Genomic DNA, 122,416 nt, shown 5'->3' on the forward strand with positions numbered 1-122,416 from the left:
GGTGAGCAAGTGGCTATCGTGGTTGTATTGCTAGCTCGGGTTAAACCACAACAACTCTTCAAACCTGTCATTCATCCATAGTTATTAGGAACATATAAGGAGTACCTCAAGCCATCAAAATTGTTAGTAATAAGCCACCAGGGAAAACATAGCCATGTAATTCAAAAAGAGTTTTTTCCCAGATGTCTTCTCTCAACACCTTCTTCTTCTAGGATGCATGTTCCCTCTCTTCTGCAGCATATGTGCAAAACTTCTGAAGATTTTAACACTGAAGCTAAATAAGATCTACCAAGACCAGCGTTTGAAAAATCCAGCTGTTGAAAAGTGACATTTGATCACCTGGAACTAGACTTTATTACTTTTATTTTTCTGAAACACTTAGAAATGTGCTGACTGGCTCATAATGCAGTAAGTTTTCATTCACGACTAAACAACATTGTCAAAATGCACAGATGACCTCTTGATAGATGTTTGCTTTGCAATCGCTTTCACACTCTCATCCTATCTTTGCTGTCTCAAGGTTACTTTCCTGTTAGAGACCACAATGAGTCAGTTCTCATTCTACAAACGAGACCTGCAAAAAGGTGACAGCCAAGAGGGGGAATTTGCACAACTCTCATTTATAGTTTTGTCATTTCCCATGGCCAGATTCAGACTGAACTATTTATCACATAAATTACTTTTTCTGTTGTCTTTGAAGTTTATCCTATTATACTGGCTGACTCGTTATACAAATTTTCCCCAAATTAAGCTGTACATGTGTTAAGACAGTAAAGAAGTTCCATCCAGCTCTTGATGAGACTTCATCTTGATTGATCTTCATCTCTCCACTACAGATGATTTCTGGATGAAACAGCTGGGTACATCTTCCTTCATTCTGAGTCACACAGACTCAGAAGTCAGATGAGAAGAATTATAAAGGTCACAGTAAACCATAACAAAACTCATCATCATATGTTAGCAGAGCTTGGATACTTCAGAGCAATGATTTCTCTGCATCTCCTTCTACAAACATATCACAATTAAAAGGTTTAAAAAAATCAGACAGGTTTTCCTATTGCAATCAAGCAATCAATCAATTCCAATTTATCAAAATTTTCTGTTTTACTACATAATTCGTGGCAATAGAAGACTATATCATTAGTATGATCAATGTCTTGAGATACAATCAATCTTGTGATAATTAAGTAAAGTCTTCAGGTGAGAGTTTGGACAGGATCACAGCAATACTTGGCATGCTTACCAAGACTTTAAGTCTGATTGAGTCAAGCCTGAACCCAATGTTACTGGCAAGTGAGAATGGAAGAAGATAAAACCTCTCAGGAGAGATGCATGAAAAATGTTCACAAGTGACTTTGTGAACTGTTCTCTTAATACATAGAGAGATCTCATAATGAAAAGGCAATGTTTATCTATATTAAACTATAAACAATACATAAAATAGACCCATTGTTCCTTTCAATAGCTTCTTTAATGGCAACACCACAAAAGGGAATACAAAAAATGACAGAGGCCATGGTAAAGCAAGAGCATTGTAAAACAATTTACAAAGTAAGTAATGCTGGTTATATACTCACATTTTGGTTATGCATCTAGCAACAGAAGCAACATGCAACGTTTTTACATCACATAGTGCGGGACATCTGATTGTCAGCTGCAGGCGTAATAGGTTACACACTCCTCACATGTCTTTTATCTTTGAGTCTCTTTCATATGACTAAATATGATAGTTCTTGTGTTCATGGGGATTAGGGGGATGGAGAACTGTGCAAGGTAGGATTGAGAAATACACAGCTGCAGTGCAGCATGAAAGAGAGCTCTCCCATTCAGTGTTTCTGTGACAGAGGGGGAAAAAGGCAATACAAGCACAGACAGAGATCTAGGTCTCAAATTTCTTGCTGGGCCTGCATCTTCCCTCAGCATTGCAGGATTTGCAGTCTAACAGCCACAGCCAGGGAGAAGGGGACGCAGAAATGAAAGCTTGTCATTGAAACCAATTGCACTGTAATGTGGAAGGTGTTCATGTTCTCGCGCAATGTAACAAAAGCCACTTCCATCGCTGTGTTCACACAACAGCCAGGCACCTCTCTGGACTTTGTGAGAAGACGTGATGTCATTGTCATATCCCCTAGCCAGATTGGTTGCTTCTCTTATCACCCTGCTCTTCCCTTGGTAGTTGGAATGTTCATAGAGAGTAATCTGGGGATTGTGCAGATTTTCAGTGATCAACTGCAGAGATGTGATTTTATCATTCATCTCTTCACCAACAAAGCTATGTTCACCTTCCTCAAATACAAGTAACTTGCCTGTATAGCTGTGGTGCTCATAAGCCACCCAAGGCCGACCTATTACTTTCACTGAGGAGATACAATCATTCCAATCTACATCTTTTAGATTGGCAATGTCACTGGTGAATTCTTTGGAGTAACCCTGGAAGTTGGCATGCTCATAAATGATGATTTTTCCCATCTCAGGAGGACTTCTGTAGTTTGGATTTCTTGCTGTAGGAGCTGGATGACAGCCTACAGAAGAGGAAAAGAGAAAATCAAGAAAATAAGCAATGCCGGTAAGAAGGCTTTTTTCACCACACACAAAATGCTGGAGAGGGGGGAAAAAAGGACAAGTAAAATATTTTTAGCAGAGGATAAATATAGCAGCAGCTGGAAAAGAGTGAGGGCGTGACACAGAAACTTGAATTTGGAAGAAAAAAGTAAAATGAGATATGTACACCAAAATGGTCCAGTTTTATTTAGTTGTGTATCTTGGTTTATGTATACGCACAAGGGACATCTGAGCATTTAGTTTAACATCTTATTGGTATATCCTAAAAATAATGACATAAAATAGAGAACTGGTGATAAATCAGTTTATAATTGACCCTGCATTTAAGAATTATTTTAGAAACTGGAATTTATTGTTAGAACTAGTTTTCATGATCCACATTATATTACAAGTAAGGAAGTAGAGACATTCGATCAATTTCTAAATGAAAGTGCATTTTGTACTGTAAATAGGAGGAAAAAAACTATTCTGCTAAGGCAGAACTCAACTTTTAGACTCACTGAAATAATTTATTTCTCTTTTTGCAAAAAAAAAAAAAATCAGATTTCATGGCAAATACGTCTGAGGGAAAGAAACAGTTACTGTAGTTGATTCTGGCAAGGGATGGGAGAAGATCAGGTCTGCCTAAGTAACATTAAAAGTCTGACTAAAATTGACAGACCTGAGCAACACAGTCAAACAAACAAACGAAACCAAACAAAAACCACAAACAAACAAAAAAACCCCCTCACACACAAAAAACACCACCACCATAAAAAACCCACCTCACTTAAGTCTCAATTAAAAAAAAAAAATCTCTACGTGATTGTGGTGGTTAACCCCAGCTAGCAACTAAGACCACAACAGCCGCTCGCTCTCTGCCCACCACCCCGTGAGTGGCACAGGGGAGAGAACTGAAAGGAAGGGAAAAACTCATAGGTTGAGATAAGAACAGTTTAATAAGACAACAAAATAATAATATAAATAAAGTAAAATAAGCAACACTCAATGCAATCCCTCATGGACTCCGATCGCACCAAACAGCCAGCCCCAGAAAATAGAGCACTCCAGTCTTGAACAGCCGATCCCAGCAGGAAAGCAAAAAGGCAAAGGGCAAAAAAGGCCAAAACTGCAAGGGGCCAAATTCCAATGGAGCTCACGTGGAGCTCCAAACGGAACAGAACCAAAAGGTCAAACAGAACAGAACTAACTAGCCGGAAGAGCCAGCTCCAGCTATATACTGAGCATGATGTTAACGGTAAGGAATAGTGAATTGACCAACCTGGATGTCAGTCTAGGTGCTGTCCCGTTTGTGCCTCCTCCCAGATGCTTTGCAGCTTCAGCTGTACAGTTGAAAAAGTCGCTCACAACAGCCAAACTACCAATGAGTTCTTACAATCTCTTCATACCCACCCCAAAACACATCCTAGCTACTGAAAGAAAGAAGTTAGCTCTTCTCAGGCAAAACAGTGGAAATCTAGCGTGTTATCTCATTATTCTCATAGCAAATCCAAACCAAAAGACCATGCTAGCTACTGATAAGAAAAGTTACTAACTGCATAAAGAAAATTAACTCGATTTCAGTCAAACCAGCATGGTGATTAAGAACATTTAAGCATTTCTTCACAGTTATGCTTGAATTTATAGAGGTTGTGAGTACCCAAACATTATTGATTAGAGCGCTAGAAAAGTGACCTTCTGCCTATAGAAAAAATCATAATAATACCAAACCAGTTAATTTTGCTGACTCAACATAAAGATCCTACATCCATATTTGTAAAATATGCTCACTTTCACCCCTTTTGTAGCAATGGCTCTCTCCACCCTCTCCCTTTGTAAAGTGTGCTTATCTTGCAGCTGTCTTCTCATCACCTCAAAGATTTGTTAAATTTCTGCAAATACATACATCAGATTCTCACATACGTTTTACAGCTCTCATCCCAACACTTAAACCTCTTTCTCTTCAATGACATTTCACAGAAGCTGCCCAAGAAGCCACTGAAAGTTTTCATGTAAAAAGTGTGCATCTCACCTTGATGTCAGCGTCTCAGATGGGGAGAGCTGGTGGCACTTCGCCCACCCCGTGCTGCTGTTTCTGAGAGGTGGTTCATGTGTGTCCTGCTTTTGTTAAAAACAAGTTTCTCTTTTAGTGAATTTCCCTGTCAGCTAAAGTCTTCTTACTAACTGCAGTTTTCCTGAAAGCTAGATACATGTTTTGGTAGACATAGCAATGGAATGCAAGCTCATTGATAATGATGCATCTTGCGAGATGCGCAAGCAGAAGGTGAACTGAAAATTGACCAACTAAAGTATTCCATCCCATTCATGTGATACTTCATATAAAAGTGCAGGATCGCGAGGATTTTGTCCCTTTTCCTTATGGCCGACTGTGGGAGAGGACGTTGCGAGTTGTCCCTGCGAACTGAGGCCTAGTGACAGACTGAATCCAGCTCCGGTTGGCTGCAGAGTCCAGTCCAGGACTTCAGGTGCCAGCCCTACATCTGCCAGAACAGTTGCCGGGACTTTCAAGATTGGGTTTGTATATTTTGTATTATTTTCTCTGTTTTTATTGGTAGCATTAGTAAAACATTTTTAACTTTTCCAACTCTCTTCTCTCTGGGAAGGGGGGAGAGGGAGGGGCTGAAGGGGGAAGTAGGGGGAGAGGGGGTTAACAATACATCTGCCACAGTTTTATTGTCACCCCGCAATCAAACCACAACAATGTGCCTGTATTTATACCTTGCACAGACATCTTGTGAAACTTCCCCATTCAACAGAACTGAGGAGTGGCTAATATTACCCTCAGAGATAAAAAATCATTAACTCTTTTATTTAGGTTTTGGCCTTCCTACAACCAGCTACTTTATTGCTCTGGTTCCAAAGTTCATTGAAGAGCGAGCATCTTGATAAACCTTAGACCTTTAATTCTTGTTTGTCTTTATTCTCTAGAAGCCAGCTGCATCACAGTAATAAAAACAGATCAAAGTATTTTGTGATGCATGGGCTGTAGAATTTTTTTGCTTGCTTCCATTTACAGTTTTTCTTACTTGGGAAGCACATCTGAGACATAATGTTAGTTTTCCAAAGGGTTTCTATGTGACATATCCAAGTGACAGAGGTGGCATAGATTTTTTTTTTTTTTTTAATTCACTTTCCCCCTTCTCACCTACATAGCCATTTGAGCAGCTGCCTGGATGCTGAGCTGGTAAAGCAGGGCAAGGAGGCTCTGGCAGAGCTGCAGTGGCAATATTTCTGTTTATTTTCATATTGCAGGTTTACTCTGTAATATATTTTCAGACACGTTAATTGGCTAGCATGCTGGCAAGCTGTACTACAGTGGCAGGAAACAATGGGATCTTTGTTAAAAAAATGAACAAGCTGCACTGATGGTGAAAGCAAATGAGCGACTGTTGAGCTTCACAGAAAAATACAGATGGGAAGTGACCTCTGCAGGTCTTGAGTCCAACCCCCACATCTCATAGCTGGGCTGAATCTAAACTTACCTGGGGCTGCTCAGCACCTGCCTGAGCAACTTGCCTTTCTGAGCAACTCCAAGGCTGGAAATTGCCCAGCTTCTTCAGGTGCTGAACCATCCTTGGAAGAGAGTGTCTCCTTCCTTACCAGCAGACATGAGAAAGCTCATAAGGACTCAGAGGAGGTTTAGCGGTTATTGAAGCAAGCAAATCAAATATCCACGAGTTCAGTAGTGGTAGATCTCAAATATACCTCAGATACAGGCAGACTGGCCAGGCACCGTGTGCCATCCTCTGAGGGGAACCAAGGAGGCAGGGGCTGTGAGCCAGTTTTTCATATACCAGAACTCCCAAGGAAAAAAAAATCGTAGTCGTGCTTACAGCTACAGAGCAGATGCATCCCTTGGTTGCTCTAGGTTGTCATTAAACATGACATCAAGGGGCAACATTTGACCAGCAGGGCTTCTTTCAAGGTCACAGTTATAACATGCCCCACTGTAGGATGCTTCAGGGACCCCTGCTCTGTCAGGTAGGACGTTACGGGAGAAGATTAGGAGCTGGGAAGGGAAATAGCACACCCCTGCCAAAACAGGCAGCCTGTACACTAGCTGCATCTCTTTCTTTCAGTGGTCCTTGTCTGAGCCCATGGTGTGCCAGATCACAGAACCAAGCTAGCGCAAAAATACATAGGGTTTTTTTTCCACATGGTTCATTCTTTTACTGCTCTGCAGAGGCAATTGCAATTTGCATTCTGAAGCCTGGAGGGGAGAAGCAGGACCTCACTTTCTAGCAGCATCTAGATGTGAAATCAGCTTTGCTATACTGCCATATCACACCTTTGTGGCATTCTTTCATGTGTTGCAGTGAGCTCACCCTACACTTCAGTGCTGTTGGAAGGGTGAAGGCCCCATTCCACTCCTAAACCATGGTGTCCACCAACTGGTAAGAGAAGGAAGAATGAACACACCAAAGGGAGGAATGTTTGGAAGAACAGAGACTAAAATAGTGTAGAATAGAATGCATTCATGTTACCATTGAACAACATTCATTCTTCTTAGATTGCTAGTATGTTTTACTCATGAAATTATTTAGTTGTGTTTCTGAAAAAAAAAAAAAAAATATAGACATAATTCAGCACAAACTAAACATTCTCATCTTTCTCGGCACCTGCATACTCAGGAAAGGCCTTTAGACAAATGCATGAGCCATGAAGGCAACACAAAGGGTGAGTCTGAGTGTGTTTCCACTGTGCTATGGAGTGATGGGGGCAACAGCAAACTCCTACATGCCTCACTCCTCTCGGCAGGGCACCAAAGCTGGCAGTAAGGCTTTTCATGGCACCAAAGAAAAGCAAGAGGTGATAGTGATGGGACACGTTAACACAAAAGCTTGGCAAAGGATCTCTGTTTTCATACTCCTAAGCTCACAGAAAGAACTGAGCTCCTGGTTCTAAAGACCATCTTTCCTAGTATTATTGGAATTGAAAACTAAATGTATTTCAGTGTCTCACATCTCATTTATATAATGCTTTACGCATAAGGAAGCAGGCCACCGAACAAAGCAGAATACCACAGGGTGGAGGTAGGAGTTTGAGATTGGAAATATTTATGATTTAGGGGTTTTTTTCTTAGTTTTTCTTATGGGACGTTATTTTACCCAAATTTCCCCACACACCTCTCCTGCAGAAATAGCAGTATTTCAAAATCCAGGAAAGTGTGTTACGAAAGCAAAAACCAAAAGAAGCAAACTCAAAAAGGGTAAACCCTTCTTCTTTTGCCCTCAGCAGACAAAAAGCAGAAGAATCAACAAACAAAGAAAAGAATATCCAGAGTCTGAAAATGTGCCGAACTACATTATGGAAAAAAAATAAACTACATTTGAACAAATGAAGACTTTTTGTGCTTCACAGCAAAAATAAGTAAAAGATTTTTATGTTTTTCATAAAACTAAGTGGTTTTTGTTTGGTTCAGTTTTTCTTATGAGGCTTAATAGTGAGCTTTTTTTTTCTGTTTTCCCGTAGAAAAATTTCCAAATACATCAAGGCTCTTATGTATTTATTTACTTTTCTCTGTGGTTAGCTTCTTCATCATGGTACTACTGGATTCTATTTTCCACTAGATTGCAGGGTGTTAAAACAATTTCACTTAATGCTGTGGATATCATATATGCACCCACTTCACAGTACTGGAAAAGGTCAGATGGTAGAAAAATCAAATTAACAAACTCCTTCCCCCTTCAGATCCTCTTGTGTTCCCATACTTCGCCACAGTGTATACACCAGTTTGTATCTCAATAATTACTCATCTCTTTGATGTTATTTAAAAATAATGGGGTAAAAAAATAACATCACACATGAACTGCATTTCTCCAGTTCCCAATTGCTATTTTGTCTGGTAATTGTCAACTCAAGGGAGCAGTACACTGGTTTGTATTGGAGGGGGTTATGTGGTTGAGGAAGGTGGCGTTTCAGTTTTTACTATCTTGGCAGTTGTTAGGGCTGGTCAAGCAATTCTTCATCACAAAGAGGAAATCTCTTTCTCACTTTTGGCTCTAAGACTTCTGTTTCTCAAACAAAACAGCCCCCAAAAGTACAACATGGGAACATGCAACCGGACCACAGCCCACCCACTAATAAATATATTCATTGCCAAACCCTTGAAGGAAAAAAGAGGCTTCCTTTTTTGCCTAGTATCTCACACAAACTCCCATTTTTTTATCTTTTCTCTGTGTTTGCTGCTGTGTTTTACTGTGCTCTCCAATCGCCAGTGCTCAGTAAAGTGGACTGAACAACACTACTTTTTCAGCAAAGACTAAAAGAGGGACAATAGCGCCCAATTGGATGAGTGCTGCACATGCACTCACAGCACTGGGAGCAAGCTCCACAAAAGATGTGCTGAAAGAGAGGCAGAGCAAACACAGAGTGACAAAAGCCTTTTAAGTCCCACTTGACAAGAAACAGAAGACAGAAATAAAAGAGAAGAGCTTTCCTAACTATTATTTCATTCCCAAAGTCTCCCCTTCCCAGACAAAGGAAAAGGCAACAAACTGTGAATAATTAATTGTTTTACTTCAAAATGGCAGAAATCCGACTGGGTTGCTTTCTGCCCCTATGTTTAACAAATGTGCAAATGGGTTTCCATGGCATGGTTGCTACACTGGAATCTGCAAACACAAAGGCTCAGACTAATTAGATGCTTAGTACCAGTGCCAAAAAAAAAAAAGGGGGGGAAAAAAAAAAAGGTAAAGCATCACAGACCCTCTAAAGATCCTAGCTTCAGAGCACCACATTTGGCTAGGAAAGCTCCTCCAGCTCACAAGAGCCACATAATATTCAGAAAATGCATTCAGCGTTTTATTTCTCTCATGCTTTTTTAGGAGGTTGTGCTCCTATACCCTTTAACAACCTGGTACTCGACTCAACAGTAGGTGTCATTTCTGCTTAAGAAATGCCAAGAGAGAAACTGAAAAGTTTCAAGAAAACCTACCCATCCGGCATCAGATTTTCAGTGGATCTCTGTACCTACAACTCTTCTAAAGTCACGGACAGTTACAGTGTTTTAAGGTTTCAAATCTCAAATCAGGCAATACCAGACAATGCTTTGTCATACTAAGCAGAACGGTGACCGGTGAAAGGTTTCTTCTTGTCTTTTGTGGGAGCAAGGAAGCATGTGCTGAGGTGAACAAGAGACCACCATATGGAGAGCCAGAGTCTGCTCTGACAAAGTGGCCTGTCTCTGTTGCTGCTTTGCTGCTGCTGCTGGTGAGAGAGCCGCTGTGCCATTTTCAGTCCTTCCTCAGGAGCAGACATTCCTGCCAAAAGGTTTCTGAGCATCAGGGACTGAGAGGAAGAAAGAGGCATGGTGTTTGTGGTCAGGGCTCTGAGGCAGGCTAGGGTATGAAGGAAATATTTGCAATACAGTAAAAGCAGAAAAGATACAGGAGAACGTGGTACAGAGGTAGGGAAAGGGATCCCCCTGGGAAGAAGTGGACTGTACTAAGCCATCTTATTTACAAAGGAGACACTGCAGAAGGGAGCAAGAGAGATTAATAGAAGTATAGGAGGGTGACTCCCTAGATCAATTATTTGCTATGCCTCACAGTACCAGAAGTAGGAGACCACAAAAGAAGAGGTAGCAGGCTTAAAACTAAAGAAAACACTTAGATATCTAAATACAGTTATTCTGTCCATCCATACGACATTGTAGACATCAAAAGCACCACTGGGCTTAAAAGTCAACAAGACACAGGCAGAGAATAAATTCAAAGGCCATGAAACAAATATACTGATGCAACTTATGGGTCAATCAGTCTTTAGCCAGTGGATTCCTGGAGAATCTGGGAAAGCACCTGCTATGTGCTTGCCCCTACACTCTTTCCATGAATATTCACTTCATGTCACCACCCCTAGAGCATTCCTCTGAAGAAGGATTGGTCTGAGCCCCTTCCAAACTGGAAAGATTTCGACACACACAGGCAAAAGAGGTAGGAGCGTGGGACCCAAAAAAAAAGAGAGATCTGGGGATTATTATTCAAGAAAACCCAGAGCCATGAGGCTCAGCAGCTCAAGATAAGGAAACTGCAGTGGTAAAGCAGAGTATACAACAACCACCTTGACAAGTATGGAAGCTAATGACAAGCACTGCAGCTAGAGGTATAAGGATCTCGAAGTGCACATTTTCATTTGCTGTTATGTCCCAGCTGAGTGTTGAGTAAGGCCAACACCAAGAGAGACAAGAGATTCTAAGACTTCTTGGGGCCTTAAGCAGCAAATAAATAAATCACTGAAGGAAGTAATACAGCAGAAACATAGCAAGTGTGGGTGGAAGAACATGTACCTTTCCCTTTGACCACATGTCCAGCACCCTATGAAAGATCTAGTTTGCGTCCTGTGATGCCCATGGATTTGGTGAAGAACAAAGAAGGGCTTAGGGTCCCTCACATACTTTTAGTGGTGATAGGCCCTGCCATTGTTTTATACATTGTGGAAAGTACAAGAAGGGAACGTACAAAAATTGCAGAGCACAATCATTTATAAGGCACTCAGCTATTTGATCCAGCATTCAAGTCGGGCCTGTTGTGACCATGGGGTTGGATTAAGGACCTCCAAACATCCCTAACTGCATTATCTTTCTGTGAATCTAAAATGCCCAGTACCTGCTACCCACCCCTGCTGTCCAGCAGGGCTGCGCAACAGATGTGGCTGGAAATGCACACTAGACCCTGCTCCTTTCCCCAATTCAAGAGGAGGATCAGGATACTTACTGACCTTCAGTGCAGGCCTGGTTCAGAGATGGCCAGAGATAGGGCAGCAGAGGGCAGGCAAAAGGTATGAACTAGCACTAGAATTCAGATGTGATGGGCAAGCAGCTGTTCCCTGCAACACCGCTCCATTCCTAAAGACAATCCTTAACAGGACGAGGTTAGATATGGTCTGGCCAGAGGTAGCCCAATCTTCACTCAGCTCTGCGAGACTAAATAGGAACTCATGTCTAGGTTAAGATCTGGCCTTAGCAAAGGTAGCACAGATGCTGAGAGATAGAGGGAGGGAAGCAAGAAGGATTTACAGGGAGAGAGGATAAACGATGATGGTCACTCTAGCTGCAGGGACAGGAAGGGATGTGTTATAGGGAAGAACAGGAAGCACAAAGTCAGAAGATTAAGTAAATGGCAAGGGAAAGTGAGACAACTAGGATGCCAAGGAGAGGAAAGGCATTAATGGCACTTGAGGATGAGAAAAAGTGAAGGCCAAGCAGTGATAATAGGAGCATGAACAGAGAGGAATGTGATACAGTGAAGAGGCCAAGGAAATTGGTGGTGAGAGAGACAGCAGAGAACTGGGGAAGGGAAAACACCTGGACAGCAGACGAAGAATAGCATAGGCACTAATGTTTTCTTTTGTTGAGCGGAGAAGAATCTGGCAGAAGGATTTAGATCAGTAAAAACCAAAAGTCACATTCTGACCAGGGGCAACATGTGTGACCAGGACACAGCAGTAGTGCTTTCTTTCCTTTTAGATAGCACAAGCAGTTAATTGTTCTGCATGCATTACAGCAATTGCAGAACAGTGCATGCAGGTTTCAGTGCCACAGTGCTGGATGGGAGACACAGGGGAAGCTAGAGGTCAGAAAACAAACAGCAAGAACTATTCTCTGCACATACTTTCTGCTCTTGATTGTTGCAGTAGTGAGAGAAAAACGTCTCTGAGATAGAGGTATGAAGAAACAGGTGCCTGATAGAACAGGATGGATAAGTGCTCCCTGTCTAAGCCCCTGGTCTTGACTACTGAAGCAGTCAGGTTCCTCAAAGAGGTGATCAAATGTAACTCAACTTCCCCCACTGCAGGTGGCAAGAAAATTAAAAAGAATGCTTCACTGACACTTAAACCTAAGCAAGGAGGAGAGAGACAAAAAAAAAAAAAAAAAAAAAGCACGCTTTTGGTACAGGGAAGTTCTTCTACTGGTTTACAGAACTGAAGCGTGAGGCTACATCAAAATGAGGTCCTTTAAGCTTTATTTGCATATGGGCTACCAATGAAACAAAACCTGGGTCAAAAGGGATGACAGAAACAGAGAGGCTCTGATCTATCTTTTGAAAACCCCAGAGATCTGTATTACCCATCGCATGCAGCTCCAGAGGCACAGAGGAAGAGGTCATTTTGGTAATTTTAATTCTCCCCCTTTATTATACAAAATACTTTACAATTAAAAAACATTTTCCCCAATAGAATCATATACAGATATTTATAATTAATAAGATTCAGTTGCAGACAAGATGGGAAACTTCTGCACAAAGGAAAAACAATAACAGATGATCAAGTGAAAATTAAGACTTCAGCCCTTCCCCACCATATTCTGGGAGGGGAGGTTACATTTTAGACTTTTATTCCTATCACATTCCCTCAGGAATGAACTCTGGGATCTCCTCCTATTCCAACAAGCTAAGGGCCTCCACCTGTGTCCCTAGCATAATACTCCACTCTCTAAAGGTTCATGAAGAGACACTGAGAAACTAGCATCTGGCTGTACCATGAAGTTACTAGTACCCAGACCAGAAAAGGGGACTGCTGTCCCCAGTTTTCCCTAGCAACCCACATATACACACATGCAAGCACATACATGGGGGAAGCATGCTCAAAACCCAGAATTTTTCACCCTTGCACCAAATGGCAATCCCACCCCACCAAAGCAATCTTCACTCAAGAGGCTTCCAGCAGGTAGTCCCTGCAGAATGGTTACCACAAGGTCTCATAGCCAAGCTGGGCATTACTGCAAATGCAGCCTGGCAGAAGGGCTGGATGGTGCTGTCTTCCCCACTTTGATCATCTGCCTACCAGCAGAGTGTCTGTCAGTCAGCCATGGAGGTAACATGAACTGCTCGGAGATGCTCAAGCCACAACAGACAGGTAGGGGAAGTTGCACACTTAGTGGAGGTCCTTGAAAAAACAGTTTCCAATGATCATCCCTACCACAGCAGAGATATGTGTGAACCTTAGTGAACACTTGCTCTCTAAGGAAGTTCATTGCTGGGCTGAGCCAACCCTGCACTCGCAGGGAAGCCCATTCCAGAGTCACTGCTGGAGACCAAATGCCTGAAGCAGTGTGGGAAGATCACGGGCATCAGCTGCCCCATACAAGTCACTCTGCCCCAGCATAGAGAGGGCCATGCGGAGGGTGCTCCAGATGTTGTCAGACATAGCGCCTTGCTGCCCCCGCGGACCTCTGCTCTTCTGTTGCATGTGCAAAGCCTCTAAGAAGTGCTCCACAGCCTCACTGTCAACATGAGAACATACACAGGTTTACTGGAGAATGTGGTACATCTCATACTCCCTCCCCCATTTGCTTCTGAAGTACTTCCACTCCGAAACAGTTTCCTCCTCTTCACAAGGTCCTGCCTTACTCCAGAACCATTAACGATCCCGTTCTCCCCTCTTAAGAGAAACTGAAGTCCAGATGGCCCCCACTCCAACTGCATCTGCTTGACATTTTGTTCTCAGAGCAGTCTCCACACTCACTCTGCTCTCCTATGCCAAGGTAAGGCTACAGGCAAAGCATGGCACTGCCCCAGTCACCTATCAGAGTCTCTCCCATAAACACACGCACACTCATGGGTCACAGCTGATCTGCCCATCCTATGCTCACCGGTGAGCGCCTAAGTTGATGCAACTGATGCCCAAGTTGTAGCGAGAGCGGATATATCCTGGCTGGAGTTCCAGTGCCCGCCGATATGCAGCCACAGCTTCCTCACTCCGATTCCCATTGGCCAGGGTGGCACCAAGCTTGTTCCATAGAAGATGGTCCTGGAAGTGCAGGCCGAGAGAAAGGGCTGAAATAAACTGGATCTTTTAAAGCTCCAAACCAACCCTCCCTCCGCCGTGTGTCTGTCTTATTCCTCTACTCCAAAAATGTACCACCCATACAAGCAGCACCTCCACCCAAACCTTCACACCTCCAGGTACCTCCAGCAACCACAGTCTGCCCTTTCTTACATTGGGGCGCACACTGAGCGCAGCACTGAAGCAATCCACAGCCTTCTCGTACTCGCCACTAAGGTTGAAAAGCACACCCAGGCCACACTGAACATCAGGATCCACAGTCAAGGGGTTGCTGCGCACAGCTGCTAAGAAAAGCTCTTTTACCTCCATGAACAACGAGCTGGAAAAGCACAGAAAAAGGGTATCAGTGTACTGTAAAGAGATCTGGCCTTGGGTTGCTACCTCTGCTCCTGCCTGAACCAGTCACAACCCTCCAAGAAGTCTTTCAGCTGAAGGCCCTAATTTGTCACCCTAACTCACTCAGACAGCAGGGAACCTAGGACACGCTTGGAAGGCCCCAGGTTTGTTCCCGAGACACTCTCCTCCGGTTCCTTCTCCAGCAGGTGGGCATAGTCTGGTTTATGGCGTAACCAGTCCCGCAGGGTCTCACATGCCTGCTTCTGCAAGGACTCATTAGTGAAGCTGACCGCTAAAGCCATAAGTGCTGTCAAGTTCCCAGGCTGCAGTTCCAGGCACCTGAAGGTGAAAGAAAAGTGAACACAGTACCCAGACACAGGAGGTAACATAATCAAGACAGAGCACACCATGCAAGTCACATGATCCTTGTGGCACTATGCACTAGACAAAGAGCCATGCTCAGAAGCTCTTCTGCAACACTCACCGTCTAAGGGCACTGATTGCCAAAAGCTCCTGTTCATTCTCTGCTTGGGTAGTTCCCAAATATTGCCAGGCCTGGAGAAGATAAAGACACAGAAAGTCATACTTCTTCACATCCAGAGAAAAAGATCAGCCAATAAACCACAGACACAGATTAAATTCACCATATTATCCCACACATTTTTAGAGCGAGACCAAATATAGGCAAGTATACCTATTAGGCACAGATAAGTTTATTTCAGAAGACATAAATACTTCATGGCACATAGGTCCTCAAGGACAATAAAACTGGTGTTGTTACAGTGAAACGAAGTGAATGTCTACATGGAGATCTATCATAAAGCAACTGTTGGCAGTTTTACACTTTTAAGTCACAGAATCTCCACTTCTGTGGTCAAAATGCAAAGGAAGGAGGGAAAAGCAGATCTCATTTCCTTAGAACAAAATGGCAAAGTGGCAGTGCTACTAATGAGACCACCAAGGCAGGTAGCTATATATACTTGTGCAGTGGTCCACTAGCAAGTGATAATCTTGGGGAGTTGACTGACAGATCTGAAAGTACAAGCGCTGTTATTTTACTGAATTTTCAATCATCCTCACACCAGTATATGAAAACCACTTCCATCTCCAGGCTGCTGACATAGGAAATAATTAAAGCACTAAACTAAAGTACCTGTTCACTTCATGTTGATAACCACACCCCTTGCTCAAAAACAGGCTAGATAGTTGGCAGGACTGTCAGCATGAAAGACCAGTTTTTTGAACATAAGTCTCAAAATGCAGGATCAACTGTCTCAAGGAAATTGTTTCATTAGCAAAGACGCAGACACACTGCACAAGCCACCACAAGCAAGAGGCAATCCAGTACCTCAAATCTCTAATGCCTCACCATATAGCTAGCTGCAACTCAAGAAGATCTGATCAGTGATAACTACATAGTGTTCTACAGGCAGAAGAGCTCAGATTCAAGCTAAAGTTGTGATTTGGACCAAAGCAACCATGACACTTCCTCCAGAGCAACTGTTCAAGTCTACTTGATCACTGCACCATTCGTGAAGTCTTGACTTCTCCTGTACTTTCTGCAGAGTCGTAGTAGAAGAATTGAGAATGTCTTCAATACCACTAGCCAGAACTGGCCCAAGATTTCTTCCCCTAAGGTGCCAGCTACCTCTCCATTGTGCTCAGTGTGTAGCCCACACTGCCTATGAGAAGAAAGTGCTGATTCTAAAAGAATATTAGCAAGACCTTTTGACCCTTTCAAAGCTAAAGTAGATCTCCAAAGCCTCTGCTTACTTTTCACCTACTCCCACTACCCTAGAAAGTTAGAAGTCTGTATTCCCAGAATCCAAGGACCTCTGTTCTGAGAGGTCACTCTCATCTGCGCCTCAGGAATAACAAATTAGGTATTTCCAATCATATACAATTAGCAGGGCTTGAATCAGACACATTTAAAATTCAGCATGCCCCCCCGCCCCTTAAGATTCTTCTTCCCCAGGCTGAACAAACCCAATTCCCTCAGCTTTTCCTCTTACACCACGTATTGCAGTCCCTGAATACCTTACTGATTTCCACTGGACTTGTTCTGTGCCTGGGTCCTTAAGGCAAGCACTCCAGAAATGGGCAACATGAGCGTATTTGCATTCTCCCTCCTGCAAATATCCACATCCCCTACCTCTGGAGAAAGGCACACAGGCTATTCCATCTCACAACCCATCCCACAGAAGCTGAAATGCTTTATGGAAATAAGTATTCACTGAAGTAGGAGCTGGAAACTTGTCTTCAGTATAAAAACAATTCTCTAACCCACAGCTTCAAACAAAAACTGTGAAGATACCCAAGCCATCTCTCTCAACCGCTTGAGTTCCATATTCTCCTGGCATCTAGATGGAAGACCTAACCAGGACTAATCAGTCTAACAAGCTGCTCAGAATTAGTCTTTAATACAGATACTGAAAGCAGTTATCATCTGCCATAAGCATCTCCAAACTTGCAACGCCAATAAACAGTCCCACAGAAGAAACTTGAGATAAGAACTCCTTGTCTTGGCCTCCTGCATAGTCTCACATGCTCCAAAGATTTTACACAGCTTTGGTCCAGAGCCTCTGCACTTCTTGTAACTGACCTTAGTCATAAACCTTCTTGCTCACAGTCCCCCTGGGGATTCACATACATCAGCTATATACCCAGAGCCACAGAAAAACTAGATGTTTTCATACACTCCGCACAGCTAACACTGAAGTGAGTTTTCTACACACACCTTAACATCTCACAAATGAAGGATCCGAGTAGCAAGACACCTGGCCAAGGCCTGTTATCTCTGCTCTTAACTCACCTCCATATGATCTGGCTTCTGTTGCACTGCAGCTTCAAAGAGCAAGACAGCATTGGGGAGGTCACCTTCCTGCAAGCACTTCCGCCCCTCCTCAAATGCATCTGGGTGATCTCTCATGGGATTATCTTCCTCAAACTGGTAACCCTAGCAGGGAAGACAGACAGGGGTTCATGCTAGGGGACAGGCTTAGCAAGAAAAGCACTACCTACCGTTTAGCACAGTCTAGTCTTGCTCAAACTGCAGACCAGCCAGCACCTTGTCCTTCTTTGCTAGTTTGCAGCAGATCAGACAACAATGGCACTTCTTCCTGCCTGCTCACTGCTGAAAAATTCCCCCAAACCAGACAGGGAATAAGTTGCAACAGAGACTAAACATATGGGGTGGGTCCTCCCAGCTTGGGGTGGGATGAAAACACTTGCACTCATTGCAAGGAGTCCCAGCATCAATTGGTATTTGGTGTTGCATAAGAGCTAGACAACATTTGCAGACAAGCACAAGTGAAAACTTATTTGTTTAACCCTCAGCTGATCTGGGATGAAGGTGCAAGTGACAGTAAAAGATCCATGCAAAGAGGAATCCTAGCAGCATTTGAGGCCTGTGGAGCTCACCTGCAAGGCAGATATACTGCCAGTTTCCTCAAGGCAGTTCATCACAGTGCTAGGGCTGAAAGATCCTGTTCTCTATTACCTTGTCATATGATGAGGAGCCGAGGTCTTCATAATCAGAGAGCCAGGGGTGAGCCTCTGCATCTCTCTTGGCCATCTCCTCCCACTCTGCCTGAAGTTTGTCCCAGAAGTCCACATCTGACTGAAGGGAGAAGAGAACACGACTACTGTAACCCAACCATAAACTGAGTTCTATATACACCCCAGAGAACACCCTCTTAAATGTTTCTAGCCATCCTCACAGCATGCAAAGGAGAGAGGTAACCCTCAGCTGGTACCCCAGCCCAATTCCTCCATCAGCTTTACCTCCACAGCAGTCTTTGCCTGCTCAAATTCTGTATGAAGAGTTGACATGTTCCCAGATCGCGCAAACTGATCCACCCAGGCATCGGATGCCCCCTGGGAGTTTGGAAAGAGAAATACACCTTTCTTTTTAGAATTTGGCAATGTCAGGGCACATTCCAAACCAGCAGGAGGGTCTGTGATGACCCCTCCTCCCCATCAGCAAGAACTGATGGCCTGTAAAGTGGAAGAGAGTTCATTTGGATATCCCCTTTCCCCCAGGTGCTATGGAAGAAAACTTACACTGCACAAATAGCTTCCCAGCTTCTGGCTAGATTCTGCTAAGAAGAGCCCAGCAGCCCCTCCCTTGCCTCCCCCAGCCTAGTCATTAGTAGAGCACTGCTGAAAGTTGAATTTGCCATTCTCCCTCACTCCCAGATTGCACACTGTTGCAAAAAGCTTTCCTCCTCCAGAGCACATAGGGCTGGGGCTCCTACCTGCTGCTGTATAAACTCAGCTGCCCATTGCTCTGCCTGATCCTGGTCTCTGTGGGTCACCTGATTAGCTTCGATCGATACCCTCCCATCTCCGATCTGGCAGACAAACTTTAGGAACTGTGGCAGAGAAATGAAACAAGGGTAGAGCTGGGCAGATATTTTGCCAATAAGCCCTCCGCCGGTGCCCCCCTCCTTCACTAAGAGGACTTCTCTCTGCAAAGTGAGCACAAAAGGCCCAAAAAAGTGGGGGAGGTCAAGACTTCACCAACCATGTGGTAGACATGGATAATATCTAGAGTGAATGGTAGGGGCTCAGCTTCTAATAGTCAGGGAAGAAATGGAACGCAGGACAAGAGGCTTTAATCCTTTACTGTCTTCCCCCTTCCCAATTCCCCACACCCTTTATTCATGCTAGATATCTGTCAACACCAGTCAGAGAATTGCTCACCTCAGAATTCTTGAGTTTTGGATCATCCACTTTAGAGAGGAAATCACTAACAGTTTTCTTAAGATCATCCTCAGGCTGATATTCCTCATACCTGTGTTCAGAGGCAGTAAAAGGGATAATCTAATAACAGGCAACCATGGATTCTTTCACTTACAACAGTCTACACAATGGGCCAGACAACTGTATTGAGGGATACACCCCCCGCCCCTCAAAGTCTCTGGGTTTCTAAGTGATTCAGTACTTTTATCCATCTGCAAAAATTTAAAATTGCTACTAGGTTAACTGACTGACCGGTAGCAAAATTAAACAATTACAGTGACAGCACAGTTCTGAAGAACAGTCTGGACTCCTTGGCAAGGATTCTATGAGACACTGCAAGTTTCAGCACTACCGAAAACAAGGTCACACATCTAGGAACAAAGAAAGTAGGTCGTGCTCATGGAAGAGGAACAGCATCTTGGAAATGCATGGGCTCCACAGAGGATTGAAGGCTCATAGCAAGCACACAACTCAATGTGTTGTCTAGCTTACAGCAGGATAAGAGTAGTCCCAGGTGTTATCACTACACTCAGTCTTGGCCAAGTCTTTGGAACTGGTGGCAATAACATGTCTATATTTGCAGAAAGGTATCAGAAAAGGCAAGAGCCATGAGGAAGGAAAATCTAAATATGCAAAATCTCTTTGAGGGAAAAATCTAAGAAGCCCAAATTGTTTGCTTGTGCTTTGGTTCTTTAATTGAAAAACTTGACTGTAGTCAGCAGTTACCTATACAGAGAAGATCCACAGCAGTAGACTGGTTCCTCAGTCTACAACACAAAAGCACATTAAAATAATGTCTGGAAGGCTGAATCTAGAAACACGCACAGAGAAGGCTGAATGTGGTTTTTTGGATAAGGAGAATAAAGTGGTGAAAGTTTATGACTAGTAGAGTCTAGTACTTAAGATCTCTAACTCTAAAAAAGCAGCTGTTGTGGAAAAATGTTCTGCTCCTGAAATAAATTCAAGGAGCTTCGCATTAGGCATGAGATTAAGTTAGCCTACATGATCGCAATATCTTCCTGGAATGAGAAAATAGAAAAGCTAGGATCTCTTAAAAACTTCAGTCTCCAAGCATAGTTTCCTCCTTTCTCTGAAACCAAAGGCCTGAGAACATCAATCTAGGTTAAATAACTGAAAAGCATTCAGACCATAGCAAATTTCTATCACACATCCAAATTCCACCCACCCAAGCAGCAATAACTAGCCTTGAGAAGACAGACTCACCATTTATCTGCCAAAGACTGGTCTTCCAAGTCCCCAAGCCACAGTTTCTCCTCTGACTGCTCTAGGTATTCTTCTGCCCACTTGGCAGGAGACACAGACAGCGGATCTGCATAGGACATCAGGAAGAATGGGGAGAACAGTAAAACAGGCAGACCATCACTCAGATTAGCTTCAGATTTTGCTCTCTCCACTTTACACAGTTAGCTAACATACAGAGAAGACCTCTTCAAAGAAAGATTGTTTACACCTGTTTCTCCTAACTTTGTTTATTCTGATCTAAAAAAAAACCCCTTAGGTTCAGACTGTGTATTAATACAGATGCCACTGTGGCACCCATAACCTTATGACTTTCTGCTTTAATTCCACATTTTTTTCATCTGCTCCATGTCGGGTATAATGTAGGTCAAGAAAATCAGCAATGCATTACAAGTCTCTGTCAAAAGCACAGCCAACAAGCACTAGGTTTTCATCAGAACTTTCTCGAAGACCTTTGTAAATGCTGATTTATATTCCCAGAATTTTTCAGAGTGAAGGTCAAAGGATGAGATTAACTGGTTCTCTATAGTGGCCACTCCTGAAGAAGGATCCTGGAATAGCATCTATTTAAATCTTACTCATAACTTCCAGTTTAGGTCATGGATGACAACAGGACTCCATTCCAGCCCCAACTCTATACACAATGCAGGATGGCTTTTCAGATAAACTACTGGCTTGCTTGAAATGAAGAGCTTAACCTTTGGGCCAGAAACATTGACTTTGCACATTTCTGACATGCAACATCCCTCTACCTCCACGAAATGGACAAAAAGTATTTCACCAAAGCACACTAAGTAATATTCACGTTTGTACCAAAGGCAAATTTAGCCTTAAGAGAGGGAATTACATAATATGTAAGCAAGAAGCAGTACTAGGCCATCTCCAGAATTTGCATGATTTGAATCATAATAACTTGTATAAAAACAGTTTGAACAGCCTGCTTCTCCTAAGCTCTCCAAGTAACCTAACCTAAAAACAAAAGACCCTTACACCTGAATAAAAGCTACCACACCACATTGTTCACAATTTGGCTAAGCAGCATCACCCACCACCTCCCCGCTAAAGCTGCTACAGTAAACACTGACTGCTGGGTCAAAAGCATTACTCCAATTTCACATTCAGTAACATTCCATTATACACAGGCATGTGACTGGGCAACATCTTGACAGTAATTCCAAAAGGGACCCTTCACCTGTCACTTCAGCAATGAACTCCTGTGACCAGTCAGCCTCATTGTAATCTGAAGAGACATCACCAGCACTATCTGCTGCAGCCAAGAATTCCTGGGTCCAGTTTTCAGATAGTGCCAGGGCTGCCACACCTGGAGCTACAAGAAGAAAAAACAGAAGTGAGGACTGCAGCACTCAAAGGCATCGTTTAAGTATTCCAGGCCAGCCCTCATCATGTCTGGTCTTTCTCTTTGTTAGAATAAAAGCACAGAAAGATTCCACTTGGAAGGAATCTCTGGAGGTTGCTACTGTTCTCACAGCAGGTCAACACTAAAGCTAGAGATCAGTTTGCTCAGGAAATTCACTAGGTAACTTCTGAACTTGTCCAAGGCTAGCAATTCCCCAGCCTCCCCAGCCATCTGCTCCAGTACTGAACCACCCTCAACGGGAAGAAATGTTTCCTTTTATCTAGTCAGTTCCCCTTTCTGCAAGTTGTGTCCATTGCACCTTGTCCTTTTGCTGTGTATCACTGTGAAGATCCTGGCTGTGACTGCTGAAGAGAGCTACTAGACACTCCATCCCTCACACCCCTGCCCCTTAAGATTCCTCTTCGCGAGGCTGAACAAACCCAGTTCCCTCAGCCTTTCCTCTTACACCATGTCCCTAACACCCTACTGATTTCCACTGGACTTGTTCCAGTATGTCAGTGTACTGGGAAGCCCAAATCTGGTAAACAATACTCCAGATACAATCTCACAAATGCTGAATGGATTGGAACCACACTGCTAGGAGCTCCATCATAACACTGAGATCTCTTCCAGCTCTCCACTTCCTCTAGTTTCCCTCACCTCGCTGAGGGGCCTGTCGGAAGCTTGACTGTTCAATCTCTTGCATCTCAGCCAACAGGTCATCCATCTTAAATGTCTGGGGTGCACGGGACAGTAAAGGTGCATTCTGCTCTTGCAGGAACTCTCCAACCAGCTGACATAGATGGATTACAAACATAGCAAAGAAGATGGAACAGGCAAAGCCACGGAGCATGGGAAAAACAAATGGGCTTGTCAAAAGGAAAGATTAATATAAGATAAGGGGAAAAAGAGCAAACACTGTTGATGAGAAAAGTAGTAAGGAGATGCATCAACCTAGTCTCACCTCATCTTCAGTGGCTACTCCCAGTGGTTTGGATACCTACAAGGAATAGTGGGCAATTACCTCAAAAGCTTTTACCCCATACCCCTCTCTACATACACCCTGTGACCCACTCAGTTTACAGCTTTCTTTTCCTTGAACGTAGGCTGTCAGCATTTCCTTGCAGTAGCTGACTGCTTACGTGGAGGCTAAAGGAACAGGAATAACTTGAGTACTGTCCAACTCCCCGTGCCACCACTTTCTGGATTAGGGTCTGTGACAGTAAAGAATACAGCTCACCACAGCCACCAACATAGTCTGAGTGCCCATAAATGCAGCTTCCACAAACAAGTCCTCACCTCGCAATGCTGCAGGACAAATCAGGTAACCCTGTGATCCCTTTCCCCGTAAAAAATGCAACACGGCACCTATCTGCACCCACAGTCCCCTCATACTGCTCACCCCACACCCTACTTCAGCCAGTGCACCCCTATCCCATGCTGACCTACCCAGACACGGGCAGGCCCCACATCCAGCCCCAGCTCTGCAAGCAGAGCAACCAGTGACACTCACGGCTGCAGGTCCGGGAGCCCCAGGGGGCCAGGCCAGTGGGCCCTGAAGTCCTTCCTGCCGCAAGGCTTTGTCCTGGGTGAAGTGGCCAGCCAGTTTCATGAGTGGGTTGGAGCCCCCACACTCCGGTTCCACCAGCTCCCTCATGGCCATGGCGCCAGTCAGGGAGGGAGCCAAACCCCGCCGGGCCTGCACCTGGCCCCAGGGCAGCACACACAGCGCGTGAACGCGACGCGGAATGACCGACTACCGGGAACGCCCGGTGCCGGGCCCCGACTCAACTGCCACCCACCAGCCCCCCCTGCCCTGCGGGCCCGGGAGCCTGCAGAGGGACACCAGCCAACTCCAGCCATGCCCCCACAGCGCCAGTTCGCCCGCCGACTCCCAACGCGGCCGAGCGCAGGCCGGGCAGGCACAGCTACCGTAGCCAGGAAGAGCCTCCGCCTCCCGCCGCCCCAGGGAGCGGGACCCCATGGGCCAGAAGCGGGATCTCCCCGAGCTCCCTCCGCCCTGCCCCAGCCCGCCCCTGCCGCCAGCCCGGCCCGGGAGAGGACACCCGTTCTTCAGGACGGCAAGGCCGCGGCCTCCCCAACGAGTCCCGCGCCCCCGCTGCCCCTCCTCCCAGCCGCCCGGACGGCAGGACCCCCGCACCGCCCCGGCGCTCCTCACCCCGGGCACGCAGGAGCGGGGGCCGAGAGAGAACAGCTCGGCAACGATCCCCCCACACCGTACCTGAGACTATCGGAGCTCACAAGGTTCACGGTGCGAGGGGCGGGGCCGGCTCTTAAAGGGAGAGCCGCACCAGAGCGCCTTAAAGGGCCAGACTCCCTTAGGCTGCCAGCGCCCGAAGGCCTGTCCCCGTCCGGCTTAGGCCCCGGCCCCGCCTCGGCCTCTCGGGTCCCTTCAGTCGCCCGTGGGGCAGCAACAGGAGACATGGTGATGCAGCTGGAGCTGCGCCCGGGCGGCTTCAGCTCTTCGGGATGCAGCCAGGGGGGCGGCGCTGGCGCCTCTCCATGGCACCGCCCGCCGTCCGGCCCCGTGGCCCTGGTCTCTCCCCGCCTTTCTCCCGCAGCTCCTGGGCCGGTTCCCGAGCGCGGTGCTGCCGCGCTGGCCCCGCACCGCTGGCGGAGAGGACGGGCGTGCCAGCGCGGGCTTTGCCCGTCTCTGCTGCCGCCGCTGGAGCAAACCAGCGTGTATATAGTGCGTGCATATACTGCATCAATATGCATAATTGTATGGGAATATAGCGCAAGATTGGCGAGGAGGTTAGTTGAATGTAAATACGCTCAAAGTGACTTGCACCTGTCTGTAGAAAAAGCACATACATCACACTAATTGTTTTACTGGCCTTGTGTGCTTGATGAGTAGAACCTCTGTGTTAGATAACATAGGCCTGTGAGAAACTCCAGGCACCTTATCACTATGTCTGAGATTCCTGCTTTGTTGTGAGAAAGAGCGGGAGGCTGCGCCTGCCTGAAGCCTTGAAATCCAGGCGAGCTCAGCAGGCCCAGCGATCTTCCAGCAGGGCTGAACTTACCAGCGCCCGCGTCCCCGCTTGTGTCACCTCTGCCTGGGAGCTCAGGTGCGACTTCGGAGACCACCCAGTAGAGAGGTAACTAAAATAAAACTTGCTCTTTGCAATGCATTCGTGGCCTCTGGCTCTTCTTGCGATGTGCCTGTGTATGTGTACACAATAATGAAAACGATTTTTGCACTAACAGTAGCTGCAGCCTGCCTTACAGCAGGCTACAGGTCTCTGGCCCAAGTAGATAGTCGTTGTATAGGCACGTGGAGAATGGGAGATTCTTGTAGTAGTTGTGAATGGCCCACACGCATCTGGCTGATGGACTGCTACTTTAGTATTTGCTTTGGGATCACTAAAACGTTGCAGCTGGTGGTAACGGGTTAAAAGTGCCCGCATTTAGCCGAAAAGTATGTGATGGCTTCAGATAAGCCAAAGAAATGTCAACTCCTTTACAGTTTCCATCCTTCTACATGTGTGATTCCAAAGGAAGAGCAAGCCATCTGGAAAATCAGAGTTCATTTGTGTATAGCCTGTAAGAGAATGGGAAAAGCAAAAAGAGGGGTTTGCATGAGGTGAACTGCCTCCTGTGACATTAGGGTACTAGAAATAAACTGGTTTTAGAATCAAATCCCATCTTCTCCTTTTCAAAAGGAATATGTTCCTCTGCAGGGTCCTTTCCAGACTTACCAGATACAGCTCAACTATCCAAAAACTGATGTCTAGTGCTGTTTAGACACTATTCTTCAGCAGTATGTCTTCTTGACTGCCCTCCTTACAGCTTTGAAACGCATATGACATCTACAGCACATTCTGTGCTAGCAGGTAGTATGGCTCAATAGGAGCAAATCATTACAAGTCATAGAGTCAGGGCTGGAAATCCAACATCCACTCCAAACTTGTTTGGGGAACATTACTTCGGATTATGTCTTCCCTGGTCCCATGGGCTGCACACCAATTAGTAGCTGACGTGCATGAGGTATGCTTATCTGTACAGCACACCTACTAGCTCAGTGCCACCTGAAAGAAGTCTAGTTTGCACACCAAGACTGTTCTGCAGTAAAAACCAAAGCCCAGCAAGCAGAGATTACTGGAAGATTCACTTTGAAACCTTCAGATATCCATTCAGGTACTGAAGTGGAAGCACCCTACATCTGGCAGGCAGCTGCATTAAGATGGCAACACTGGAAAATACATTTACAGAACCATTCTTACACATGGAGACTGAGGCTACACACACTTTGTAACACTGGCACAATACATTCCGCTCTTCCGGATGTCTGCCTTATGATATTGCTCACTACTTGCCTGTAAATTGTAGTCATCCTGGGACTAGGAGTGCACTAACCCAACCCTTCCAGAACGAAGCCCCTGGAATGACAAACAAGATTAACCCACTATTACCAGATGCAATCCTGTATATACTCAGTGTGATCAGGGGTTAGCAAGAGTATCTGAAGACAGAGAGAAAGGGAAGAGGCTTTTTGACAGAATCCTGAATTACGTTCAAGAAGAACAGACAGACAGTGTGTTGTCCCAAAACCCAGGGTTCTTTACTCAGTGTGCATAGAAATGAGCCAAATTTAGCACACAGAGATGAGATATTGTATTTATTACAGAGCTGCGCAAGTTTGGATGCTGGAATAAAGACAGCATGCCAGCAAGAAAAGTAAAAGGCATTATATACAAAATCTTATCACTATGTTCACACCCTAAAGAGCCAATTGGTTAGACATTTGCATATTGCATTACATAATCATTTTAGCGTATAATGAGCAACATTCAGCTAAAGGACACTTTATCCAACAGTCCTGAGATATGTGTTAAAGCAAGATTCAACTAATTGAGCGGGCTTCAAAAGGTCTAAAGCTGTAAGGTCAGTAGTGTCTGTAGTTTGTGATTAGCTGTTTTGCAGGACAGTCTTTGTTATACGAGCAGACTGACTTAAAACTGAAAGGATTTCTATATCTTTAGGTTAGCAATTGCAGACAGGATTCATCCTTTTAAGTGATGACAACAAGTGCTGCTCCTAGGAAAAACAATAGTCTGCAGAGATACATGGAGAAGTGAAGTGTAGGCATTGAGATAAGGCATGGCAGAAATCCAAAAGCCATGAGAGACTGAGCAGTGAAGAAGTCAAGATGAAGCAGTTTTGATGTATAAATATTTGTATCAGGGTCTTGGCTCATGCTCATGACACCAACCTATGATACCAGTCCAGCCTGCCCTACTGGTTCAGGACAGGGACTCTGAAAGGCAGCTGGGTAAAAAAGTCCCCACAGCCTCCCTTCTTCAGTCTGAGCAGCAAGAACAGGCACCATAGGGAACACACCCAGGGTCATCACTGCTGCCTTCAGGGACAAGACACACTAAAGAAAAAAGGTATTCTCTCTTCTCTTCCCCTCTTCTCCTGAGAAGACAGATTCTTTTCCCTGGCTCTTGACTGCCTTCAGGCTCACCATGACTCTTGCAAAACAGCAGTCATCACTGAAACAGTTCCAACACTAAGCAATCCTTTGATCTACTGAAAATGTCATAGTATCATTTGCACCAGTCTGAAGACAGTCTGTAGGAAGCTTTCAGAAAGCATCTTCCATGGCTCAGTCACAGTTCACCACTGCCTAGGAGTACCATGGGTACCCCTCCACGTGAAGGTACAGAAGGGGACCTTGCAGAGTGAGACTTTCTAGGTGTTAGACCCAGAGCAAAGGAGACAGAAGGAAAAGCTGGATGGCCCCATTTATCCCTTACAGTCCCAAAAGACTGTGATTCAACTAAAGGAATCAGAAGTGGCAGTGGTGGCAGAGCATCCAGGACAGCCACAGCAATAGCTATTGGTAGATAAGTATCCTTCTGAAGTCACAGATATTTCTGTTTGCAGGTAGAAAGCAAAGGGTCTAATCTAAAGTCAGCAGGAAAAGGAGCAAAGTCAATGGACCGTCGCATGCGAAGTGTAAATATTTTGGCAGTAAGAAGTGAAACATAAGGTGGCCTCAATAACTCTTGGAGAAGTGAGAAAAGCAAATTGTACAGTTCATGAAAAGGCTATTCTAAGCTCCGCATCCTTCAGCCAGTCTGAGTTTCATGGTAGCCAAGTACTCTGCTGAAGGTCTTGGGCCTCATGGGGATCAGTGACAAAATGGAGGTCTCTGCCAAGCTATTCCCCATCCTAACTTTGTGAAATTCATTATTTCTTTCCAAGTGCAGAAGTACACACATGCTTTTATTTAATGGTGTTCTACCCTTTCAGGCCATTTCTCCCATTGATCAAGACCATTTGAATACTTTGTCTTCCAAATACATTGCAACTCCTCTCAGGTTAGTGTTGTCTACAAATTTAATCGGCACACTTTCTAGTCCACTGTGTAAATCACTGAAGAAACTATTAATACCATACTGAGAACTTATCTCTGCAGGTCTCCTTCTTGATGATTTTCTCTAGATAGACAGTGTACCATGGAATACCAATCTTAGAATTTTCTGATCAGCATCAGACTCTGCTCACAGTGATTTCAGTAGATCCAGTTTCCCATGTTTCCTAGCTTGTTTGTAAGACTGTCAGATGAAACAGAATAAAAATCCTGACTGAAGTCAAAATATGTAACATCTACTGATACATCCTTATCCACAAGGCCTGTTAGTCTACTATGAAAGATTGGTTTGACTTGATTTTTTTTTTTGGCAAATTGAAAATTAGAGTTGTCTACTTAATGTTTATTTGTTCCAGTATCACAGGGGGAGGCAATAAAGTAACACTGGCTGGCCAGTAATTCCTAATATCTTTTTTAATAGCCAATATATTTGGCCTTTTCCAGCCTTCTGAACCTCTCCATTCTCTAGAGATCTCAAAGATAACAGCCAGTGGGTCTGACATTTCTTCAGCCAGTTCTCAAGCCATCACAGGATGAATTTCATCAAGCCTAACCGGTCTGAAAGCATTGACTCTGACTAAGCACTTAGAAATCTAGAATGACTTTTTGCTCACATGTCATTTGTGCCATTTAAGGTATTCACCTAGCCAAAATCACAGTGAAAACAGGTGAAAAATACTTGCAACTTCTTGGTATCTTTGATCAGTTTTTCAATTTTACAGATCAGAAGGCAAATCCTTTTACTAGTGTTCCCCTCACTGCCCATGTAGTGACATGAACTATTGATAGTTCTTTTCTTCTCCATCATAGATAATTATTCATTTCCTCTTTGAAGTATCTTTGTAGGTGCTTGAAGTCATTTGCCATGTTTCCCTCGATTCCTTCTTCTCTATGCTACACAATGCAATTTTTTCAGTCCTCCTGTTTGGATGGCCCAGGGGAGTTGTTCCCCTCTGTGGGTTCACTTACCCACATTTGCCTGTTTTGTAGAAGCATTAAAAGTTTTTGTTAAACCAGTCTGTTTAAGTCCAGCATAAGGAGGCTTGGTGACTGCTCAGGTTTTTTGTTACATGCCCTTTTTTGTTGTTTGCCAGTTGTTGCAGCTTTACTCATTGGACACTCAGTCTTGTGTCACTCAGTGCTGTGAGTACAGAAGTCACAGGAGTAGAGTTGATCTGACAGCTTATTTCATCTGACCTACAGACTATCCTTCTCCCATACGAACTGGTACAATGTGTGCCTTTTTGGCAATAGCATGATGTTGATGTATGTTCTGCTTTTTTCCAAGGAAGATGATATTCTGTGAACTGTGACACCATCTGAAACTTTTCATTTGCAAAAGCAACAAAGGATCTTTTGGGCCTGAACATTCCCCATCCTTGACATCCTTCGAACTTCAAAATCATGGGTTTATTTTGTTCAGAGTTTTTTGTGGGTTTTGTTGTGTTTTGGGTTTTTTGTTTGGGGTTTTTTTTTTGGGGGGGGGGGCAGTTCTTTTGTTTGTTTGGTTTGGGGGGTTTGGTTTGTTTTTTGTCTGAAACACTTGGCCTGTTTTAATATAAAACCAAACATCTGAGGAAGCAGACTGACTGAAGGAGAGAAGCCAGAGAGTCGTGGTCAGTGGGGTGGAGTCTGGTTGGAGGCCTGTATCTAGTGGAGTGCCTCAAGGGTCAGTTCTGGGATCAGTATTGTTCAATATGTTCATCAATTACTTGGGTGAGGGAATTGAGTGTACTATCAGCAAGTTTGCTGATGACACCAAGCTGGGAGGAGTGGCTGACACGCCAGAGGGCTGTGCTGCCATCCAGCGAGATCTGGACAGGCTGGAGAGTTGGGCAGGGAAAAATGTAATGAAATATAACAAGAGAAAGTGTAGAGTCTTACATCTGGGCAGGAACAACCCCAGGTTCCAGTATAAGTTGGGGAATGACCTATTAGAGAGCAGTGTAGGGGAAAGGGACCTGGGGGTCCTGGTGGACAGCAGGATGACCATGAGCCAGCACTGTGCCCTTGTGGCCAAGAAGGCCAATGGCATCCTGGGGTGCACTAGAAGGGGGGTGGTTAGTAGGTCGAGAGAGGTTCTCCTTCCCCTCTACTCTGCCCTGGTGAGACCTCATCTGGAATATTGTGTCCAGTTCTGGGCCCCTCAGTTCAAGAAGGACAGGGAACTGCTGGAGAGAGTCCAGCGCAGGGCAATGAAGATGATGAAGGGAGTGGAGCATCTCCCTTATGAGGAAAGGCTGAGGGAGCTGGGGCTCTCTAGCTTGGAGGAGACTGAGGGGTGACCTCATCAATGTTTATAAATATATAAAGGGTGGGTGTCACGAGGATGGAGCCAGGCTCTTCTCGGTGACAACCAGCAGTAAGACAAGGGGTAATGGGTTCAAGCTGGAACACAAGAGGTTCCACTTAAATTTGAGAAGAAACTTCTTCTCAGTGAGGGTGACAGAGCCTGGAACAGGCTGCCCAGGGAGGTTGTGGATTCTCCTTCTCTGGAGACATTCAAAACCCGCCTGGACGCCTTCCTGTGTAACCTCATCTGGGTGTTCCTGCTCCGGCGGGGGGATTGGCCTAGATGATCTTTTGAGGTCCTTTCCAATCCCTAACATTCTGTGATTCTGTGATTCTATGTGATTCTGTGAAGCATCTGTGGTCCCAACAGAGCATGGATGAGAGTTGGGAATGACGAAGCTCTGCTCTTGGACCCATTGACTTCTCCATAATCTGATCTCAAAGACATTATTTTGCCATCTCAGCCTTGGTTCCCCCACTTGCAAAACAAAGATAAGGTTTCTTTTGGTTTGTTTTTCTTTTTTAATGAAAGAGCCTTGAGTGGCTGGGCCACAGGAGCTGTATTAGCAGGCTAAAATCTGCAAGGAGAGAAACGAGAGCGCAAAAAGCAGGGAGTGCGCCTCAGCAGGAGCGAGGACTGGTTTCAGCCCAGAGAACACACGGGAGGGAGGCGCCGTCCCCCCGGCGGGCCGGGCCGGGGCGCCGGGAGCTGCAGCCCTGCAGGACGCCCCCCACCCAGCCCTGTCGGCTGGCGTAGCTGGCGGGTGCGGCCCCGCGGCCGCCCGGGCACCTCCTCCGGCCGGCCGGGAGCCAATGCGCGGGGCGGCGGGCGGGCCGGACGCCGGCCCGGGGGTGGTGGGGTCGGCAGGCGGCGCAGAGCGGCGGGCCATGCCGCAGCGCAGCACTTTGCTCCACTTGCTCGCCGGAGGGTGAGTATCCCCGCGCGGGGCGGCCGGGGTCCGCCGGCCTCTGCTCCGGGACACGTAGCCGGGGGGATCCCGAGCCTGCCCGTCCTCCTCTCCCGGGTCGGCGTGGGCCGCACGGCTACAGCGCCCTCTCCCCGAGGAGCTCCGAACCCGGCCTTTGCTCCGCCTGCTGCCAGGCCGGTGTCTCCCCGCCAGCTGCCGCCCTGGTTTGCGGGCGGCCTGCCCGCCCCTGAGGAGCGAGGCCTGCAGCGGCGGCCTGCCCCGGTGCTCCCTGCGGCCGGGCCTCGGGTCGCGGCCGCACTTTGTGCCGGGGACTGTGGGGCACACATCCTTTAGCAGCTGCCGGAGAGCTGGCGAAGGGGACACTGCCTTGCCCCACGGCCAGACGCCGCCTGTGCCCCATAATCCTCACCCGCGCCGGCTTTGCTGTGCCAGGTGCAAATGCAGGCGCGTTGGCGCGGTACGGCTGCTCACCGCCGCGGTGAACGTGTAGCTGTGCAGTTTGGGAAGAAGGGGAGCCTCCGTGTGAGACGTGGGGGACTTCACCTGGTGTGTTACCCGGTCTGAGTTTACCGGAGATGGCAGGCAAGGGAAGCAAGGTGCTGAGCGGGGGAATGAGAGGTGCCACAGGGCCTCTTCAGTGGAGCAAATGGTGGAGCATCCTTGTCTTTAGGGGAGCAGCCAACCTTCCATCATCGCATGGCTGAGATTCCTGCATGTCTTCTCTGGCTTTAAATAGTGTGGCTGACTGGTGGGTCGGGTGTTCAGAGCTGTGTCCCGGCAGTGCCTGTGAATTCGCAGTGTGCCCTTGAGCAAGTCCATTCCTGCACTGCATTTCACCCTTCCTGTCTTTAAGAAACATGTATAATTTAAGTCTCAAAACAATGAGTTTTAAGTTTATGATGCCCTAAACCAGAAGATATTGTGGTCCTCTGGGCTTTGCTGCGTAACTGCAGAACCCCCTTGTCCAGAGAGCCACCTAATCCCTTTCCAAATTCCACAAACCTGTTGGAGTCCATGTGGTAGTGAGGTCTGCATTATATTAGATGCAATAAAGTACATCATTTAATTGCCCTTAATTAGTAGATTTCCAATTTTCTGCAGCTAGTGCAGTTGTTGTGCTATGTTGATCTTTGCTTATTATATGTACTTACCCTCTCTGTTACCACTGTTATTTTATATGTTGTTCTCTTTTATTAATTTATTCTTTGAACTATATAGTCGCTGCATCTTAGCCTTTTTTTAATATATTTTTTCATATTTCTTAGCTTTCTTCTTAAGCTTTTCCTCACCTTCATTTTCCACTTTGGCTCCTGAAAAACTATGAGAGTTTGGCTAGTGACAGGAGTGTTGCTAGTGGGAGCTTTGGCAGTCTGTATCCAGTCCTCACCCATTAAGCAGTAATCCTTGAATTACAATTAATTAAAACCCAGGAGATAAGATGTACAAGAGATGAATAAGAAGTTCCGATTATTTCTGCAGTATATAGTTAATATTATTGTTTCACCTAATTAAACAGATCTCAATGATGAAGGAACAGTTGTTTGCTTGATATGTTCTAGTACAAGAACTGGGGATCATCAAATGAAACTTGTGAGAGGTTTGTTCCAAACTAATGCAAGAACATAGCTTTTAACACAGTGTGCAGTTAAACTGTGGGACTCCTGGCCACAGGATATTAAGAAATACAAGGTTTTTTATTAGTTCAGAAAGCATTTTAAAAAGATTAATGAAAAAGAAAGTGTTGAAACCTACTAAATGCAATGCAACGTTTCTGGCTGCTGAAGTCCCCGAGCTGAAATTTGCAGGAAGCTGGGAGAGTGTTCTGGAGACTAATATTTCTCTTGCTTTTCTGTAGGTGATCTTTATTTACCTGTGTCCTAGGCAGAATCCTGGTTTAACTGCAGATTTGTCTGACCTAGCCTTGCTATTCTTAAATGATGATTTTGAAGCCATCTCAATTTTTGGCTAGCCTGAGTAAGGGCTAAAATGTGAATTACTGGTAAACCTTGTCACCTCTGTGCATGTTCTCACACCCTTTTCAGATCATTAAAAAAATGTTAATGGTGTTTTTTGTATTTCTCTCAACTAATCCTCTTTTTCTGCCGTCTCAAACTTTCCGGTTTTTCTTTTGAAATAGTAAGATCTTTTTGCCGCTGCTTTGCTCTGGGAGTACATATTGTACTGGTTGTCAGCTGCTGTTCTTCATGATATTTTGCAGGAATTGCTTTTGTTCCTGCTTCTAGAGTAATGACTTCAGGGTTTTTGTTTTGTTAAACCAGTCTGCTTAAGCCCAGCATAAGGACCCTTGGTGACTGCTCAGTTCCATGTGTTTTTTCATTGTTTGCTCAGTACTGAGCAGCTTTGCTCAGTACTGTGACAACCTTTGTCACCAATGGATTTTATCAAGAGTAAAACGTTACCTTCTGCCTGTTGGTGGAAAGATGAAAAATTGTTAGGTCTGGTCTATAAGTGATTTTCCTAGACTCTTACTGGACCACTGCTGTTTGATTCTTTACTGACAACTGGTTTCAGGGCAGGGAAAGAGTGGGGGTTATTTTTTTTTCCTTCTTTTTGAGATTTTGTGGTCTGATTTTAATCCATTTAGCATCTATGCTGTAGACAGAGTGCTAAGGCTGTAAGTGTGTTTTTGTGAGATATCAAGCTCACTTTTTGCAAAACGGATGTATGTTACATCTTTGTAGAATCCAGCATTTATTTTCATTCCATTTAAAAAAAATAATATATATAGCCCCCCCCCCCCGCATTGATTAGTACAAAGTGTTTTTTAAGTTTATAGTGATCTGATGCCATAATTCTCTTCTGGCATGAATCTCAGGCCATATAACTTTATAACCTTAGCAGCATAAATGATTACAAATACAGTGGTTTTTAAAATCCTGTTAGGATTTTAGGACTCTTCCACAGGCCCCTAACATTTCTTGAGCATTTAAATCTGTAGGTATGAAGTCTCTTCAATCAGCTATTTTTAATATCCATGGCCATGGATTTTTTGTGCCTGCTGATTTTAAAATGTTAGTTCTAACTAGATTTTGTTCAATTTTGCCTTCATTAGTATTGGAATGAAAAATATTTCATCTCATCATGCATAATTTTCCATTTCTCCTCATACAGAAGCATTTTTGAGACCTACCTTTCATATATTGTGAGCAGCTATATCATCATGTACTGTGTGATAAGACATCATAGTTGAGATTTCTTCTAGTTTTGAACAACTGGTACACTTTATTTCCTTAGCTTTGTTTAGTCACTGTTCTCTGCTCCCTGAAAAATCCTCCTTAGTCTTGCCATTGAACCATAGTGGCTCAGAGGTCCCCCCTCACCTCGGACTCTCTTACTTTGATTAAATGACCACCATGCTAAGGAGTAGCAATTTCTTTAACTCTTACTATTGCTTTTTAAATTATTTTCTATTATCTATACATAGCAGTATCTTGAGAAACTTTAACGCAGGAAATTTTTATATCTACTGGAGGCATGGGTTCAAATTTGTATCCTGGCCATGCTCAGGTGGGGACTTCTTGAAGGAATGAGATATTATGAACGTATTACATAAAGTTGTGCCCAAGCAATGGCTTCTCTAAATGTTGTCCTGTTGTAGTGTTACCTCAGCTTTTAGATAAGAAGTTGACACTGCTCTATTCAGACTTCTTAAACGTCTTGATCTGTCACCACTGTACTCAATTTTCTCCTGAACTGGAAACTATACTTCTGGTCGAGAAAACAACAGGCCTGTAAGTCTGGAGCCTGTATCAGGCAAATTAGTAGAAACTATGGTAAAGAACAGGAACATTAGACCCCTGAATTAATATGGTCTACGTGGGAAGAATCAGCATGACTTGTAAAAGGAGGCCCTGCTTCATGTGACTCCTGGATTGCTATGTGGGCTGTTTTGGTGTCTGTGTTTGATGAGCTTGTTCATGCAGAGAACCTGAGCCAAGACGTTTACTGCTTTGTTTTTTGTTGTCTTCTGAGCCTGAGCTAAGTTCTTTGGTTGTGCTTTACCTAATCCCAGACTTCCACTACTCATCATATCTCCTGAGGGAAATTGCTGCTGATCAGCTGCTCTGCAAGTCATCACCACTGCATATATATGCAAAGGACTTGACAAAGCAGCATGAGTGTAATGGAGCAGCGTAACTAGTTGCTACTTGCTGGTATCATTAGCTGCATAACCTTCTAGCTGCCAGATCTTAAGCTCTTGGACTTCGTTGCAATAGGCATCCAGGCATCCTTTTTTTTTTTTTTTTTAAACCCGAACCTGCAGGCAATAGTAAATGAAGCCCTAGGAGCAAAGGCTGTGAGTGCAATATATGTGTGCACTGAGCTGTATAGACTTCTTCAAAATAATTCTTCAGAAATCTGGCCTTTTGCTGTCCTGTACTATCATATGTAATTCTATTGATGTACTTGATTGTCCTCTGGTATCTTGTAGTGCTTTGGTAGGTTTTTCTGTCTTTGGAGCAGAGCGAGCTTTTTTTAAGCCTCCATCTCTTGTGAAATGAAGTGAGCTTGGCTGTACCAAATATGAAAAACTCTCCATTCATCAAAGCCTCTTGCATCGTTGTTCCATGCAAATTCGTCTCAAAACAGTCTTTCAGGTACTGAGCATCCTCTAGAATAACAGAGTTGTGAGTCCAAGGATCTGAAGGGCGGAAGCTGAGAACCAAACGTATTGGTTCTGACTTGTCCCTGAGTGGCAGAAAGGGAAAACAGAGATACATGTCCTTTCAGCATTACTGAGATGTGACTAGGCTGATTGACGGTGATGGTTCCTGAGTTCCAAAAATAGCCTCTGTCTGCTGAAGGTCAGGGTCTGCTTTTATTAAGCAATGCAAGCTGGGGGTGAGCCTGACTGTTGGTAGAAAATACAGATCTTGCTTACAGAGCCTTGCAAATGTGGGTTATGGGTTGAAGACACAGGCAGGCTGAGGAGTGGGAGAATTTTGTGCTGCCCCTCTCTGAGCCAGTGCTGCTGTGGGGAGATGTGAGGGTACAGTGCCTGGTGATCTTAGCAGAAGGCATTGCAGCAAGGTTGGGCAGCAGAAATGTTTGCTCTGGGAAATTCTGAATTCAAAGATCAGCAGCTTTGAGCTGAGGGACTGCTGAGTCCCCATGGACTTGGGACTGTTTGTCTCAAATATTGAGTGAGATTTCAGAGTGAGGCTATCAGAAAAAGTCACAAGCAAAGCCATTATTACATTAATCAGTGTCAGAGCAGGAGGCCATGTGTGACGCAGGTTTGGGGACCTAATCTCCTGTCCTAGAGGGGAGAGGTTGTGGACGAGCAAGATCAGAATTACTGCCCTGTTCCTGCACAGGGCTCATTCTTATATGTTCCGTTATGCCCTAGATGTGGTGGTACAGCTGGAGCCATCCTGACTTGTCCCCTGGAAGTGGTGAAGACACGTCTGCAGTCATCCCAAGTGACACTGCGGCCTTTATTCCTCTCGGAGATACACCTGCCAGGGATGAGTGTGAGGCTGATGAACCCCACCCCACCGTCTCCTGGAATGCTCAAGTTGATGAGGTGAGTAGGGTAGGGCAGTGTGCATGTTAGCACCACCGAGGTGAAGGCTTGGCCATCAGGTAGAGAGAGAGAGGGAAGTAGCATTTGAGATGAGGCTCTGGAAACCACAAGTGCGGTAGGAAGTTTTATCAGAGCACAGGTACGTCTGCTTCTTAGTTGAAGTTGATCTGTGCTTTGAACTCTTAAGTCTGCAAGGCAGCTTTTGGGACTGCAAGAAATTTCTCAGCTAGTGGTTTGATCGACCCAGAGTGATGGTGTCAGCAAGATAAGGAAGAAATTAGTGAAGGAGAGAGAAGGGCAGAAAAAGGATAACACGGGATGTGACGAGATGATGCTACAAGAAGTACCAAAGAACAGGATAGCCCCCAGCTTAGTTATTCTGCTGCTTTCTCTGTTTATTTCCTTCTGTAGGGCCATCCTTGAGAAGGAAGGCATGCGATCCCTGTTCCGAGGTCTGGGTCCAAACCTTGTTGGGGTTGCACCTTCCCGGTGAGTACTGCTCCCTGAGGATAGCTCATGCCATACACTTTTTAAAGGACCTCCATGGCAGCTATTGCTCCACGTTTTGAAAGCAGTCTGAGCCATGTGCTCATTGCGCCACAGGGCTCCCTCACACAGACATTTTCTGGACTTTCTGATCATAGTTGTAAGGTAAGATGATTGCTGTGGGCCTAGTATAGATGGTGTCTGATGTCACATTGGACAAACCTGTGCTGGGAGTAAGAAAATTGGAGTGAGACCCCCACGGCAGTGCCATCTCTGCTCCTCATAGATGAGCTGTAACCTCTTCTGTATTTTTTTCCAACCAGGGCTATATATTTTGCTGTCTATTCTGGTGTTAAGGAGAGGCTTAATGCTGTCCTTGTACCAGAGTCCAAGAAAGTACACATGCTATCAGCAGCCTGTGCAGGTGAGCCTCTTCTGTCTCAAATCAGAGCCAAGGGGTCTTTCTATAAGTGTAAATGGGTTTAATTCCTTCTCCATTGCTGCTCCCATCAGTCCTGCTCTCTCTTCTGCAGTTTTCTCCCTCTACACCTGGAGCAGTGAGTTCCTTGGGTAACCAAAACATTTTCTCACTCTTCATTCTTCTTAGGCTCATCTCTTCAAGTCATGGATCTAGTCTTTAGCCCTTCAGCTGCTACCAGGAAGAGTTCCATTCATCTGTGAAAGGGAGAAGGCAGTGTGTAATTTAGACCACTCACAGAATGATTTCTCTGGATATATCCCAGTTCTCTAACAAAATCTTTCACTCCTGCAAGTTTAGCCCATTGTTTCCTGCCTCTTTGTAACACCAGAGCCTGTAGTAGGGTTGGAGGCAGAGGAGCTAATTACCACCAGACAAAGGCTGGAATGTGGGAGGAGGAGAATCAAATAGTCTGCCTTAAATGTCTCTTCTCCCATGGGAGCTCAAGGTCATTCTCAAATTGCAAATGCCTGCTGCTTGCCAAGCAGAATTGGGAGAGCTGATAGATCAGCACCTCCTCACAAAGTGTCAGTGTGATCCTGGTGCTCATGGCTGTCTTCCTGTTCTGTTCTCCAGGCATTACCTCTTCCACACTCACCAACCCTATCTGGTTAGTGAAAACCAGGATGCAGCTGGAAGCCAGGTAAGGCAGGCTAGCAGTGCAGAGCCACTTTATGTCAGATCAGGACTAGTTTGAGTGTGGGGTTGGGCAGGGGTCTGTGACTTGCCATCAGAATGTAGGTCTTCAGGGCATGCTGGGGAAGAGTTGTACATTGTGTTTACAAAGGCATTTTAGGTCAGTGGAGCAGTATGCCATTCTAACCCTCCTTGCTTTTTCCAGGGTGAAGGGGGAGATGACCAGCAATGCACTCCAGTGTGCCATGCGTGTGTACCATACTGAAGGCCTTCGTGGATTTTACCGTGGTATCACTGCCTCCTATGCTGGAGTGTCGGAGACCATCATACACTTCGTCATCTATGAAGCATTGAAACAGCAGCTGAGAAACAGCCATCATTCCCTTTCCCCACCACTCACACTTTCACCAAACAGCCATGATTTCTTTGGACTAATGGGAGCTGCTGCTGTCTCCAAAGCATGTGCTTCATGCATCGCATATCCACATGGTGAGTGAGTCTGCTCTCTTTGCTTCTTTTCCCCTCGGTGGGAGATGCCATGCCTGTAGCATCAATCTGCTAATGTCACTTCCCTTTTTGTCTCTCCAGAGGTCATTCGGACACGGTTGCGAGAAGAAGGGTCACGATACCGTTCCTTTATACAGACTCTGCAGCTTGTGGTCCATGAAGAGGGACCCTTGGCTTTATACCGAGGGCTCCTGGCTCACTTAATCCGCCAGATCCCAAACACAGCTATCATGATGGCTACCTATGAGCTCATCATACATTTGGCCTCTTCCACCTTGTGAGCATGCTGTAGCAGCTGGCTGAGGCTGCTGTAGAGATACAGGGACTTCATGGTCCTGAGACTCAGTCCTTTTCCTTGCTCTGGGAGGCGGTGCTTTTCATAGCATATCAGAACTGGGTCAGGCATAGCATTCTTGGGACATAAGACTATTTTGTGCAGTTTTTTGCTCCAATGTGCAAAATGTTGCCTTTCTTCTTTCTGGAGACTTGAATTATTCTGGTGCTTCAAGGTGTCAGGGCACTGGTTTGACAGTGCCTGCTGTAAGTTCTTGTATGAAACAAGGGCATGGAATTTACTGGGAAGGAGATAAAGGAGAAAGCATAAGAGTATCTTAGACAGCCTTAGCATGTTCACTTCTTTTGCACCCAGTAACAAGCATATGTGGGTACAGTTGGACATGAAGACAGGCTAGAGCAGATAGAACTGCAGCAAGCAGAGATCCCATGCTGAGACCTTTCATGCCTTCAGAGGGGCTCTTACACTCTCACTTGCTGTGCTACCTTCCTGCCCGTAAGGAGGATTCCTCAGCCTTGGCTACCAGCAAATGTCCTGTGGCAGAATCTTCCTTTGGGTCCTTAACATGTTGCAGCCTTTGCCCCAAGATGTGTCAGGCAGCTGACAGCCTCCTTTCGTCTTGGAGGGTCTGACTAATCAGACCAAGTATATCAAGGGAAGAAGCACAACCTGCTATGAAGCACTACATGAACAACTCATGCTACTGGGCTCATAGGCCTGTTGTTTTTCCATCCCTTCCATTTCTAACAGAAAGAGGAGGACACTGCCTTCCCTCAGAAGTACTGAGGCTGTTCTGCTATTATACAAGCTGGACCCCCTGATGTGAAAAGTACTGTTTTATGCTGGTAAAGAAGGCAGATCAGGTGAAGAGATGGGTGAATCTGAGGATGTGGCCTGTTTCTGTTGATGATACACTAAGTGTATGGAAAGAGCCTTATTTTTTTCTGTAATCAAGAATTCAGTTTGCTGTGTTACACTTGCCTGTGACAGGCTGGTAGGCCTTCTCTTCCTGTGTGGGTTCCTAGCCCTGTGTCCTGGGGCTACATTGTGTTTACGAAGAGTATTTTTACTCTTAAAAAAGGGGGGGGGGGGTAGGGTGAGGGTGTTGTGTTTTTCTTGTTCCAACACATATACTAAAAAGCCCTTGAGATGAGGCAGTGATTTCAGTAAATACATGCTCTGGACAATCTCCAGTCTCACATTACAGGCTACACTGGCTGTTTCTCTGCTTGTAGTGAAAAACTACAGAAGCCCTGAACATTTTATTTTAAATCCATTTATTTTAAAATCCACTTTGTTTCCTCATCCTTCTTACCTTCATTCATTTAGTTTAGGCGTATCGACAATTTTACAAAGCGACACAAGCTGCAGTGGTTTTTTTCATGAAACGAGAATAAACCTCAAACAACAACATTGAAAAAATATACAATATATATATATATAGTACCTGGGGAGGGGTTGTGAGAGACCCCACTCTGAGCCCTATGCCTGGCTCCTCTTTCCAAATTTCAGTTCTTTCCAAGTCCCTCCTTCCTCATCATAGTTTGAACTGTGCCACTGTCATGTGCAAGTGCCCTAACACATGTTTCTAGAGAGCCACATGGGGGGGTCAATAATGTGGGGAGTGTCCACAATGAGAATGACAGAAGATGAAAGAACATGGGAGGCAGAGATGACAAATGAGGGAGGAGCGCATGTGTACACAGTGGGGGAAGGAAGAAGTTCAAAGTAAGACAACTCCTCCTTCCAGCCATATGTTTTGGGGGGATCCATTGGACTGGTGTTTTAAAGCTCCTAGCAGCGGTGAGAGCCATCACTTTTGCTGATGATGTGTCAGTCATCCACATCGTTGTTGTCTGGGGAGTCGGGTGTCTCCGAGTCGGTGCTGTCATCTTCATCCTCCATGCTCTCACTAGCTCTGCCCTTGGCGCTTTCTGTTGCCCTCTCCTGGCAGCTCTGGTAGGACTGGGAAGGTGAGACACAGGTTAAGGAGAAGGATCTGGCAACCTAGCTGCCTGCCCAGCCTCAGCCACTCCTCACCTCCATGGGGTTGACGATGATGGTGAGGGCTGAGTCATCCCAGAACATGTCGCCCTCTTTGCCTCCAGTGCTTGTGTGCCCCTCTTCAGCAGCCCTAGGGACCTCTTGTTCCACGCCCCGCTGGTGCAAGGAGTGGATGCGCAAGATGCCAAGGATCACCATGAGTGCCAGGAAGCCCACACACACCACAATGATGACAGTGGCAGCACTGGGGACCACTTTGGAGAAAGAAAATGAGGTGTGGTTAGAGTCTGTCACCAAAACATGCATCTCCAACCTGACCTTCAGGAACTGGGGTTTCTGGGCAGAGCTTGGGTTTTTGGTTTAGGCAGGATCTTGTCCTGACTTTTCTGCTCCCTTGGGCACAGGCAGTTCCTGCCTTCAGCTGCTGTATCTTTGCATGAAGCCTGCATGGTTTTCTAGGAAGCCTAGGTCCTGGCGTCCTCTGATGTCGGCCTGGCTTGTAGACTGCACATCTTCATCTACAGAAGTCACCAGAATATGTTGCACAGCAGCCGTTTGTATTCCCCTCTTAGAAAGGAGAAATGTGTGCTGGGGAGAGCCTCTAAGGGCGCAAGGATTTTTAGAGGGTGTAATTTCTGTGCAAGCAGTAGAGATAGAAGGAAGCCAAGAGGAATCTGCTTCACACGTGGGACAGAGGTGAGGACTATAATAGCCTTCTATTTAGTGCCATGGTCAGAGCCTGGCTTCTCCATAGAAGAAAACTTTAATTTCATCTAAGACTCTGATTTCATCTAAGACTCTGAGCCAAGCTCCCACCGCTTTGTTCTAGGCCTGCAGGCTTTGACTCCCCAGATAACCCCCTTCTCTGCAAAATCTAGGCCCTCCATGGATTTATTCTAGGTGGTTCTGTACAAAAGGGACAACTTTTCTGCTACAGTCGGCAAGAGCTGGGAAAGGGAGTGGCAAAGACTGGTCTTTGGTGCTCTCCCAGAATATACATGGGTTGTCCCCGCTGTGGCCTAGTGCCATCTGCAGGACCAGACCAGCCTGGGATCAGCTGCAGCAGGAAACTGCAGCAAAAACAAGCACCAGAGGTGCTTTCCATGCTCCCTACAACATGGGGCCAAAACCAACACAGGGACCTCTGTAACAGTCCTGGAGCTTTCACAGCTTAGGAGGAGCCAGCTGGACTGTAGTCATGCTTGTAGCACAAGGCCTGCCAGGACAAACCAATAAATCTAGTTTAGCTTTCAGGCTTCTCTCTCCTGTTTTGGGGTGCCATCTCCTGTATTTTTCTGCCTTGTGGACCACCACCTAGTTCCATCACCTTTTTTTTTTTTTTTTTTCAGACCAGTGGCAGACTTGATACTCCTTTCCCTCCTGCTGCTGAAGCTTCTCTCTGAAATTACATTACCCAAGCGTGCATAGTGCCTTTGCAAGGTGCACAAATGAAATCGTAACAGCTTACAGTTGTTCTTTTTAGACCTTCTTGGGTGTAGATTTCAGACTGCTTCTACATCAAGAAAACAACACACCAAAAGAGAAATATTGTTGCACCAAGGTCTAAACCACAACTTGACAGAGACTGCAGTCCATTTGATAATGCTAAGTGGGACAGGACAGTATAGTGGGAACTTGATAAAATGGGTATAGGGAGCCTGAAATGAATCCTCTGCCTGTTCTACCAGTATGTCAGAAAATCAGCATCCTGACCTAAAGGAATAAACCCAAAAGATAGCGTTACATACTTGGGTTGCTATGGGTGCTTGCCAAACTGTGCCCAGATAGCTCTGGCAGTAAATGATGGCCTCGGTGCACGAACTGCTGGGAACTCAGAATGTGGTTAGGATGAGCAGCATGGTTCATGTTGTGGAGGACATTCATCTGCAGAAAGACCAGAGCGAGAAAGACTCAACCGTGTGTTCATGGTACATTCTACATTGTGTGTATTCACATCCACCATGGAGGCACAAGCACCTATATATGCAGGTATTGATCATGTACCTCAACAGTGAACTCATTGCTGGAGTAGCGTCCATTCATCTCAGTGCAGGACAGATGAAACTTTCTTTCATAAAGAGCAGCGCCATGGTTGATGTGGTACGAGACCTGGCGTAGTATTTCCTCATAAACTGCAATGCTCTCCACACCTGAGACAAGAAGAGAGAACTGGTGTGGGGTGAGGAGGCTCCTGCTTCAAAGTCATCTGGAATCGTAACCCTGTAGCAACTAGCAGCTATACAGGAATCCAAGGCAATTCTGGGTTCATTAGTTTTAGGACATGAGCAGAGATGGAGCTGGTTGCAAAGGACCTGATGAAATCCCTGCTTGCTAAAATAAGTGAAAGGGTAAGAAGGATGAAGAGCAACAGCCCTGTTAAGTTCTGGAGAGTACAATAGCGTTGTACCAGTTGAACCTATGGGATATGCTGTCCTCCAGTCATGTCATGCAAAATGGTGCTGGCACATGGGAACACGTGACCCCAAGGAATAAGTCAAGGAAGAGTAATACAAGCCTGGGTGAGGGCTCAGACACCATGCCCCAGTACTGTGCGCCAGAGGAGGAAGTGGCCCCAAGGAAGTGGCCTGGGACTTCCAAAAGCCAGGAGTTCAGCAAATGGTTAAATCTCAGAGTCTCATGGAGTACACCCACACATCAGGTTAAGTGCTGCTCCCAGCAATGCCTGACAGGCAGTGAGAGAAGCATAATTAGACAGCCAAGGAGAGGACGTACCTGTGATAGTCAGGTAGGCAGAGGTGTTAACAAGCTCCAGACCCCGCTGCTGCAGCAGTGCCCCATCAAGGAGCAGATACTCCCTCTCTGGGTCCAAGTCATCTCCTACCAATGAGATCTCGCAGCCATCAAGGTTGTGCACAATCTCATCTGACATTCGCGTGTCTGTCACTGAGGTGCAAGCAGAAAGAAGACAGGGCCAGAAAGTCAGCCATCCGTGAAAGCAGGGGTTACTCAGAGTGGTACCAACTTACTTAAAAGTGCTCACATCATATGGAATAACTTCTTTCTCTGGCTAGCACTGACCTTGAGTAAAATCACTGTCAACCTAATTACTTGTTGAAGGAGTCCCCCTGATTCTAATGACATTATTTATGCACATAATAAAGTCACTTTATTTTGGAACAACGTAATATTATCAGAGTGGATCATGGTAACACATCTTGGCTGTAAGGACTCTGTTGACAGTGTGCAAATTAGGAACAACTCTATCACACATTCCCAGACCCTGAGTGCTTTTGAAAGCTTTTCCCTGTCTCAAGACTGCTGGTTAGAATGGTTGAGATCTTATCTTCTTTAAAATGGCAACCACATTCAATGACTAACTACTTTCAGCAAGGCTAAGACCAACCTGCTCTAAGTCAAGAAACTCATCATTGTATGAGGAACAGCAAAGTTGCTAAATTAAAAACTATGTGCAAAAAATACCATTAACAGAAGAGTTACAAAAGAAGTGAAAGTACATGTTGAGCATAGAGTGCAGAGAAATAATCTGAGGCTGATGGAGAGAAATTAAGGGACAAGATATTACAGGGTGTGAGGAAACTGACTGGGGAATTCACAGGAATAAGTGATGCAGGAAGAGATGAGAGGGGGTGAGAAATAAGGAAAGCAGGAGAGAAGGAAGCAGGAGACTGAGCAAGTGCAGGAGTGGAGAGGTACCAGGCAGGACATCCATCCAGTGCTGGATTCAATAAAGGGAAATGTAGGTAAAATGTAAAAGGGATTAGGAATGAGCAGCCTGGGAAAGGAGGAGAGAGTGAAGCAAAGGAACTGCGTGGATAGAAAAAGTACAGGGAGGAGCAGAAAAGGATAAGAACCGATTAGCCTACATATTGACTGACAATGTGCCTTGCTTCTATATTTGTAAATTCTCTCCTATTTGGAGTGTAATGAGGGGCTCTACTTCCTCTGCAGGACAGCAACTCTTGTAGGTCTTCCCAGTTTGTCTCTTATACCACTCACCGGTACCATGCCAGTTCTCATCCTTCTTGGCCTCCACCTGGTGAGAAATAGAGCAGGAGATCTGGAGGTTGGGGAAGAGGGGGACCCCATCAGGAGCCTCAAAGTCTAATGCAGGATGAACAAAGTGGGCATTGCCACTCAAAAGGATCTGGGGGGCATCAGGCTGTAGCACCACAACATAACCTTCCACATCAGGAATGGAGACACAGGACTCTTCACTGAAACACCTGAAGGAGAGCAGTAGAAAGCATCAGTTGGCCCAAGCTTCCACCAGCAATATTGTAAAAGAACACCTGCTGCCCATTACTGCCAGTGAAAGGAATATCCTTTTTCTGGTAGTCTTCTTCAAGCTTCCCTATAGCCTGCTGTGCAAGACAGAGAGGTGTGGTAGGAATGACATCACTGGGTTTCAGGTGACTTGGTTACACCCACACACCACAGAGAAAATTAAAGCCAGCCCACATACCTGGAACATCATGAGTGAAGGCACAAGTTCTACTGCCTGCATAGACTCCAGGACCCAGGGTTACAGTATCCATTTGGATATTGGATACTCTAATACTTATTTTCAGGAAGACTTTTACCCATTTGAAGACCATCAATTAGAATTAAAACACATGGTGAAGCAGTGATATTTTAGTCAAAAGAGAGGTAACCCTCTTGTTGAACTTATCCGGGTAACAGGCAGGACATCCATCCTTGCTGCTTTGTCCACTCAGAATCACAGAATCACAGAATGTTAGGGATTGGAAGGGACCTCGAAAGACCGCTCCACTCCCTTAATCATCTTTGTGGCCCCGCGCTGGACTCTCTCCAGCAGTTCCCTGTCCTTCTTGAACTGAGGGGCCCAGAACGGGACACAATATTCCAGATGAGGTCTCACCAGGGCAGAGTAGAGGGGGAGGAGAACCTCTCTCGACCTACTAACCACCCCCCTTCTAATACAGCCCAGGATGCCATTGGCCTTCTTGGCCACAAGGGCACAGTGCTGGCTCATGGTCATCCTGCTGTCCACCAGGACCACCAGGTCCCTTTCCCCTACACTGCTCTCTAACAGGTCGTTCCCCAACTTATACTGGAACCTGGGGTTGTTCCTGCCCAGATCACTCACTTGACAGTAGTCTTGAGTCTGAGTGGCCGGACTCCAGGGGTAGCAAAGCGCAGTGAATTCATGTAAGCCACATGCTGGATTGCATGGTTGAAGGTTTCCACATCATCACCTTCCAAGGTAAGCAGGGACTGAGAGGGGTTCACATGAACCTGCAGGTGGAGGAGAAGAAAATACTCAGGGTTCCTTGGCAAACACCAAGAGTCCACGCTAAGGGACACACAAAGGAGAAAAGTGGGGAGTTGTTTCAGGTGGGGGAGCAGGCAAAGTCCTGGGATGCAAGGCTGGGGGGGAAAGTGGAGGAGACCCATGCAAGCTCGGCAGATGGGCATACCTTCATCCCTTTGCCAAGACTGTCGAAGTCACTGTAATCAAGCCCCTCACGGCAGGCATACAGGCATTCAATAACCTCCCGGCTCTCCAAGCTACCAGGGCGCACAGTGAAGCCAGCCAAGTAACCATGGAAGTAGTGGTGTATCAACAGAGGATCTCCTGAGAGAAACATGGGTGGTGGACGGTGTGAGAGACATGGCAAGGAAGAGGGCAAAAACAACAAAAGCAACAGTGTGAGGGACATACAGATGTTAAGGGAGGTAGAGAGAGACAGAGGGGTGCATGGGGCATGGAAAAGCCAAGACAACAAAAGCAACAGCGAGGCAACAGTGAGGTTAGGGGAGGTAGAGAGAGACAGAGGCGTGCATAGAACACAGAAACGCAAAGACAACAAGAAGGTGGGGGATCCTGATGTAAGGAGATGACAATTTTTTGAATTCCAGATGGAGGAAAGTGAGAAAAACAGACCGACAGAAAGACTAGGGAAGTGAATGGTGGGTAGCATAGAGAAGTTTCTGCCCAACTGCTGAATGCCAGATGGAAACAATCTCTTGTCCCTTTCTCGCTTTGCTTATTGTGAGGGCTTTTAAAAGAAACTATATGTTCCACAGGTAGTTAGGGATGAGGTGACATCTCCTGATGTCTCTAATGGCTATTGTGTTCTTTAGAGACCAGCTTTAATGATCAGGCATGAGGACTCTTTCTCCACATGAAAAGCATACTCTATCTCTCAAAGCAGGCTGTAGTACTCCTGTCAGCCTTTTCATGCTCCATAGATGTCAAGGTATCAAGGACCAAACTGCCAAATAAGGGTTTTCTTTCCCAAGATGGTGGAAGGTGGCAGGACAGGGTTGGGGGAGCTGTATGAGGAAAGCACCATGCAAGAAGTGATAGTCATGCATGGTGAAGAGGGGAAGAGAACTATACTCTTTCTTTTCCCTACCTTGTACAGCATCAGTGGAGTTCTCATTTCCTTTGACTTTCTCTTTGTTTTTCTCCTCTGCAAAAGAAGAAAATTCAGACAAGCAATAAGGCATTGGAAGAGGGTAGTTACAGGGTCAGGCAAGGATCTACACAAGGGCCTGTATTGGCCAGTCCAAAAGAACAGCTCTGTAGTCATATGCCAAGCAATGCACCCTTCAGCCCTAGAGACAGCACATCACAGATGAAAGAGGGCAGAGTTCCCCTCGTGAAGGGATGGTGAGACTGTACTGAGTAACTGATACAAGGGAAAAAGCATAGGGGATTTTTTGTCCTTTCCCAATGATTTGGGAATTAATCGATTCTCATTTATGGAACATGGTCATAGCCATGTTTGCAACAAGCCATGTTCTCAACATCCCTTTGAAACTCAGATGGTTCCAGGAAGGTGTTCCAAGCTGATTAATATTTGTTGGTTGCAAAAAGTTGATAGAGGGGCACAGAGCTGTGGGAAGATCCCTGACCTGCGAGAAGCAGTACTAAATATTTGATCTTGCTAGAAATTTCTGCTGGACTGAAGGCAAGCAGCAGGCAAATTCCTTTAGTTCTGTCCTGCTTCAGTCTTGGAGGGCAACTGAGAGACCTGGGAAATGCAGTCTTACATCTCCACAGAACGGGCTTTAATCTCGTAGTGGCTTAACTATGTTCCTAACCTTATCTTTGCCCTCCAACCCAATTCCTCTACAGAATGACTTGTGACTTCTTCATATAGAGCCTTAGGACACAGAAATCCCCATCAATACAACCAGCAATACAAATAGTACTGCCTACTCTAGTGAAAAGTTTTGATAGAAACACCAATGCCTGAATGAGGTACAGTTTCAACTTTCCTCTGCCTGAAAGCTTATTATCCATTGCATATTCTACTGCTGTTGTCCATGAAGCTGCCAATGACACTTGCCCCGGAGCTATTATTACTGTGGCCTGCTGGCTTGGTCCATAAGGAAGGAAGAAGCCACACTGGCTTTGGTGCCAAGGAGGCAAGATGGCTGCAACGTGTTTTGCATCGTTTATTGTTGGGCAGTGTTTCACCTCTTCTGGATCTCCCTCCACTCTCTTGTTTCCCATATGGGATGAGCTTGGTTCAGGGAGCGGGCACTCACCAGTCCAGCAGGCTCCAATCATGAGCAAGGGTTCCTGCCGTGGGGGGTGAATGAGGCCATTGTCATGGATGAGGGCAGGGTCATAAGAGACACCATCCACGTAGAGCGTGACAGTGGGGAACTCCAGGTTAAGGGCATAATGGTGCCATTCATCATCGCAGACCTACATCAGACAGCAGAGGAAGAGATCAGCAAAAAGCAGAAGGAGAAGGGACATGGGGAAGACGCAAACGCTTCCTCACCTGCTCAAGCTTCCAGAGAAATTTCACAGGCCTTGCACTTTCCAGCAATGGCCAGTAGAGGAAAGCAATCCGGCAGCCATGCACAGCCAGAGAGTAATGTGAGTAGCCATCCTCTGCCAGGGACAAGTACAGGGAGTTAGGTATCATACCTTGGAGCAGTCTCACTAGCCAGAGCCCAGAAGCACACACTAGCCTGCACGACTGGCACTCTACACTGACTGCTCACAGTGGGCTTGGCTGCTCCCAGAAAAAGTGACACCTGAAGAAGCTGTGTTCCCCTGCCCAGGTCCCGCTCAGGAACACAAGAGATTTCCCCCTACAGGGACGATCCCTTCTAACAAGTTAGAGGCAGTGGGCAGAACTGTCCCCACCCCAGGAAAAGTGTCTCACCATTCTGCACTGTGCTGCAGATCACTGTCTCCTCTTCCCGCCTGCCTTTGCCAGGGACCACGGCATGCTTCATCCATACAGACAGGGTGAAGTGGTCACTCAGCCTCTCATGGGCATTGGGCCCATTCACCACAGGCACCTGGGCAGCCTGGCTGCCATTGAACCAGTAGATGAGGCTGCTGTCCTGGCTGTAGTGCACCGAGAGCCGTGCGGTCCAGTTCACTGTGGGGCTAGGTACTGGCAGCAGGTCAATCTCTCCTGAAGCAGCACCTACGGAGAAGGGAAGGAGTCAGGGATGTCAGCATGGGAAAATAAGGAGCCTGAGAACTGGGGAACAGATGAGAGGGTGCTAGAGCACAGGCAGAGGAGGAGTTGCCTATAGGCCTTCCCCTGCCTGGAGAAAGCTGGTGACTCTTCCATCTGTGCTGAGGCAAGTCCCACAGGCTTTGCATACTGCGTCATTGAACAGAAACCTCTGGCTTCCCAGCAAGGAAAGCATGAGGAGACCCTTATAAATATGGGCAGGGTGCTCACTGCCCCTCAACGCAGCATGAGAGCTACGTGTCCTCCCGGCCCCACTGACCACAGCAGATGCGAGGAATGTGTCCCCCAGCATCTCTGCTGTGTGAGGCACAGAGCTACCACTGTGAACCCCTCTAGGAGAAGGGGCAGGGTGCTGTGGCACAGCTGCCCTTGGCGCAGGAAAGAATCAGTTCACCACAGAGTTTGCGTAGTGACTTCTCGGAGTAGTTATCCCGGTCACAGCCCTTGGCCACATGGTTTGTCTGCAGCTCCACCGTGGCTTGGATGTTCCATAGAGGCTCATCGCAGGTCTCCAGGTGAATGCTGGGGAAGAGTGCAAGGCTGCCTGCACCTGGGATGTACTCAATCCTCTTGTTCCAGCCTAATGAAGAAGAATGAAAGAGAAGGGTTAGGTCCAGCCAAGGACCCAAGGCCAGAACATCTGGCACACACACAGGTGGCATCTATTTACTCGCCCAGAACCAGAGATTTTTGGTCCTTTCCATGTTGGAAAGACTTTATGCAGCTGGCATCAGTGCAAGGGAAGACTTCCTAGAAGCAGAGAGTCCAAATTCTCAACTTCTACAGCTAGTACCAGTGTAGCATCACTCCTCGGATTGTCAGTCTCTCTTATCAGGCAGAACAGACATTTAGCTGTGTTGATTTTCCCTTATTTCTATTGACTAAGGTGAACCCACAGGCATATAACACCTCTGAAAAGCCAAATATTCTCAAGATAAACAGCCCCAAAACCAATGTACATTGAATACAGTCTATGAGCCTTCTCAAGTGCATAGCAGTTCACAGTAATCCAAGGAAGGATTTTCCAATGTTAGAACTGTCTTTCAGTGGCTTTGCAACTGACTTATCCCCTTAGATGGGACTGATGGGTTGGTGCCAGAACTGAACCATATATTCAGGCATACAAATTTATATGTGTATATACAAACACAATGAGTAGGACTGAGTAGTAGTTCAGCAAAAGCAAAGAGAAGACATAACTGTATTTGGAAGTTTCATACCCTGCCAGCTGGGCTTGCAGGTGGGTTTCACCTGGATCTCCACTTGAGCATCATCAGAAGCCCGCTTCTTTCCACAGTCATAGGCTGTCACTGTGAATTTGTAGAGACGATCTCCACTGTACTGCAGCTTCTCTGTGTTCTCGATGTTACCTGGTTAGCAAAACAAAGAGCTCAAGGGAGAGGAACAACAGTCTCCTCAAAGATGTTCCTTCTAGAAATCACTCTTATTTTTGATCAACTACAAAAACAACCAAAAAGAGATTGAGTTCCACCGGCAGTGCCACTCTATAACAAGCTACAGCATCCCACAAAATGGCTGCTGGACCTCTGCACCAGGAGAGAAAGATCAGCAGTGCTAGAAAATTAATACAGCACAGCTCTGCCAGCAAATGGGACTGGCAGAGAGGGAGAAAAGCAGGAAAAGGGGAGTGACGTGCTCATGCTAGGTGCGGATTCTTACCATCATTGTCAATCAGAAAGGGAATATTGGGGGTCAGGATCTCGTAGTAGCAGATTTGGCTGTACTGTGGTGAGCAGTCTCCATCAATAGCCTCCACACGTAAGATGCGGTCATACAGCTTTCCCTCAGTCACTGCCACACGATACAACTTTTCCACAAAGACGGGAGCAAACTCATTCACATCATTTACTCGGACATGCACTGTGGCCCTGATGCAGAGAGACATCAGTAAGAACTGATTGGCTGATTAGGAGCCATACACCACCTAAATTTCAATGTAAGTCCCACCCCTGAAGTGCACCAGTCTGATTTCCAGCCATCAAAAGCAGGGATAAGGAAAGAGACCTTGGTTTCAATGCAGCAATGTTGGCACACAGGAGCTTAGACAATGGTTTCCCACTCCAGAGAAAGAGCAAAAGGAATGACCATGTAATCTGGACCTCCTGCCTATATGCAGCAACATAGAACACCACCCTTAGACACAACTGTCAAGCAGCCCTCATTTCTAGTGTATTCAGTCATGTCACTCAGTCAGTGAACATTTCTCTTTGGGTCTTATCAACATGTTGAGTTATAGTATAAAGGCTAGAGGAAAATACTTCTGCCTAAAGGAAGCATTCCCACAGCAATTTTCATTTGCGTTTCTGTGACAGATCACATTCAGTAACATGCAGCAATGACTGCATGGACTTACTTGTGTGATTTCTTGGTATTTGCTCCATCAGGTCCCTCTCCACAGTCATAAGCCTGGATGGTGAATGTATGCTCCTTATGTGCTTCACAATCCACCAGTTCCTTGGCCCGGATCAGCCCCTCACCTGTAGCTTTGTCCAGGATCACAGCTTCAAAAGGTACCCCTGCCCCATGGATCCTGAAGCCACAGATTTCACCTAGTACCCACAAAGGCAGAGAGAAAGGGGAAAAGAAAAGGAATGAGGAGAGTGCATTATGCTCCCTTTGTCACATTTTCTTCTTTTCTAACTTACAATCATCTCTCTCCCTCATTATCACCTCTCATTTTGAGCAATTTTTGTTTCCCTAGGAGTTCCCCCTGCCACGTCTTACAGCCATTAATGGTGTAGCTTGCCCTCTACTGGAGACCACTCCCACGGCAAGGAGTCTTGACCAGCATCAAGAAAGATTAGACGTTACAAGGCTCAAGCTAGATTTATTAGTGCTACACAGCCACAGGACTGAGGAAGCACCTTATTTCTCATTGGCATCTCTCAGGGAGGTAAAATAGGCCTTATATTGTAGATAGACAGCCAAAGCATGAAGAACCATGATGTCTCATCCACCCATGCATGCAGGATGTGCACAGCACCGCAGGGCACTGTCAAAAGGGTCACCTAAATCCTAAAGTTCAGCTCACAGCGACAACTTTTCTTCTCCCAAAGCTGAGGGAGGATGCGTGAAGAAGCTCTGGGCATGGTGTAAGCAAGCACCAAGAATACAATCCTTGTAAAGCCTCGTCTGTAGTTTCAGGGATTCGTGCTTACTACTAAGGGATGTAGCACTGCCAACCAAGTGTGCCCTTCCAGCTTCCTCCAGTGCTCATAGACACAGAGCTGTGCATGTGATCTTTAGAAATAGCAGAACTGCGTCAAAAAGTAGCTGGCTCCACCCTCAGTTTCTCTCCCTACGGGGAAGCTCACAGCATCCTAAATCAAGCTGTGCCCAAATTACCTGCAGACTTCACTAGGGATCTCCTCCAGAACAAGGAATCCAGCACAGGGATGAATGTCATCCTGTCTCTGCCTCTTCGTAAGTCTCCCCCTGCCTCCCACCCTTCCCAGAGCTGCTGCCCACCTACCTGCATAGCGCAGTGGAGCATCTTTGTCCAGTGCAAATAGCGGTGGGTTGAGCAGGACTGTGTTGTCATTCTCCATGATGATGCCCTGATACTCAGCTTCAATCCAGGGTTTGTGCTTGTTTGCTGAGGTGGATTTGGGGCAAGAGATGGAGCACAGGTATGTGTTAGCCGCCAACGACAGATTCAGTAGGAAAAGAGCAGAATATCATCCAGTGGCAGGTAACAACCATCCCTCCCCACCTTCTTCTCTGTAAATAATGAAGTCTGAAATAGGCTGGGAGGAAGAAGTTACCTTTCTTTAGTTCTACTCTACATGGGTCTTGGGAGACCTCATCAGAAACAATGTGTTCCTTCTGGTCTCCTCATTACTTTTGTATTGGAAAAGTGTGGAGAGGCATCTGGGTGCCCAGGAAAGCTGAAGCAGTTAAAAAAAAAATGAAATCAAGAGGCAGAAGTAGCCTGATTCTGGAGACAGATTCCAAATGCTAAATCCTTTAGCTCACTGAAGCTGTAATTAAAGGATGCAGGATACATTTTCTCTTGGGGTGTCCTCAGGGGACAAGTCTTGCATGTAGCCATCATCACTTATGCCTCGCATCCTCTGGACTAAGGCCCAGGATCTACGCATATGTACCCAGCCACACCTTCAGTCAGTCATCCTACGTGTGTAATAACCTACTCTGAGAGTCCTTCGCTTCTTCCTTCCCCACTCCATGGTGAGCACCATATTCCCTTGGCCCCTCCTTGCTAATCCTGATAGCTGGAGCCCAGCCAGGCTTGGCATGGAGGCAGCAGCCAGCAGGAGGCTCTGAAAAATGTCACAGGCCCAGAAATAGCAAATTAATCTTCATCACACAGGCTCTGGGGCAGGGAAAGGGAGAAATAAAGGGGTGGGGGGGAGGGAGAGGGAGGGGAGAGAGAAGAAAAATCACTACAAATTAAAAACCCCTCCCCCATGCCCACTCCCTGCCAAATGGGCCTCAGAGATTATATTACATAGCCTAGTTACAACCACCATTCCCAGATAATCCCCCACTCTCTCACCCCCTCGAGACAAATATTTATTACAACCAAGCAACATTTTGAGCACAGCATGGCTCAGAGCTGGTGGGAAGTAGGATACAGAGCCTTTCCCCTCAAGGGCACTGTTTCCAATATGTGAATTCATCCTCTGCAGCACAGTATCCTCTAAAACCATACCAGCATGGCATGACGTGTTGACTCAAAAGGGACAGTATCCTTTACAACCAAGCACTTCACCAAACTGGGGCCAGGGGATGCTGCTGGAGCCAGGTGGTGGGCCAGCATACAGGACAACAGGTCAGAGTGGGGATGCACCAGCAGGGCAGAACGGGCAGACCCAGCCAGGTATAGCCACAAAGAGTGTGGGCTGGCATCTCTCCTTCACTGTATTGATTAACATCATAAAGCATTGCGTAGGAAATACGGAGAAATATCCATCCTGCTCAGTATGCAGGTGGAATCCTTCCTGTGTGCAAGAGCCCATGTTTCACCCCACTCCTCCACTGCCCCCACCAGATTCCACTCTGTGATGGCTTCTAGCCTGTGCACCACAGCACCAAGGTGGGAATACGTAGCTACAAATGCCAAATGTGCCCTGTTGCTGGGGTAACAAGCTGGTGGTAGAGAGATAAATCCTTCACTGCATCCACCTGCAACTTGGAAATCACCAATCTGATTTCTCAGGAAATTAGTTCCTGGAGATGCAAAAAACATTTTGGGAATATTTTTAGGATAAAGAGTCTTACCAGCTTCAAGAAAGCTCCTGTAAATATAAAATAATTTGCCAAAAGTGGGTAAATGTTTCAGAGTGTAAATTTGCAAAGGAGAGAGAAAATCCAGAGCATAAGGAACCTTGCCTCACCACTGGGCCCCTAAGCACCAGAGCAGAACAAATAAATGCCCCTGCCAGTGTCGGCATACACACAGCACTGCGTTGCATCCACTTTGTAGCCTGACCTCGTCCAAAGCACTGAAGGCACCCTAAAGTGTCACATTCCCTGATGACCCCTGAGTCCCTCGCATGTTTTCAGATTCTCCCACCCTGTCAGATTATTGACACACTGACTCCCCTCGGCTGAATTTCTCATGCCTGCCTCTACAGACACAGACCTAGAAATCTACATCTTTCTCCATCGCTCTACATGTTCAAAGAACATCTGCATTCAGAACGTTGCAGCTGTAGCATTAGGGGGTTTTTTAATATATTTAGCACATAAAATGCTGTTTTATACAAGCAACCTGCATAGTTAACATATAACTGTACAATAATTCCTATTGACAGATCGTAGATGGATGAACTAGAATTGGAAGATGGAGATAGAGGACGTGTGTTGGAGACTACAAGGGTCTCAGCAAGCTAAACGAATGGAAGGAATACTAAATCCACACAGCGATAACTGAAACAAAAGCAAGACAAGTGGGTGGAAAGGAGAAAACGCGAGTGGAATGCTAGAAGGAGAGGAAAGAATGGAGAAAAAAGCAGCGGCAGGAGACAGAGAAAGTAAAGAGAGGGGATGGGATGAGGGCGCCCGAGGGGGCAAAGAAAGCCGGGGCCGCCGGGGACTGCGGAGACTCCCCGACAAAAACGTGTCAGCCGAAGGCGACGGGCAGCGCGGAGCCGCACCGCCACCGCGGGGGCGGATGGATGAGCCAACGTGCCCCTCATCCCCGTCGCGGGGGGCAGTCGGAGGGTCGCAGCGGGACGCCCCGCCGCAGCCGCTGCCCGGGACGGTGCCCGCGGCGCTCCGCCGCTCACCTTTGTTGGAGGCGCTGCCGGGCAGCGCGGCGCAGAGGCAGAGGAGAGGGAGGAGGACGGCGACGCGGGGCCGAGGGTCGCCCATCGCGGCGGCGGGTCCCAGCCCGCCCGGAACTACCGGACAGCGGCGGGCGCGGCCCGGCCCGGCCCGGCCCAGCCCACGCCCTCGCTCCCGCGGCGGCGGCGGCGCGCAGGGACGGCGCGGAACCTCCGCGAGCCCCGCTCCGCTCCACGCCCGGCCCCGCCCCGCCACTGCAGCATGACGTCACGGGCGCGGCGGGGCCGGTGCGGGTCGGCAGCCAATGGGAGGGGCCGCCGCGCCAGGTGCTACAGGGGGGCGCGGCGCGGCGCGGCACGGCTCGGTGCGGGGGAGTTGGTGTTTTCCTTCTCACTGCAAATCCGGGCTGCGCGCGGAGAGGGGCGAGGGCTGGGGGCACCTGGCTCTGGTGGGCGACGGGGGGGGCGCTTCAGAACTGGTACCCGGTGCTTCGTCCCGAGAAGCACCCTCGCACCTGCTGGAGGACGCGGGAGGAGCAGGCTGGGGAGGGAAAGATCATAAAGCATTGCGTAGGAAATCCAGAGAAACATCCATCCTGCTCGATCCTGAAGATCGAGAAGGTGCCGAGGCGAGGATCTGCAGACTGTATCCGGACCCCGCCGCCCATCCGACCCGGGCTCAGCGGGGCGGAGCTACCAGCCTGCCGTCTCCTCGACGGGTTGCCCGGGGCGGGAGCGGCGTGGGCCGTGCCACTGCTCTGAGGACGCTCGCAGCTACTGGCTTCGTGCTGTGAGAAAGGGCCGGCGGGCGGGGGGCGGGCTTGCCGCTGATTGGCAGCCGAGAGTTAAGCAGCCCCCGAGGAGGCGACCTGGCGCTCTCACGTCGCCCCCAGCCGAGGCGGAGATACTGGAAGCAGGGGCAGTCCCGGCCTTTTCCGCGCCCCCCGGCGCGGGGACTCTTACTGCAGCGGGAATTCCGGGAGCCGGGCTGCCCCGCAGACCTCGCCGCACCGCGGGAGAGGGACCGGCACGCCCGCTGAACGAGCTCGGTCCTAGCTCCGTGCCTGTTCCGCTCTTTCTCCTGCTCGCCGTCGGCCCGGTTCCTCTGCCCTGGGATGCCTCCCAACCTCACCGGTTATTATCGCTTCGTCTCCCAGGAGAACATGGACAATTACCTGCGTGCTTTAGGTAACTCCACCGTCTTCATCCCACTCCTTTCTCCCCTCTTGCTCCCTTCTGTCTTCAAAAATGTCCGCAGTTTGGGAGGGGAGGAGGGGTTTTGGGAAACCCTCTGGTCGTTCTGTCTGCGACCATCACTTTTGTGCTGTGGCGTGAGAGAGAAGACATGGCTGAAGCTCCCCGACTACAAGTGGAGGATCAGTGGGGATGCAGTTAGAGGATGGGTGCAGGTCATCCACAGATCTCCCCTCCCTCTCATCCTCCAGATATCAATGTGGTCCTGCGAAAACTGGTTTGTCTCTTGAAGCCCGATAAAGAGATCATCCACACGGGAGATCACATGGTCATCCGCACGATCACCTCCTTGCGGGACTATGTTATGGATTTTGACCTGGGAGTCCAGTTTGAAGAAGATCTGGGACCCGTGGATGGACGGAAGTGCCAGGTGAGAAGCCCAAACAGTGCAGTTTGATAGTGGACTGGGGGGCACTAGAAGTTCAGGGAATTGCTTCAGCTTTTGATTCACAAACCAGATGAGAGCCCAGCCCAGAGCTGGCATGTCCCCACAGGTCCAGAAACAAGTGGTTCTCTGAGTAAATCACTCAGAGTAAAGGAGAAAAGCACTGTACAGCCAGAAACTCAGTACTTTGGGATCCAGAGGGTACTATCCTCTGGAGCAAAGCTCTGAAAAGACAGAACATCAGGCCACTTGGCAGTACCCTGTTGCACTTGGAAGCCAGAGGGTCATTCACCCTCCCACAAAGAGCATCAATCCCAAGGAGCCACCAAAGAGACACCAGATCAGGGACTGCATTTGAAAATCTGTCTGACAGGAACAGTCAGTGTTGTTGCTGGAAACTTGTATTGCCAGAATCCGCTTGCCTTGGGACCACATCTTCCTCTCTCCTCCTTTTTTTCAGACCACTGTCTCCTGGGAGGGCGATCAGCTGGTGTGTGAGCAGCTGGGAGAGAAGAGGAACCGTGGCTGGAGGCACTGGCTGGAGGGGGACCAGCTGCATCTGGTGAGGAGGGGGTCCAGTGCAGCTTGCTAAATCCCAATTGCAGTGGGTGGGGGGTGACGCACGGTATGTGTGCTGCGGGTCCCGAGCCAGCTGTGTACTTTCCAGCTCCACTCAGACTTCAGCCCCGGCTCCTCAGGGGCAGCCACCCCTTCACACAAATATCCGCCTCCAGGGTTTAAAAGTTAACACAGCTCAGCAAAGACGATGTCCCTGCTTTGCCCTGCAGCCTGAGCCACTGGGGCTTTGGGAGGGTCAGGAAGGGCGTGCAGCAGCACGTGGCCTGCAAGACTCCAGTCAGCATCAGGGGTGCAAGCAGGGCTGTGGTAACCGCAGCTAGCATCAGAGAAGTGGAGGATCCAACCCGAACTCATCTTTCACCCTCCCTTTCCCCAGCGCATGACTGTTGAAGATGAGGTCTGTGTCCAGGTGTTCCAGAAAGTGAAGTGATGCCCGGCCGGATGCCCGGCCGGATGCCCAGCAGGGAACCTCGCTCCTGAGTGAAAACTGCCCCGGGATTGAAAAAGAAACAAGACCCGAGTGAGCCGAGCCGCCTCGTAGCAGCGCGTTTTCTTGTGCTTTGCCTCTCGCCCGGCGGCGGCGGAACGGGCCGGGGCGGGTCGGGACCTCCCGCGGCCGGGGCTCACGGCGGGGCCGGGCGGGCGGGGAGAGGAGGCCGCCAGGGTGGGCCGAGGCGGGGAGGGCGATGGGCCGTCGGCTGCGCGGAGGCTCATTTCAGAATAAAAGCCGGACGGGGAGGAGCGGGGCGGGGGTTGCTCCACGGCCGGCCCGCACCGTCGCAGCTGCCGCGCTCCTCCTGCTGCCTCCGCCGAAGCCAAACCCCGCGCTGCCCCCACTGCGGTGGGCGCAGGAGGTGCTGCCCGAGTGGGCGAGGTTGACTGAGGCTGTGCACTCTTCCTCAGCCACCAACACCTGCCACCTCCTCCTGTGCCCTGGGGATGCCGCATTCTTCTCAGGATCCCGGGATCCTCAAGCGGGACGAGCAGAAAACAGAACTTGTCCTTCAGAGTGAAGGATTTTCATGTAATCATGTGAAGTCCGAAGGTTGGGGCAAGAGAGCTAACCCCATGTTCACTGAGCTCCTGAGAAGGTCTCAAGAGTGAGGAAGGTACAGGCTCTCCTCCTGGTGTGAGAAAACATGGCCAATGCCTCTGGCCCTTACACTCCTGACATTCCTGGCAGTGTCTCCACATGGCCATCATACCTCTGTGAGTTCACAGCTCCTCTCTATAATCAAAGACCAAGGGGCAGAACCAAAGGAGGTGATGTCCCCTGAAAAGTCAGACCAGTGCCCAAGACAGAGACTACTAAAGACACCTGTGCACAAACCCACAGGGAGTTATTTCTGAAAGAAACTTGCAGTTGCCCCCAACAGAAAGTTGAAGAGGAGGGTGCTCAGGAATGTGTAGCTACTGACATCGCAGAGAACCATGAGGTAGGCAAATTTTGAAAATACAGGCCCTTTCCAAGCTAAGAAAATGCCTTTTTTTTTTTTTTTTTCCCAGCAGCTCATCTAAAAAAGTAGCATTTTTCCAAAGAGCTTCTTTTCAGGGACCTCAAAAGGTGAGTGCCATAAGAAAAGCATTCTTTCAGAACATGTAATAAGCAAGGGGTCGGGGAGCTGCAGCTGTACCTATAATATCAACCTCTGGCTCTTCAGGATTGTCTATGAGGACATCCCAGGCTGCAGCACCTTGTCAGTATCCACAGTGCAAAAGTATCACTGGGTGGGACATGTTCAAACCCAATGAGGAATCACATTGATGCCATCTGGCATGTCATTTAGCTGCTCTGTGCAGACCTCTACAACCCACCATTCCTTCTATCACAAGGAGCCTCTACATTACTTTCGTTGTATCATGAGGTTGCAAAAGGCCAAGCTTTGATTGATGCCAGCTGAAGTTGGTCCAACTGTTTCCCTCTTCCTACTCCTCCGTACAATGAGAGTCTTCTGAGCTGCTCCTGATCCCCAACATCAAGCTCACTTCACCATGTCCAGGCTGATATCTTCCAGTCTGCTTGACCAACAACTAATCAACTAATTTCAGTCCCTGCTCCAAAAGCTGGTACAAATTTTCCTTTTCTGAGCCTACATTCTGGTTGGTGATAGACAGCTATTGTCTTCAGGTGGCTAGCCAGACTCTTTCAGGAGCATGCCAACCACCTACATAATTGTCATGTAAGCTTATGACATGATATGCTGAGTGCATTGCATCTGACTTGTTGCCAGCCATCATATATCCATGACAGCCTCTTATGTTCAAAAAGCAGCCAGTTGTGCCAGCATCATAGGTAGGAATCACCCGCTTCATGTGGTCCACAGTCATAATAAACATAAGGGATAGTACTCCAATCTATTCTAGGGTTTCAATTAGTAGCTATCAGCACTATTTCACTGGTTTTTCATTTATAATCATGCTGTAGGTGCAATGCCTAAGTCAGATGGTGACTTTGCACAACAGTACTGTATCGCTGACACATGAGCCTGTGAGAGAATAGGATGGGAATAAAGTGTGATATTGGGAGGACACTGACTTTGTTTTTGCCCCTTGCTGAGTGGCTGGTGCTGCAGAAATACCTCCCTTCTGGGGTATTACACTTGGCTTTACCCCTTGATTCAGAACGCACAGAAACAGACTGCCAAGATCCTGCTGCTGGTCACCATCTCATACCAGGGGAAAGACCCACTGCTAGAGTCCTGAGCCTTCTTTTGGTGTAGGTCATTGTGTGAGTCCAATGCAGGCAGGTCACAAGTACAACCAGAGGCCACGAATGCAATTGCAAAGAGCAAATTTATTTTTGTTACCTCGCTACATGGGGATCTCCGAAACAGCACCTACGTTCCTGGGCAGAGGTGACACAAGCAGAGACGCAGGCACTGCAGAATTCAGCCATGGTTGAAGATGAACGAGCCTGCTCATTTTGGTCTGTATATAGGGATTTACACAGGCGCAGTTTACCACACTGCTTTGATCTTTGCCTGCAGGAATCTCAAGGATGTATGATAAACTGCCTTTACAAATCTTTTCATAGGCCTGTTATCTAAACACAGAGGTTCTACTTGTGACTTATGTGTTTTTCTACACACCAGCTACAGTCGCTTGAGTGTATTTACGGTTCTCCTCGCCATTCTTCTGCTATTCCCATACAGTCATCTTCTCCGTATCAGCCAGAGCTGCAAGAGTGGCATGATTTGTTTGAAAAAGTGGTAAGCCACTGGATAGCACAGGTCTGGCTGTGTGAAGTCCAAGCCTTATGGTGTTCCCAAAAGGCTGCAATGGTTAGTCAAACCAAGGAGTTGAAGGTGGAGTGCTCGTCCTTACAGGTGAGCCTGGGCTTGTGGCCCTGGTGTGCTATAGGGCAGGTGGTGTAGCTGTAGGTTGCCCAACAGAGGTATTTGTCTTCCTTGCTTCAGGTCTGAGGATAAAGCATCCAACTCATCTTCTCAGTGGATGAGGGGGTCTGCACATCAGAGGATGATCTCATGGCTTCTGAGGCTGTACAGCAGATTTCTTTCCAATGATCTGCTGCTACACACTGTATTCAAAGTAGGAGTCTCTCTCCATGAGTGGATGTTGGCATCTTTGACCATGCTGAAGATATACAGTTTCTTTACTTTACTCTGATAGTGTCTGGATTTATTGTACAGTCCTCTTGTAACCCAGCAGGCAGCAAAGAGGTGCTAGTTTTGGCATTCTGTGGTCCTACATGTATTTTGCAAAGAAAGGCACAGACATCCTTCTGAGGAAAAAATGGTACCAAATGATACCTGGCTCCTGCCTAACATAAAGAAGAGGTTAGCACAGAGCATCTGAAGGGGAGCACTACCAGCTGAAGCACTGGAGCAGGACCAAGGGCATAGCTGTATTGGTCAAATCAGGTCGTTCTATGGGACATGTTATAGAGGTGGGCTGCTCCAGTTAGGCATATCGCCAACTAACCACCCTTGCTTTACCAGCTGGAGTACTCTCCTAGTACCCAAGATGGTGTTATCGGGGCAGGGGGGAGGAAATGAAGACGTGGGAGATTTGCCTTGAAAGTGCCACAGGGAACTCCCAGTAGTGCCCCCTGGGTATAAGATTCCTTGTCAAGAAGACACTGAAATGATCAGCTTCCTTATAAATGATCCTCAGTCACATCTGTCTATCTGTGCCTTGCCAGGGAACACTTTTGCACCAGTGACTTGTTCATAACAGATCTCTCAGTGAGTATTAGTTTCCAGTGCTTGCCAGCTACTTTCCAGATGTGGTTTCTGAGTAAAAGCTGCTCTTCTCGGGGGACAGTAAGCCAGCAGAACCTGCTCCAGCATGGCACAGCACAGCAGTGTTACTGCCCAAGTATGTTTACCACACAAAGGAGATGTTTAGGCAACAGGAAGTACTGGGGTAATGTCCCCCACTTAATCTTAATTCTGATGTCTTGGACCATATCGTGTTACTATATAGGCACTAATTAGATGTTCATGTGGTCTTTTTCAGATAAAAATTCAAAGGTGTTTGATGAGCAGGTTCTCTAGTCTTCAATGCACTTCCATAAATATACCAAAGAAGTTTTCTTCACTCATTTTAACGCTATTTTCATCTTTATTCAACATGGTTTTGTAGCTGTGAATTATTTCCTATTATTTAAATGCAAGGAACTTGTTAGTTTCTCTGAAACCACAGATGATTCTAAGAGAAAACACTAAAATGATGTTTTACCTCTTACACCAAAGTCTGAAAGCCAAGGAATTTTAAACTGTATAAAGTTGGTGGCACACAATACATGTCTTGGGCACTGTGTTGATAAAGGCCTGAAAAGTGTTTGTGAGTTGCTATCTTTTCTCGTTTCCCCATTAAATACTGACAGCCTTATGTATCTCTCTTGTTTCTCCTAAAAATGCTTGCAGAACAAACAGCAAGAAGGGTTCTTGAAAAGGGACTTCTTCTCATAATGCTTTGATTTCTAATTAATTTTAATTAATTAGTTCATTTTATTAATATCTATTTAACTCAAATGTCCGAGGTTTCTCGCATTGCCTGAAGAAGCTCCTAGTTCCCATCTCAAAGAACCTGAAGTGCTCTTCAGCAAACCAGAACAGACAAAACCTGACTCCTATGACAGTTTGGGTTTTTTTTTTAAAGTTTAATTTAAACTTAATTTAAGCTTAATTTAAAAAAATTAATTTAATTTGTTAAGACTAAAATTTATGGTCTTCTTCCTACAGCAGGAAACTGCCCAGAAGGAGTCAGGGAGACTTCCTAGGAGAACAACTTTGAGGGGGAACAAACTCCGAGCAGCTGCTGGATTGCAGATCAAACCCTAGGAAGGGTCTCAAGCAGTCGTTCATCCTGCCTTCTCGCCTACAAGCGGGAGCCGGGCTCTGCGGGGCTCCCGGCGGCCCGTGTTCGCATGCTGCGGGGGGGGACCAGCAGCTCGGCAGCAGCTCGGCAGCAGCTCGGCAGCAGCTCGGCAGCAGCTCGGCAGCAGAGGGCAGCAAGCGCCGAGCTGCGGGAGCCTGGTCCCCCGCCAGGGCCGGGCTTTCTCTTCCCCCGCCTCTCCCCACCTACCTGACCAGCCCCCGGGCTCGCCCGCTGGCCGCCGCTCCGGAGCTCCGGCCGGGGCAGCGGGGAGGACGGGCCGGGGGGTGAGCGCATGGAAATGTGAGTGGGGGCGGCTGGGGAGGGGATGCGCAGCCACATCTTTGCGGGGAGGGAAAAGGGAGGGTTAGACCCTTCCAACAAAGGAGAATAGGGTGAAGGGGCTGTGCTCGTGCTTGCTGTCCCTCTGTTAAAGCTTTGCTAGCATGTAGGGTTGAGGAAGAAGGATCTTCCTGGCTGATGTTTTCATGAGATCTGGGCAGTGAGCTTCTTTTGGAGGAACACTGACAGTCTCATTCCCCAGAGGGGAAGAGGGACGATCTGCAGAATGAGAAAAAAAAACCATGAGAGGCAACTTTTGGAGGGGAGGGATTGAGGCATGACTGGGTAGAGGGCTGCCCAGGAGGCACTACAGGATTGCTCCTCAGCAAACTGAGCTTGAGATCTCCACAACCTCACCAAAGGAATTGAGCAGAGGCCCTAAACTAGCAATAGACAGAAATGTCCAGCTGGCCCAGAGCCAAGGGGAACCAAACTTCCCCTGTTTCTAAGGGACCCAGCCCCATGACTGCTGGAAACAAGCAGATGTTGCTCAGGAAAATTGCCCATGTTTTTTCAGACTGCTTTCTGGGTTGATGAATCTCTTTGGCTGGGTCACAATGCCTTGCTGGAACCTGGGTAGTGCTGATGTCTTCGTTTCAGCTGTCCTTGTTCCTCAGTGATCTAAGCCAGAAGCTGTACCTGCAACTAGGCCTCCTGTGTTTGGATTCCATTAGACAGTTCACAAGTCACTTGTGAAGTCTCCCCTGATTTTGGATGACCTGATTCTGTGAAATGTCATAGTTTACTTGCCATGTTCACAGGCACGTTCCTTTTCCCCCGTGGGCCTTCCTCTTTTTTGGAGTGATCAGTTCCAGTCCAGTGCCAAGAAAGCTTTTTGGGGAGATCAGATCTCCCGGTTATCCCAAGCCATATCCCAACAATAACATCAGCATCTGGGATATCCATGTTCCAAAAGGCTATGTGGTGAAGCTGACCTTCAGATATTTTGACCTGGAGCCATCTGAGTCCTGCTTCTATGACTATGTTAAGGTATGTGTATAGATACCTGGGCCAAGGGGTGGCTGGAGGTGGGAATCTAGTGGCCAGCATATGCAACGTCTCTTCATTCAACAGACCTCCTCTCATGCTTCCCACAAAGGAAAGGGAAGGAGATAAAGATAGAAATGGGTGGAGCAGGTGCTGGCAACTCATGGCTGGGTAATGATACATGGAGCAGGCTGAATCTTATGAGGTTACAGTGATTTTCCCTTAACCTCGACAGATCAAAGCAGACAAGAAGAACTTGGGCCGATACTGTGGCCAGCTTGGGTCAATCACAGGCAATCACCCAGGAAGAAAGGAGTTTGTATCCAAGGGGAACAGAATGCACCTGGCATTTCATTCTGATTTCTCCAATGAAGACAATGGCACGGTGATTCCCTATAGGGGCTTCCTGGCCTATTACCAAGCTGTGGGTGAGTAGGCAATACCCTCACCATGCAGAAAGAAGCCTGTGTGGCTCCAAACAATTTTCCTCCTTGTCAGACAAATAAAGAGAAGCTGTAAGCAAGGATATGGATCTCTGTGTACTTTCAGTGTACATCAGAGAGGTTTAATGCTTTCCTCCTCTTGTCCCTGTATCTCCTATGTCTTCAGATTTTGATGAATGTGACCCTAACAATGCTGCTGAGGAAGATGAAAGGCCTCGGTGCCAGCATGTCTGCCACAACTATGTGGGTGGCTACTTCTGTTCTTGCCGGACTGGCTACCAGCTTCAGAGTGACCTCCACTCCTGCAAAGGTAAATTGAAATTTCGAAAGATCAGAGGATTCCAGGGAAGGAGCCCTTCAGCTGGAAAGGGTGGGAGAAGTGACTTAGAGAGCAGTTGACTGGACTGCAGAAGACACAGCTCCACAATGTGACCTCTATATTCTTCCTCTATACCAGTGGAGTGCAGCAGTGAGTTGTTCACAGAGGCATCTGGGTACCTGAGCAGCCCCGAGTACCCCCAGCCCTATCCTGAAGACCTCCAGTGTAACTACAGCATCCGTCTGCAAAAGGGCCTGTCTATCATCCTGAAGTTCTTGGAACCCTTTGAGATTGATGATCACCAGCAAGTCCGCTGCCCTTATGATCAGCTTAAGGTACTGGGGATTAGTAAACTACTTCCAACCCTGCTGCCAGACTTGGACAGGAGTTCTGGGTACACCTGTATTTGGATGAGAAATATGGGGTCAGTATAAGGCAAATGCCCCAGGATGAAGGACTGAGCTCTTCCCTTGTCCTTCCCTCAATGCATGCACTTTACCATTGTCCTGAGGTCAGAGGCTCTGGGTCACAGGCACCTGTGAGTGGAGCCAAAAAAAACATCCTTCTTTCAGTTTTATCTACCTTTGATTTAATCTCAGGATTTAAAGGGATTGATGGCTCTGATTCCCATGATAAAGGAGGAGAGCTTGTGGTAGGTCAGCCCTTTGTTCTGATCTGTCAGTGCAGAAATCAGCAAAGATAGGTCAGACAACCAGCCCTGTTCACCATCATAGGCACTGTGGCAAACTTGGTCTGGATTGAAATAGGAATATTGGGGCAGAGAGGCATGTGTGTTTCTGTCCCTGTGACACCTGTTTTCCCCATCAGATCCAAGCACGAGGGAGAGAGATTGGTGAATTCTGTGGCAAGGAGTCACCTGGCAGCATTGAAACCAACAGCAATGAGGTGGACATTCTCTTCCTCACCGATGACTCAGGGTTCAGCCGTGGCTGGAAGATCCACTACACCTCGGAGAGTAAGACATTTCTTACGCAGAGGCTACTACAGCCCATGTACACCATTTGTTAATACCAACTCACTTTGTCCCATTCCGTTCTCTAACAGAAATACGGTGCCCACAGCCTGTCCCACGAGATCAGTTTACCATCATCAGAGACCCGCAGCCTGTGTATCAGTTTCAGGACTATTTCATTGTCAGCTGCAAGACTGGATATAACCTGATGGAGGTGAGATCCCTTCCCTACTCCCTTCAGCCATATTCAGGCTTCTCTTCAGTTGGCGTAAGTCTTTCATCTTTTAGTAAAACTTCCCTTTGGGATTTCATGCATGGTAACCTCTTGCAATTCCTGCTTCTTCCTTGCTTCTGTTGGCTTTCTTCCAGTGGTTTATTCTTTCCTAGTTCCCTTCCCCATGCAATTACTGTTTCACAAAGCCCTGGTAGAAGATGAGAGACAAAGATCCCAGGAAACATTGGTAAACAAGACTATCTCTTTGGAAGGATATGAATTCAGATTTGAAGCAGTAGATGTTACCTGCCTCCCTTGCCATCCTATTGCCAGGACTGGGTAGCGCCCCAGACTTGTCACACTTTCATGGTTGCTGGCTGCTGATACCTTGGCCTGCTACGAAGAATTTGTAGCCTGTGGCAAATGCAGGACAGAGGGAAGGCAGCCAAGGGAGAGGACAGCAACTGGAACAGACCGCAGAGGGGCAACTATTGGACAGAAGTGAAAAGATGGGCAGATAGAATAATATTTTAATGTGGCGAGGGAATGTAAGGCTCTGTACAACCAACAAAGATGTTTTTCTTTCCCATGCAGGGCAACCGAAAGCTGCCATCCTTCACAGCTGTTTGCCAGGCTGATGGCACATGGCATCAGTCCATGCCCCGCTGTGAAAGTGAGTGATCTGAGAACAGGGATTATGCCCCCTGCTGTGGCTTTCCCCCTCCAAGAACATCATGAGTTCAGCCTCTATAACTCAGTTTGTCTGTGGCTGTAGACTCATGGATATGCTGGCTGGAAGGACCTGCAGAGGTTCACAGTTGACTTTTGTTACACTTTTCCACTTGCAAAAACTTTAATGTTTTTCCTCCCTTACAAAAATGCAGAAAATATCACTAAAAATTTCCTATAATGTTGTGACGTCTAAAAGCAAAAGATCCCAGTCTGGGATCCATTTTACAACAACCTCTCTCTGCCCACTGTACTAAGTGGTCCTTGACATCATGGCCACAATCCAAGTTGAGCCTAAACCTGCAGGCAGTAAGGCTATCTTGTGATTATTCTGGTTTTTTTCTTTCTTGTAGTTGTGAACTGTGGCAACCCTACAGACCTGACCAATGGGGCATTCAGCTATGTTAACAAACCTGCAAACAACAGCTACCAGTCAGTGATCACGTACCAATGCAATGAACCATATTATCACATTGTCACTGGAACAGGTGGTGGTGAGTCCTAATTGCACACAGACATTGAAATCTGTGTGTGAAAAGCCGTCTTAGATTTCCGGTTAGAATTGTCTCTGCTCCCCAGGCTTGGGGCTCATGCTTTCTTCCTGTGAAGGCTGCCCAATCTTTCCTTGGCTCTGCAGCATAGCTCCTGAGGCTTGTTGTCTCAGCCTATTCCCACCCTGCTTCATTCACAGAGGCCATCACATCCTTCCTCCACACTCTCCATAACTTTTGCAGAAGATCTTATTCTCTCATCTGTGATGTATTCTTCTGTAGTGGATTTCATTATTTCACTGACATTTGAGGCATGGTGTCTAGGAATCACCAAAATTATGAAACTTTGCCACACCAGCCTGAGTTGCTACAGATGCAAATAAATAAACTTACACTCCACTCCACTCCACTGTAACACTGTTTACCTCTTTGGAATCTTGTTCAGCAGCAGGGACATCTAAGGGCTAAATAACATACATACAGAAAAACTGATTTTTATGCAGCAGGTCAGAAAAATTAAGCTAAAGTTCAAAACCATTCACATGCCTTCTTTTTGCACCTGAGATATGATTCTACAGAAGTAGTGCCTGAGCTTTACTGGTCTCCTCGGAACTGAGGTGCTTGGAGATGTACATGTTATCCAGAGGGAGACATTCCAGATTGTACCACAGGCAGCTTTTCCTGGGAAAGGGTGCCTTTGGGATGGAAGGGTTGAGTGCAGCATGTGGGACACCTTGGAGAGAGGAACCCTTGGAAAATTATTCTATTCTATTTCTATTCTATTTCTATTCCTATCCTATTCCTGTTCTATTCCTATCCTATTTCTATCCTATCCTATTCTACTCTATCCTATCCTCACCTCATGCCTGCAGGCCTAGGTCTCATTTACTTCCCTCTTGTCCTACAGACAGATTCACCTGCTCTCCTGAGGGAACCTGGGTCGATCGAGATGGCCAGGTGAAGATTCCTGCCTGCTTGCCAGGTCAGTAACAGACTCTTTGTCTGATGCTTACTGATTCATGCTTAGAGTCAGTACAAAGCCAGGACAGCATGCAGGGAGGGGGTCATGACCTCCTTGCATTTCTCCACAGTGTGTGGGAAGCCGGACAATCCCGTCACTGAAGTCCAGCGGATCTTGGGTGGCAAGTCAGCAAGGACAGGCAGTTTCCCTTGGCAGGCTCTGACTGGCATCCATGGACGAGGGGGTGGTGCGCTCCTAGGTGACCGCTGGATCCTGACTGCTGCCCACACCATATTCCCCAAAGAGGCAGCCAGGAACAATGTAAGCCTGGACCAGCTAGCACAGGAGGCTGACATTTTCCTCGGTCACACCGAGGTAGAAGAGCTTCACAAGATGGGTAACCACCCTGTACGTAGGATCTTTATCCATCCAGACTACAATCCTAACGATCAGCACAACTTCAATGGGGACATAGCCCTGCTGGAGCTGAAACACCCCGTAACCCTGGGCCCTATGGTACTGCCCATCTGTCTGCCAGGTACTACCAACAATACTTTCTACACAGATGGGCACATGGGCTATGTGAGTGGCTTTGGTGTGGAAAAAAACTTTATTTCAAATAATTTGAAGTATGTAAGCCTACCAGCGGTTGCTCGAGAGAAGTGTCAGAGTTGGCTGGACAGTAAGAAGAGAGATATACCTATGGTTTTCTCTGAGAACATGTTCTGTGCTGGCTTCCTCACAGTCAAACAGGATACCTGCCAGGGGGATAGTGGGAGTGTCTTCACAGTGTTAGACACAGAAAGTGGTCGCTGGGTGGCTACCGGTATTGTTTCTTGGGGTATTGGCTGTGCCGAAGGTTATGGCTTCTACACCAAGATCCTCAACTATGTGGATTGGATCAAAGGGATAGTAAGGGAGGATAGCCGCTCAATGTTGCTGTCCTACTAGCTGAAGAATCACTGATAGCATCTAAATTTCCAGGCACAGCAAATCATATCTAAAGCTTTTGATGGTGTCTGAAAGACTTTCCAAACACACATACCACATAACCTTCATCATGAGCACTTCTGAAAGCCACCAGAGTGTTTGATGAGTTCTTGGTGGTACTATCAAAACTTACCAAAGCTGCTGTACCATTGGCAGTTTGTGGGACACCTTCGTGGATGTTCTGGCTCTTCCAAATCTTATTATTGGTTGAAGCTTTAATAATATAAGAAATTCTCATGACAGCAAACGTTATTGTTTGAAGTGCTGACAGTATCATCAGACTACTGCAGTCAGCTTTTGTACTCTATTGTTCAGGGCAGCAGACTTTCTTGAAGGATGTGGTACTTTGTGCTGAGTACAGTGTGCATATGCCCATTTGCATTAGTGAGATTCTATTAATATTAAAATAATTGCTGGAGAAAACAGGTGTGTTATGTTTTTCTCTCCTTTTTTTTTTTTTTAACAACTACTTAATATTTCCCATCACTGAGAGCAACTTATGGACTTTAAATAGGCATTGCTTTACTTACCACTAATGTGTCTCCAGCTCTGCAATGGTTGTGGCAGTTGCTCACCTGTAACAAAATTGCCATTAGATTAGGAGTCCGAAACCCCAGGTGGCTTCAAGGAAGGCAAAAATAAGCTGTCTGTGTGATGCCACATTCAAAAGACAGGAAAGATGGCAACTAATCTCACGGAGAAAAGAGCTCAGGCACCTCTACTGACCAGAATTTGAGGACGGGGGTTTTTATGCTATGCAAAATAAAGCTCTAACTGCAGGTCTAAAACGATACTGACTCAGACAGAAGATGACCCCTCTTGTGTTGTGGAGTTGTCCACTCTCTGGAGTTGTCTCTTGACTAGTTTTCTTACCGCAGATCAACCTACCTTTTTCTTGTGAGTCACTGAGAGAACTGAAGTTTACAACAGCTTGACAGGGGAACTCTGGGGTTAAGATCATAGTTGCCTTCTTGCACCGTTTTCTGTAAGATCCAGCTCCAGGTCTTTTCAGGTGTCAGTATCTCTTATATGCTTTTGAGATGATATACCCTGTGAAATTGCACTTCTGATATAAATTCATCCATGATCTCCAGGGTTCAGAATTATGTTGATTTTTCCCACTTTTATGTGCAAGAGGGGAGCATAAGAGGCAATGAGAGCATGGAAAACCATGATGTCCAGTTGTACAGGAGCAATGGATAAACGCTGGTCTTGGGGGGGAGGAGAGAGAATGAGGCATATGCAACTGGGTGGGGGGTATTCCAGGTGAAGAACGGGGAATTTCTAGAATGCTCAATGAGTACAGGTGATAAGAACAACAAAATACCCAACTCTTCAGTCCTTGTAAAAATTGAGAAAAATTATTGAGAAGCCATCATAAAGAATCTCCTGCTTTGCAGGACACTAGGAAACCTTGGGAAGCTGAGGCATGGAGAACAGATGATTTGCCCCCAAACCCTATAGGAATCTGTGACCCTCCTAGGAATGGTTGTCCCAGCTAAATAAATATCTTCCCTGTCTCCTACTTCTGGACCATTCAGCCACATTTCTGTTTCTGTTCTCCTCTGCTGTCCTTAACTGATTTCAGCGTTTGTTGTCTTGTCCTTTTCCCAAAAGACTGGAGTTAATCAGTAAGCTAGTAAGTAATAATGTGACACTGCTTGCCTGAGTGGCTTTGTGGTCATAGAAGCTAAGGAAAATGTGTTAACCTTAGTTTGAAGGTCACTTTTTCAGAACTTAAGATAGATTCATTTTCACCAAATTGTACTTCGTTGAGCTATCACTGTTGCTGAAGTACCCATCACATAGCAAAGAAGCAGCTTTCTGATAGCCAGCCATAGCAGTCTGTAAGATTTCCAGTGGCTTTTGCTCATGATTACCCTAGATGTTTGGGCACATCTGTATTCTTTATGGAATTCTAAGACATACTGTGAAGTTATAAAATATTGCTACGATGATACCACTTCATCATTATTGTTTCTTTGCCAGTGTATAGTCACCTCTTCGCACAAGATGAATGTGGGCTAAGATTGCAGCCTGGACTAGTTACCAGGGATGGACACTACTCTTTTGTGCTCCAAAAGGTGAAAGCTGAGATGAGTCCACTTACTTAGCAACAAGAAGGAATGGCTACAAAACTTCATACTAAAGTTGGCACATACAGATATAAAAGTGAAAAGCATTCAACATCCTGTGGCTCACAGTTGCTCAGGAATGTAGTACCAGATCCTTGTTTACTAGCCCAGCAACAAAACAACCATTTGCTTATTACACAAAATTGAAGGTGCTCGAGCTGAGTGCAGGAATCTATATGAAATCTCCCAAGAGCTGGACATACCCATTTCCTAGACTCTCAGAAAAACTTAGCCTGGAAGAGGAGGTCTCTAATCCAACCCACTGCTGACAGCAGGACTAACTTCTGAGCTTCAGGGCCTTGCCTGGGCAAGTTATGAAGATATCCAGGGACAGAGATTCCCCAGTCTTTTATGGCACTTGTTCCAGTGCTGACCCACAACCTGGGAAAAAGCCCAACTGGAAATTCCCTTGTTGCAATCTGTGTCTATTGTCTCTTGCCCTGTCACCGTTCACCTTTCTAAAGGTGTGTACTCTCTATCCCTCTGTGTAATCTCTATCTCTCATTTAGGTAACTCTATACAGCAGTTATCTTACCCTCTTAGCTTCCTCCTTTTCAAGCTGAGCAAATCCAGCTTCCTTCATCTTTCATCATATGCTATCTGCACCAGCTCCCTGGTCATCTTAGTGGAAGGATACATGTGAGGGACATAGGACTTTCTGGAGCAAAAGACAAGCCTAACATATGTCAGGTAATCTTCTCCCACAACACTACCTTCCCTAAATCAAGCAAGCTTTATTTCTTAACTAACGCAATAAAGTTTGAAAACATAAAGCCCTAAGGACAGGTGAATGAAAGGATTTTGAAGATGTCTCTTCTGCTCAGCTTGATTCGGAAGTCCAAAGCATCATTGCTGGTAATAGTTGGTCAATGAGATGGGACCATCTCAGAAGAACTTCAAAAAGACTCTTAGGTAGAGAGGTGTGTGGGAATAACGGAAGTTTTGTTGAGGAGAATTGTAAATACGCTCAGGCGACTGCAGCCAGGGTGTAGAAAAACACATAAATCGCAAGTAGAAGCTCTGTGTTTAGGTGACAGGCCTGTCAAAAAAGTCTTAAGGGCACGTTATCAGACATCCTTGAAATTCCTTTAGGCAAAGATCAAAGTAGTGTGGTAAACTGTACCTGCATGAATCCATATATACAGGCCGAAACAAGCAGGCTCGTTGTTCTTCACCAAGGGTTGAATTCTGCAGCACCTGCATCACCACTTGTGTGACCTCTGCCCAGAAGCTTAAATGCTTTTTTGAAGATCCCCCAGTTAGCAAGGTAACGAAAATAAATGTGCTCTTTGTGTTGCATCTGTGGCTTGTGGTTGTTCCTGGAACCTGCCTGTGTTGGCTCACACAAGAGGTGACAAAAGCTGGCAGCGCAGTGGGTCAAAATGTGACTAGACACTTTATTTAGGGAGTTTCAAGGAGAACTAGGTTTAGACTGAGAAGAAGAAAGGCAATACACACACAATAGCACATTGCACAAAAGGCACTTTGGACATTCTTTAATGCTGTTAGATATTCTGAACAATACAGAAAATACATAACATAGATCAGAAACCAGGCTCTGAACCTACCTTGGGAACCAACAATTATTCTCTCTTGTCTTCATTGAAATCTTCGTGTCAGGTGGGGGGCATGGCTAAGTCTTCTCCAAGTGGGAAAAAATGGGGTAGAAAAAAATGAGAGGAAGCAGAAGGATCCTCTTTGTCCAGAACAGTATCTTCCTCTGATGCTACTATGAGCAGAAGAGAATTTCCCTTCTCAGACAAAATGACAGTAGGAGAGACAGATACATGTTTCTGACTCTCCACTCAGCACAGACACAATGAGTAGGCCCATTACATATGCAGAGTAAATACGATCATAGCCAGCCTAAACATGTAACCATCACATTTAGAAAGGGTGACTGTGCTGAAAGGAGAAAGAGCTAATCCTGCCAATCTTCTGCATCCTCATGCTTGCTCATGGTCTCTGTAATCCAGTCCAAATAACGCACTACCTTGGTGTAAAGACCAAAGGTGCCACATCTTGGTCCCCAGGAGATCAGCCCGGCCACATAGTACCGTCTGTCATCAAGAGGATCTTGGATAGCGTAGGCTCCACCACTATCCCCCTTACAGCTGTCCTTGTCACCACCAGCACAGATCATATTGTCAGTGAATCGGTAAGCACTGGAATCAGCAGAGCCCTCTGGTTTCACAGATCGGCACTTATCCATGTCCACCACAGGAATCTGAGCCTTCCAAAGATAAATAGGCAGTATTCCTCTCTCTCTCTGGCCCCAGCCAGCAATGTAGCCCAAAGTCCCTTCTTGCAGCTCATACTCAGGTGATTTACCAGGAAGACAGAGGGGCAAGATGTTTGGGCCCATCCTCACAGGATCCCTCAGCTTCAATAATGCAATATCGTTATCAAAATCTGTCCTGGTTTCTGTGGGCTGCTTCCTCCATCCAGGATGGATGAATGAAATCTCTGGGATCAGCTGCTTGGCTTCCGAGTCCAGAGATTCTCTACGAACATCGATTACCCCAGCATACATGTTGGGTTTGTCATATCCCTCCAACACATGAGCTGCAGTCATGACCCATCTTTCAGAGATGAGTACACCAGCTCCTCTTGGATAATCAAAATACACCTGCCACGGAAAGTTGCCCTTTTCTGCACGGGTGCCTCCAAAAATCTTTGCTTTCTCTTGGATGGGATTACTAGGCAGCCCACAGACTGGAAACAAAAGAAAAAAAGAGGAATCAGGTGGGAGAATCAGCAATTACAAATAAGAGGTTCTTTCTGTGTCCCTCCTTCCTGTGTCCTCAAACATTTTTTATTCCTGGTAACCAATGTTTATCATATGTCATAGAGTTTGAAACCAGTATTTACAGAGAAATTCAAGAACATTCAAGAAAAACTATCAACATTCAATTTAAGCTGAAAATACTAATTCTCAAATTCTTGTTCTGGAAAGCAGTTGTCACCCTGCCAGTGTTGGGTATGTCAAAGCTCACAATTTAATTGCACTCTAGTTAGCACTTTGCTGAATTATGTCCTGCAGCTGAAGGGATTGTCTTTGAAAAAATATTTTCTTAAGTTCTTAGAAATACGATACTGCTCTTTAATTTTTTTTTTGTCAGCTCCAGATAGTCTCAGGTTAAGTGTTCAGGTTTGTCACTGACGTTTTACCATTTTTCCTCTCCATTCTTTTAGTATGTAAAATCTTAAGCAGTGGGTTAATGGATCTGTGGGTCTTATGCGTGCAGAGATGCTCCCTGCTCTTTCAGTAAAATGTTCTGTAATGTTTTGCAGAATGTGAGCACTAAGGGCATAAATAAGACTGGTCACTCTGACATAGCTAAGAAATTGATTTCTTATCATACCCTTAGTCATACAGCCAGAGATTAAGAAACTATAGGCAGTAGGTAGCTTCCAATTAAAATGAAGCAGAGTTTGTTAAAGAATTTCACATAATCACAGAAAGATTTAGGCTGGAAAATACCTTGCGATGTCTCTAGTTCAACCTATTCCTCCCTAACTACCCTTTTCTCTGCTCTCCTAACTGCCAAGCCAGGTTGCTCAGGGACTTTGACAGGTGACTTCTGATCATCCTCAAGAGTGGTGATTAGCCAGCCTCTCTGGACAACACTTCCAGTGCTCTGGGAGAGCATTTTTCCTTAAATATGGTCAGAATTTCCTTTGTTGCAACTTGTGCCCATTGTCTTTTATTGCTGTGCCCTGAAGAAGAAGAGTCAGACTTTATATTCTTTGTAACCATCTCTTGGGCAGTAAATTCCCTGAACTTTATCTTACAATTTGCCTTTTGCACTGTGCACTTGTATAGTCCAAGTCACTGGCTGAGCTAGCTGTTAAGAGGGTTGAATCATCGGCTGGATCTTGTACTTTGTCAATGAGGATTTGGAGCTTTGAAGTAGTGAACAGGCCCTAGGCCTGCTGCCTCCTCTAAGAGGATAAGCTGAACAGTGTGAAAAATACATAGGATTTAAAATTCTCTCTATCAGCTGGAAGTTAAGAGCAAGCCATAACTACCAGCAGTCAGGAGCAGGAGTACTACCCATGCACTTTGCTCCTCAGTGTCTCCCAAGTACACAAAGAGAGGATGAAAAGGTCCTTGACAAGGATCTTGCTTGAGCTTTCAGACACAGTAAGTGTAGCTGAATACTGAAGGAGACATTAAACCTTAAGGGTTTAGGCTACGACTTCCAATAAGAGTAGTGAAAGACCTTTCCCTATAGTGTTGCATCTCTAGTGCCCAGTGGACAGCTGGGCACTACCCCCAGGAGAGGTTTGAAGAGAAGCTACAGCTCTCAGTTTAGCTTGGGAGGGACCAAAGACAGAAAGGTCCAGCATTGTTGGACATCTCTTTTGACCTGACAGTCTTTTTGCTACCTGCAACACAGACAGAGCTCTAAAGCACTGAACAGCTTGAAAATGTGCATGCTTGAAGGTGGGGAAACTGGTGCAAAAACACACACTGATACTTGAAGAGGACCTGTTACACCAGATGTCCTATTATGTTGCCCACTTTTGTTTCCAGTTTCTTTCTGCTGCCTCATCTGACCTTTCTTTGGGGCCCACAGCTTTCAGAAATGCTCTGTCCAACATGATTCAAACAACATAGAAAGGATCAACTGTACATTCAGGCTTAACAGTTTAAAGCCAGAGAGATAAAAGAAGCAGTGGTCTTCATATGCCATGTTTACATATACACAGTTTTTGGTAGTACCTGAGACACATTTTGGTAGTTTTGTTCCCATCTCTTCATTGACCCATTCTCCACTGGCTGAGCACTGATACACCCCTTGGAAAATACAGGAAAAAATAGTGCCATAAGGATGCAATCAAGATGAAGAGAGGGTAAATAGTATTATTGTATAAGATGATAGATTAACCTTCTCCTTGCTTTCCAAAGCAAGCACAGCATGGTAAACATTGCTGAGCTCTCCCTAGAAGTACACCACCCCACCAGGGTGCTTCTGCCCCTGTTTTGGAAGGGCCTCATCTAATACATTTCTTGAGTCCTTTACTTCTCCACCAGAAATCTGTGCTAGATGTGACAAAAATCTCCATAGTTCACACACCAGGAAAAAGGGGAGCAGACTTGCATTTAAGGTCAACAGCCCAAGTATAGACATTATGAGAATGTAGTAAACATAAAGGCAACACAAAACTACTGCTGCAACCCCACACCAATTAGAACTTTTTCCCAGTCTTGACCTCATGGCATATAATCCCAGTACCATGATGATGCCAGTTCCATTTCTTAGGCCTTTGATCAAAGAAATATGTTTGTGTAGTAGAGGCAGTGCTTACCATCCCCTTTGGTTTTTAGAGTATAGTAAGGTGCATCACATTGATACCGGAAAGCAGCTTTGTACAGAGGCTCATGAAGTTCGGAGATGTATACAGCTTGGGCATTTTGAATAAGAATGGGATCACCACAGTTCACAGCTGTAGAGAAGAAATAAAACCAATCAAATATAATCAAAGGGGCACCCTCACCCAGCAATATGATTATTCTGTATGATGGGGAACCACTCAGCTCCTTGTCCCTGTACAGTCATCAGTGCTCATTTCCTCTGTCCCTTCAGCATGCTCACATCCCAGTCCTTCAGTGTTCTCCTGTTCTGGAGATATAGTGGATCTAGAGCCTAAAGGCTCCATTCCAGTCTGCTTCCCACAAAAGAGAGATGGGTCACTTACGAACACAGCTGAAATTGGAGTTGCTCCATTCACCATTGTTCTGACAGCTGGAGTGAAAAGTCGTGATGCTGTCTCGTTGCTAGGGAAAAGAACACATGATCCATGTAAGTCCCTGGCTGTGAAACCTAGCTGACCCAGGCACTTCAGTGGAGAGTCCTCAAAATGCTGCAGTGGCTGGAAGAAGTTTTAATTTTCTACAGGTGTGGCGAAAACTTTGAGTCCTCAAAGGTGCTCAAAGGCCAGAGAGAATATATATTTTTCAATGTAACTTACCCTTACAATTTCGTAGCCTTCAACACATGTGACCTTCACACTGTCCTTGAAGATATACCTGTGCTTCTTTGGGTCAAGAACAGAGTTGAGGATGACACTCGAGGGACAGGTTATAGCTTTGAAGAGACAGGTGGAAAACAGTGATTAACTGGTTCAAAATTGACTCTCCTTCCAGCTCTCAATTTCTTTCTCCCCTGTTATTATTTTCCATAGTAAACATGCATCCTCTGTATACTTAATACCAGCAGCTCTGAACATGTTAACATGCTGTTGTACCATGAATCTGACCTGGGACAAGCTCTCTCCCTAACTCAGCACCAGACAGAATGCTTTCCCAAGTGTTTACTCACGATCACCATAGTAGCGTATTTTCCAGCCTTTGTGTTGTACTTTATGGTCTGTCTGGAAGATTATGTCAAGAATGTTGTTCCTAGTTTTGACTTCTGAAGGACCTGGGAATTTGGTGCCACAATAGGGACCAAGACGCTGCTTTCCAGAGACAAGCTGGGGAAATAAAAAACAAAAAGAAATGAGAAATACCAAATGTATTCAGAGAAATAGTCAAATATATATTCAATAGATAGATATTAAAATGTATTCTCAAGAACTTCAAAAGACAATATAGTTGAAAATAAAGTTAAGCAGTCACAGGCATATGAATATGAGGGGATTGAGGGGAGATCCAAAGCATCCTGGCTCTCTCCCTAAGCACCAGACCTACTGTTAAACTGTCGTGGCAACTCCCTTCTGAGTCAGCTGGTTCCACATCGAAGTCCCCACTGCGTATGGTCAATGCCACAAAGTAGCCTGGACTCAGAACCACTCGGTACTCACAACGTGAGTTCTCTGGGTACTGATTGGGATAGTTCGGGCTGGCAATCTCCCCTGATGGCTCAGTGAAGACATTTCCACTGCAGTTCACTAGGATTAAGGAAGGAGCACAGATAGGATTCAGAAAGGAAATGGTCAGTGTATGAAGCTGACAAGCTTTCCCTCTTCCACTACATCTCCAGTTTCCTCAGTCACCTACATTAACCACGTCACAACATTGCATCTTTCCAAGAAACTGAAACCAGGACCAGCCTCTATCTAATTAGCCAGGGACTTTAACTTCTAGTGGCCTTTCTTTTTACCTTCCACCTGCAATTTAGGCCCCTTTCCCTCATGCTCAGGTCCTCATATTAAACTCCTTTTAACATGCACCATTTGTGACTTTTCAATTTTTTTTATTCAAGCCAAGCAGCCCCTTGGCCATTTTTGTGTCTTTATTGAATGGCCCTGTTTTGTTCAGATATTAAAAGGTTCACAGATAGCAGTACGCTAAGAAGGGTCTTCATTACAGTCTTTAAAGAATGTCATTTAGTAGTTTCTTAATTCTCTTACACAAAAAAGAATGTTAAGAATATGTTAGTTCAAATTCCCCAAATCACAGTCTACTGCCAGTTCAGATTTGCACTGGGATGAATTTTTCCTCAAAATATATCTGTCACAACTGGTTGAGAAGGTTGATAGAAAATGTCTTCCATGCACAATATCTCACTTGGCCTAAATTAACTCTTGCTGTTGACGACAGGTCATGTAGATCTCTTACCTCCACATGTTTTCTTATCCTCATAGAGGAAATAATTTGGTGGACAGGTACAGAAGTAACCTCCAATATAATTATTACAGTAATGACTGCAAGGTTCCTCCACAAAATCTGTGCATTCATCCAAGTCTGCAAGTATGAAAAGATGAATCAGCCAAGATTGGGAGAGGGCCCTAAGGGCAGGAGGAAGATGAGAAAGTGAAACAAACACTGGTGAACAACAAGGAAAAGATATCTCTAAGACAACATTTGTACTGGCCATATTAGAAAGCAGTCTCATCTGGTGCCACCTCTTTTAAACAAGGCGTTCTTGTAAGGAAAACCCTTTGTCAGCTTTCCTCCCCCTGCTAGCCTGGATACTACACAGATTTAGAGGAGGATGTTTCAACCTTACCCACTGCAACATAGTAGGCTGCAAAACCAGTGAAACGCTCCTCATTGGAAAAGTCTGATTGGAAGCTCATAGTGAGGGTGTTATAAGGGACATGAAATTCCTCCACAATCAAGGAGCCAGGGGCATGAGGTTTCTTCCGCCCGCAAAGCATGCCTTCAACATGGCCACCAGAAAGAATCTGCAGAAGAATGCAAAGAGGTGTTATCTCATTACTGGAATATGTGTAATTACCAACAGTTGAGTCTTTCAGCTTACAGGTGGCTAACCAAAGGCTCCTAATTGCATGCATTTCTCACAACATTCAGGTAGATCTCCCAGAGCACAGCTATGTCACATAGCTAGCAGGAGGGACCAAGGCTGCTGTGTCATCCACCAAGCTGGCTAAGGGTGGAAGACAGCCAGCCAAGGTACAGCTGAATGGAGCCCATAGACAACCAATTTCATGATGTTTATAAGACACTTGAGGAGTGTTCCCTGCTACTGATTTCCCAGGTGTGAAATAGAATCATATAATGTCCTGAGTTGGAAGTGACCCACAAGCATCATCAAGTCCAACTCCTGTCCCTGCATATGACAACCCCAAAATTCACACCATGTGTCTGAGGGTGTTGTCCAGTCTCTTCTTGAACACTGTCAGGCTTGGGGCCGTGACTGCCTGCCTGGGGAGCCTGTTCCAGTGTCCACCACCCTCTGGGTGATGAACCTTTTCCTAATGTCCAACCTGAACCTCCTCTGGCACATCTTCCTGCCATTCCCTCAGGTTCTGTCATTGGTCACCAGAGAGAAGAGATCAGTGCCTGCCCCTCCTGCTCCCCTTGTGAGGAAGCTGTAGCTGCCATGAGATCTCCCCTTGGTCTCCTCTTCTCCAAGCTGAACAAACCCAGTGACTTTATCTGATCCTCATACAGCTTCCGCTCCAAACCCTTCACCAACTTTGTAGCCCTCTTCTGGACACTTTCCAGTAGCTTTACATCCTTTTTATCCTGTGGTGCCCAGAGCTGCACACAGTGCTCCAGGTGAGGCCGCACCAGTGCAGAGCAGAGCGGGACAATTACCTCCCTCACCCGGCTGGCGATGCTGTGCTTGATGCACCCCAGGACACGGTTGGCACACTGTTGGCTCATGTTCAACTTGCCATCAGCCAGAACCCCCAGATCCCTCTCTGTGGAGCTGCTCTCCAGTATCTTTTCCCCAGTCTGTATGTACAGCCAGGGTTTCCATGTCCCTGTCTTAATTTCTCAGAAACAAATCAATCCAGGAAGTTAACATCCTCTGGCCCACTTGTATAAAAAATCAACACCATGGTTCAAAATGGCAAAGCCAATCACCAACAGTCTGCAAAACAGTCCAACAGGTTCATTGGTTTGTTGCAAAAGGGCACACGTTCTTATAGCTCCCAGCAGAGCACATCCATCCTAATGTCCCACTTTGGTCCTTCTCCAAGGTGCTGCACATGATCTTACTGCCCGTTTTCACACATAGCTATTGCAGGATAGGATGGTCTTTCTGTTTGTTTGTGTAGAAATACTTGAATTTTTGTGCCTTGTGGGACAACATGGAGCAGAGCTAGTGGGTCTCTAAGTTTTAAGAAATCCATGGTATATAGATAGTAAACTGTGGTGCAATGGACCACAGCACTTTATCTGAGTGCCCTCTATCCATACGCAGATCTCTTGATGGTTTTTAACCTTCATTATTTCCAATCACTTCCTGATTGCATTGAATCATCTATGTCCACTCATGGATTAATGCTGAATAATTTCATGGACAGAAAAGCAATGCCCTAAGAAAATGATGCCTTTATACTTATGGTTCACTGGCTAAGAATATGCCTGACAATAGGGACATGTCAGTGATGGCTAAGAAGGCTTTTCCTATGAATACAGAAGAAACATGGGGAGGCAGGCATATACGGGATAGTTAGTTGGCAGACAATGCCCATGTGATTATGATGCAAACTCAAATCAATTCAGTGACTGCACATGCAAACACACTCAGCCGTTTGGTCGTCTTGGAGCTCAGAACAGGAAGACTGTGTCTATTAATATCTCCTCTTCCAGCCATAAGCTTTGTACACAGCTTTGCTGTTCTGTGCTCCAACCCACCTTCTTGTCTTTTTCTCACTTGAGGATGGGGGACAGTACCTTCACAAAGTCATATTCGCAGTTCTGCGATGGTTCAAGATCCATATGTGTGAAATAAAGGCGAATGCCATATCCTGAAGGGACTTGGATTTCCCAAGATTTCTGCACATCATTGGGATACACCTGAGGATAATTGGGTGACAAGATCTCACCATACATGGAGGCTGAATCAGTCCAGACAGGAAGACAGAAGAAGATAAGGTACCTGAGAAAAGAGGAAAGAAGACGACATTGCAGTAGTCTTCTCTGTCCACATACGCACACAGTCCCTAGTGAAAAAGCTAGTCTTTGGCTGTACAGAGCACGCAGCATAGCTCCTGGCTTTGAAGTTTTAATGACCAACACTGTGGCTGTGTGGGGCTTGTCTTTCTCCTGTAGCCTTTCATACAGAAAGAGCACAATGTCAGTCATGCTCTCTGCTCCTCTCCTGCTCTATAAGAGCTGGTAATGCTACAGGAGTTGATCACAAGGGTCTTAAGTGCTATTCCCTACTTAACTGCCTTGTTCTGGAGGCTGCTTGGGCTACAGATGCATTCAGATTTAAGAATCAGTACAGTACTATAGGAAAAACACATAATTTATAAAATGAAATTATTAACAAACCTGAGCTCCCCTTGGAGATTCAGTAACTCACCGCATGTGGAAAAAACAGATCTTCCTTTCTGAGAACTTGCAGGAATTGGACTTTAGAGTTATGATCTGGGATAAAAATCAATGTGATTGATTAATGTTGCCTGTGCTTCTGCATGTCTGCTAGGCAGGTCAAAGACCCTAAACCCCCAGCTTCTGGAGAACACGTAAATGTTTTTCCTGAAAAACGCATCTATATCTTTGTTCCTTTCTGCATACAGCAACCCCAAGCATCAAGAAGGGGTGCTGGGCTCTGTACTGACAAAATGGAGAGATTATCTCTATCTTAGTACTCACATTCTCCCCTTATGATGATCAGTGTCTCCAAACACCATGCTGGTGCACAGCAAATTAAAACAGAAAGCACATCCATCCCCCCAGGGTATCCAATTCATTCTTCCTAGCACCTCAAAAATTATGCTAAGACCTTGGGGCTGGGGAGCAGCTTGTCCTGACTCTTCTAGCTGTCAGACAGTAACGCTCAGGATATTTTCCTTTCCCATTTCTAAGGCTTGCAATATTTACCTTCTCTTCCCAGTTCATGTCTGGTTTTCTTCTCTCTTCCCTTCACTTTTCTCTTTCTCTTTTTTCTTCCTGTTCACACACTCCTCCAAATGCACCGCTAATGAGACCTCTAATTTGCAATATCGCAGCACCCTCTACCTGTGGGATGCGGCTTCCCAACCTCCGTGCTGGGGTGCGATGCTGGGCCTGCCGGCTTTTGCCTGGAAAGGGAATTTCCAGAAGTTGTTGCACAATCCTGTTGCCTCAGGCCGTGCGGGGGAGCACACAGATCTGGTCTGTATTAGGCATTTTCGGGAAATCAGATGACTTTTGGGAAAAGGGAGGGTAACAGAGTTTTTGGCTGCCTCTCCTTTCCTGCTCTTCCCCCTCCCTTTTAAAAGTTAGGAAGAAAATCCAAAGGGTGTAAGAAAAGAGAGTCCATGTTGGAACTGGTAAAATGCTTCTGCACGGAAAACACTGTTCAAACATCCTGTCCAGAGACCACTTTGCAGGGTCCACTCTGTTAGTGCAACCTGGTGGCCACAGTGCTGCTGCCACTGCCCCTCATCTGATGCTTCAGAGACCCTTTTTAAAGGGGAAAACAAACAAACCAACCTATATATAGAGTGGCCTATTCAATGTTGTGCCTCTCTGAGGCCACCAGGAGGAGTAAGAGTGCATTGTTTTGCTGGTTTTTATTATGAGAACACTCCTCTAAGAACTTTACTAAGAACTGTTAACTACGTCTTTATTTGCCACGTGAACTTCATGTAAGAGCAACTGTTTGTCAGACTTAGGCCTGGAGCAAATTAGATCTAAGACCCTTATGGAAGGGAATTTTAAGACTTATTCCAGGTAGGACCATTAATCCAAGCCAAGACCAAAATGCCACCATACAAGTTAAAATACCTGTCACTAATACTCCAGAAAACCCGTCCTCCTCACAGACCAGCTACACTGGGACTGGACTAAAAATGAAAATGTAAAACTCCATTAAAATATCTACCATTTATAATCAGCACAGCACACTCTAGGGTTTGTTTTAGCCAGGAAAAAAATTGTTCAAGTTTCAACAGGCCATAGGCAAAGTGTGTTAGCAAGGACTCAAGGGAGAGAAACACCTACAGATGAGTCATAACTGACTTCATTGTAGTCAGGATAAAGGCTTTACTTAAGAACATGCCTAGTCTGTTTTCTTTGACAAATTGAAAATGGAGAGAGAAAGAAAACAGTGTGTCATCTACTTCTGATGTCTCTTGGAAGCACAGCTTGATGTTTCTAACTGGAATTTTGAGAAACAAGAAAACGGTGATGAAAGATACACAGAAAATCATGGAGAGATGTTTTATCCTCCAAACTGGGCAAAGTAAAGATCCTGCTAGTAACTCTTCAAGTCACAATCATATTTTTAAATGGGCATGGCAGAGGTAAAATGAATGTGGGCTGATATATTATGCATGTCATTTCATTGCAAGGGAATTGTATATTTTCATATAAACCTGTCTCGACTTGTCTGTGGCAGTGGTAAATTAATACATGTGTGTGTATTAATAATTCTTTAGAAGACATATACCTATTAATTTAGAAAAATATTTCTGAAGTGAGTTAAATAAAAAGGTAGCTGCATTTTACCTGGTCACATACCTACATAATGCTAACTATTTATGCAGAAAATCAGTGATATTGATGTATATATTTACATTGAATGCAGCATTTGACTGCATTTGCCTAGATCTGTATGGTATTTACGATTCATAAGATGAAACAGCTAGGTAGTATATTTTACAATTCACTGAAACTATGTCAGAATTTATATTAAAATAATAATTTAAAAGAAGCAAAATCGTGACACTAAGGTTAATAAATGATAACGTTAAGTTTGCCAATGCAATATAATTCTGCTCAGAGGCATACACATTTTTCTAAATTCCTAAATTACATGACCACATACTATTTACCCTGATTTGCATAAGACAAAACTTTTCTTAAGATGACTCAAAGCTGCATAGCTGTAACCTTTCTGCCAGATGCTATGAAGAACAATCGTGCTCCTGTTTTCATAAAATTACATCTAGAATAGGCTTGACTGGCTTGTCTTCCTCCAGGAAGTTGGGAGAAAAAAAGTTTTTCCTGAGTTCTTAAGAAAAGCCATATTTTTCTCATCTGGAAATACTGAGTCAGTGCATAAAACAAAGGGAGCAAGTATCAAAAGAGAAAATATAACCTGACCAACCTGATAGCTTTCTATGATGGTATGACAGGCTAGGTAGACAAGGAGAGAGCAGTAGATGCTGTCCACCTTGACTTCAGCACGGCTTTGACACTGTCTCCCACAACATCCTCATAGGCAAGCTCAGGAAGTGCAGGTTGGATGAATACACAGTGAGATGGATCACGAACTGGCTGGATGGCAGAGCTCAGAGGGTTGTGATCAACGGTGCAGAGTCCAGTTGGAGGCCTGTGGTTAGTGGGGTTCCCCAGGGGTCAGTACTGGGTACAGTCCCGTTCAGCCTGTTCATCAATAACCTGGATGAAGAGACTGAGTGCACCCTCAGCAATATTGCTGATGATACCAAACTGGGAGGAAGGGCTGACACACCATAAGGCTGTGCTGCCATTCAGCGAGATCTGAACAGGGCTGAAAGACTGGGCAGAGAAGAACCTGATGAAATTCAGCAAGGGCGAGTGTAGGGTCCTGCACCTGGGAAAGAATAACCCCATGCAACAGTACAGGTTAGGGGCAGACCTGCTGGAAAGCAACTTTGCAGACAAGGACCTGAGAGTCCTGGTGTTCAACAGGTTGACCAGGAGCCAGCAATGTGCCCTTGTGGCCAAGAAGGCAAATGGTGTCCTGGGGTGCATTAAGAAGAGTGTGACCAGCAGGTCGAGGAAGGTTATCCTACCCCACTACTTGTCCTGGTGAGGCCACATCTGGAGTTCTGCATCCAGTTCTGGCCTCCCCAGTTTAAGAAGGACAAGGAATTACTGGAGACAGTCCAGTGGCGGGCTACGAAGATGATTAGGCGTCTGGAGCATCCTTCTTACAAGGAAAGGCTGAGAGAGCTGGGTCTGCTCAGCCTGGAGAAGGCTGAGAATGTATTGTATTTATGCTTATAAATATCTCAAGTGTAGGTGTCAAGAGGATGGGGCCAGACTCTTTTCAGTGGTGCCCAATAACAGAATGAGGGGCAACGGGCAGAGACTGAAGCATAGGAGGTTCCATCTAAACACAAGGAGAAACTTCTTTATTTGAGGGTGACAGAGCACTGGAACAAGCTGTACAGAGAGGTTGTGGAGTCTTCTTCTCCGGAGACATTCAAAAGCCACCTGGATGCATTCCTGTGTGATCTGCCCTAGGTGAACCTGCTTTAGCAGGTGGGTTGGACTAGATGATCTCCAGAGGTCCAACACCAACCATTCTGTGATTCTATGATAACATTAACTAGGTGAAATCCATCAGCAGGGAATCAAGGATATGTAAGTAGCAATTAAAATATCCTTAATCTACTAAGACATTGGCAGTTATTTGCCTGTTTCCCATTCTGCCAATAAGAGGATTCAGTGGGTTTCTTGCATGCCGCACTTCTCTGCCTTGCTCTTGCGACCCAGTCTGTTTTTGTTGCCAGTGGTTAAATTCAGAGCTTTGGGTAAGCCTCAGGAAAACTTGCCTGTGCTCTGGCTCAGAACTGCTTGATATAACTCACTGATTTCCACCTCTGTTTCCTGTACCAGGGGGATTTTCACCAGAGTCTGTTCACATGTTTTACTCCCTCCAGCACTGAGCCCAAATGCAAAGCTCTCATAGCCTCCCAGTTAAAACCTGCAACTTGGGATCATTCTGCTCTGTGCACTGTACCACACTGAGATGCCTGCTGCCTTCTGGACTGACCTACCCTGCATCTCTGGATGCAGCTTCAAGTGGCTGTGACTGCTAAGCACAGATGATGCCTACACAGCTGATGCACCACCTTACCTACAAAACAGAAACCCTGCAGTCTTGTTTACACCTAAGGCCTTTTCCCTGTAGGTGAGGGGCTCTGACTCACAGCTGGAGATATCCCACCATGGGATAACTGGCATGGGTTCTGCCATGACCTTCCTAGGGATGTCCATCCTTGCTGCACACATGGCTTCACCAGCAGTTGAGCCAGTGGCTGAAGAGGAACAGTTTAGTCTATTAGAGTAAAATGTTTCTAAATACTTTGGCTTACTTTAAACCACAAGGCTGTAAACTGCAGTAGCAGAGCAGCTGCTGCGAGAGGAAACGTGACATTTCTGCAGCAGGATCAGTAACTTCCAGGAGACGGGTGGCCTGGGGCAGCAGGAGTGACGAGAAGCTCTTGCTTCCTCAGACGCACCAGCCGCTCCTGCCACACCACGAGTGACGACCACGGCTCTGCGGCTCCATCGGCACCGCAGCTACGGGCGAGGATCTCCCGCCTGTTCCGCCCAGCCGGCCGCCGAGCGCCGCCCGCTGCAGCCGGTCCCGCCACTCCCGGCGGCACCGAGAGGCAGCAGCAGGGACCGGCGGGGCCCGCGCAGCCGGCGAGGGCGGGGGGACGCAGCCCTGCAGGGCTCACCCGCCCCGCCCCCCAGCGACAAAACGCGTGTAGCGGGGTAGCTGCGCTCCACTGATCCCCCCGGGCGACACCAGCCAGCGCCTCGAGTTTCGGCCGCGTTGTGTCCGAGCTCACCCACTTGAAAACAAGGGACATGAACTGCAACTCCCTAATTTCGTGGAGGGTGGCTGGGGAACAGAGCCAGCAATGTCTGAAAAACAGGTTCTGACATCACATTTATTTGTGCAATAATTTCCTCACCGAAAACGTGAATTTTTTTCAAGCATACCATCCCCTCCCCATCTTAAACATCCGCCAAGTCCCAGTTTCTCCAACTCTCTCTGGGTTGTCATTCACTCATTCCTGACTTTTTTTCCTGCTGGCTCCAAGGTCTCCTGTTCATCCTTCAAATGAAAACGTACTTTCATGTGTTCCCCTGCCTCTTATTCCAAGCAGTCACCCTTCTCTCTCTGTACTCCCTCTCTTGCTAGTGGTTATTTCTCTCGCTGCACGCTTTGTTCTCTTCCCTTGACTTGTTTTTCCAGTATCTTCCTCCTCCCCATCAGTGTTCAACCCTAAACTGCAGTCCACCTGCTCTCCAGATAGTTACTTTGCCCCTAGTAGCCAGCTCCTCTCCCGTGTCCATTTCAATCAGGACAGGCTCCTCCTGTGCCTGCCTGGGAGAAGAGGCACCAGCGAGGGAGGGGACAAGATTCCTGTCTCAGTTCTTCAGTGCAGAAGAAATGGTCCTGGAAGGAAAGTCCTGCAAGAGCTCTTAAAGAACTATTTGGGGCTTTGTGCAGCTGTGATCTGTGGGAAAGCTGCATGAACCACTTGAACACAGTCAATAAAAATGAATTTGCAGAAGCTTCAGCAGCTACATTCCCATAGTGCCACACTGAGGTTCATGTGAACTTCAAGTTTCACACCAATACCAATGTAATGTCATGAAATCAAGGTATATCTTCGGGACAGTAAATATTTTTTGTTACATCCTTTCCTCCCAAGCACAGCACTGCCCTGATTATTAAAAAAAAAAACCCAAACAAACAAAAAACCAAAACCTGAAAAATAATGGTCCTCATCATGATCTGAGTCTTGAAAACAGCTACTATGCTCTAACCTGAAGTGGCTGTCTAGTATTTAATTTAAACAGGTCAAATATAGTAATAGTTCAAGCAACTGAAAACAGAATCTCACAATGGAAATTGTTAGGCAATCTCAGGAGCAGATGCTGCTTCTGAAATCCTTCTCTGACGATAGTAAATTACAGAATTAAATAAATCTAAAGGTTCAGATGCACTCTGATTCACTATACACGTAGCTAATTGACCACAAGTGTATTTAAATAGTACAGTATTTTAGAAAATTATTTTTAAAATATTGGACATTTCAAATAAGTTACTCTTCACACAAAAGGAGTGTCATGGATTTTTGTCCTGAGCTATTCCAGAACACAAGGGACATAGACCAGAATTTTGTCCAGCCCAGCGTACACCCTCTAACTCTCCCTTTTTGTGCAATCTCAGGTCAGAGTTGTGGATGGACTGCTGAAGGTCTATCAGAGGACGCCACTTGAGAGAGACTGTGGTCCAAAGACATTTTTGCTGCTACAAATGTGGCCTTCAAAACCAGATGGAGCACCTTGACTTTTCAAAAGCAGAAGGAGCTTTTGTGCCAGGAGACAGAGGTCTCCTTAGGCAGAGGTACTGGTGCATGTGGAAAACTAAGCCCAGCACTGTAAGCCCTCATGGCAAGCCCAGCATAGTACCAGTGGCCACAGCAACAGTAGTGTGGTTGGTGCCAGATTACAGTCTGACCATCAAAGCAAGGCCATTGCCCACAGAATCCAAGTAATCCTTCAGGCATGATCTAAACTTAAAGGGGATGAGAAGAGAAAGGGAAGGATGAGGGAAGGGGAAGCCAGATGCGGAGGTCTAAGGAAAGAGGCAGGCATATACTGATATTTCCCTGGTATATTCCCCTATTTTCGGCTATCTAAAGCACCGAGACTTACTGAGCCAGTTGTATCTGTATCTTCTTTTTTACATGTCCTCAGTGGACCTTTCTTACAATAATGTTCTCATCACTTCTTAACTTGTTCATGGACTTTTAATAAAATGATAACAATGACCTAGTGGCCATTACTGAAACTTGGTGGGATGGATCCCATGACTGGAGTGTGACTATCGATGGCTACAGGCTGTTCAGAAGGGACAGGCAAGGAAGGAAGGATGGAGGGGTTGCTCTCTACATCAAGAGATGGATAAAGTGTGAAGAGGTGTCCCTGAGGAATAGCCATGAGCAGGTTGAAAGCTTACGGGTAAGAATCAAAGACCAAGGCAACAAAGGGAACCTTGTATTTGGTATCTACTGCAGGCCACCCAATCAAGGGGATCCTGCTGACAAAGCCTGCTCACTCCAGCTACAGGAGTCATTGCACTCACAGGCTCTTGTCTTGCTGGGGGATTTCAACCACCTGACATCTGCTGGGAAAGTCACACGGTGAGCTGTAGGCAATCCAAGAGATCCCTGGACTGCATTGAGGATAACTTCCTAAGCCAGGTAACAGACAGCCTTACCAGGGGAGATGCGATACTGGACCTGATAGTCACTAATGCAGGCGAGCTAATTGGTGGCATCAAGACTGGAGGCAGCCTGGGCTGCAGTGATCATTTGCACATGGAGTTCACAGTCTCGAGGGATGTGGGATGGCTGAAGAGTAAAGTCAGGACACTGAATTTTAGGAAAGCCAACTTGCAGCTCTTCAAGGAGCTGGTCAGCAGGACCCCCTGGGAAACTGTCCTCAGGGACAAAGGAGCAGAACACAGCTGGCAGATCTTTAAGGACGCTTTCCATAGAAAACAAGAGATCTCTCGATCCCCAGGTGTAAGAAATTGGATAAGGAAGGCAAGAGGTGGCTGAGTTGAGACCTGCTGGTCAAACTAAAGGGCAAGAAGGGAATGCACAGGCGGTGGAAGCAGGGACGGGTATCCCAGGAAGAGTATAGGGACACTGCCCCGTTGTGCAGAGATGAGGTCAGGAAGGCCAAGGCACAGCTGGAGCTGAATTTGGCAAGAGACACAAAGAATAACAAGAAGGGCTTCTGCACATCAACCAGATAAGGAAAGTCAAAGAAAGTGTGTCCCCCCTGATGAGCAAGACTGGCAAACTGGTAACAACGAACAAGGAGAAGGCCGACGTACTCAACAACTTCTTTGCCTCAGTCTTCACTGGCAAGCTCCCTGCCCACACTTCCCGAGTAGATGAACTGCAAGAGGGGACTGGGGAACAAAGTCCCTCCCACTGTAAGAGAAGGTCAGGTTTGTGACCAATTGAGGGACCTGGACATACATAAATCTGTGGGACCTGATGAGATGCATCCCAGAGTCCTGAGGGAACTGGATGATGTAGTTGCCAAGCCACTCTCCATGATATTTGAGAAGTCATGGCAGTCAGGTGAAGTCTCTGGTGGCTGGAAAAACAGAAATATTGCACCCATTTTTAAAAAGGGTAGAAAGGAGGACCCTGGGAACTAACGACCTGTCAGTGTCACCTCTGTGCCTGGGAAGATCATGGAACAGATCCTCCTAGAAGCTGTGCTAAGGCACATGGAGGACAGGGAGGTGATTCAGGACAGCCAGCGTGGCTTCACCAAGGGCAAGTCCCACCTGACCAACCTAGTGTCCTTCTACGATGGAGTAACTACATCAGTGGACAAAGGAAGGGCTGTGGATGTCATCTATCTGGACTTCTGTAAAGCTTTTGACGTGGTCCCTCACAACATCCTTCTAAATTGGAGAGGTATGCATTTGATGGGTGGACTGTTTGGTGGATGACGAATTGGCTGGATGGTCACATCTGTAGTGGTCAACGGCACAATGTCTGGATGGACACCAGTGACAAGTGGTGTCCCTCAGTGGTCCGTACTGGGATCAGTACTGTTTAACATCGTCATCAGTGATGTAGACAGTGGGATTGAGTGTATCCTCAGTAAATTTGCAAATTACACCATGCTGAGTGGTGCAGTTGACATGCCTGAGGGACGGGATGCAATCCAGAGGGACCTGGACAAACTCAAGAAGTGGGTCCATGCGATCCTCATGAGGTTCAACAAGGCCAAGTGCAAGGTCCTGCACCTGGGTGGGGGCAACCCCAGCTACCAACACAGGTTGGGTGATGAAGGGATTGAGAGCAGCCCTGTGGAGAAGGACTTAGGGGTACTGGTGGATGAAAGATTGGACATGACCCAGCAATGTGCGCTTACAGCCCAGAAGGCAAATCGTATCTTGTGCTGCACCAAAAGCAGCATGGCCAGCAGGTCGAGGGAGGTTACTCTGCCCCTCTGCTCCACTCTGGTGAGACCCCACCTGGAGTCCTGTGTCCAGCTCTGCAGCCCTCAGCACAGCAGAGACATGGACCTGTTGGAGAGGGGCCAGAGGAGGCCACAAAAATGAGCGGGGGATAGAACACCTCTCCTATGAGGACAGGCTGAGAGAGTTGGGGATGTTCAGAAGAGAAGGTTCTGGGGAGACCTTGTTGTGGCCTTTTAGTACTTAAAAGGGGCCTATAAGAAAGATGGGGACAGACTTTTTAATAAGACCTGTTGTGATAGGAGAAGGAGTAATGTTTTTAAACTAGAAGAGGAGAGATTCAGACTAAATGTGAGGAAGATATTTTTTACGAGGGTGATACAATACTGGAACAGGTTGCCCAGAGAGGTGGTAGGTGCCCCATCCCTGGAGGCATTCCAGGCCAGGCTGGACGGGGCTCTGAGCAACCTGATCTAGTTGAAGATGTCCCTGCTCGTTGCCAGGTGGTTGGATTAGGTGACCTTTAAAGGTCCCTTCCAACCCAAACTATTCTATGATTCTATGATCCCCTGTCAGACACAGGATAGTCAAGCAGGATACAGTCTTTAAGAGTTTATAACCCCAGACCTGTTAAATCTGTGAGATAATTTAATTGTATCAAACGTGGGAGGAAGCTTGTTTATGGAGTGGATTCCTTCAGTGGTGATGCTAACTCTCCAGTTTTTTTTATGCTCTCTCTCCAATTTGGCTCTCCATTTTCATGAAAGTTCTACAAACATAGAAGTTTAAGATGCCCATTCCTTATCAAATATGACCGGGAGAGGGACAGAGAGTCAGCATGCTCACATAGGCCTCATTTACTTAGGAAACTGGCCTAAACACTATAAACACTCAATTAAACATGGAAATGAGAAATTGATATTCAGTCATTCTTTGGACTTTGCAAAATGTTTGGCAAACAATGACCAGCTAGGGTGAACAAACACAGTAACCAACTTGTTAATTCTAACCTGATAAAGTCAGCTATCCGGGGATGGAGGTTGAACTCTTACTAACCATCTTGACTTGCCACTTGGCACCTTACACTGCCTTCAGGGGACTTCTGGAGGTCAAGGCTAAGATCTCCCCTTCTTCATGCACTTCCTTACTGCACTGATTACTCTTCATTTCATTTTTTCTCTCTTTCTGTGAGCCTTGGGGCCTTATCCAGGCATCTTATGAACATTTCCAAGGCTGAAGATTTCCTAGCCTCTCTAAGCACCTCTTCTTATGGTGAAGCACCCTTTGGTCCAATTGAAATTTCCTTTGTGGCAGCCTGAGACCATTGCTTCTTGCTGATTAGCTATAGACCTCTGAAGTGACTCTGGCTCTGTTCTTCCTTAGCCCCATGCTAAGCCACATGTTATGTCGGGTGCATTTGTTTTTGTGAACTTTGTGAGGTTTCTGTCAAACCATTTCTTCATTCTTTTAATTCCTTATCTATTCTACTATCTGCACTCTCTCTATCTTCTGCTGCACAGCCCAATGTGCAGCTAAACTGCTCTTTCAAGACTATTTCCTCTTCCTCCTCTGATCTGTGCCTTTGCCACAAGGGGGCAGGAGAAGGAAAATAAGAGAAAAAAAAAGTGCCTATTGAAGTGCCCATGCCCACTAAGGCCTGTTCCCAGCAGGTGAGCCCACCCCACAGCCACACCATAACCTCATGGTCAGAGTGGCCTCTAAGGCAGAGTAATGCTATGCACCAGCAGAGGCTGGGAGACAATGGGCTAAGGAGCAGCTCAGCAGAAAAGATCCTGGGGATCCTGGCACACAAACCCATTATGCACCCTTGTAGCAGTTAATGATAACAGCACACTGGGTGGCACAAAGAACAGCATAAGTCTATGGATGGAGCAGAGTGATAATTTCCTTCTGTATAGCACAGATGAAGTTGTATTTGGCACACTGTGTTCATTATGAGCTCCACAGCACAAGAGAAGTGTGAACAAACCCAGTGGAGGACCACTGAATAGGGGACCGGAACATTGATACTGAGGAATCTGGATTTGTTTAGCCTGGATAAGAGAACGGCAAGGGAAGGCAAGGTTTTTAGCCTGGTCCCCTAAGTAAATGAAGCCTATGTGGGCATGTTGCCGGTTAGCCCCTCTCCTCATCAGATTTGACAAGGAATGGTATTTAATAGATGCTACTGCCCAGAAGGGTGGTTATAAAGACGATGGAGTCAGACCCTTCCCAGGACAAGACACAATGGGTGTAACTTGCAACAGAGGCAATTCAGAGTATAATCTGGACAAAAATACTTCCTCCAAAACACGATTCAGCACTGGCTCAGGTGGCCAGGGAGGCTAGGGTCTCTCCACCCATGAAAATGTACAGCAGTTGCCATGGCAATGCCCTGAGTAACCAGATCGACCTTTGGAGTCCTGCTTGTGAGCAGGGGTTGGGACCAAAGACCTTCAGAAGTCTGTTTTCATACAAACCTTTGTGTCTGCCCCTCCAGCTAAGTTTGGGAAATATGGCCCACCTGAATGACACAGCAGGAAAAATGGTAACATAAACAAGGGGAAGAGCACCACATCCACTGCACCCGAAGCTTTTGCTGAGGAGAACTTGGGGTGCAGTCATGGATGTCTGCATGAAGGGACACACATAGGAGAAGGTCCTCCAACGTGGAAGCTGTGTAAGCAAAGCTGACTGGTGACTACAAAGAGTTGGGTGCCACAGGGACAGGGCAAGGGGCAAGTGTTGCCATAATGCCTGGTGTGGGAAGCAGGTGCCTCAGGGCCACAAGAACCAGGCACTCATAGTCTGTCCTCCAGGAGCCACTGGGGTGGCAGGACCCAGCAGCACTGGGGGGATCAGTAGCATGCCTTGTCCCTGGCCAGCGAAGCAGCGCCCCAGGCCCTGTCCCGGCCCTTGCCGGCTGGCACGACCGTTAGCAACGCGCACAACCGTTGGCCGCCTGCCACGAGCTCCACGCGCCTCGTGTCCGCGAATAACCCCTACCCCGCCCCGTCCGCTACCCCTCCCTGCCCGGCTCTCTCGTGTCCCGCCACAGCCAATGGGAAGGCGGGCTCCGCCTCGCCTGCCTGGCCCCGCCCTCCACCTCCCGGGCCGAGCCCCGCCCTCGGAAGCGCTTTCTCCAATCATTGGCCAGCAGGGACAGCCCCCCGCGGCACCGCCCACTCGCGGGGTAACCTTTGCCTTAGTGAGCGCAGGGCCCTGCCCCGCTGCCACCGACTGTCCAATCGGAGGCGCCTCGGGGGCGTGGCCGGATGGGCGCAGCCAATGGGCGCGGAGGGGGCCGCGAGCGGTGCGGGGGCCGTGGTGGCTGGTGCCGCTGCCGGGTTCGAGGAGCAACCGGCCGGCGGGGCGGCCGGTGGAGAAGATGGCGGTGGCGGGGTCCGACTGGGGCCTGGCCCAGGTAGCCGAGGCCCTGGGCTCGTCGGAGCAGGCGCTGCGCCTCATCGTGTCCATCCTGATGGGTGAGGGAGAGCAGAGGGCGCGGCGCTTGGGGGTGACGGGTCTGGCACCCCAGGAAGGCAGCCCCGCCCGCCGTGGGGCCGGGCGACCCCGCCGCTCCGCCGCCGTGCCACGCTGCGCGGAGGCCGTGGCCGGGCAGCGCCGCGAAGCGCCTTCCATGCGCGAAGCCGCACCTGTGTCAGCGCGGCTGTGCAAGGCCACGTGTGCCCGCGGAGCCGGCGGGCGAGCCCCCCGCCGCCACCAGCCCCGCCCCGCCACGGCCCGGCCCGGCCGGTGCAGGGTGGTGTGTGTGCGGCTTGTGCCGCGGCGCGGCGGGGAGTTCGGAACGTGCCTCGCAGGGGCTGTGGGGGTGGGAGCCCGGGGCGACCCTCCGGCTCTCCCTGGGGTGAGGGGGAACCTACTTTGAACGGGGCGGGCGAGCCGGTGGGTCTCCCCGCAGGGAGGTGGGGGTGCGGTCCTGGCAGGCTGCCTGTGGAAGGGGTGCGCGGGGGAGAGCCTGGGTTTTGAGAGCTGCGGAGCCGGTCACCGTGCTGCTACGGCGCCGTGTTGGCACTCGGCTTGCTACGAAACGAGTCCGGTTTGGGTCTGTGTCCTGAGCACTGTTTGGTGCATAAGAACTTTGCTTGCAATTGTTCTGCTGTCTTCGTGCAAGTGGCAGGTGCTGCATATGCATCAAAGTCCCCATGAGCATGTGTCTGGAGGGGTGTACGCTCAGGAATCTCCACAACCCCTCTGAGACGTTGCCCTGTCAGACTGCAGGGATCTTGCTGCCAAGAGACATTATTAATGTCGGCAGCAGTCATGGAACTATGCAGGAGTGGCATGTCATCACAGGGACTACCAGGTAGGGTGAGCAAAGCCTGCAAGCTGAGTGGCCAGAAGAACTGGGATGTTGTCCTGTGCTCCACCTGCAATGCGAAGCATGTTGCAAAACACATGCTGCTTAGGCTTATCTAAACATAAGATAGTTAAGTCACATGTGAAATGGTTAAGGCAGAGCTGTTGTTACGATGTGGGCTAGCAACTGAGCGGGACATTATAGCTCCCAGAACGTTAATTCAAATGTATGTCTACATGTTGTCTACATATGTCTCTGCAGATGCCCAAAGAAACTTTGGGTTTCGAAAGCTTTTGATGGTGTACTCACCTAGCAGAAAGGAAATACAAGCTTTTCTCTGAACCCAAAAGTATATTTGAAGGGATACAGCTGCTACTGTGTGATCTGTCAAAGTTCCTCCGGCTAACTAAAAGTATGATTTTTTTTTTTTAAAGTGTTGCAAGAAAAGTTGTGTCACTTCATAACTGTGGTCTGGAGCAGACTTATTTCTGATGATTTAATCTACAATATGTGAGATCAAACTGAACCAAACATTCTTTACGTCAAGTGTAGATATAGGGGATTGAACTGACTATCATTTTGAACTTAATTTAGGAGTCAGTTAAACCAAATTTCTTCTATAACAAAAAAAGTAGTAGGAAACATACAGGACATGCACATAAGTCAATGTGAATTAGTCTTGCAGCTCTTCACAGCTGAACGGGAAAGTCCTGCTTTCCTTTCTCCCACATCTGTCTCTGGTACTTTAATTACAATCTGATTGAATTTACTTGCCTCGTAGAAACCTAAACCAGAAAAAGCAGATGGTTTACTACCAGGCTAGTTAACTGAATGAACCAAGGGACTAGTCTAACAAGTACTGATGCAGAAAAGATATTAGAAAGTGTGTGTGGAGGCAGACACATACAGTAGACTGATGCCTTTGCAGAATGCAGCTTTGAACATACTGTCAGAGTTCCTTCTCACTAGCAGTAAGCTAGAACATGACACTGGAAGGCTGTCTCCTGCTTGGTGTCCTATGGGTAAGCAAAACCACTTATTGCTTTGAAATGAACCGCAAGTAATTATCATTTTAGTAAGAAGAGTTGCCCACTGCAGTCAATAGATTCATAAAGTCTGAGATTTGTGTGCATCATTACAAACATTCCATGTACAGTGTTGACACTAAGCCACTGAGATGGCACAGTGTCTTTTCCTGATGTAGGCCTCTGTCTGTTTTGCATAAAGTCTTAATGGGTCTTTATAATTTGTATTAAAAGTCTGTGTGTCAGGTACTAGGAACCCACTCCCATCTCTTTCCCTCACATACCTGAACTGTCGTGTACCAAACTAGGAGACTAGGAGTTGCATATCCCCCTGTCCTTCCTTTCTAGCTCAGTATCTCTTAATTATGTGGAACTGAAGGCATAACTTCAGATGGAAGGCTTAAAGGCATGTACAACAGCCTTGCCTGTAGTTTGGTTCTCTTGCAGGTCATGTAGATGGAACCATTAAGGCATAGGGGATTGACTTCAGCTTTCCTTTTTAATGGATGGGTAGTAAAGCATTATACCATTACGTTAAAAGGATGCCAAGCACCTATCCAGAGCAACATGAGAGGAGAGTGAGAAGAGTTCCTTAACCCAGCACTAACATGAAAAGAAATGTTAATGTAGTTGCTGCTTAGCTTACAATCCTTTTAATGTGACTGAAAGCCTTAAGCCTGTTGTTAATGCAACTAGCGCTGATGACCACTTCATATGATGGCATGGGCTACAAATGAAAGGCCTTTCTGAAAGCTGGAAATGGCATTAGGACAGGCAAGGTATTGCTTTTCGTTCACTTCCTCCAGTTCAGGTGTTTGTGTAGAATCAGGGAAAAAATAGTTTTGTTGGCTGCAGCTAATACTGCTGAATTATTTGAGAACAAGACCATGAGGACGAAGCACAGTACTCTCTTCCAAAGATGGATTAAAAATTGTTGCCTATTTCTCCCTCTGTGATGCAGTTTGCTATCTACATGGTGCAGTTCTACTGCGACAACTGTTTCTAGGGTTTCACTGTTCAGCAGATCACCAGAAAATGGTATAAATAACCTTCTGCAAAAGAGGAGGAATTGCAAAGGACTTTGCAACTTTTTACGTTAATTTCCACAGGAAGCTGAATTATTGTTGAAAAAATTAGTCTTAATGGACTCTTGATTCAGAATGAGTGTTTTTACTTAGTCATGATCTGAAATAACCAAAAGAAGTAATTTAAAACTAGTAACATTCTGCTACTACTGAAAAAAAAAGTAAATACAGGAGAGAATGAGAGAAGGAGAAAGTTGGAAAGAAGAGCAACCAAGAACAAAAATTGGATAAGTCTTAAAGGGCACCATGCTTTCTCAGTGAACAAATGAAGTTTGTAACAACACACTGCTGAGTACATTATGGGGACTTCAGTCACAGCTTTGTATTTAAATCAGAGACATCCTGCAATTTTGAAGCAAAGAATACAACTAAAATAGAGTCCATTACTCAGATTGTACAAGATTAAAAACTTGCTTCATGCTTCCCACATGGGAAAATTTGCATAGAAGACCTTTGAAGAAATTGGGCTGCAATTTGACAATGTTACCAACAGCAGTAATACTCGAAGTATGGTTCTGGACCCCAACATTTAAAAAATGGTGGTATGTGTAATACACTAATATCTGTTAGTCATATGCAAATGTCTTTTCAGAGAGGTACTCTAACTTGCATTCTTCAGTAGGTCCAGGGCCCAGTGTTCCCCCAGGAGAAACTGTAGGTCAGCATGGAAGACACTAGCGGTCTTAGCTGTGTGCCTACAGAGTTACTTCCATGTTGCTGGAGTAAGTGATCTGAACCAATGGCTGTTCTGTCCTCTCAGCGGAGAAAGGGAGGGAGCCTCTCTGGTGGTGCAGAGGAGAGAAGAGAAGAGGTGTTCTGTGCTGCTGTGCTTGTCCTCCTGTGAGAGGAGACAGGTTTCTTCCCGCTGTTACTGCTTGAAGTATAAGTCAGGATACAGGAGGCCTTGTGGCACTGTGTATTTAAGGCTTCAGGTTGATGTTATTTCTTTCATGGGTGTATGATCCCAAAGAACTAAAGATACTTATCTGGCCATACCGTTACAAAGCAAGCTACCTGGGATGTTCTACTGCATAGTATGGAGGAAGGCAAACATAGTGCTTACAGCCCTGAGCCAGAACTGACCCTGCTGATCTACCCAGACCTGCCAGGAAAAGCCTTGGGGCCCTCATGTACAGACATAGCAGTGAGCTGTAGAAAGTAACACATTCCTGCTGAGTAGGTGCCAGAAACCAGCTGCTTTGCTTGCAGGTGGTCTTATCTCCTCCTACCTCTCACTAATTTTTTTTTTTTTACATCCTCTGCTTATTTCTGCTCTAAGCATCCTGAAGATTTTTAGGCTCAGTGAAATTTTCCCTATGGTCACCTGTCGTGGTTGAGACGGACAAACGACATAGACCACGTTCTTCCAGGATGAAAGTAGTAGATGCCATTTATTGCCGCAAGTGCATTTTTATACAGTTTTACCAATTCGTGTGGCTCTTCACTATTGGTTACAAGTTACAGCAGTAACATCTCATTGGCTAATTTTTCTATCATCAATGTTACTCTTCTACTCCCTTTTCTCTCCCGGGTACATCCCTTCTCTCTCACGGGTACACCTTAATATCTCCGGATACTCCTTTACTCCCATCTCTCTCACGGGTAGGCTTTAATATCTTCAAGCCTGATCTCTGTTCCCATGCTCTCCGTCAGGGAATCCACGGACCCACCGTAGTCCCCCACAGTCACCCATAGCTGATGGCTTACACAAATGAAGGGCCCAGCTGGTCAGCCAAGCAAGAACCTTACTGAAGGGGAGGCAAACAACTGGTTCTAATGGGTAAGAGATGTGAGAAGTTCAAAGAGGCGGCATCATCCTGTCAGAGGTGCTAAAACCAGCCCTGTCACAGAGCACTCATGCTACCTTGTTTAAACTCTTCATATCAAATACATCTTTTCTTTAAATAATTTTTAAAAAAAAAAGCTGTGTAGTGCTGTACATGAACGGTGTCTACATTAGCAAGTAAAATGGTACAGTAGAAGCAGATCTGTAGAGCAGAATTGCTTGCATGCAGTACCTGATGGGTTTTGGGCATTTACTTCAGTCATATGGACTGAGCACCCACTGGAGTGCATTTTCAGTTCAGTTTCATCCGAAAAGAGTCCAGTTCATATGCTTTGAGACAGTTCTGCTATGCAAACTAAAGCACCGTTAAGTGGACTTCAGAAGTATACTACTGAGCTGAATTAAAATACTGATGTATATGTACCCAATACTAAACAAGGTGTGGGACTTTTGCAGTACTGTAGGCAGAAATAAATACCTTTGAAGTCAAAATATTAGGTAACATGTCTTTTTCCTGTTGTCCCCTTCCTTTTAGTTTTAGCATTCTTACAAGAAAAGTGAGACAATTGATCTGCTAGATGTTAACATAGGTGGAGTTAACGCAGCAGCAAAAGGGAGAAGGGAGAAAGAGTCTGATCTGCTCTCTTGAAGATGAAACAGAGCTAATGCATGTAAACGGGGAAATAAAGGGAGCAGAGATGGAAAGAATGTTTCTGGTGTTCTTATTTGCAGCTTTATCTCTGGAAAAAGACAGACATCTCAATCACCTGTTCCAGAAGATGGCAAACTTAACATTGCTATTTTTGCTTGGAATTAGTAGAACTTTGCTCCTGCCTAGTTCAGCCTCTTGATCATTTGCTTCTTTTGCTCAATTAGATTCTTGTGTTTGTGGACAACCTGGACGTTGTGCAGTGGTCCGTTACTCCCAAATGGCTGCGGCGAAGAAACTGACCTTGTCCTTTCTTTCCAGCGCTGGGGTTCTCTTAACCAGAGATCATCCTCTTGTTCCTGTAAAGTTAAAATAGAAAAAAAAATTTTTAAAAAGGAGGAATTCATCATCAGCTGCATGTGTTGGCTAATTTGGCCCTTTTATGTCAATCGATAATTCTCTTCTATAGAAAATCTACCTAGAGGCAAAATTCAGCTCTGTGTGCAGACTGCTTTTCAGCTATGGGGTGCACAGAAGAAGTACTTCGGACCAAGGGGTCACCTGCTTTCTTCAAAGTATTACAGCTGTTTTCCTGCCTGGGTCTGTTCTGCCTGGAGCTGCTGGGCAGGGTCCCTCAGCAAGAGAGGAGCAGGGACTCCACTCCTGTTGTTTCTGAATGGCAAAAGCAAAGCAACGCGACATCCTGATGCTAACATATCCAAATGTGACAGAAAGGTGGCTGGGAGGCAACAATAACTTCAAAAACTGCCCTTCTGCCTTTGCTGTGCTAATTCAGGCGACTTTGAGAACACCATAGTGGGATGGGAGTACTGCTGTTGTTATTGGTAGGAGTAGCTCATTATTTAATACATCATGAGTGTTCAGAAGTGCACAGGCCACAGCAGAATGCCTATCGATATTCAGTATCCACTGCCACTTGAGGGTTAAAATTTATATCTGCAGCGTGGAACTGGCCGGGTTGTAAAAGTGAGAAAATTACCTCCTGTGCAGCAAAACTGTGACTAAATTGCAGTCCACAGTATTCGCAAGTTGCTCTGGATATCAGAAGACTTCAGGTGGACGTTGTGACTTTTGAACTGAAACAGCATCCATGCAGTGCAAGTCCAGGATTTAAATTTGTAGCTTTCTAAAAAAATATATGCTGTCCATATTAGTAACTCTCTATTTGCAAGGCATCATAATTCTTTTTCCTTCAGAGCAGCACTACCCAAACCACAATATGATCTCCTGTGTAGAGCTAAAAAGAAGTACACCTGACAAGTGAGACAGGTCTTTGAAAGAATAGGAACACTAGTGGGAGAAAATAGATAAAATCTCTGGCTTTTAGAAATGTGAGGTACATTATAGTATTCAGTCATAATTTAATTCCATCTACAGGAATGGCTAGAGCTGAAAAAACAGATTTTTTTTTTTTCCAATGAAAATGGAATGTTTTGCAAGATTGTACTGATTTTTTGAGAAAATGTTGTTTTAAAACCATATGTGTTGAGGAACAGGAATAAATTGTATTTTACCTGTATTTCTGATCTAATTTCTCTCCCTCTTGCTTGAAAGGGGGAAACATTTTTCCATAGTAAACCTCAGTATTTTAACTTTTGACCTAAAATAATGGTAACACTTTTTAATTTTTTTGTCACTTTCCCTTTTGCAAAGCCAGTTGTTAATATGTTTATTAAACTTCAGCAGGAAAATTGGCACATGAAAAAAGAATCCCTGTCTGTATGTTTCTGAGTAGAAGGCTGGAAGACAATACTACTTAAAAAAAAAGTCATATGAATTGCTCTAATTCTTTTAATTACTCCTGTATCCTCAGAGAGCCCATGTGATGAACTTTTTTTGCCAATTGCCTCTTTCCCCCTCAGCTGGCGTTCAGGGAAGCAAGGGGGGAAATGGGACAGAAGTGCATGCCAGCTAAGGGAAAGAAGGCTGTGTAGCAGGCATGGAGAGCAGGAGCAGAAGGGGAGGGTTGGGGTAAGGTGTTTGGTAAGGGAACTTGGAATTTGCAGGAGGGAAGGACAAGCTGGATGGGCAGGAGTGAGGTTGCCAGGCTCTGCAGGCAAAGGGCCGTGGTATGTGGGTCTGGCTGGCTGCTGAAACCAAGACAGCAGCCTGTGGTGTGGAAACTGGCAAAGGATACAAAGGGAGGAAGGAACAGGAAGATGGAAGCAGGGAAAACCAAAAGAGGGGTGGCAAGAGGCTGAGGCAGTGGGAGCAGCAGCTGGGTTTTCAGAAGCAGCAGGTACATGTCTGGGCACAGCAGAGCATGCTGCCATGTGAGATCTGGGAGGCAGCCCAAAAGTCCCAGCTCTAGGACTCCCTCCCAAGGGGCTTGAGGGGACGGAGAGGACCTGAAAATGGTTCCAGTCACACCTCAGCCTGTTTGCACTGATAGACTGCAAGAAGTGTATTTTACATAACATGACAGAGTTTCTCATTTCCTCGCACAGTAGTGACTAGATTTGGCATTGGTTATTGGAAACCTTCCATCCATCAGACACTTCTTGGCAAAATGTGCATTTCATCACCTTTTATTTCTTTTCCATATAAAACATGACTACCTACTGCTACTATTACTCCATTAGTGCAAGTAGCAGAGGTCTACCCACCGCTACAGACTTCAGCTAGGCTAATAAGCAGTGTGGATGCCAGTATTGTGGTATGTGATAAATTTTGGGGGTTTTGGTAGAGATTTTTTGTTGTTGGTTTGGTTTGGTGTGGTGGTGGTGGTGGTGGTGTTTTTTTTTTTTTAGTCAGGATAAAAGAACACAAGCTTGCAAAGTAAAGCAGTAAGTTACTAAATGCCAGAATTAAAGTTGCTTCTGCTATCCCAAGTCAGCTTGTTAGAAACACTTAATTACATGAACAGACTTCACATACTCATGAGATGGACAACACTCCCCGTGTCAATATGTTTTAAAACATAATATATTTATTGTCTAATATGTGGCAATGTTTATTGCATGCTACCTGAACCTCACCTGGATGACGGAATTTAATTTACCCGTGGATTTCTGTAGGGCACTTCTCAGTGTACTACCAGAGTGCTTCACAAATGTTTGCTTCTCACTAGAGCCACAGATGAATAATCTGGAGGCATTCCTAAATTAGACTAGGAGCTAACACACAGAAAATGCAAGGAAAAAATTCCTTTCACTTGTTTTAGCTGCTCCATATGAAATGCTTCTGACTTCGATTTTAAAAAAAATACTACATGCGTAGACCCAGTAGATTTTAGTTGCAGCTTTGTGTGCTCGGTAGTTCACAAATTGGATGCAAATATGAAGTTAGAGAGTTAGAAAATAAAGAGTATACTACTAGAGGTCACTCAGGGAACTCTTGGATTAAAGCTGGTCAGCATCGTGTAAGAACTCACTGACGTGAGAGCGGGGATTGAATTTTTTAGGGCAATGTAAAGGTATTGACAATAAAATTCCTCTCCCCTTTTTTTTATTAATCTAGTTTCTTACTACGTTTACTGCATTTATCACAGAATGTGGAAATTAATCAGAGACTGAAGTCATGTATTTCAGCATTATCCATCTGATGTATTGAATGAGGCCAGAAACTGCAATCCTGGAATTTCTTGCACTTCAATGTCAACTTTGAAATAATTATGTTCCCAATGAAGTATTCTGTATAGTATACAGAATAATTCATCTGGCATCTATCTCCCAAGATGGAAATACAATATTGGGAATATACACTGTGACCTGTGTTGATGATGTATCTATGTAAAGTACATGTTCCTAACAACATGTTCAAGAAAGCTATAACCTGGACCGTTACAAATTCTTATCTACACTAATTTGCAACTCTTTCATCTGTTGTTTTTTTTGTTGTTGTTCTTCTCCTCTACTCAGGATATCCTTTTGCCTTGTTCCAGCGCTATTTCCTCTTCCAAAAGGAGGCCTACCTCATTCATCTCTACAATATGTTCACAGGACTCTCAATTGCTTACTTCAATTTTGGTAAGATGAGTTTGGGAAGAGAAAGCTGCCTGGCTCAGAGCCTGCTGTAGTTTGAGAGGATCTGTAGCAGGAAAAATGTCTACTTCATCTCTCTCTTTTTCCCGTCCCACAGGGATGCAGTTCTGTCATTCACTGCTATGTGTCCTAATCCAGTTCCTCATACTGAGACTAATGGGTCGCACAATCACTGCCGTCTTCACCACGTTCTTCTTTCAGATGGTAAAACTCCCTTTCTTACTGCATCTGTTTGTAGAAAGGAGCCCCCTGTTCAGTTTGCACTTCCCAGTAGCAACTCTGGGTGGAAAAGTGGAAACAGATCAAAAACAGCCAGAGGAATTAGTTTGAATAACCCAAACAATGGTTTATTTCAGACGTACCTTATGGCTGGATATTACTTCACAGCCACAGAGCATTATGACATCAAGTGGACAATGCCACATTGTGTCTTGACACTCAAGTTGATTGGTGAGTGACACCTCCCTCCTATCTCTTGCACTCTGCAAGCTGCGCCTCAGGGAAGAGAGGACTGCTTGCTCAACCAAACCAGCCCATCCCCGGGCTTCAAATAATTGTTTCACACCTCTAGGTCTGGCCATCGATTACTATGATGGAGGAAAAGATCCGGTAAGACACCATTTCTCCTTCATTCCTCCTTCCCTCTTCCGTGCCATTCCAGTGAGCTAGAAGTCAGAAAATCAATTTCAAAGGATGTCAGTTAGCAAGCTGCATTCATTGTTTGGTAAAAGCCATAGCTGAGAGGGGAGCCTTGACGAGTGTTTCTGAAGGCACTGAATTCTGGAGTGGAAAGAAATAATTTTGAACAGTGATTAGAGATGGACAAAAGTTGTTTCAATCGTGTCAGAATATTATTCTGCCCCCTTCCAAATTCCCCACTATCTCCTTCCCTCAAATCTGTTGCTTTAGATTGCTGATCCTCAATGCTCTGTGTCTTGTGGATAGTGTATCTTTAACTTGCAGACCATCAGTACTAGATCTCAGTTCCCATCTTCTTTTCCATTGTTCAGTCTTACCATATGCCTGTGACTGGTTGCCATTTACCATTTGTTAGGGCCCTGTTTTTAGAGCAGATGAAACAGTGACAGAAGTTGCACAGCACATCCTACTTCCAAGTATCTCCATTCCCTGTCTCCTGTTTGGGGCCTGACCAAGTCTTGAGCATCCATGGAATCACTGCTGACTGCAAGAAAACCAGATTGAGCTGAAATTTCCTAAGCTGAAGTTTCAAGTATTTAAAGACAATGAATTCTTGCATCAAGCAGTAGGAATTGTAGGATGATTAAGGTCTTGGGAGAGAGTACATGCAATTGTTGTCAGGGACTGGAATAGGTCAGATACAGTGCTTTTATTATGCCTATTATGCTGGCAGGGATGCATGTCAATAGATCCCTTCCATGTTTTGAGCTTATTTGGGAATAGAGATCTGTGCAACTGTTATCAACCATTGGATCTTGTTGCTATTTAGAGGGGATGGGGATAGAGAGGGCTGATGACAGGAGTGGACACAAAGTACAAAGTGGAAAGTTCCATATACATGCGGAGCAAGAACTGAGACCATTAAGGAGGTAGGCAGAGAACGTAGTATCCAGAGCTATTATGAGATCCCCTAGGATGATGCTAATGCCACTCCCTTTGGTGCAGGAGTTCCTGACACCTGAGCAGCGGCGATTTGCTGTCCGGGGAGTTCCTACCTTGCTGGAGGTCTCAGGATTCTCCTATTTCTATGGTGCCTTCATGGTGGGGCCTCAGTTCTCCATGACAGACTATCAGAAACTGGCAAGGAGTGAGATGACTGACGTTCAAGGCCAGAGACCCAATAGGTAATAAGCCACTTAGCTCCTCAGCCTCCTAAGATCCCAGGATGCTGAATCCTCCATGTGTTCCCTGCAGCAGAGTGCCCTCTTACCTGGACACTAAAGTACTGTGACTAAAAGTGTTTTATAGGACAAGGTAGCTTATAACTCTCTGCTTAATGTCCTAGCATTGTTCTAGGGCATGAATGTCAACAACCATTTGACATCTTTTGTACAGACTTGGTCCCAACCTGACAGTGTTAGCATCCCAGCTTCCAAATGGAGGCAACTGCTGCAGTGGAACATGGTGACTCCCTTTTGCTATCTCCCCTACCTCCTCCTCTCCACTTCTGTTTTTAAAATTATGAGTTTGATGGTCTTTTTCAAGGCTTTTCTTTGACCTTTGTATTTTTTTTTCTCAGTTTTGTGCCTGCTCTCAAGCGCCTGAGTTTGGGTCTCTTATTTCTAGTAACCTATACCTTGTCAAGCCTGTACATCTCTGATGAATACCTCATCTCAGATGATTATATGGTATGTATTCATTTGGCAGTTCTGGGTTGTGGAAGAATTCCACTTCTCTGGTGGGCACTGGATCTACAAGAATGGTTTCTTGTGTTTGGTTTTTTTGGGTTTTTTTTAGTTTTGCCTCAATTTAAGTCAGCAACTAGTGATAAGCCTTTCCACAACTGATTTGGCTTTACTGCCTGTCCTATGCATTCCACTTGATGCAGAACGGGAATGTGTTAAGCTGAACTGAACCAAATGAAAACTTTTACAAACAGAGAATTAATCTTAGATGCTACTGTTGTTTATAAAAACCTAACATGTATTTTGTGACCTTTTAATGTCCTTCCATTTAGCCATTACATGCAAAGAACTTCACTAGAGTAACTTGCAAGGCTTACCAGAGTCTTTGAGGTTCTTAAAAAACTCTTAGCAAGTAATTCCTACTTGCAGATTATCGGTGTTTCCGTGTCAGTATGAATAAATGAGAGTGTAAATTCTGCAATGATTATGCTAATCTCAGTCCTCCCAAAGTATATATTTCAGTAAAGCCAAATATTACCAAAGGAAGGAGAATGATGTGTAAATCTGCATAAGCCAATAGCGTGGCAGTCCAGTCCATGTAGCAGTTTCAACACATACATCAGATTGAAATGGAAGACAGTGATGAGATCTCATCTTCCTTGTCTCACTATTGCAACTCAACTCCATTTTTAATTTTTATTCTGTTTCACTCTTATCTCTGCAGGAGAAGCCTTTCTGGTTCCGCTGTGGTTACATACTGATCTGGGGCAAAGTTATACTCTACAAATACGTGACTTGCTGGCTTGTTACGGTGAGTCTAGCTGTCATTCCAGAAACAAAAGACAAATGAGTAAAGGTTGCACCTTTACAGCTACTTAAAATGCTCTCAGATTTAATGCAAAATGGAAGTAATCCAAATATCTGGACATCAGGGCAGGTCATTTTAGCTTGCTTTAGGTAAGCAAAGGCTAGCTAAGCAGGCAGTTTTTCATCCATGTGTTCTATCTGCAGTGGTGCTCTCCACTGAACACAGCAAGAGTCAGAGTTTCCCCAGTTCTGCCTTTCCACAAAAAAAAAAGGGGGAGGGGCAATGTTTCCCTCTCATTTTTTTTGTGAATCTTTTTCCATAGGAAGGTGTCTGCATCCTTGTTGGTCTTGGGTACAATGGGAAGGACCAGAGTGGAAAGCCTTTGTGGGATGCCTGTGCGAACATGAAGGTCTGGTTATATGAGACAACACCTTTGTTCACAGGGACCATTGCATCTTTCAACATCAACACCAATGCTTGGGTGGCCCGGTGAGCAGGACAAAATTCCCCTTCTATAATGTGTGGGTAACATCTGTGTCAACTGAACCAAGATCCTAGGCTGAGAGGGAGCATTAAAGGAAGAATCTGCCAGTTTTCTGTTCTTATGCTCGCTCTTCCACGTTTTGCTGCTGTGCCATTTGAAACAGGTTACTGGGTTAGACAGATCTTTTCATGGAACCTAAAACAGCAGTTCACTGATGTAGACAAGCAGCTGATGGCAGCAGGAGGGCAGGGGCTAGAACCGGACTACAGCGAGCCCTTTGGCCTGCATGGTCAGCCACAGAACTGTTCTGCCAGCTGGTGCCTACATCGTGCCTCTGGATGCTCCCTATGGAATGACCCGAACAGGTTTTGGTTTGGCACTTGCTGGGGGACACAGCTGAATTGTAAAATATCATTTCTGTGTGCATTGTTGGATGAACCACTTCTGCCCATTAGCTGGGGTTTCTTTAAAAACAGGGACTGAGGTACATTTTGCCCTGGTAAGGGGAGCTGTCTTGCTGTTCCTGTCACCATAGGGCATGCAAAGTCCCCTGGGCCCTGCAACTCTGACGTGGAGAGGGGAGGACAGACAATAAACTAGGAGCACTTTGTTTATTTTCTGCTCTAGCTACATCTTCAAGCGTCTGAAGTTCCTGGGTAACAAACTGCTGTCACAGGCGCTGGCCCTGTTCTTCCTGGCCATTTGGCATGGGCTGCACTCTGGCTACCTGGTGTGCTTTCAGATGGAGTTGCTGATAGTCATCGTTGAAAGACAGGTGCGCTTTGTCTGACTTACCAGAATAGGGTGGCCTGCATTCGCCTTTTCCCTTGGGTCTGGAAACTGCCACACTGAAGGATTTACTTGGATTGAATAGGAAAAGTGACTGCTTGCATTGGAATTGGTTTTCAAACATGATACAGTTCTGTTCTCAAGACCTCAGTACATTGCTGGCTTCTGCATGGCAAGCCATAAATTTATTGCAGAAGCTGACAGGAAGAGAAGTGGAGAACTTGGCATATGAATAGAGGGCAACTGAAGTGCTTGGCAGCTGGAAAGGTTGGAGGGACCAGCACATGAGCTCAATGGCTCTGCTAAGTCTCCCAGTACTGACAGAACCGTATTCTATATTTAAACTGTTGTTTCTTCTAGTTAAAATTTGGAGGAGGATGGGGTCCTTAGCTTCTTTTTTAGACTAACTGCTTACTAAAATTCTTTTTACACAGCTGGATAGATGACTTTGGCCCCAGAGCCTGTATATGTAGCCATAGGACATTCAACTAATCATAATTCTTGTTTTTTTCTTTAAATTAGCTCATAAACCTTGTTCGGGACAGTCCTCCCCTAAGCACTTTGGCCTCTATCACCGCCTTGCAGCCCATCTTCTACGTGCTGCAGCAGGCTAACCACTGGATGTTTATGGGTTACTCTCTGGTGCCATTTTGCCTTTTCACCTGGGACAAATGGATGAAGGTAGTAGCCACAGACAGACAGCCCATGCAAGCAACTCTCTTCCCTCCATCCCATCTCTTATGTTCTTGGCTCAAAGCTGCTTGCTGATGCTTAACCCTGCCTTTCTCTTTACAGGTGTACAGGTCTATTTATTTCCTTGGCCATGTGTTGTTCTTCACCCTATTATTGGTGCTGCCTTACATTCGCAGATTAATTGTGCCACGAAAAGAAAAGCTAAAAAAAGCAGAATAACAGCCAAAAGGTAAGGCTGTACTAGGTAGAGAGAATCCCACACAGCTGAAGTGGGCAGCGATGTTACATCTCAAGGTAAAAGGCAAACATAAAATCAACCAAAACAAATCTAGCACTTTTCTCTTTTTCAGATTGTACCACCTGTGCATTTGTAGGAGTCAATTTAACACTCCGGAAGCAAAGCATCACCTGCCAAGTTTGCTGTGTTGAAGTATGAGTTTTTTTCAACGCGAGGAGCGGGAAAGAGAAAGCACAGGGTCAGAAACCCAAAAGGAGGGGAATGGAGTAAGCTTCCTTCCAGATCCTCCACCTTCTGTATGTTGCCTTATCTCTCTGCCACCCTCCAGTGGACACTCATGTCTCTCTGCTGATATCTGATGATTGTAAAACACTCAAGGCAGGCACTGTATTGGATTGGAGCCACCTTATGACTTTTCTACGTTTGTCATCCAAGATAAAAAATTGCTCGTTTTTTTTTTTTTCATATTGGCTTCATTTCCTTTCCTCTTGGGTGCCTTGGTGCAAGAGTATGACTTGTTGCACACCACTGAGCAAGGTGACACAACAGGACTGAGTCACTTCAGCTGCAACGGGAGCAGGATACTGCTGAGAATTTCAGTTCTATGACAAATTTGTGCTGAGTCCCTGCTATAAAGGGATCAAGCCTGACCACGTATTAAACATGAGAAAGTAAGATACACAAGCACTCTTATCAAAAGTGACCTTTAATAGAGGAGAAAAAGGCTGGTGGGGCATTCATTTAAAGTCTCATTGCTCCAGGAACAAGGACAAAATTGAAGCCTTTCGCCTCACAGGAGCCCAAAGTTGCACCAGGTCCACACCTCAGTAAAAGAGCTTCTCTGGAACATGGAGTCACTGTATAAGAGTCCACCATGACAGTAGCAGCAGCAGGAGGTCATACTACTCCCCAAACTTCTTCAAAGGCAGTAGTAATTTTAGCACATGTCAGGGCAGCAGAGAGGGGATAGTTGCTGATGGAGATCATCTTTTCTGTATAGTCAACATTCACCTAGAGGAAGAAAGAAAAAACAAACAAAATCAAGCTGCAAGTTTTCGCTTAGTCCCATTTATCTCCATTGGTTGGAGAGGCACAGTTTTCCTCCACAGTTAAACACAGCCACAATAATACACAGCAGGACACCTGCTAGTCCTCACTAGTGCATTAGGCTTTTTTTTTTTTTTTTTAAACAAGCCTATTTGAGGGGAAGGAATGGGGGGACAGAACAGGGGGAACCAAACAAAGAAAGAGCAGAAGGAAAAAAAAAACACCAACATACTCAGTACAAGGTGGAAATCTATGCTGATAAAGATGTTTTACAACTCCAAGTAACAGATAAACGCACTTACCGAACCGTGGGCAAAAGCTCCCACGACAATGGCAACTGGCTCCGCTGTAGGAACCAGTTCACGCAGATCTGACACCTTTGGAACTGCAAAAGAGGTGCCTATCTTCATACAGCCCACAGGGAGATGATCACTGACTGGATTTTTTATTATCTACACAAAGCAGAAAGTTAATAGGTTCACAGAGGTTAGAGACCCTGCCACATAGCTAAATCCATAGTTTGGAAAAGAAAAAAAAAAAAAAAAAAAAAATCACCCTACATCACTAGCTGCAAAAGAGGAAAGTTGTGACATTACCTGTGAACAGTCAAAGAATGTTTACCTTCAACAATTTCTGAGGCCCATCAGCTGCTCGAACACTGAGCTTATGCAGCAACTGAACTGAGAGAGAAGGAAGATAGTTAAGCTATTATTTTGCTAGAGGAATCCTACCCTCTACTTAGTGATCAGAGATAAAAGTATACAAAAGTCTATCTTTAGAGTTCCCAGCATCCTCTAAAGTAGTCCTAAGAAATACCAATCAGCGAGTTATTTCACTGCTAGCACACTCATGCAGGCACTCCCCACTGTGCTAAGGAACATGTAGTTGGACTATGCATCCTGGAATTCACAAAAAGCCACTTCCATTTCTCTTTTCTCACTTTCACGCTTTTAAAGTGGGTGCAACCTTTTGACTCCGCTCAAAATTCTTCTACTCCTAACCACCTTCCTGCATTTTGTGGCTGGTAAAAAGTTTGAATCACTTACCCATAAGACCACAAAATCGATCAAAAGTTCTTGGGATTCTGGTTTGGGGATTTACTTCAATGAGAACGTTCTTCTGGGTATGGATATAAACTTGCAGAAGACCAGCCCGATTCAGGGGGCTGTCCATGAGCATCAGGAGACTCTGAAATAGAAATACAGTAGTGGAAGTAGAAAAGGTGCAAGAGGGAGGACTCTTGGAAAATTTGAGGATTAAGCCCTGTGAACACCCAAGGGGCCAGTGCTGAGGCAGAAGAGTTCACCCGGCCGTGCCAGCTCTACTGTAACGGTAAGCAAAAGCAATCCTACATCCAAATAACGACAATTATTACACTTACAAACCACGAGCATAGCGGGTAATGCCGAACTCACTCCCGTTCCAGGGGCACAAGCAAAGCTCCGGACTGAGGGACAACCTCCCTCAGGCGGTCGCAGCCGCAAACAGCCGGTACCTGGTGGGTGATGTCGGGCCGCGCCTCCCCGGGGTCCCGGCCGTTCCGCAGCAGCAGCCCCTTGTGCTTGTCGCAGTTGAGGAGCTCGAAAGTCTTCCCCACCTACGGCCAAAGGAGGGAGAAGTGGGCACGGGCGCCCGCGGCCGCCTCCGCGCCGGCCGGACCCCCCACGCCCGCACCTTCACGGTTTCCAGACTCGCCCCTTCCAGCACCACCAAGAGCCGCCGCTGCCCGCGGGGCCTCTTCGCCTCCAGCGAACAGTCTTCAGCCGCTGCCTCCTCGCCGCCGCCGTCCTCGCGAGGCCGCCTGGGCGCCGCCATTTTGCTGCCGCCGCGCCGCGCCGCACCGGGCGCACGTCACGGGGAGCCCCGCCCCCAGCCCGCCCACCGGCCGCCGCCACCACCCAAGATGGCGCCCGGGACGCTCTCGTTATCTCGCTCCGGCGGGACCCACTTCCGGGGGGTAGTATGACGGTGCCGGAAGGCGGTTGGGGAGCGGGAAGGGGTGGCGGCGCTTCCCGCGCCGCGGTTTCCCGCCGGAGTGCCTTGGTGGCGGCAGCTTCCGGTGTCCTTCCCGGCGGGGCGCGCGGCGCGGCGCGGCCATGGCGCAGAACCTGAAGGACCTGGCGGGGCGGCTGCCGGCCGGGCCGCGGGGCGTCGGCACCGCCCTCAAGCTGCTGCTGGGCGCCGGCGCCCTGGCCTACGGCGTCCGCGAGTCCGTCTTCATCGGTGAGTCCCCCCTCCCCCCGCGCCCCGGTTCCTCCGCCGTCCGCGCTGACCGTGCCCCTTCTCCCCGCAGTGGAAGGCGGGCAGCGGGCCATCTTCTTCAACCGCATCGGCGGCGTCCAGCAGGACACCATCCTCGCCGAGGGGCTGCACTTCAGGTAGGGCCCCGCTCCCCCGCCCCAGCGCGGCCCCGCGGGCCCGGCCCAGCCGCTGCCCCTGCCCGCGCGTAACGCGCTTCCCGCCCCTGGCAGGATCCCCTGGTTCCAGTACCCCATCATCTACGACATTCGAGCCCGGCCGCGGAAAATCTCCTCCCCCACCGGCTCCAAAGGTGAGAGCGGCCCCGCAGGCCGCGGCACGGGGTCCAGGCAGCACCCGTGGGACGCGGGGCGTGGGGCGGGAGTCGGGCTGCGGGCCTGGCCCTGCTCACGTCTCTCTGCTCTTCAGATTTGCAGATGGTCAACATTTCACTGCGTGTTCTTACGCGCCCCAACGCTGCCGAGCTGCCCAGCATGTACCAGCGCCTGGGCCTGGACTATGAGGAGCGAGTTCTGCCTTCTATCGTTAATGAAGTGCTCAAGAGTGTGGTAGCTAAATTTAATGCTTCGCAGCTCATCACTCAGAGAGCCCAGGTAACCTTTTCTGGAGGAGACTTGCACTCAGACTGCAAAGCAACAACGAAACTGTGGAGAAGGGGAACGTTTTAACAGGTGAAAGATAGATATATTAGGTTGGTAGATGGTGCATCTGAATGGAAGGGGCATGGGACTGTGTCCTGCTTTCAGCTTCATTCCGATATAGATACAAGCACTAAGGCTGTACTATTGGCTTCTGAGTAGAAAACTGGATTCATTGGCATATAAAGCGTGGAACTGTACCATAACATTATGGTGGGGTAGAGAGACCTGACTTCCATCATAGTACACAGGCAACAGTAGAACTGGCTTTAAAAAATTGTTAGTTGCCTCTTCATGGGTCTCAGGAGAGCTGTGAGAGCAAATTAAACAGTTTTAAAGGATCTGAAAAGTAAGGTGGATGAGTGATTATGGGTACAAACTGGAACACAGGAGGTTCTACTTAAATATGAGAAGAAACTTCTTCTCAGTGAGGGTGATGGAACACTGGAACAGGCTGCCCAGGGAGGTTGTGGAGTCTCCTTCTCTGGAGACACTCAAAACCCGGCTGGATGCCTTCCTGTGTAACCTCATCTGAGTGTTCCTGCTCCGGCGGGGGGATTGGACTGGATGATCTTTCGAGGTCCCTTCCAATCCCTAACATTCTGTGATTCTGTGATTATCAAAGCAGTAAACTTTCAGTAATGGGTGCTATAGAAGGGTAGCAGCTGTTTCTGTTTAGAAAAATTTTAGAGAGTAATTTGGTCAGGTTGCAAAATAATATAAATATTTAGCTTATAAAAGCCTGTGCCTGAAAGTTTCTGTTCTGATGATTGCCAGGGATTCTGAGGATATCTGTCATCTGTCACAGCTGAGGGAGAGAGAAGTTGCTGATTTTTTTAAAAGGCTTCAGAAGAGATCTTGCATGAGACTGTTAAGAGGAAAAGTTGTCAGAAAGGTTAAATACAAAGTATCTCTTAACTAGTTGCTGATCCATGACAAAAAAGCAAATAGTACAACTAAGTCTCCAGGTCTTGTTGTGAGAACTGGTCTACAGCAGGGGCTTTAGGGTTTTGTGCCAGGCCACGTGCTCTGCACTGAAGGGATTTGTTAATGATCTTGTATAAAGAGAGTGGACATGGAGGATGTGACAGCAAAGAAATAAATATCTGCAAGGAATTTAGGTTTAATGGAAGCAAAGAAGACTTAGATATCTCTGCAATTTCTGAACAAACTGACTTAAATTTGCCGCCTTGTGATATATTCATCTACTGTTCATTACTGTGAAGTGGTGCATATTGAAGCGGTTGATAATCAGAAGATAATGAGATGACTTTAGTTACGTGCTTGCAGTTCACTCAGTAAAGGATTCTGGCATCATTTTAGAATTCTGCTCAGAAATGGCTGCAATAAAAGCAGAAGCAAATGCTAGACTGGTCAAGGATGTGATACTGTAGCAATGATTTCTGTTTAAGTAAATATTTGGTGGAGGACTTGTCAGCCTGTCTGAAAAAGGTTCAAGGTAAGTAGAAATGAGTGGAGTAAATCAGAAGGTCTACCAACAACGCTTGTGCAAAAAGACAAGTGGAGCAACCACACTAGACGAGTAGCTACAGTAATTAAGAGATGTGATATGTCTACAGTTTATAGCAGTGGAGAGTGGTAATTTTTATTTTCTTAATCTGAATACAAATATGAGGAGACAGTCAAACTGCAAACAGTGGCAAATTCAAGATGGAGGAGGAAACAGTTTTTGTGAAAATGTGTAGGAATTGTGGAACTAGATGTGATAGGATATGAAAGCAAAAAAACTTCAAGACCTTTTTATTTTTGCACTATTAGTTGTATAGTTAAGTAATAACTATAAGCTGTAATATAGTTCTGAAAATGTGTTACATAGCTGTGGATATGCAGTGTTATTTAGAGGTGGCAGATTCAGAGATGGTAGGTATTCATGTCCATGGTTCAGGGTTTGTTTTACATAATGTCTCTCTTGGGCCTGAAGTGAATGAACTGTGAAGAGCAGTTGTACTTCACTTCTGGAGTACATAGGAAGTGAGAAACAGCCTATATTTTTTTCTCTTTTTGCTATATTTGGGTTTCAGGTGTCTCTGCTCATTAGGCGAGAACTGACAGAGCGAGCCAAGGATTTCAGCCTCATCCTGGATGATGTGGCTATCACAGAGCTGAGTTTCAGTCGTGAATACACAGCAGCTGTGGAGGCCAAGCAAGTGGGTGAGTTCAATTTGTGCCTGGAAAGGATGAATTGCCTTTGCATTTTCATTGAATTATTAAACAACGAAGCAGAATTTGGGCCAGCATCATTGCTTTTGCACTGATAGAGCTATAGAGTTACAAATTTCAGCTGCGTTAGAAATTGAGCTAAACAGGTTATTTCACAAAGTATTATCAGAAAACTCTGGGTCATAGGTACAGGGATAGACCATCGGAGGGACTGAGTACCCAGACTGTAGGGTTCCTTGTCACACTGGGACTCTGTATCACTTTGTGTGAGGATTATATTTACAGAGTCTGGATGCTGTTGGTTTTATTTAAGAAAAAGTAAAGTACGCTTAGATACATTTCTTATTTGTGAATCTTGCCCCAGAATGCTATCAGTTCTTTTGGAAGCCGAGACCCCAGGCCTCAGCTGTAGGGTTCTGGTGGAGGGCTTGGAAAATGGGATCTATTTTGAATGCTGTTGATCACTCTCTCCACAGCCCAGCAGGAGGCACAGCGTGCGCAATTTCTGGTGGAGAAGGCCAAACAGGAGCAGAAGCAGAAGATTGTTCAGGCTGAAGGGGAAGCTACAGCTGCCAAGATGATATCCTGCTTTGGGAGATTTTGTGGGATGTGGCTTGTGAGCTTGACAGTCCTGAGAGCCTGTCACATTGGGCTCACACTTAGGAGACTGTTATGAGATGATAGCTTCAAGTAGGTCACTGTCATTTTTTGTTTCCTCTACAGTTGGCTGGAGTGAGGTTACAGGTCAGAGCAGAGAAGGCCATGAGCCTTCACTCCCTGTTGTAAGGTTTAACTTTTATTGGCTGTGTGTGACCATCATCCATAATTTTGTTCTTGATTTGAGGAAGTTAAAATATGCCTGCCCAAAGGCCCAGGTTATTGGGATGGAGTTTGTTAAGATATTTGATGATATGGCTTACGTAGAATTCCATGAGGGTAGGTAGCTTCTCTTAGCAGGTTCTTCCTTAACTTTTGCTCCCCTGTACCTCGGTGAAGCTCTCAGCAGGAATCCAGGCTACATCAAGCTACGTAAGATCCGAGCTGCTCAAAACATCTCAAAAACGGTGAGCAATGAAGCACAGCATTTCCTTTGGCCCTCTGCAGTCTTTGTGCTGCCCTCCCAGCCCAGTGGCCACATGATGAATTTAAGGCGAATGTGACTTGCCCTGTCCTGATCTTTGTTCCCACTCAGCCCTTCTTGGCTCAGGTAGAGCTTAAGATTTAGTTTGCAATGATCGGCAATTAGATGTGAGGCTAGGAGTGTTTGCTCTACGTAAGGCAAGGCCAGATCCACATCAGATTCCATCTCCCACACTCAGCTGCAGCCACCAAAAGCTCCTGGTTTCCTGCAGGTTGAGAAGAGGGAACAGAAAAGTGTGAGATCAAAGGTCTGTCTGACAGGGGACAGATTGAGCACTTCTTTTAGGAAGTCTGATGGCACTGGGATGGGAAGTCAGGAAGTTAGAGTTGTTCTGGGAAATTGCATTGATTTAACTGAGATTCTAAGTGAATAAAATGAGTGTGTTGTATGTGGAGGGAGAGAGAGATTCTTTTTCAGTGCTGTTCCTCTGTGTGCATTTATAGTCCTTTATGGCATCTTTATAATGGATTTGTTTTTCAGATTGCTGGCTCACAAAACCGTGTGTATCTCACAGCAGATAACTTGGTACTGAACCTGCAGGATGAGGGCTTCACCAGGTAAAGGGGCCAGATGGCTGGATTTATCTGCTCCCTACCTGTGAAGCTGGTCTCCTTTCTGGAGCTCTCTCAGGATCTTTTATCTGGAGAGGAGCATGATGCCAGAGGACACAGCCAAGTAGGGAGCAGTCTTACTTACTGTGGAAATTGAGATTGTTGTTAAATGTAATCAATTTACTCTTGTGTTTTATTTTTTTCCTTTTTCTCCCCCTTACTGCATCTCCTGACACACAGAGGAAGGTAAGGCACTGTTTATTTTAATTCCTTTTTTCAGTACTTGGAACAAGGGTGTTGATGTTTGGTGCCTGGGATGTTTCTGGCTTGGGTATTTCTGGCTGCAGGAAGTTTGTTCCATCTCTTTCTCAGTTCCCATTTGTGATGTGAAGCTTGAAGCCTTCCTTGTAGAGGCCACACAAACATATACAGGAAGTAGGAGATACTCAGTAATTGGAGCTCTGTTTGTGTCCCACAAGGAGCCCTGTGTGGGGAAGGCAGGAGTAACTGAGAAGCATCCTCTGATCTGTCCTGCCTATACAGGGACAGATCAGAGCAGGACATATCAGAGGACATATAAATGCAGGATTGCATTTACAGCAAAGAGGGCTGTAAGAAGGCAGTTGGATGATGGTAGGAATTTGTGTTCCTTTGGGGTAATGAGCTCTAGGAAAGATGCTCTTGTTACTCTCCAAAAGTTGTCCAGCCCATGCTAGAAAACTCTATTCCCTGCTTTCAGAGCTGGCAGGAGTTCGGGGGCTTTGCCTTATCTGTCTAATGTTTACTGGACAAGGCAGTGCCTGCTGAGATAATAGCATGCGGTTAAAAGCTTATATTTCTTAGAATCAAGAAAGGAAGCCAGAGCTGGTTTCTTTTCTGTGGGATCTGTGGCTGTAAGACCATTCTTCCTTACCTCTGACCGGATCCTGTTTTATTCGTCCCAGAAGACTTATAGGGCTTTGAAAAAACTATCTAGTAGGAAGGACTTGAAGTCCAGATTCTTTGGATGTGACACTCCACACCCGCAAGTCTGTAGTGAGGGTCTGGTTCAGCTTTGTTTGTGCTTTCTGGACTAATGACTCACTTCTGTCTTGTTTTCAGTGACAGTCTCCTACTCAAACAAGGGAAGAAATGAAAGAAACTAAAGCGTCTTAGAACCACTGGTGCTGACCAGCAGAAGATATGAGTGAGGAGCTTTGAAGTCCCTCTGCTAGCATTGTTTGCCCTCACTTTAAAGTTGTTAATCCAGAAGCCAGATATGGTTCCCATGCCCCTGCTCCATCTGTGGTGATCCAGTTATGGGATTGGGCTCTGCCACCAGGCAGCTGTAATCCTTTTCTCACCCCACCAGTTCAATCTGGGGAGGGGGAAAGGGTGCTTACTGGTATTAAACCATGTAGATATAGTAACTCACGTCTAATCTTCATTAATTTTTAGATTTCTGTAGGGTAAATTCAGTTTTGGTTTGTTCTTTTTTTTGGCCAAGTGAGGGAATTCTGCTGCCATCAGTACCAGACTCTTTTTTCTAGTAAATTTTGTCTCTTTCACTCTTGAACCCAAGAGAACCTGGGACTAAGTTCAGGAAAATGTCATTCATTGGGTGCCTGTCACTGCTGCAATATCTGTGTCACTCTCTGCTCAGTGATTCTTTCAAACATTTATAAAAATTAAACCCCCTGAAATTTATACTGTGTCTGAGTGTGCTTAGTGCCAGAAAAAGAGGTTGTTTTGCATAGGGAGAGGTGGAACAGAGCTTTTATGTGGTTGAAGGCAGAATTGGGATGTTGTTGGGAAAGAAGGGAAATGCCCTTCTGTTCACACAGAGGTCACTGGGTGGGGAGAGAAAGAGCAGGTGTGGATGTTCACACAGCTGCAGGGGTGATCAGAGCTGGTTTCTTAGCTGCCTATAGATGATAGAGGTGAGCATAGGTTTACCTGCTTTTCCATGTCACAGCAGCATGTATGTATTGTGTCCTGGCATCCATTGTTACATCTTGTTTTATTTTTCTCCCTGCTTTCCTGGCCAAAAGTATAGGAGAAATCTTCCTCCACTGACTAAACTCTCTTCCGTGCTTGGGCAAATTTTTTTCTGCTTCAGGGGCTGGCTTTTTCCCTGTCTCACTTGGCTGCCCTATTTAGGACTTGAAGATTTCACAGAATTGTAGAATCATAAAATATTCTGAGTTGGAAGAGACCCACAAGGACCATCGGATCCAACTCCTCACTGCCCACAGGGCAACGCAAAAGTTAAAATGTGGATAAGAGTGTTGTCTAAATGCATATTGAACACAGACAGGCTTGGGGCCATGACCCTGGGAAGCTTGACAACACTCTCAGTGAATAACTTTTTCCTAATATCCAAGCTGAACTTCCATGATGCAGCTTTAAGCCATTCCTTTGTTTCCTGGTGCTGGACACCAAAGAGGTCAGCACCTGCCTCTCTGCTTCCCCTCATGAGGAAGCTGTAGATAGCAGTGAGGTCAGCCCTTAGTCTCCTCTAAGCTGAACAAACCTTGTATCCTCAGGTGCTCCTTGTAAGTCATGCCCTCTTTCACCATCTTTGTTGCCCTCCTTTGGGCACATATTTTTATATCCTCCCTACATGGTGGAGCCCAAAACTGCACACAGTACTCAGGGTGAGGCTGGACCAATGCTGAGTATAGTAGGACCATTGCTTCTTTTGGCCAGTTCACTATACTGTGCCTAATGCACCCCAGGATGTTGTTGGCCCTTTTGCCTGCCAGGATAGATTGGCTCATTGATCTCGCCATCAGCCAAAATGCCCAGATCCCTTTCTGCAGAGCTGCACTCCCACCCATTGTCCCCCAGTGTACTCAGCTCCTGTGTCTAGGTCATTGATAAAAGCTTTGAAGAGACCTGGCCCTAAAATTGAGCTCTGGGGAACACCACTAGTGGCTGGCCACCAGCTGGATGTTATCCCATTTACTGCAAGTCTTTGAGCCTGACCCATCAGCCAATTGTTCAGCCATTGTATTGTGTGCATGTCTAGCTGTGTGCTTGACATTGTCCAGAAGGGTACTGTGAGAGACAATATCAAGAGCTTTGCTAAAATCAATAGAACCCCACATCTGCTGCCTTCCCTTTGTACACTAGGCATGTGACGTTGTCATGAAAGATTAAGTTAGTAAGGCAGGACTTGCCCTTCATGAACCCATGTTGGCTTTGACCAATGATTGCATTGTTTTTCAATAGCTCCTAGAATAATCCCCATAATATTACCAGGCACCAGAGTGAGACTGGCAGGCCTGTAATTACCAGGCTCGTCTTGCCCTTCTTGAAAATGGGTGACATTTTCCAGCTTCCAGTCAACTGGGACCTCTCCAGGTTCCCAAGACTGTTGATAAATAACTGAGAGAGGTCTCGCAATAACATTGGCAAATTCTTCAGTACCCTGGGATGAATCCCCTCAGATCCCATGGACTTCTTGTGCATTCAGTTGCAGCAGCAGATTCTGTATAAGTTCAAAGTAAACTGGGAGCTTATCCCGCCCCCTTTTGTGGTCCTCCAACCCAGGGCTCTCGGCGTCAGTGTTAAAGACAGATGTGAAGAAAGCATTGAATGTTTCTGGTTTATCTTCATCCTTATTTGGGGATGAGGTGACCAACCTCATCAAGTAATGGACAAATGTTTTCTTTAGTCTTCCTTTTGCTGTTAACATACTTTAAAAAGCCTTATTTCTTACCCACCATAGTACTGGCGAGTTTCAACTCCAACTGAGCTTGGGCCATACAAATTTTCTCCCTATAGTGGCAAATAGCATGTCTGCAGTCC

General features: G+C 46.3%; 9 protein-coding genes across 12 annotated transcripts; 5 read left to right on the top strand and 4 right to left on the bottom strand.

Annotated features, from left to right (window-relative positions):
* Window positions 1-2,438: 2,438 nt before the first annotated feature.
* PEX5 (peroxisomal biogenesis factor 5) lies at window positions 2,439-24,461 on the bottom strand. Of its 4 annotated transcripts, none has more exons than XM_065651723.1 (16): window positions 24,285-24,461; window positions 23,556-23,747; window positions 23,007-23,042; window positions 22,703-22,835; window positions 21,878-22,012; window positions 20,650-20,755; window positions 19,387-19,477; window positions 18,939-19,055; window positions 18,466-18,558; window positions 18,182-18,301; window positions 17,495-17,638; window positions 15,167-15,237; window positions 14,806-15,021; window positions 14,500-14,665; window positions 14,153-14,310; window positions 2,439-2,522 (listed from the first exon to the last, which is right to left on the bottom strand). In XM_065651723.1, exons 2-16 carry the CDS (start codon window positions 23,703-23,705, stop codon window positions 2,471-2,473), a joined length of 1,788 nt encoding a protein of 595 aa, XP_065507795.1. In that variant the 5' UTR covers window positions 23,706-23,747; window positions 24,285-24,461; the 3' UTR covers window positions 2,439-2,470. The 4 variants fall into 4 exon arrangements, with proteins under 4 accessions (XP_065507795.1, XP_065507768.1, XP_065507778.1 ...); XM_065651696.1 differs by lacking the exon at window positions 2,439-2,522 and adding an exon at window positions 12,564-13,783 and having other exon boundaries at window positions 24,285-24,460; XM_065651706.1 differs by lacking the exons at window positions 2,439-2,522; window positions 24,285-24,461 and adding exons at window positions 12,564-13,783; window positions 24,222-24,268.
* Window positions 24,462-31,557: 7,096 nt separating this feature from the next.
* Window positions 31,558-40,908, top strand: LOC135984560 (solute carrier family 25 member 33-like). The gene is made up of 7 exons (XM_065626965.1): window positions 31,558-31,666; window positions 37,038-37,214; window positions 37,626-37,703; window positions 38,024-38,124; window positions 38,755-38,821; window positions 39,020-39,303; window positions 39,403-40,908. Exons 1-7 carry the CDS (start codon window positions 31,626-31,628, stop codon window positions 39,600-39,602), a joined length of 948 nt encoding a protein of 315 aa, XP_065483037.1. The 5' UTR covers window positions 31,558-31,625; the 3' UTR covers window positions 39,603-40,908.
* On the bottom strand, window positions 40,897-56,450 carry CLSTN3 (calsyntenin 3). The gene is made up of 18 exons (XM_065626964.1): window positions 56,352-56,450; window positions 53,573-53,695; window positions 52,454-52,649; window positions 51,760-51,968; window positions 51,300-51,449; window positions 50,474-50,659; window positions 49,756-50,025; window positions 49,366-49,478; window positions 49,124-49,286; window positions 47,983-48,039; window positions 47,041-47,198; window positions 46,710-46,858; window positions 45,599-45,825; window positions 44,354-44,524; window positions 43,625-43,770; window positions 43,369-43,504; window positions 41,657-41,874; window positions 40,897-41,581 (listed from the first exon to the last, which is right to left on the bottom strand). The coding sequence occupies exons 1-18, from the start codon at window positions 56,434-56,436 to the stop codon at window positions 41,450-41,452; spliced, it is 2,889 nt and encodes a 962-aa protein (XP_065483036.1). The 5' UTR covers window positions 56,437-56,450; the 3' UTR covers window positions 40,897-41,449.
* Window positions 56,451-57,220: 770 nt separating this feature from the next.
* On the top strand, window positions 57,221-59,091 carry RBP5 (retinol binding protein 5). The gene is made up of 4 exons (XM_065626966.1): window positions 57,221-57,536; window positions 57,794-57,972; window positions 58,448-58,549; window positions 58,943-59,091. Exons 1-4 carry the CDS (start codon window positions 57,464-57,466, stop codon window positions 58,994-58,996), a joined length of 408 nt encoding a protein of 135 aa, XP_065483038.1. The 5' UTR covers window positions 57,221-57,463; the 3' UTR covers window positions 58,997-59,091.
* Window positions 59,092-64,127: 5,036 nt separating this feature from the next.
* Window positions 64,128-70,769, top strand: C1R (complement C1r). The gene is made up of 11 exons (XM_065637651.1): window positions 64,128-64,209; window positions 65,010-65,238; window positions 65,471-65,663; window positions 65,845-65,988; window positions 66,136-66,332; window positions 66,826-66,973; window positions 67,063-67,184; window positions 67,779-67,857; window positions 68,267-68,407; window positions 69,312-69,386; window positions 69,496-70,769. Exons 1-11 carry the CDS (start codon window positions 64,202-64,204, stop codon window positions 70,314-70,316), a joined length of 2,157 nt encoding a protein of 718 aa, XP_065493723.1. The 5' UTR covers window positions 64,128-64,201; the 3' UTR covers window positions 70,317-70,769.
* Window positions 70,770-74,015: 3,246 nt separating this feature from the next.
* On the bottom strand, window positions 74,016-83,937 carry C1S (complement C1s). The gene is made up of 12 exons (XM_065648396.1): window positions 83,751-83,937; window positions 83,230-83,294; window positions 82,596-82,800; window positions 80,452-80,629; window positions 80,061-80,186; window positions 79,191-79,390; window positions 78,820-78,973; window positions 78,470-78,585; window positions 78,197-78,275; window positions 77,807-77,944; window positions 77,220-77,294; window positions 74,016-75,205 (listed from the first exon to the last, which is right to left on the bottom strand). The coding sequence occupies exons 1-12, from the start codon at window positions 83,766-83,768 to the stop codon at window positions 74,412-74,414; spliced, it is 2,148 nt and encodes a 715-aa protein (XP_065504468.1). The 5' UTR covers window positions 83,769-83,937; the 3' UTR covers window positions 74,016-74,411.
* Window positions 83,938-95,889: 11,952 nt separating this feature from the next.
* On the top strand, window positions 95,890-111,491 carry LPCAT3 (lysophosphatidylcholine acyltransferase 3). The gene is given in 14 exon segments (XM_065631720.1): window positions 95,890-95,931; window positions 95,933-96,086; window positions 105,349-105,456; window positions 105,569-105,675; window positions 105,828-105,921; window positions 106,043-106,080; window positions 107,116-107,294; window positions 107,690-107,798; window positions 108,520-108,606; window positions 108,926-109,092; window positions 109,715-109,862; window positions 110,399-110,557; window positions 110,672-110,798; window positions 110,920-111,491. Coding segments are annotated over 13 exon segments (1,509 nt in total). The 3' UTR covers window positions 110,789-110,798; window positions 110,920-111,491.
* Window positions 111,492-111,512: 21 nt separating this feature from the next.
* Window positions 111,513-113,711, bottom strand: EMG1 (EMG1 N1-specific pseudouridine methyltransferase). The gene is made up of 6 exons (XM_065631734.1): window positions 113,529-113,711; window positions 113,350-113,451; window positions 112,901-113,042; window positions 112,476-112,534; window positions 112,157-112,306; window positions 111,513-111,818 (listed from the first exon to the last, which is right to left on the bottom strand). Exons 1-6 carry the CDS (start codon window positions 113,667-113,669, stop codon window positions 111,705-111,707), a joined length of 708 nt encoding a protein of 235 aa, XP_065487806.1. The 5' UTR covers window positions 113,670-113,711; the 3' UTR covers window positions 111,513-111,704.
* Window positions 113,712-113,841: 130 nt separating this feature from the next.
* Window positions 113,842-120,310, top strand: PHB2 (prohibitin 2). Its single transcript, XM_065631748.1, has 8 exons — window positions 113,842-114,077; window positions 114,148-114,232; window positions 114,326-114,405; window positions 114,522-114,706; window positions 116,794-116,923; window positions 117,409-117,512; window positions 117,919-117,996; window positions 118,554-120,310. Exons 1-8 carry the CDS (start codon window positions 113,951-113,953, stop codon window positions 118,632-118,634), a joined length of 870 nt encoding a protein of 289 aa, XP_065487820.1. The 5' UTR covers window positions 113,842-113,950; the 3' UTR covers window positions 118,635-120,310.
* Window positions 120,311-122,416: the final 2,106 nt, after the last annotated feature.

Source organism: Caloenas nicobarica, chromosome 1 (assembly GCF_036013445.1).
Source record: "Caloenas nicobarica isolate bCalNic1 chromosome 1, bCalNic1.hap1, whole genome shotgun sequence".
Classification (NCBI taxonomy): domain Eukaryota; kingdom Metazoa; phylum Chordata; class Aves; order Columbiformes; family Columbidae; genus Caloenas; species Caloenas nicobarica.

Bases quoted from the DNA above. Each gene is read 5' to 3' on its own strand.
- PEX5 (XM_065651696.1), bottom strand. From the start codon at position 23,705: ATGGCCATGAGGGAGCTGGTGGAACCGGAGTGTGGGGGCTCCAACCCA. The intron at 23,043-23,555 runs GTGAGTGTCACT...TATTCCTTGTAG, and splicing joins GGGCTCCCGGACCTGCAGCC to GTATCCAAACCACTGGGAGT. The intron at 17,639-18,181 runs GTAATAGAGAAC...CTTCCCTGCTAG, and splicing joins GCTCCTCATCATATGACAAG to GGTTACCAGTTTGAGGAAGA.
- LOC135984560 (XM_065626965.1), top strand. From the start codon at position 31,626: ATGCCGCAGCGCAGCACTTTGCTCCACTTGCTCGCCGGAGG. The intron at 31,667-37,037 runs GTGAGTATCCCC...GTTATGCCCTAG, and splicing joins CTCCACTTGCTCGCCGGAGG to ATGTGGTGGTACAGCTGGAG. The intron at 37,215-37,625 runs GTGAGTAGGGTA...TTCCTTCTGTAG, and splicing joins GGAATGCTCAAGTTGATGAG to GGCCATCCTTGAGAAGGAAG.
- CLSTN3 (XM_065626964.1), bottom strand. From the start codon at position 56,436: ATGGGCGACCCTCGGCCCCGCGTCGCCGTCCTCCTCCCTCTCCTCTGC. The intron at 46,859-47,040 runs GTATGCCCATCT...CTCCACCTGCAG, and splicing joins GTCTTGGCAAAGGGATGAAG to GTTCATGTGAACCCCTCTCA. The intron at 41,875-43,368 runs GTATGTAACGCT...CTTTCTCCAAAG, and splicing joins AAGCACCCATAGCAACCCAA to TGGTCCCCAGTGCTGCCACT.
- RBP5 (XM_065626966.1), top strand. From the start codon at position 57,464: ATGCCTCCCAACCTCACCGGTTATTATCGCTTCGTCTCCCAGGAGAAC. The intron at 57,973-58,447 runs GTGAGAAGCCCA...CCTTTTTTTCAG, and splicing joins TGGATGGACGGAAGTGCCAG to ACCACTGTCTCCTGGGAGGG. The intron at 58,550-58,942 runs GTGAGGAGGGGG...CCCTTTCCCCAG, and splicing joins AGGGGGACCAGCTGCATCTG to CGCATGACTGTTGAAGATGA.
- C1R (XM_065637651.1), top strand. The intron at 65,664-65,844 runs GTGAGTAGGCAA...CTATGTCTTCAG, and splicing joins GGCCTATTACCAAGCTGTGG to ATTTTGATGAATGTGACCCT. The intron at 65,989-66,135 runs GTAAATTGAAAT...CCTCTATACCAG, and splicing joins TGACCTCCACTCCTGCAAAG to TGGAGTGCAGCAGTGAGTTG.
- C1S (XM_065648396.1), bottom strand. The intron at 80,187-80,451 runs GTAAGGTTGAAA...TCATACTTGCAG, and splicing joins AGCCTACTATGTTGCAGTGG to ACTTGGATGAATGCACAGAT. The intron at 78,586-78,819 runs GTGAGTAAACAC...GTCTCTTCAAAG, and splicing joins AATACGCTACTATGGTGATC to CTATAACCTGTCCCTCGAGT.
- EMG1 (XM_065631734.1), bottom strand. From the start codon at position 113,669: ATGGCGGCGCCCAGGCGGCCTCGCGAGGACGGCGGCGGCGAGGAGGCA. The intron at 112,535-112,900 runs GTAAGTGATTCA...CTTCTCTCTCAG, and splicing joins TCGATTTTGTGGTCTTATGG to TTCAGTTGCTGCATAAGCTC. The intron at 112,307-112,475 runs GTAAACATTCTT...TGCTTTGTGTAG, and splicing joins GGCCTCAGAAATTGTTGAAG to ATAATAAAAAATCCAGTCAG.
- PHB2 (XM_065631748.1), top strand. From the start codon at position 113,951: ATGGCGCAGAACCTGAAGGACCTGGCGGGGCGGCTGCCGGCCGGGCCG. The intron at 114,078-114,147 runs GTGAGTCCCCCC...TTCTCCCCGCAG, and splicing joins CCGCGAGTCCGTCTTCATCG to TGGAAGGCGGGCAGCGGGCC. The intron at 117,997-118,553 runs GTGAGCAATGAA...TTTGTTTTTCAG, and splicing joins CTCAAAACATCTCAAAAACG to ATTGCTGGCTCACAAAACCG.